The 116,783-nt window shown below is 40.7% G+C and overlaps 3 protein-coding genes across 5 annotated transcripts; 2 read left to right on the forward strand and 1 right to left on the reverse strand.

Moving 5' to 3' along the window:
* Positions 1-4,116: 4,116 nt before the first annotated feature.
* LOC117403965 (ras GTPase-activating-like protein IQGAP1) lies at positions 4,117-105,377 on the forward strand. Of its 3 annotated transcripts, none has more exons than XM_058993011.1 (38): positions 4,117-4,199; positions 13,843-13,942; positions 41,455-41,611; positions 42,241-42,318; positions 44,956-45,032; positions 52,152-52,219; positions 52,566-52,679; positions 53,262-53,440; positions 54,335-54,422; positions 55,459-55,622; positions 55,897-55,984; positions 56,389-56,552; positions 60,765-60,925; positions 62,095-62,219; positions 64,271-64,434; positions 70,287-70,377; positions 70,880-71,047; positions 71,251-71,393; positions 71,780-71,950; positions 72,104-72,187; positions 72,528-72,599; positions 73,012-73,081; positions 74,107-74,315; positions 74,778-74,927; positions 75,837-76,000; positions 76,731-76,955; positions 77,077-77,217; positions 77,963-78,047; positions 79,661-79,893; positions 80,925-81,057; positions 82,092-82,194; positions 82,731-82,872; positions 99,014-99,101; positions 99,509-99,721; positions 100,067-100,227; positions 100,984-101,130; positions 102,540-102,648; positions 104,461-105,377. In XM_058993011.1, exons 1-38 carry the CDS (start codon positions 4,196-4,198, stop codon positions 104,572-104,574), a joined length of 4,947 nt encoding a protein of 1,648 aa, XP_058848994.1. In that variant the 5' UTR covers positions 4,117-4,195; the 3' UTR covers positions 104,575-105,377. The 3 variants fall into 3 exon arrangements, with proteins under 3 accessions (XP_058848994.1, XP_058848923.1, XP_058849059.1); XM_058992940.1 differs by lacking the exon at positions 4,117-4,199 and adding an exon at positions 4,206-4,549; XM_058993076.1 differs by lacking the exon at positions 4,117-4,199 and adding an exon at positions 4,248-4,266.
* LOC117973427 (proteinase-activated receptor 3-like) lies at positions 65,162-68,996 on the reverse strand. The gene is made up of 2 exons (XM_034925713.2): positions 68,732-68,996; positions 65,162-68,309 (listed from the first exon to the last, which is right to left on the reverse strand). Exons 1-2 carry the CDS (start codon positions 68,982-68,984, stop codon positions 67,312-67,314), a joined length of 1,251 nt encoding a protein of 416 aa, XP_034781604.2. The 5' UTR covers positions 68,985-68,996; the 3' UTR covers positions 65,162-67,311.
* A 1,580-nt stretch (positions 105,378-106,957) lies between the features above and the next one.
* LOC117973425 (proteinase-activated receptor 1-like) lies at positions 106,958-113,799 on the forward strand. The gene is made up of 2 exons (XM_034925708.2): positions 106,958-107,292; positions 109,707-113,799. Exons 1-2 carry the CDS (start codon positions 107,226-107,228, stop codon positions 110,879-110,881), a joined length of 1,242 nt encoding a protein of 413 aa, XP_034781599.2. The 5' UTR covers positions 106,958-107,225; the 3' UTR covers positions 110,882-113,799.
* The last annotated feature ends 2,984 nt before the right edge of the window (positions 113,800-116,783 follow it).

Here is a 116,783-nt window from a genome sequence, read left to right on the forward strand (position 1 = left end):
CTAGTAATACAAAAAGAGATTGAAGAAGGCTCAGCCCATAACAAAGCAATAATAATAATATCTTTATATAGAGCCTTTCATAGTGGACCACCATCACAAAGCGCTCTACAGAGGTAGGCTGTGAACTGCGCATTATATGCAGAGTCACTTACAATAGGACATTGATTTAACATCTCATCCGCAGGACGGCGCACAAGGAGGTTAAGTGACTTGCTTAGGGTCGCACAGTGAGTCAAGTTAGTGACAGAAATGGGATTTGAACCAGTGACCTACTGGTTACAAGCCCCTGGACTTTAACCACTGAACCACACTGCCTCCTGTGAAGTAAGGGTTTACAAGAATCAAACAAGGCTAAATCAAAATAAATAATTTTGGTACTTGTGATATTTTTCTACAGTAGAAGATCCTGGGGCCTAGTTACAATTAAACCTGACATACTGCACAGACTATACTGAATAATTCAGAACCGCTCAGCAGTGAGTGCATCTCGGTTTTAACAAAGAAGGTGATTTCCCTTTGTTCTACATTAGAAGTCAGAGGCCAGGACTGTACCATGGGATAGTCTCCCTCTGATTCCTGACAGAGATGTCTAGTTGTGTCCAATCTGAGCAGCAGCAGTGTAAACCAGCCCCCCAGTAGGACCAGGAGGAACCATTGTTCTGTGTTTACTATGGGAACCTGGAACACAGCCAGTGCCTCCCAATGTCAATGTTCACCTGGTACAACTTTATACATCAATATCTTTCCAGAGAGGAAAAGCAAATACTTGAGTGAAAGTACAGCTGCAGGCATTCTCCTCGCTAGTATAAACCGATGTGTAGTTACAGTGTTTTATTTAAAGTGTCTTGGTATTTGCTTTTCTTGTGTACAGTAAATGGGTTCGGAAGGGAAGGTTTTGTTGAAATACTGTTTCTTTAAGCCAACAGCAATCTAGAACTTGATGCCATGTACTTACTGCAGGTCACATGGTCTGAATGCTCCTGGTCCATTGTTTGTTTGCGTTTGAACGCGTGACGGTTTAAAAGTTACATGAACAGGTCACAGATATGCCTGGGGAAAATGTGCTATTGATGGTAGCAACAGAAGCCTATTAAAAGAAGGATGCATGGCTGGCATCTTGTATCTGTTATGGCTTGTTTATAATCTGGTCAGTTCAGTTAGCCTTTGGACAGTACAGTACAGTATAGTGTATATCCAAGCCCGTAAGTGTCTTGTCACGAGCACATGGAATTCGAATGAGCCACGCAGGAAGAATATATTGGGCTTGTGCCTGGATCCAGCCTGCACTAGCTTGTCCACAATAACAACTGTGTTAGACAATATTCTACCCTCTGACAAGCATCGGGAAGCACGGTGAGGGGGTTTGTTCAAGTGATAAACGCAAAGGATAACAACAGACCGGGAGGGTTGCATTCACCCAATGCCCACTTGGAGGTTTGCTGCTATGGTGAACAAAATGACAACAGTACGTAGAACCAGGGGACTTTATTAGGGTTTCAAGAGTGCACCTTGTTCTGCCTGTCAGGGCAGTTTTACATTGCTCTAATCCAAACCTCAAGCACACAGTAAGCCCCCAGCCCCCCTTTTTTCTGAACCTTAATTAAGGCTTTTGAACAGTGAATTAACCAAAATAGTGAATTATCGAAGCGAGCGTGATATATATATATATATATATACTTACACTTACTCTCCTGAGCTTTTCAGAAGTCAAAGTACAATTGCGTTGCACTGATGAGCTCCAAACAGGGTGAAACATGTCTGCAGATACTGTGCTTTGACTTTTAAAACACTGTGAATGTAGAAGCCTTTCACACAATTTAATTGGCTCTTGTAATGCTTACATTTGCATTACAATTTCCCGATTAGCCATTGTTATATATATATATATATATATATATATATATATATATATATATATATATATATAATACTGTCCTGTATATACACACCATGTCTGCACAATGTATTTACTTCATCATTTTTTATTTTAAAGTTTAGGCAAGGCTGCATATATACAGAGCTAACGTTATTTACTAAAAATACCGTGGTATAAATACTGACCCGAGCACATTTTAGTGAACAATATGAAACCCTGCAACTACCTCACTCTATTCCAAGAATATGAATATTGACAGCTTAAGAAACAAGCTATGCTACATACCTGTATTATTGCAATTCTGTGACACATCAATACAACAAGTTTGAGGTCACCTTTATTCAGAACACTAGATGATGTTCTGAAAGCAGGACCAAGGGGTTAGGCCCTTTTTTATTCTTGTAATCCTGTAATCCTGCAAACAGCCTCAACCTTCTTTCTAAAAGCCCCTAGTTGCACGCTCAAATGAAACATTTAAACTAAAACCTCAATTCTACTTCTAGTTTGTTAGAGCAAAAAGTCCTTGGTATAGAGTATAGCATTATTTTTTTTTGTTTTTTTTAATGCTGCTCAAGTTTGCTTTTGGTATTTGCATTAGATATTTCTATTTTTATTTGCAAGTCAAATAGTAATAACAGTAGTGGTAATCAGTATACAAAAGCATGCACATGAGTAGTAATCAGAAGGTAGGCTTGTGTAGGTGTCCTTCCAAAGGAGAAAATGACTTACAGGGAAACCTTTATAGAACACTGGCAGACCACCTTAAAAAGACACGCATCTCACAAATGATGATATAAATAAAAGAAGACGGCACTGATGAACAAAGATGGGACGATATTGTGCTTTTCTTCTGTTCGTTATGTTTGAATAAGTGGACCTGCACGAATGAATATGTAGATTTACTGAGGAGCCGTCCATTAAAAGAGGTTTTCATCTGGTGGTTCTGCAGAATCAAAACAGCTTTCAAGCAACTAAGCCTGGAACTTTCTGGAAACACATTGCACGTGACATTTTAAAGCAGGTCTTTTTAAAGTAGCTCAAATAAAAAAAACACTTTAAACAGCAGCACACAGACCCCGATGCTTGAAAACGTACCTTTGAGCTAACAGCTTAAAACGTTGTGGGAGAGAAATGCCTGAAAATCTGTCTTGAAAGATTGATTTCTGGGCTTATTAGTCAGCAGTGCTGTTTGTTTGTTTGAACACTACATGGCAGACGCCAATGCAGATACACCTGACCTGACCATATGGAAACACTGGAGTGATGACTCACAGAGACAGTGTGCTACTTGCGTGCATATCTGTGACTGCACTGGTACTCAGCACAGCTGGTGGTGCTGGTTACTGACCTGTTACTGCCGGTTACTGACCTGTTGTAAACCCCATTAATGACATCTACTTCCTGCTGCCATATGCTGCTGTATTCAGTAACTTGCTGCTGTCTTAACTTGGATCTCCATTAAATTGAGGCTCAGACTCAATAACAATACAGCAAACAGATCAGACTATGCATGTGATTTTTGTTTGAAAACACACTAGAGTGGTGACTAGTTTTGTAATACTGGGTGATGGCAGAGTTGCGTTGCATGACACATTGCATGACTTCCACTGCTGCTTTCCTTGGGAAAGGACTTTCACATGAGAAATAAACAAATCACTTTAAAAATGCAGAATGCAAAGTAAAAGATCAGCAAGCCTGATTATTGTCATGTACCTGTTAAAAGGTAATGATACCATTTTATATGAACCATTACATTAAACAGTGTCATGAACTAGACTCTGCCACATGAAAGTGACATATGCAGTACTATTATGATTTTTTGTGTTAAATGTATGTTCTTCACTACTCTGTAGATATGACCTAACTTCGGCTAGTGGACCCCTGGGTAATTGCCCTGGTTGCTAGCCCCTGTGTGATGGTGATGGTGTCATTGATGCAAAGCACCTGAGTGTGTTTTTGTTTTTCTTGCAGTATGAATATTCACAGAACCAGCAAAGTCAATGTTACTTCCTATTAAAATGGAGCCTGACTATCTATGTTATAACCCTTCCAAAGGTAATGGCTGCTTGTTGAAATGACTCGTGTTTGTACCTTAATATGTCCTGCATGCACGGCATCCGTAAAATGATCTCAAACTTCGCACGACAAAAACCGCATGATGTGAGATTGCTCTAACCACAACTTGTCACACTGGGAGCCTCCTTTTTTCCCGCCTTTGGGCGCTAGCGTAAGAAAAAAAAAAAAAAAGAGTTATTACAATGTGCCACCAGGGGCCGCTAGAAGGCATTTCCATTGAGACGGGCAACTCCACTGCAAAGCATGTGTAAGTAACGGCGTTGGGGGAGAGGAAATTGGCTGAGTGTGCAGAGCGGAGAAGCAGCACAGCAAAGGTGCATGCAAAGAGACTGCAGGCAGCAGGGGAGCGAGCGACGGGGAAAGGTTTAGAGAGAGAGAGAGAGAAGCACACAAACTAGAAACTATAGCTGTAACTACCTGGAGAAGCGCTTCTGGTGTAGGAGGAAACCACGACACAACTGACAAAGTGAAGCAGTAAAAGCAGCAGGGGAAGGAAAAGTTTGTTTGGTAGAAATTCAGACTGGGCTACAAACTGGAGGTGGTTAAACAGGATGTACTATGAGGAAAACACGAGCAAGCTCAGACCGCGCTATGGATGTAAGTCGAGATTATTTATTGTTTGCCAAGTTTAGACCGATTTTTTTATTGATTTATTTAAGGTGTGTTTGGTATTCACACAACAAAATAACACATATAAGGAAATGAAAATGCATGCATAGTGTGTAGGTCAGGTGACAGGTAGACCAGTCTTCAACGGTAACTTTGTGAGAACGGAGTGCAGGTGTAGTGTTGAGTTGTGTTCATTTACATACACTTTAATTTGCATATACTTTTTTGCTCTACAGTAGCACAGCAGAACTTGTGATTTTTGTAAACGGTGCGCTTGGGTGACACAGATAGCTGTCTAATAATATAATAAAACGCGCTCGACATATGCAATGCTAAACCGCAGAAGAGATCTCTCAATGCTGGCCTTCTCGACGCAGTCTACGCTCCTGTCCTGGTAGCACACAGCAGGTGCCCGGAGGACATACACAGACCATACCCGTATTTAATAATGTAGTGTACTACAAAGCCAAGGGATACACCGTTTTAAATGTGTTTTAACTGGAGTTACAGAAAATGCAGTTTTGTGTACAGCATGTAAGATTATCACATAATATGGGTAGCCAACTTTCAAGATTAGGCCAAATAAATGGTCACCTTCTTAAATACCTTTCTGTTTTTATTGTCCACGTCTTAACTTTATAAAGTGGGCCATGGGTTTCGGCTGTGCTTGTGCACTGTGCTATAGGCTAGCAGATTTTAAGTAGAATTTTTGAAATGACGACTCATCCTCCATTCCTAGGGTAGAATTATATACAGCAAGTTTAAAAACCTTTCAATATAACTATATGTTAAATCTGTAGAGTAGAGCGCCTTATGTGGTGTTTTACAACACACTGTGCATTTAAGTTTATAATACGGATTATGGGTATTTTTAAAACGTTTTATCATTGTCAGTCCTACATACTATTTTTTTTTTTTTTTTTGGTAATTAGTAATTGCCTGTTTATGATCAATTCTTATTTATGCTGTTATCAGGAGTGGGCTTTCTGTGGGCAGTGTCAGTATAGGGGTGGTCTGGGAGTTCTATCTGCAGATGTTAATTAATAACTTGTCAAATTCACTTCATTGCACACAATGTACTGTAGATCACTGCTGATACTGCTATAGCAAGATCTTTGTGGAGACAACCTTATTTGCAAGTACTGCAATGTGCACCTTTTTGTGGATCTTTTATGTAGTAATACAGAATATTCACAGCTCACTCATTGACAGTACAGAACGCTGTGTGCCCCCTGGCCCTGTTAATCCTTGCACACACCCAACTGAGTAACTCTTATTCAGTCATCTGCTGTCACCCACGCCTTTTGCAGGGCAAAGTACAATAGTAGATAATGATGTGCTCCTGCTAACCATTACAAATGTTTTACAGTCCTGTAATAAATACAGAGGTTGGGGCAACCGTAGTATTTTTATTTTAATATGGCATTTGCTCATTTCTGGTGAGACTAGTTAAATAAATAAATAAATAAATAAATGCAATACAGTAGGACCCTTCCCTTCCTGGCTTTTGCATGTATGTACAGACAGAAATACACTACATACTGGACTTGCATACACACGATTTTCAAAGAGGCCTGGCTTAGTTGACATGGGCAATATCTAGATAAATAGCCCCCGCTGATCTTTTTGTTTGTGTTTTCCAGTTTATTAAGAAATATAACACTGACGTTTGGAGAGCAGTGGTAACTGGGCTAGGCCAGTCTTTTACTGCGTTCAGTCATTTAACTGGGCTAGGCCAGTCTTTTACTGTGTTCAGTCATTTAACTGGGCTAGGCCGGTGTTTTGCTGTGTTGAGCTGTTTAATTGGGTTAGGCCAGTGTTTTACTGTGTTGAGTCGTTTAACTGGGCTAGGCCAGTGTTTTACTGTGTTCAGTCGTTTAACTGGGCTAGGCCAGTGTTTTACTGCGTTCAGTCGTTTAACTGGGCTAGGCCAGTGTTTTACTGTGTTCAGCTGTTTTAATTGGGCTAGGCCAGTGTTTTACTGTGTTTAGCTGTTTAATTGGGCAAGGCCAGTGTTTTACTGTGTTCAGTCGTTTAACTGGGTTAGGCCAGTGTTTTACTGTGTTCAATTGTTTAACTGGGCTAGGCCACTGTTTTAAGGTGTTCAATCATTTATCTTGGCCTTGGTGTGCTGCTAATAGGGGCTCCCAACAGGCTTGTACAAGACTGAACAGCTGCTGGTTTGTGTCTGGCTTATTTCATTTCTATCTGTTGTCATAGACAACAAAGTGACCTATCTGTTCTGTTTGAAAACAGGTGAACAGATGTGACCAAACAAATCTATAGGATTAAATAGGACATAACACTGGAATTTACTGCATCTTTTACAACCAAAAATAACTTAAACTCTTGTGTTGTCTGTTGAATATACAGGCAAAATGTAACTTCTTTATACTGAGATTTTAGGAATGAGTGTTTAAAGTTGTAGATGAATTCCTTATTGTTTATATACAGTTTACAACACCACCAACAACACATCTTGATCTAAAGCCTCGCAATCTGTAGAGAGAATCATTTCAAAAGGAGTTCAGTATGCCATCCCATGAATATTTTACTCTGTAGTCTCCAGCACTAAGATTGTGTGACACAAAGAATACACTGAAACACTGAATCCTCTTCCAAAGTGTACTCTCTGTCTCCAGTGTTTGCCAGCAGGGCTAGACTTCAGATTAACCCAGAGGATAACATTTGAATATGGACCTCTGTCCTTCACAGCAGCTTTTAAAAAGTATCAAGTCAAAGAACAAACATGAACCATGCAAGCAGTAATGCACGCTGTCATAATGGATAGTTCTGATGGGGTGTCAGCAGTAATGCACACAGTCATCACAGTTCTGATGGGGTGTCGGCAGTAATGCACGCAGTCATCACAGTTCTGATGGGGTGTCGGCAGTAATGCACGCAGTCATCACAGGTCTGATGGGGTGTCGGCAGTAATGCACGCAGTCATCACAGGTCTGATGGGGTGTCGGCAGTAATGCACGCAGTCATGTTTTTGTTTTGTTTTTGTTGCTGACGCTATTAAGATTGCGGTTCCATCATTGAAATGTAATCTCAGTTTATCTCATTAATAACGTCGTTGTAGCCTGGAACAGTGTTTATGTAAGCGCCCCCTACTTCCAATCCAATAAGAAAACAGGTGGCTTTCCCTTAATTAAATCTCTTCCTGGACCTGGGGATCTGTGTTGTGTCTTGAGGGTCATTGTCAGACTCTGTTTTCCTTGTTGCCTTGTTTTATGCAGTTTCAAACTGGAGGGTTTATGGTTAGTGTTGTGTACTTTAAATTTGCTGGTAGTAAGGGGAGAGTGATAAAATGCAAGGTCTCTTAAATACTCAGACAGTTTGTTTATGTGTTTGTTTTTGTTTTTTTTAACATTTACATTGAAATTGTCTCCTTTTTCAAAAATTAAAGGCTGGACGCAGTATAAATTGTATTGATGATAAATAGGGGTCATTCCATGCCAACTCAACCAGTGCTGTTGCGCGTCCGGCTCCCCTTAGTTGGCTATCATTTCTGAACTTAGTGTGTCTGCAAACCCCAAGGTGAACTTTTCTATGAAAATCTGAGCTGGACGGGCAGCGAAATGTCCCTTTTCTGGTTGAGATGGCGTGGAATGACCCATAGAGCTTCTGATTTTAGGGTTTAACCGCTAAAAAACGATAAAACACAGCTCATAAAAAAAAAAAAAAGTTAAAAATGAAATCGGTGTATATCCATAAACACTGGAAAAACACTGGAAAAACACTGGAAATGGCTACTCAATTCACGTTGACTTGACCCCTTTGTCCATGAAAAAAAAAAAAAATTCCCAGTGCAGTTGGGCAATGTCCCTCCTTCCTGACTTGTATCTGTCATGGATTCGTTCTGAGTACTTTAAACCCACTCCAACTACTGAGTGGCAGCAAATTCCTACATTTCTATTGGATTAATGTACATGCTTGTAAGATTTAAAGAGATTACAATTTAAGACAGAGCATTGTTCTTGCTGGCGAGATTTAAAGCTGTATTACAGTTTGATAGGGTTGATTTACACACTCAAGGGATTTAAAACAGGATTGCAAAAAGAAGGGTACAAGTATGCAAGTACTATCAAGTTACTATACAGGTTGTGACAGAAAAAAACAGCCAAGAATTTTGGAAAGTAACTGAAAACAATAATTTCATACAAAGTGAAAGCCCCCCCCCCCCCCCCATATATATAAGCATGGAAAAATGAAATTAAACAAAACAAACAAAAAAAAACAGTAGCCCCAATTATGATTTTTTTTCTAATTAACATTACGTGACTTACACTTATAATGAAGGCAGACAGTGGTGAAACCAATAAAACGCCCATCACTGTTCCTAGTGGAGCACGCCCTGAACTACAGAAGACTGCTCAATACCAGTGAGTTTAGTGTCGCATCGGGATGAGAACATGTCTTTACTATATTTAAGCAACATGGTGAACAGGAGTACGGGTATGCCAATTAGCCTCGTACTATACAACTGCAGAACAGGACAAGGAGTCACCACAGTGCATGCAGAGCCGTCTATGCCTGTGGTATCAATGTATTAGAGGAAAGAGATGGCACAGGGACGCACACACACACACACACACACAGCATTGCTTGAAAAGCTGACGTATACAAATGCAGGAAAGCTTAATATGGATTCCACAGGAAGTACGATTGTGGTCAAGTGTGATTATTTTGTAACACTGGTGTTTACAATATGCTCCTGGTTTTGCAGTGTCACTGGCTGTCAAAAGCCCTTGAAAAAGGAGGCATGCTGCATTTTTCAAGGACTCTGTACCATTTTTTAGTGTTTATAAAAATAGAACTCTCTATTGTACACTGTTCCAGGGTTTTCTCTTGGGACTTTCTGTACGGAAAAAACAAGTAGAACTCAGGTCGGTGTGTTTATAAAAAAATATATAAAACCCAAAATAAATACAATAAAGCACATGGCCAGAGCAGTGGATTCATTTGCAAGGCCCGGGCTTGAGTCATTGTCTCAGTTGACTCCGTGCTCCAGGTACAGTACCTGAACCCACGCATTGAGAGAATGCTGGAGCTGGATGAACCTGCGATTCACACCGAGCTCTTCACAGCAAGCAGGTGCGGATACCCAGCTGAGGCTGTGGATTCAGGGTGTTGATTTGGGCTCCTTCACCATTGCACTTGAAACAATACAAGTATTGTACCTGCTGCTGTGAATGAGTCCTGATTGCTGCTCTGTACAGATGCTAAGGAAGCTGCCAGGTGGAGAGCAGCAATCTGCACAAATCCATGCTAGCCCAGTCACCTGGGTGTCCTCACCTGCTTGCTGTGGAGAGCGCGACCCAAATAATCCTTTTCTACCTTCTACCCTCTAATAGAGTAGTTCCTTTGGGTGGGTTTGAAGGGCCAGTGTGGGAAGCTGGCATAGTTTCCGTTGCCTGTGCATTGCTGCTAAGCAGAGTTTATTATACATGAACTTGAGTAATAAACTTAATGAAGTGTAGCCTGGAGGAGGTGGAGTCATGTCTTGTATTCCACTGGGAGTATGCACTCCTAACAGAAAGGAAGCCCTGACGCTGTTAACTGGACTTGGGGTGCAGAAAGAGGTCCTGCGTCGCTGCTCTGAGCTGGAGGGACCGTGCTCTGTTTGTTTACCCAGGTGTCAGGCATGGGCAGCTGTATGGTGCGAGTAGTATTGTACAATAATGTATTAGTTACATACAGCAAGGTTCTTTAGAATTACTACACTCAGCGGTCCAGATAAGATGCATACCTGCAGTTTTTATGCAATAAAAAATCCATAATACACACTGTTTAAATTGAATGTGTAAAAATACACAGCAATTGTGCTGCACAGCTTATCTGCCTCCCCTAAAACTTCCACTAACAACTACATCTCCCAGAATGCAGTGTCTTCAGGAAACTGTACACAAGAAAAACCAACCCAACAACATTATCCAATCTCTGGCTAGCCCTGTTGTCTTTGCAGCCAATCATAGTAAGAATAAGAAGAATTCTAAGCTACACAGGTAGCAGTGTAAACACTCCTCGTTTGTGAGTATCATACAATGAGGAATAGCCCTTTTTGTCGCTGTGCTGCCAGGTTTAGGGGTACAGATACATAACCCTGAATGGCTTTCCAGTCAGTACAAATCCAGTTGTGTGTGTGATCATATCAGCCCACTTCTGTGCACAGATAAACAGAATTTATCTGTGTGTTTTTGTACTGAAAGGCACACAACTGAGTGCAAGTTCATTTTTTATGTGTAACCCTTTTATGTGTAACCCTCAAGTAAGGGTGATTCATTGTTATTTTAAGGTGGGGCTGATGAGACTAAAAGTTATACAGTATCTACAGTACATAAAACTCAGAGTAGACTCTTGCTTGGCTTAAAATGCAGCCAAGCTGTTAAGTAATGTTCTGGTTCACTAGATGTTCATTAGATGTTGGACTCATTTTAAAAGATGCAGTTGCATGGTGCTTGTCTCGGACAAGAATCCAGTTAGAAATCCTGTAACTTCTCGTAATAATGAGTACAAACTGACCTCCACTGTCTCTGTGTCAGTCCACACTCTGTATTGGCTTATGGATGGCTCTGTTTGTGTAAATCAGGTGTGCCTGTTGCAACTGCGTGTTTTATCGGTGGCTCAGGCACATCATGTTTAACATAACAAACAGCGCGCCGTAGGCGAAACAGCACTTTGTTTTGCATATTAAATCTTGGTAGAGGGAAAACTGAATTATAAATGTCGGCACAAATGAAACTTAAAGTATAGTTGTGGGTTTATCTCCTGGACATGAGAGAAAGCCTTTATTAAGTGGTTCAGATCTGACTGGACACACTTTGTTTCTCAGTGACCCTTGCTTTACAGCACACTGTAAAAAAAAGTTACTGTGTTTTTATGGTAAATTTACCTTAATGTTGACATGTTTTTTTTTTTTTTTTCAGTTTTTTGAAATTAGAGTAAAAGTTGTTCAATATTTTGATAGGATATCGTTTGATATTGATAATCATTTCCATATCGCGATATCATGGGATTTAAAAGAAAATTCTCATACGGAAAGCGTGCTAAAATACAAACGCAGTATGATCAAGTTTATTTTATATTGATACAATACACTATACATACCAATCATTGTCAATCTCGTAGGCAAAGAAAACCTACACACTATAGTATTATTAAACCATTTTATTCCATTGATTAGCATTAAGGTACCAAACACTGTTTGTGTGCTGCATTAAGTTTGGCACAATTGACCCTCCGTAAAGTGTTGACGGGATCGTGCCAAATTTTGCACCCTGCCTTATTTTGAAATCTGCACATGTGCCAGCGTTTCCTTAAATTCTGTCCATGTGTTTACTTGCACAATTATTCATTTATCCATCGTCGTGAACTTTTGGTATTATAAGCGAGATGTACATTTTAGACATAAAAACATAAAAACACATCTCAGAGTAATGCCGAATTCGTCATGACACCATACTAATACTTGTAGAGGTGTCGTTAGTCAGAATTCACACGCAGAGCAGCTTGAACGTTTGTGATTACCATCTTGTTGTGCTGTCAGTGATATGGGAACCTGGGTACAGTACCTGTGTAGTACATGTTTTGTATCTGGGCAGGTGTGATATTTAATAGGTAGCTACCTTTAAACAGGTAAAGGGATGACACTTTTTTTTTTCTCGTGCCTGCTTGCTATGTACAAACTTGTGTCCCCTGCTGCTAGTGAATTTAAGTGTTTTTTATATTTTATTTTTTTTCAGACAGGAAACGGTATAGTAGCTTAGCAACAAGATTTGTAACCTGTGACCCAGCCATTTTTGGCTGAATGTATAGAGTTCCAGAAATGGCTTGCTTTCTTGCTTCAGTGACCGTGCAGGATCAGATGACTTTGGCTATTATCTACTGTTGTACTAGCGCTCAAGAAATGCTACTGAATGATGGAATAGATTGTTCTGGCAGTAGATACAAATGAAGACGTTCCAAAAGGAGCTTTCAGCGTTGTCAAGGTTGAAAGCTTTTGAGCAGGCAATCTTTCTTACTGTAGCTGGATAATGTGTGTTGAGTTGTTCAGCCTAAAGTATATAGTTTTTTTTTTTATGTTCTAAATTCATGTGCATGCATTTGAGTAGGCTGTGACACATCATGCAGATATGAAGTTGAAAGATAAATGGTCTGATCTAAATCTGCTACTCTTATTTTAAGTTTATTTACAGACTTCAATACATGTGCAGTACTGTATGTACTGTAGTCACTAGAGCACATGACACTAGTGTTGAGTTATTCAAACTTGGCCCTGTGCTTTTGGTAATGTCACTATACAGTATGATTACATGGGCGCCTAACTGGAAAAGTATGTGGGAGGGGGAAACTGAAGGGTTAACTTTTTTTTTTTTTTTTATTACAGTTAAGAAGCTCTTAACAACCTTGCTGTTGTGAAGTTATGGTTTTAGTAATTGTAAACATTGGACAGGTGTTTCAGCATAAAATGTTCAATATGTAGGCCTTCTTGCTGAGTACGCAAGCAGCAAGTACCAGACTAGTAGAGGTTGCAAAAGGGTATGTTTTACACATTTATTTATAAGAAGAGGTGGCTAATAACAAACAAATATTTATATTCTTTTTTCTGAAGGCAAGTGGTACAGGAGGGTTCTGAATTGAGTTTTGTTTCCAGACTCTACCAGACGAGTTTCTGTTCTGCAGTAAAGCAGTGGCAGCAGACAGCCAGTAATAAAGGCTTTGTTCTGTACGGCTCTCGTTAAACACACTTTGTGGAGGGAGGGGGGGCGCTGCACCCGTTCAGCTACACACAATTACTGACTTCTGTAGCTTATTGTGTCTGAAAGAAGGCTATACTGTAAAGCCAGAACATTGTCCGATACACTTTTTTTTTTCTCCAAAAAATGTCAGCTGTACTGTTGGGGTTGTGGGTGTACAGCAAAAATACCGAGTATCAAAAAAACGCTACCATGGTTGGCACTTTACGATTAAAACTACATTGCTTCTCCAGTACAATGGCAGATACGTCTTTGTCTGTCTGTCTGGCCAGTGATTCTAGACTAGCAGAAATAACCATTCCTTTAGACTAATGTACCTGGCAATCTCTGGCAGGTATTCTAGTAAACAACAGAAAACATAAGTATTGCAGGTTTGATTTGTACTAAGTGCGCTCTCTCGCTCTCTCTCTCTCTCTCTCTCTCTCTCTCTCTCTCTCTCTCTCTCTCTCTCTCTCTCTCTCTCTCTCTCTCTCTCTCTCTCTCTCTCTCTCTCTCTCTCTCTCTCCTTTGATTTTACAGCTATTGTGGATGATGAGAGGCTCTCTGCAGAGGAGATGGATGAGAGGAGACGGCAGAACATTGCATATGAGTATTTGTGTCACCTAGAGGAGGCCAAACAGTAAGTTCAAGAGAAACTTTTACAAAGTGGCACAGTTTTTGGGTGAGTTTGCAGTGATGGCATCCGATAGTTTGTGCATCTCGGGTTGCCTGGTAACTGGCTGAGCACATCCTCCATCACTGAAGGAAGAGGGGGGTTGTGGTTTGTAACGGTTTTCATGTTTCCTTTTATTAATTGAATAGAAATGGCAAATGAAACTCAGAATGGGGAAGATGATACTTTTAATAAAAAAGACGTTTAAAAAAGTGTTACTGCTGTCTGTATAGATTAGGAAATGGGAGGATGCTGCACAAGTTGAGTCATTTCTGTCTATTTAAAGACTTACCAACACTGCTGCACAAACCACAGTTTGTGTTGGTGTGTCAGCAGCAGAAAACCATGTGCTTTGTGAGCTGCTACTGTAACCGAAGAGGGTCTGTTTACTGTAGCGGCTGTACCAATAGGTCTGCTCAGGGCTCTGTGCACAATGCCTTTCCGTACTGGGTATGATGGCGTTGTGTTGCTGATAGCTGTAGTGTTGTTATTGTTTGATATAAACTCAGGGCTCTGTGCACAATGCCTTTCCGTACTGGGTATGATGGCGTTGTGTTGCTGGGAGCTGTAGTGTTGTTATTGTTTTGATATAAACTCAGGGCTCTGTGCACAATGCCTTTCCGTACTGGGTATGATGGCGTTGTGTTGCTGATAGCTGTAGTGTTGTTATTGTTTGATATAAACTCAGGGCTCTGTGCACAATGCCTTTCCGTACTGGGTATGATGGCGTTGTGTTGCTGGGAGCTGTAGTGTTGTTATTGTTTGATATAAACTCAGGGCTCTGTGCACAATGCCTTTCCGTACTGGGTATGATGGCGTTGTGTTGCTGATAGCTGTAGTGTTGTTATTGTTTGATATAAACTCAGGGCTCTGTGCACAATGCCTTTCCGTACTGGGTATGATGGCGTTGTGTTGCTGGGAGCTGTAGTGTTGTTATTGTTTTGATATAAACTCAGGGCTCTGTGCACAATGCCTTTCTGGGTACAGTGGCATTGTGTTGCATAATATCCCAAGTAGAAAAACGACTTTTTAAACAAGGCTGTGTGTTTTGGGACTGCATCCATAAGAAAGAAAAAGCAAAACAATGTTAACAGAGCAATTGTTATCTTGGTGAAAAGAAAACTGCGTTTCACGGTTGTAACGCTATGATGAAAATGTTTTTAACAGCCCTGGACATACATACAGTATGTTACATGCATAAATTAAACAATAAATGGGGACCATGAGTAAGCTACTTGTTGCTTATTGTATGGTGCGCACAACGATATGAAGAATAGGCTACTATCTGGTTTGACAGCATCTTGAAATGAAAAGGCAACTTTTCTGTTGAATCCCAATTAAGCCTCACAGGCTTTTTGAAATATTTGTTCAGCAGAGCTGTTAGAAAATAAACGTCTGCTAATACTGGAGGCCGTAGCAAAACAAATGGGACAAAAAAAAAATATATATATATATATATATATATATATATATTAATATCTCACATCACACGGATCTCTCTTTCATTTGCCGTTTTTGAAACTCAGATTAGTGGTCGGGAGTTTACTGTAACTGGGTCATGTGGGGAGGCTTTAAAGAGAGTAGTATTTTTGGAATTGCTCGAATGCTGTAATGAATATCTGTTGAATAAGTGCAAAGGAGTCTTTTGCTTTTGCTCTTCCTTTATTTCTCATGTAGTTGCCTGTACCGTGCCTGCTTCTACAGATCAGGGCTGGAATCCACAAAGATTTCTTAAGTTTTTCTTAAGATAGATATTTTTTTTTTACGTAAGATTTTTTCATAAGTTCTATTCATGAAGGATGATATAGAATTCTTAGCTACGAAATTCTTAAGCCGTTACCAGGGAATTTCATAACCCGTTACCAAGGAAGCTAAACTAGCTAACAAAACTTGATATATTTTTTAAATAGCCCACTGTACTATAAGTCCAAGGCGCCGTTGTTGACAAAAAGGGCCATATTTTGGTGCATAAAAAACTTTTTTACCCCGGTTTTCACCCCAATTTAGCATGCCCAATTATTATCTGTATCCTCGACTCACCGCTCGCAACCCCCCCGCCGACTCGGGAAACGGAGGCTGGAATACGCGTCCTCCGAAACGTGCTCCTGCCAAGCCGTCATTTTTCGCACTGCAGATCCACAGCAATGCCACCAGACCTATAGTGCCGGAGGACAACACAGATCTGGTGGCTCCACTGCAGAGCCACAGGCGCCCTATCGGGCGCAGGGGTCGCTGATGCGCTGTGAGCCGTGGATTCCCCTGCCGACCTAAGCCCTCCCTACCCCGGCAGCGCTCAGCTAATTGTGCGCCGCCCCCTAGGAACTCCCAGTCACGGTCTGCTGTGACATAGCCTGGATTCGAACCTGCAGTCTCCAGGCTATAGGGCACATCCTGCACTCCGCGCGGAGCGCCTTTACTGGATGCGCCACTCGGGAGCCCCCAAAACTTATGTTCTTAAACTTAAAACATGGCTCTCAAATACACACAAAAATGGAGTGCAATGAGTATCTGATGCATTGGGGAGAGTGCATTTGACCTATTTGTAGGATGAGCATGGTCATTGTAAAGTAGTTTCTCTAAATAAATGAAGCCTTCCCGAGTAAAACGATACCTTTGGTGTAATTCGTGACTTGGGAGATATTCTAGGGGATTCTCTCGATCTATTAAACGCCTTTCAGTCCTTAAATTTTCATTTATTATGTCTTGAACCACAAACACAGCCATGATATGCAGCTACTAATGATAGAACGAGCTACGAATTTTCTTAAGTCACCTCAAGAGTTCTTGTAAGTTTTTTTTCTTATATTTAAGAAAATATTTTGTCTAAGAATCATCGTGAATTGCACTTAAGAAAAATTATGAACTTACAAAATTCTTAAGAAGTTTCCATGGTAACTAAGATAAGAATTTTCTTAAGTTGCTTTGTGGATTCCAGCCCACGGGTTTGTGGTAAGTGTGACGGTGCACCTGCGGCAGAGCTCTGGGCTGGAGGAAGTGACATCTTCTGGGCCTTTGCAATGCAGGGCCCCTGCCTCCTAAATCAGTTTTATCTCTTCCTCTCCTGCTACTGGGTCGCTTCTGAAACCTAAGAACACAATCTCCAAACAGATGTGTATGCTTTCTGAGATTCTTCCTTGCAGTATGTGAACCAAAGAGACATACTTTAACCAGTCTCCTTGAAAGAGATTAGGAGATCTTGGCCGTGGTTGCAATGCAGCCTGTAAATGCCTGGAAGGATTTATTTTCGATTTTACATTGATTACAGTTCACATGCCATAGAAGAACAGCTACAGTGAGCTTCTCTAGTATCAAATCAACTGAACATTCTCAAAAATGAAAAGCGAAGTGTGAATGAACTTGTTTGCTTTCTGCACCCTCCTTGTACTGTGGTGTTTCAGTCAATATACTAAGAGTCATGTGCTTGTGCTTTTTAGATTACAAACTCTTGAATGGGAACAACACAACTGGACATAATGCCCGCTATTCCCGGGAACCACCTTAAAAGTGAATGTCTTTTTAAAGTGCTAATCTGCTTTGACAAATCTGGATAGGAAATGGACTTTGAAATCTATAGTCAATTATCTGCACCCCACATGTTATGTTATGCTACAGTTTGCAGAGTGAGAAGTAACTTCTGAATGGTCTTCCCGGTAGTTTTTGTGTGTGTGTGTGTGTCTATATAAAATATGGATGAAGGCTATATTTGCATCCTGAGCCATTTTGAAGAAAAAAAAAAAAAGGCATAATACCAGATAATTCCTCTAGAGGAAAATATACTTGAACTTTGACCCATTCGACTCCTCGAGACCATCACTTTCAATTCGGACACAAATGACTTGGTTTCAATCTCTCGACAACACCCACAGTACAGAAATGTTCATTAATGATCAACAAAAAAATGATATAAAGCTGGTATATTTGTATCTCAGAGGAACTGGGAATTACAAAGCTGAAGCACTAACGGATAACGACATAGAACGTCTGTACAGCACTGAAACACTACGTTTAAAAACAAAAAAAGAACCTGTACTGCTGAACCTTGTCGTCTTTTAATATTAGCATCCATGTATTATAAAAAATAGATGGGCCTCTTCAGTGAGAAAACAATTCCATCTCGGGTTTCTTTGACAGTTTATAAACTCAACCTTCGGTTTCGTAATTTGTGACGTCACAGAAACCCTAGATGGAATTATTTTCCTGTAACTCACTGAAGCCCATATAAATATTTTATGTCCAAAAGCAAAGCATTTGAATTAATCTCACAAACCTTGACTAATGTAACTATCGTACTAAATTCAGCTTCTTTTTCTATAATATTGCCATATAATCCAAACACAACATGCTTTCAAACAAAAGGTAGATTTAATAGATTAAAAATAAAACAAAAAAAAAAGTGTTGTCTTAATTTTTAAATTAAAAAAACGTGAGTACTTGGCCTACTTCTGATTTGTCTTATCCAACGCGTAATGTAGGCTTGAAGTGTGTATCCTAGCAACGCGCTAATCTACCATACTAGCACTAGAAGCAGCGCACTCACACTCAAGGTTAATGCAAAACGGCAACAGGAGACTTAAAACTGGGTACTAATTCGATGCATCGATTCGCCAAAATATAATCGAAGCTCGGTAAAATTTAAGGACAGATCAGCAATCGATGCAACGATTTCATTGTTGCATCACGTTCCTTCTAGTGTGCACTTGCTTGTGAAAGGTGCAGCTTTCCGGAGGTCAAACCCAGGGAGAAAAGAGAGATGTACTGCAGGGACTCCTCCTCCAGTGACTAACACTGTAATGCTGTGTTCACTGTTTCTGACTAGGCTCTTATTAAAATAACATCTACTGCTGCTTGTGCCAGTGAGCCAGTTGTGCTGTGCCTTTTGAGCCACACAATTGCTTGTGAGTCTTGCTGTTGTGTGGATCAGAGTGCCTGCAGTAGCCCCTCATCCCCATCCTATACTGTAGTGACCTATTCTTTAATCTAACTTCACTACCGATCAGTATCTCCGGATGACTGTTCGTGGGAAGCTAGCTGAAGCGTCACACACCTCCAGCCTGGTTGGGATTCCATTGGTGATCATGGACAGTAAAGTACTGAAAGTGCATCTTAATGACGGTAATCATTTTCAATTGTATGGGCATTAACAGTGAGCTGCCAGAGTCGAGCACTTTTTAGAGTAGTAAGGTAGCCACACCCTCTTATCTTTTTATTTTGTGTGTGTCGTGTCCGTCCACCCCCCCCCCCGACGTGTATTGCTGTGAGGCAAGAGACTTTGAACCAGCGGTGAAAAGCAAACATTGATAAGTGCAAATGTTGTTTTTAGTTATTGCACAATACCTTAGAAAAGACTTCTAGCATTGCAAGGACAACATGCCACGTGATTTACTAAAAGTAGATATAATTATTGATTGGCTAAAGGGCAAAAATAAAAAAATAGAAATAAACACAGGAGTATTTTACCTTGTAGAGGACACACCGTTAACCTTCTAGTTGATTGTACTGTATACGCAGAAGGAGCCCTTAATGACTGAGCTGAATTTAATCCTGTTCACAAGATAGAACGACAGCATTATTATCACGTTGCTACCAATTCTGAGAAATATTTGACCAGAAATTCCTGAAATGTAGTGAGACAGCGCTAGGTCCTTTTTTCAAAAAATGCATTGATACCTAAAACTGTCACCAGGTTTTATCTGTATGTATAACCTGATATCTAAATAAATGTACAGTGTGTCCTGCATTACAGAAGTTGATTTTTCTCAGGAGACAAACCCATCCCTGCACCCTCCAAGTTAATGCCTTACTATACATATATTTGAAATTCTTCATACATGGAAAATCCTGCTTGCTGCTCCATATATTTTTTAAATTTATTTTCCGAACTTTTTTTTAACATTTCAAAGTACTTTGTAATTACCTGTAAATTATCCTTTTTTTTTTTTTTTTTTTTTTAAATCGAATAAAAAAAATCTTCTACAATTCTCAATGTGTATCTGATAGCCAGAGAAAGATACAATATAACATGGTAGGTATGCTGGCTTCTTGTAACCAGAGCTAATTCCTGTTAATTATTAGTAGACTGAAGGAGACAGGAATTAATCATTCAATTCAAATCACAGGAATGTTCAGAGGCTTGTTTTTTGGTGTCGATGTATGAATAGGTAGATAACAAACTGCTTGAAGTATTGCAATTGGGTGTTTCCTATGTTGAATCGTTTACTTAACGAGCAGTAGGTAATGTACTTTCACTGTACTATTTGTTTCTTGCTATTAAAGGAAATGTATTTCAGATTAATGATAAAAATGGTTTCATATTTAAAAATGTGTTTTAGACAAAAAATCCATGTCCACATGGGACAGCTGCCCTGTGTTGCAATAGGGGTCCACTGTCCTAGCCAGTAAATATATTTTTGCCTGCTATTTATTTACATGGAAGGTCAATTGGATTAGTTTATGTTGGTATTATTTATTTGTCCTACATCAAAGTATTAATACTTAACCTGAATAACCTAACAAGTCCAAAAGCCACGTTTCACTTCGCTGTGCTATTTTTCTTTTCTTTTAATTTTTAGATGATTGCGTCTGATATTTGACTTTTCTTGGATTGTGTTGGTATCTATCTCCAGGCATGGCGAGGTTCTGTTGATATCAATGGGAACAGTTATATCAATTGGATTGGAAATGATTTGGTGGTACCTTTGTTTTACCACTCGCCCCAGTCCCTTTGAAACTGACCAGTAAGGAACCAGGAGTGTGGAAACTCCACTGGACCAGGATTCTCTGCCGTGACTCCTCCTATATGGTGACTATATATAGTGCCTATAGAAAGTCAACACCCCCTTTTAAAAATGTTCACCTTTTGTTGCCTTATAGCCTGGAATTAAAATAGTTTTTTTTTTTTTTCATGTATCTACACATCCTACCCCACAACTTCCAAGTGAAAAAGATATTCTAGAAATTAATTAAAAATAAAAACTGAAATAGCTTGGTTGGATAAGTGTTCACCCCCCTTGTAATAGCAATCCTAAATTAGCTCAGGTGTAACCAGTCGTCTTCAAAATCACACACCAAGTTAAGTGGCATCCACCTGTGTTAAATTGTAGTGATTCACATGATTTCAGGATAAATTCAGCTGTTCCTGTTGGTTCCCTCTGCTGGGTAGTGCATTTCAAAGCAGACTCAACCATGAGCACCAAGGTGCTTTCAAAAGAACTCTGGGACAAAGTTGTTGAAAGGCACAGATCTAACAAGTATTAACTCAGAGGGGTGGAGACTTATCCAATAATGATCTTTCAGTTTTGTATTTTTAATATATATATTTTTTTCTCAATAAAAACTTTTTTCCCCCTTAACAGTGTGGAGTATGGTGTGTAGATAAGTGAAAAAATAATCCTCATTTAAATGCATGAAACTCTGAGGCACTAACACAACAAAATGTGAAAAAAGTTCAAGGGGGTGTAGACTTTCTATAGGCACTGTGTGTATATATATATATATATATGTGTGTGTGTATATATATATATATATATATATATATATATATATATATATATATATATATATATATATATATATATATATATATATACAGATTCAGGGCAGCTGGCTCTTTGAGCTAATACATATATATATATATACACAGACAGTGCCGTGAAAAAGTATTTGCCCCCTGTCTGATTTTCTGCATTTTTGCATATTTTCAGATTGTATTTGGTCAGATTTTTTTGTGGGTTGTAGTAGTATATAGAGGGAATCTGAGAGAAAAAATGACACCAAAGTTTGGTGTTTCTTTCATTTGTTTGGTGTGCAAGGAAATCAAACATGCAATCTTCAGGTGTGAAAAAGTTATTGCCCCCCCTAGTTAACTCAACCCAATTAAAGGGATAATTAGGGTCAGCTGTTTGAGTACTTTGGTTGACAACCAGGCCTGATTTGGGCCAGCCCTGCCCAGTATAAATCTGACTAACTTTGGCCCTTACCATCAGAGTGAAGTTGTCAGCACACAGGTTCTAGAGGCACATCATGCCATGAACAAAAGAAATTCCTGAAGACCTCTGGAAAAAAGTTGTTGATGCCTATCAGTCTGGAAAGGGTTACAAAGCCATTTCTAAGGCTCTGGGGCTCCACCGAACTACAGTCAGAGCCATATTGTCCAAATGGAGAAAGTTTGGGACAATAGTGAGTCTTCCCAGGAGTGGCCGTCCTGCCAAAATCACTCCCAAGAGCAAGGCGTAAAATTGTCCATGAAGTCACAAAGAACCCTAGAACAACTTCCAGGAATCTGCAGGCCTCTCTCGCCTCGGCTAAGGCCAGTGTTCATGACTCCACCATCAGAAAGACACTGGGCAAAAATGGGATTCATGGCAGAGTAGTAAGGCAGAAACCATTGCTCACTAAGAACATGAATGCTCATCTCAAGTTTGCCAAAAAGCACCTGGATGATCCTCAAGAGTTCTGGAACAATGTTCTATGGACAGATGAGTCAAAAGTGGAAATTTTTGGCCGACGTGGGCCCCGTTATGTCTGGCGAAAACCAAACGTTGCATTCCACAGTAAGAACCTCATACCAGCGGTCAAGCATGGTGTTGGTAGTGTCATGGTTTGGGGATGCTTTGCTGCATCCGGACCTGGACGCCTTGCCATCATTGAAGGAACCATGAATTCTGCTCTGTATCAGAGAATTGTACAGGAGAATGTCAGGCCATCCGTCCGTGAGCTGAAGCTGAAGCGCAGCTGGGTCATGCAGCAAGACAATGACCTGATACACACAAGCGAGTCTACTTGTAGTTCTATTTCAGAAAGCTAGCTTAAATTATATTGGTCATTTGCTGTATACACCTTTATTATTGAATCTGTGAACAGCACACTAACTGTCACGATGAGTGCATTTAGAGAAGTGATGTAAAGAATTCTCTGCTCTGTAACCAGTTGTTGCAGAAGCAAAAGTACCACCTATGGGGTGGTTCTGGGAAGCTTCTTTATAGTAACAAAACCCTAAAGCACCTTCTGCCAGCAAGGTGAGGGAGGCAGCAGTGTGAAGCGAGATCCTGAAGCCCTCCTATTGTCTCAGTCCATTGGGGCTTGTCTGCACAGTTGCTGCAGTCTCAATTGATCTTGTCACAACAGTAAGGGCATCTAAAATGAAGATTTGAAAATTGTGTGAGATGAGAAGATATTTTTGTACCTCCTTGTTTAATGGTGCATGTCATTTTTCTTTTTTTTTTATAATGTTTTTTATCACAGCAATCAAGTTATCTATTGTGTGCAAAGTTACATTTTTTTTTGGCATTTTGTGGATATATGTTGAATTGAAATGGAGTGGGGATAGTGCTGCCATCTTCAAGTCCTGGTCTTGTGCTTGGTTGATTAATTGTTCCCCACTGGGTATATGGAGGCTATCTGGCTTTCTGATCCTCTTGTCTGTGTATGCCTCTCTAATTTATTTATGTATTCATTTATTTATTTTATACCTAGAAAACACATTGATCATTGATAATGACACTTCCTAAGGACTTTCTTTAGCACAAGTTACTTATTGTAGGATAACCGTCCTGTCGTTCTGCATGTCATGTGTCTTGTACAGTATGGCAATGATGGGGTATATGGAGGCATATGCATGCATGTCTGTCTATCTGTCTGTCTCTGACAGTACATGTTTGCAAATGCATAGTGGGTTTTGGACACTGGTCTCCTTTTTCACAGTCCTGATCTAACAGTCTCTAATTGTCAGCTGTACATTTGATGAATGTATTATGGCCTCATTTGATATATTATTTTACACTAGACGTTAGCTGATTTAGTATTACAATGGTACTAAAGCTGTAGCTTATTTCACTTCAGAAGAAGGGCTTAGTTTGCTTTCTAAGACTCTGTGTTGTTTTTTTTGTGTTTAACAATTGCAGGAAGTGCTCTAAATCCAAAATTAGAGCCGTCAGTAATGTGAAAAGGTTGTTCACCATGGCCTGGATTCACAAACCTGGTGTGACAAACAGAACGCCATACGAGTATGGGGTCTCCATACAGTACATCCCCTGAGGGTCATAAAGAATGTCCTTAGCAAATTGCATCACGCCAAGCAAGTTCTATATACTTTATGTAAAACTGCAAAATTACGTAAAGGACAACCATACAGACAAACAGCCTCCACATACTTGCTGTTAGATTTGATGCATTAAACTTGTGCTACAGCACTTGAAAGAAAGTCCTAAGAAAGTTTTGTAACAATTGCATAATAGGTTATTTTGATACCTGTATATGTAGATGTACAAATCTAAAGTGTGGCTCACAGATTGGATCCATGTGCCTCCAACTAACAAGGTGATAATGTCACGGGTACAGCAGAGAAAACAACTTGCCGTGATGACTTTTGCTGTAGTGCAAGGAGGAAAAAAAAAAACTTCAGTGGTGCATTGTTGGGTTTTTTTTTTTTTATTATCTGGACAGCAGGGAATCTTCAGGCAGTTTTGCTTTAGCCGGGCTGTTCTTGAGGTGAACCAGCCTCAAGTGAGTGTGCGTTCATGCAGTGAAGATCAGATCAGAAACTTGTTGTTCTCTGTACAGGGTTTAGTCCCCTGCCAGGACATGAACTTGCAGAGCCCCCTTACTGATGATGATGATGTATTAAAAATACATACATATACTCTACAAGTCCAATGTCAACTGGTTACAAGCCATACATTTGCTTTCAGTTATTGTATATTCAGTCTTGCAATGCAAAGCTTAATTAATTCAGTCTTATAATGTCTCCATGCATGGCCTCTTTAAAGATTAAAGACATCTGGAATGGCTTTGCAATATGGAATCATATATGCTACACATTTTAGATAAACAAAACAAAAAAAAACAATTGTTAAACCTGCAAGAAGTATCTTTCAGGATAAAGTCGTAATGGCTTTCCTTAATGGCTCTCGAGGCATTTGCTGTGATACCACCACCCTTTAAGATAATTTAGATAGTTATGAAAAACTTCCATGTTTATCAGTCTTAAGTGTATCGATGTCTTAAGTGTGTGTGTGTGTGTGTATATATATATATACATATATACACATATACATTTCTAGAAATTTCTCAAACAAAGAATTTTAGGAAAACATCTTTTTTGGTTTTGTGGATGAGGAAAGAGGTATACAATTATTTATTTCATCATTTGTTTTTGCAAAACTTTGATGCTATGACAGTATTGTCTACAAGGTGCTACACATTTAAATTTGATAATGCATAACCTAATTCTAGAAAAGTCTAGAAAAGAGTCTGGATTGTAGGTGAACATTCGTAGAGAGTATAAAAGGGTTAGGCATAGGATGATTGCTGTCATTACCAATAAGTCAATATGGGAAAAAGTAAAGAGCTGTCTGAAGACCTTAGGCAGAAAATGATTTATTGTCATAATGTTGAAGGAGGATACAAGAACATTTCCAAGCATTTGAGTATCCCAATTTCAACTATTGTTTCTATTATCAAGATGTTCCTGACTCATGGTACTGTCACAACGCTCCCTCAGTCTGGACAACAGAAGGTTCTTTCACCAAGAACAAGTAGAAGAATTGTGAGGAAGGTTAATAACAGTCTGAGACTGACTGCTAAAGATATTCAGAGTGAATTGGCTGCAAGTGGGACTGGGGTTTCCATTTCAACCATAGGTAGAGTATTGCATTGTGAAGGTCTCAATGTCGCAGGCCAAGCAAAAAAACACTCTTAGGAAAATGTGCGTCATACACATGGGAGAAGTCGTACGCAAAAAAACACTCATTATCATATAATAGACGTATCCCCCCAGCCCCCCCCCCCCCCCCAAACTCGACACAACCATCATGACAGTAAAAATAGTCAGCATTCTTACCTTTGTATAAGTTAGTGATCAGCAGATGTGTCAGCTGCACAAAGAGCACAGCGTGTGGTTTTCACTAACTACTGTGCAGAATAAATTTTTTTTTTCTATGGTAAATATCGGAACTTTTTTCCTATGCATCGGGACGCTTGACATTTGCTAGGAAATCGGGACTGTTGGCATGTATGCAGTATTTGTAATTCTAGCACACGCTCTTAACTCCTGCAGAGATCCAATCCCATCAGTAAACACTCACAGGGGGAGACGGTGAGCCCAATTGCATGCAGATTCAGTGAGTCAGACCTGAGGGAAGCAGAGAAGCTCTGCTCTTAATGCAAAAAATAATGGCCAATTCCAAATTTAATAAAAAAATAAAAGCTTTTCTTTGCTTAAACCCTTTACACAAAAACGATGCACTGGCTTGACTATCGATAGTTGTCAAACGCTACGATGCATCGATAAGTCAATGCATCGCCTCAGCCTTAGTCATGTTATACCACTCCACAGGCAAGTGAAGTCAAGAACTACATACTTGAGGACAGTTAGTTTCGGCATCGGAGAACCAAATTTGCGAAATCAACAGAAGACCTTTGGAAGATTAAGCATGATTCTGATATTTGGGTCCAACCGCCGAGTATTTGTAAGACGCAGGGAGGGTGAGCGCATGAGTTCTGCATGTGTGGTTCCCACTGGAGGAGGCAGTGTCGTGGTCTGGGGTTGCTTTGCTGGTGACAGAGTTGGTGATCTTTACCAAGTCCATGGCAAGCTCAACCAGCATGGCTATCATAGCATACTTCAGAGGCATGCCATTCCATCAGGATTACGGTTAGTTGGGCAGTTCTTCATTCTTCAGCAAGATAATGACCCGAAACACACCTCAGAGTTGTGCAAGAACTATCTGGCGAAGAAGGAAAGTGAAGGACAACTCAATCTAATGACCTGGCCTGCCCAGTCTCCAGACCTCAATCCCATAGAACCTGTATGGGACGAACTGGACAGAAGAGTCAAAGCAAAGCTACCCACAATTGCCCTACATGTCTGGGAATTGCTGCAGAAGAGCTCGGAAGACATGTCGGGTGATTTCCTGCTGAAACTTGTTAACCGAATGCCTCGTGTTTGTGAGGCTGTTATTAAGGCAAAGGGTGGCTATTTTGAGGAATCCAAGATTTAGAGACAATTATCAATTTTCTTGAACATTGCTTTGATACTCCTTATGTTTTGTTTTGTATATTGTAACATGTGTTTTCATTTTCAAGTATTTACAGAAACGTATAAGATGTAAAACATTGTCAATTATGAAAAAAACCTAGTTTCCAGCAAGTGTACTCAAACTTTTGACTGGTACTGTATATATAATGTACACCTGAGGTATTGCAGTCGGATGCATTTGAAAAGAGCCTCTGGTCTGTTTATACTCTGCTGAATTGCTTTTGCTTGTAGAACAGTCCTGCTCACATATTTACTTGCTGTGGTGACTGAACAGAGTTGTGTGCAGGCACAGTTAAACTGTGTTTAGTGGTTCTTTTTCCAAACCAGAAATGTGGATATGAAATTAAAGATAATCTAGTTCCTTTAAACGTGTGCAATGGATTTCAGTATGCAGTAGTTCAAAGTGAAACTGAGGGTTCAGTTATCTGGCTTGTAGCTTTAGAGCCATGCATGCTTTGATATCTACAGTAACAACGTAATCAAACTGATAGTTTAACACAAACAAAACAACTTGAATTTGTTTATGATTTTGCACAAGCAGCTTCAGGAAAGGTCTGTTCTGCTTTCTCGTGCTGCGCCCAGGCTGTGCTTTGCTCATGGTAATGCAACTTATTGAGTGTTGAATTACTCCCTGTCTTTGTTGAAGTCTCACATCACTGCACAGTGCAGCATTAAATAGTTGCTATGGTAACGATGCAATTAGAAAGCTCAAAGGTGATTGAAAACTAAGCTGTCCAGCACAGTGGTGGAGAGTTAGTTCAGTACAACGGTGGTTCGTTTTCTTCTGAAAAATGCCTTTGAAATGTTGAGTGCACTCCGGGGGGATGAAAAAGTTAAACCTAAAAAAACCAAACAAAAAAATAAACACCTTTTTAAATAAAAAAGAAGAGGAGAAAAAGCAATGTTCTATACTGTGTGTGCAGCTCGGAACTTATTTAGACTTTTCTTTTCAAAGTCATTAAGAAGCAATTTTCTTTTGGCACTGCTCTGTGTGTAAATGTGCGCACAGGGTTATACAGTTATTATGCACTTTTGCCGTTGATTTATAATCGATTCCAACGGATCCATAAACTGAAGTGTTCCTTTTATTTGTGGTGACCACTCAAGACACAAACACATATAGAAGATGGATGGTTTTTCTTCATATCTGCAGTATTCAGTATAGTACACCAGATGTACTTTAGAAACTGCAGATATCCCCAATTTCATATAGATTAGCTTTAGCCTGATAGGTCCAAGGTAAAGTGCGCTTCTATCCCTTATGAGAACACATTTGAAGTAAAGCACAATTAATATTTTTTTCATTGAGACCATCAGTTTGTTTCTCACCTTGCAATGCTAAATACAAAGCTAAAGGTCAGGCCTGGAGCCAAGCCCTATTGGGTTAATCCCTGCTAATTCTAATGTGTAATGTGGAGTTCTCACTGAACACCCAGTGAAGAACTGCTTTAGGGTTAGGCCCTGTCCACACTGCATAACCGATCTCGAGAACCGTACTGAAACGTTTTGATTAATCCAGCTCGGTGTCCACACTGAAGTACCGTTTCATGTTTAGTAGGGCTTAATGCGTACAAACACTATTAAAATAATTTGGTTACAGTTCCTAGCAGCGCAGTGGACTGTGGGACTTAATATGACATTATCCCACCATGCACTGCATTTTATGTTTACAACCTGGCAAATATGGAGCCTGTGCCCACAGAAGACATAGAGCTTCTTAGTATGGACGTTATAGCCTTGTTTCTTAAAAACACAAGGTACATTTGATCATAATGTGTGCTTTTTGTTTTGAACTCTGAAGTTCTCCTTGACTGATTTCATCGCTCCAGATATCAATGTGCCTTGATTTCAGCAACGTTGCTCCATGATGCACTATTTTACAACAAGCCTCAGAAATTGTATACGGCACAGCAGATAGTTGTTCTCAACTCCTTCAGGCGCCTGTTCCGAGTACTGTATTTGTAATGCCCACGCGCCAATACATATCAAAAAGCATTTTTTTTTTTTTTTAATTTAGTCGTTGCCAATTAGTTTGTATTATTTTCTACCCAATTTGAAACCCCCAATTATTTTTAGGCTCAGCCCACCGCTACCACCCCTGCGCTGACTCGGGAGGGGCGAAGATGAACACACGCTGTCCTCCGAAGCGTGTGCCGTCAGCCGCCCACTTCTTTACACTCTGCAGACTCACCGTGCAGCCGCCTCAGAGCTACAGCGTCAGAGGACAACGCAGCTCTGGGCAGCTTACAGGCAAGCCTGCAGGCGCCCGACCAGACTACAGGGGTCGCTGGTGCGCGGTGAGCCGAGGAAACCCTGTCCGACCTAACCCTCCCACCCCCCGGACGACGCTCGGCCAATTGAGCGCCGCCCCCTGGGAGCTCCCGTCCACGGTCGGCTGTGGAATAGCCTGGACTCGAACCGGCGACGTCCAGGCTGTAGAGCGCATCCTGCACTCTAGCAAGTGCTTTTACTGGATGCGCCACTCGGGAGCCCTATCAGAAAGCATTTTGAGGTATTAGAGGATACTCAAAAAATATTGTTCGGTATTACAGCATCCACACTTCTGACAAACCGCACTACCTGTACTGGACACTGGGACTACCCCCTGATGTGGTCTCGAGTACAGTATTAAACACTGCGTAGTGCAGACGCAAACTGTATTCAGCACTTTTAAGCCAGTTTAAGGCATAATGTGGACAGGGCCTTCGACTGGCTCGCTGGGTTTGCAGTTCACTTCATAGCAGGCTCCAGCAGCCTCTTTCCTGAAGTTCTTGTGTCATGCTTTTGTACAATTCCTTTTCTTAAGGCGATACATGTTGTACAGTACATATAGTTCATTATACACTTAATGGCATAAAGATAAAGGGCTGTTTTTAAAGCTACTGTAAATGCTTTTTAATTTCAGTTTACTGATGGCAAACATAATTGACTGAACCTGCACACTCTAACAACCAAGCAGTATATTTTTTAATAAAGTTGCAGAACCAAATCCATCTGATTTCTGCTGCTGGTGACTCACGTCTGAAAGTCTTGTCTCAGAAACTGAGAAGGCAATACTGTTTCTCACAGGAGTACTGCATTCCAGACCTGCTGTGCGTTTCTCATGAAACGCGCTGTTTAAGAACTCGAACAATAACACGTTCACACCTTGGCATGGGTTCTGCAGTAAATGTGCTTCCAGAAACCCTGATTTCATTGTTTTCTAAGAAACTTGAGAGAAACTTGAGAGACTCTCTGTGTGTCCTCCCAACTGAGCCTGAACTGAGTGGTTTCGGTGGCGTGTAGCCGCTCCAGGTGTCAGAAGTAGAAATGCAGGCTGTGTACTTCCTTGATTTGTGAACTCTACAGTTTAATTAGTATATTTTAATAAATTGAAGGTACAGTGCTGTAGCAAAACCGTTGCTTGACTGGGCGGAATCAAATTTCAAATCCAAGTTGGCAGACACTGCTGTTTACCAATTTAATTAAAGGAAGCCACTGACAAACTGACACTGTACATGTGCATTGTAGAGGAAAAAACGAAAGGAGGTATGACTTCATGTCATCAATTAAACACATACAAAGATAAGAAAATGTATGAACGAGAGGAGGTCATTCAGCCCATCAATGCTTGTGTCGTTCCTGGTAGCTTATTGATCTCAAAACATTACTAGGTTGTTGTATTTTTAGCTACTCTACCTCCTGATTGGTCTGAAAATACAGTACTGTGTTCTATCGGTCACTGATCAGCCCTGCATCTCCAGTAACACGAGTGGGAATGAAATCTTGTTTGACACCGCAATATGAATTTTATAAGAGGCACCGCACCCGTTGAAACTGATTTATGAGGAACATAATCATCATGTACAGTATTTGAAATGAACTTGTGGCGCATTTAAACTTAAATCTAGTAGAACTGATGAACACGTTTACATCAGGCAGGCAAACAAAATGAATAGGTTACTGCCCATGATCTGAATGCTGGGTTGCAAATTCAATTTGATTTGTGTGTGTGTGTGTGAATTGATTCATATACTGTAGATGTGAATGATACAACTGATTGTGTTTTAAAAATAAAGAAAGAAATGAATACTTTACCTTGTGTTTCAGACCTGTGGTCCTTTTAGATTCACAGATGAGAAGCTTGAACGGTCTCAGATTCATAAGTGGTGCAGCACACTGTACAGCGGGCGGGGGGCTGGGGGGGGAGTGAAGTGAGTGTTGGTGCTGTGATTTGTTGTATTGGTTTTCAACTTGATAGTGAAGACTAATGCCCATGTTTTAAATCTTTTATTCTGACCCTCGTGTTTTGTATGTTACTGTGTTTTGTGTTTTAATACACGTGGGCAACTGCAGCTTTCTGTCTCTGAGTCTAATTCCTGCCAGTAGCCAGCCTGGGCCGTGATGCTACCCTGTCGCACCATCAAACTGATAATTAAACTGTACTGTGTCCCTCCTGTTCTAAAAGGTATACAGGGAAACAATAGCATGGAATCTTTAATTGTGTTCCTTCCCTCCATCCCTCTCTGCAGTCCACACCGTTCAGTTCCATGTTCCAAAACTCTCTCCTGTCTGCTCATCTTGACCAGCTCTTTCTCTTGCACCTTCTCACTATGGTTAAATCTTCTCTTCCTATGTCAGTTGCCCCTTTTTCAGTTGTGGCCCAGCTCTGCTGCTTAATCTGCTGTGTCTTTTACTCTGTTATGCCATCTGTCTTGTTTAATGTGTTCCACTTGAGGGATAGGTGTATCCGGTCCTTTATTTGTTTATTCATATGATCTTCTAGTGCAATAAAGATGCTGGAGTATGAGGGTGGTTTTTGTTGGAATGTCGTTTCCAAACATTAACGACTGACTCCTGTTGGGAATGCTGACTCTCTCTTGATTCAAGTGGGAGCAATATTGTTCCTTTCAAGTGTTTGTTTGCTTTGTAAACAGAATGGTCATGCATGCATTTTTAATGGCAGTGTTGGGACACAGGAAGAGGTGAGTGGTGTTGTGTTTTTTTTTTTTTTTCTTGGAATGGGATGTACAATATTTTTTTTTGTTAAATGCATTGTGAGATGGAATTGTTTTGCTATTGTTTTGAATTTTCATCTTTCCAAAAATAGGAGTTAAAGACTTACTGCTTTGAAAATGTGACCTTGTAAGTTGTTGGTTAAGTTGAAACTAAATTTGTATGGGGAATTAATGAGTTTACAATAGTCTTGTTTAGGTATTTTCATATTCATCAAATATGGGTGACACATGGTGTTTAACTACAAAGTAGTGTCATTTTAAAGTTGGATTCTTCTGTATGTACTTGATTTTAATAGCATCTGTTCTACAGTAACGTGGTGTTTTAAAATGGGCTGGTTTTGATGGACCAAACTGCCTGCATTCCCTTTTCTGTTAAGTAAGGGAGCAGATTGTTTTGCTTTTCCACACTCTTGAGAGTCCTGAGCATTCCCAGTCAGTGATGCAGACAGTAGTACAGCACAGCATGTCTGAAGCCACGTGGGTGACCTGATCAGTTAGGGTAAGCTTGTGAATGTACATGGATGTCTGTCTGGATCATACAAAATATTAACCATTTCCACACAGTCTACTTGCTACCAGTGCCACCCTGATACAGAAAATGCCACTGCTAATTAAACTTTAATTTAGGTTCCTGTTTTTACTTTTTTTCTATTAAAAAGCACACCACCCTATTGTACCCAGAGTGGCACAGTGTAGCTGCACAAGAATGACTCTAAACAAACACACAGTTTCAGGAGCACAGTGGTGCAATAAACCATTCAATTCAATTATTGAATACTGTATTGTACCAGGCTGAAAAACAATGTATTGTCAGGATATAGAAACATTACCTGTAACAAAAAAAGACATGTATTTATCCAGACAAACTAATTAAAGGTTTCTGATTTTGTATTTTTTTTTTTTTTAGTTTTGCACTTTAAAGGTTGTATTTAATTATACAGTAGTTCCAGGTTTTAATAAAACTGAAAGCACTTCTTAATCTATCACTGCAGCTATTGGGAAAAAAAAACAGCAAAAAATGTTGTATATTATCACTGGGCTGAAGTCCCATGCTTGCGCTCTATGAGAGTGAGTAATGAAAAAACAAAGGCATGACATCTGCAAATAAGTCACAGTTTAAACTGTTACAGTAGATGAGAAATCGTTCATCAAAGTTTCCACCCTCTTTCAGTGTCTCCGTGATTTCTGTGCCAGCTCTATTCAGTAACTGTCTCCCTTTCTTCCCTTTACAAAGGATCCCTTGAGAAGTTTGGTATTTTATATACAAAGATAAATGTATTTTGTAACTGCGTTCTCGCTGCTATCCATGGTCAAAAAGACTCTGTCGTGCTTGACCCCTTAGTTACACTAATGTGTTTTTTTTTGGTGTTTACACTTGTGATTAGGTAATGGGGGATGGTCATGCAGCAGTTCCATGGAGTGAAACCAACAGTATATGTAGCATTTTAGCTTAAAGTTGCCTTTCCTTACTAGCCAACTTGCTCAGTGTTGTACTGGAACTTCTTCTTTAGGTAATTTTAAGTAAGAAAGGCTCTGCCTGCAATAGCCTAATCTTCAGCCAGGCCTTGGGAGAGGTTACAGCACACAGATCAGCGGTTGGATCATTGGGTTTGCAAAGATAAGAAATGAACCTTTCACCTCCAGGGCACTCATTGGAAGTTCAGGACGGAGGGTTGTTGTTAAAGGTCAAGACTGTTTCTGGGGTGCTGGACAAGGGCTTGAAGTCCAGTCTGGGGCATCACAGTTCCTAGTGTTCCTCGTGTCCAAAAATAATAAAAAGATCAAACTTAACGTTGTACAGTGGCCACTCGTCCCAGCACGCTGAATGGCAAGACAAGCCAAAGATGTAGAAGAGCAAGGCTGAACCTGCCTGCTGGTTTTTAATTGTGTTGTCTGTAGTTGCTACCGTCATTCCCAGATAGTGCAGCACCGATTTCTGAGCGTGTTTTAATAAAACGCATACTGTACACCAGGTGTTTGTACACAGCTTTGTTTTATGGAGACATGTGCAGTACTTGTAATGACAGACGTGTGGATGGAATGCTGGGATGACCTGCAGTATGTTTCTTGCTCTTAGTTGTTTTTTCTTGTAGCCCAGTCTTTTAATATACAGGCAGTCGGTTTCCCATTGGCTGGGATAAGAGAACGCTGTAAGAGCTCAATGGTGGGAGATTCTCCTAATGTCTCGTTCAGGCTGTGCCGTGCTGAAAGGAAGACTGTATCCGTTTGAATGTGTTAAATATTTATTTTGGCAGGGTTTTTGTGTAGTACTGGCATTTGTAAGTGATCCTTATTAAAACTGTCTTTCTGACTCTTTCTGTGACCTGTTCAATAAATGGCGCCGTGATCAGATCAGCCATGCATTCTTGAGAGCACCATGTGTTCTGGAACAACATGGAGAGGATGCATTCAGATGATGGCTTTACTGTTCTGATGCAAGTTTTCTGTGCGGAGAAGCAGTGCAGCCAAGTGGTAAGAGCCTGTGGAAGAATGGTAAGCCAGGATTTCCAAGTGCTCGGTCAAACCCTGGGAAAAAAAATACCTTATTACTGTATGCTGCAGCTTCTCCTGCTGCTTGTGTAGTACATGGTACTGTATTATTTACTGCATTTATAATTCGAGGTGTTCCTCCAAACGTCTGTGCTAAACTTCATATTTTATTAATGCTGTAAGCTTTACAAGCCCAGTACAACAGCTGCAGCAACAGTAGGACGCTCTGTTCGATAGCTGCTGGTAAACCGAAATGTCTCTCAGATTCAGTGTTTCATGCAATTTGGATGACTGCTGCTAAAAATAGAAACACGGTAAGTATACACAAATAGACACCTCATCTCTTGTTTGTTAGATGATCAAAAGGATTTTTTTTCTAATAGGCTCTGGATTAAAAACAACATAATTAAAAAGAAACATGTGGAATGACTTGGGGCTATTCTACAGAACTGTCCCTATAAAGTATTTCTTTCCTTCATTTTTGTAGAATGTCAGGTGCCCCTGTGACAGATGCACAATTCAATCAATCAATCTTTATTTTATACAGCACTTTTCATAGTGGACCACCATCACAAAGCACTTTACAAGTTGCAGTAACAACAAGAAAATCCATAATACTTTAAATACAGAGAAATGCATAATACATGCTATACAGTAAAGAACAATGCATAATACATTAAATACAGTGGAAAGTGCATAATACACGATAGTAGCATAATACATGAAATAGCAGCTAATAGCAGATATCAGGCTTAAAGAACATGGAAAGCAGGAGAGAACAGGTGGGTCTTGAGAGTTGATTTAAAGCAAGCGACGGTGGGAGCATCACGCGCCAAAGCTGGGAGAGAGTTCCAAAGAGTCGGAGCCGTGAAGCTAAACGAGCGTTCTCCAAGTGTGATGCACTTTTGCTTGGGGATAACAAGCAGGCCAGAGTCGGAGGACCTCAGCTTGCGGGCAGGGACACAGCGGGTCAATGACTGACTGTGTAGTAGTGTTTTTAAATGAGAGTTGATGTACAGTAGGTCCTTACACATTTGATTAATCTCCAGAGTCTCCCTGTTGACTGTGTGCAACATACAGTAGGTAACACTAGCTGTTTTTGTAGAGCAGGCCTATTGAGTGGGAGGGGTTGCAGTATGGTAGACTGCCTGATTTGGATCTGTCTTTAATCAACCACACCAGTGCACACTGTCAATTATTTTCCTGATAATTGGTACCCAGCCTCAGGGTCATTTACTGCATTAGTGTGCTGGCAGGAAATATGCCTTCCATGATACTGAGTTAGTGGTTATACATCTTTGAGGAAATTGCAGCACAACTCCAGCATGAAAGTGTGTTTGAGTGTGCATGCTGTTGATTTGACATCCGGTTTGCTGCTGTGTTTTGTACTCTTTGAAGTGATGTGCTGTGGCTTGCTTTCTGTGAGGAATGCATGTATCCTTTCTTTCCACTTTTCTCAATTTTGCAAACACCCTTAGCTCTGTTCTGTACTTGTGAGAACACAGAGAATGTTTTTTTCGGTTCGTCGTTCCTGGCAATGGGTGGCTCAGTAAATAAAGGCAGGCGGTAGTCCAGCCAGAGTGGCAAGCCCCTACACAGGCATGTGAAGAACTGCACTGTAGGTGTATTTACAATGCTGCATTGTTTTAGAAAATGAATGGGCACAAATTGGCTCCCAAATTTCATTAGTGTTTTTCCAAAAACCATAGAGGGTTTTAATACTCTGGAAATGAATTCGCTCCTATCAGTGTCTTGTAATTGAAAAACCTTCAGGGGTTGTCTGTCAGCGGATGGCATATTGGAAAAACTGTTTCCGAGGCTGTACAACATGCTGTACGTTTTGATAGTGCTCACTTATGGCTGCATTGTACCATAACAATACATTTTGTATTCTGTATGGGTTCCGTGACATTTTGAATGTTGCCATATCTCAATTGTGCCTATTTAGAGATGGCAGCTGGCAGCAAAATCATGTGAAAAAGTTTGAAAGGACTCAGCTGTCTCTTTAGAATGTTTGACTTCAGGACTGGTTTATTTATTTATTTATTCATTTTTTTCATTTTGTTTATTTTTCCTGACCCCTTGCTGTATGCTGTTTGCAGTCATTGTGAGCTATTGCATTTACTCGACTATTGTGTGATTGATATGTTTTGAGAAGTCTGTGTTAACATGCTTAGACTGGTGATGTGTTTTGAAGTCTGTATTAACATGCTTAGACTGGTGATGTGTTTTGAGAAGTCTGTGTTAACATGCTTAGACTGGTGATGTGTTTTGAGAAGTCTGTGTTAACATGCTTAGACTGGTGATGTGTTTTGAGAAGTCTGTGTTAACATGCTTAGACTTGTGATGTGTTTTGAAGTCTGTGTTAACATGCTTAGACTGGTGATATGTTTTGAGAAGTCTGTGTTAACATGCTTAGACTTGTGATGTGTTTTGAAGTCTGTGTTAACATGCTTAGACTGGTGATGTGTTTTGAAGTCTGTGTTAACATGCTCAGACTGGGTTGAGGAGCTGCTCTTCAGTTCTACAGCAGTTGCCTGTCAGAAAGATGGTTCAAATCATTTAAAGGTACAGGACGATCATTTAAAAAGCCAAGTCTTTCTCATGTTAACACCATGCATGGTAGTACATTTTAACTTCAGTCTTCCTTCCTGCGGATGATTTTCAATTGACTGCTGTGATAATTCCCGGAGCTTTGTCTCCTGGGGTTCCTCTGGACCCTTCTCAGACACCACGCAGTCTGTCTTGTGTGTCTGATCACTCCCACACACCAATAAGCTTTACTGGATAATGTGCTTTCAACATTTCCGCATTTCTGGATTATATATTTTTTTCCCAGTTTCTCCAATTTATTTCACTGTGGATTTGACCTGGATGACCTCATCTGTATCAAGATGTTTCCAATGTGGGGGGAGGGGAAGTTCAGTATTGCACAACTTTGACAAAGAATGCCCTTACAATATACTATAATATCGCCTCTATCTTGCTGTTTAAATATCTACCAGAAATTCTTATCTGGAGGCGTTCTGTACTAGTTGGTTATAACCTTATTGTTTTTAGTTGATGTGTGTTCTCCACAGTGGAGACTTCAGCGACTTATTATATGATATGCCATCAAATGTTTTATTCTCATTTAATGAAATAAGCTGTTGCCATGGGGTCTCCACCACAGGAAAGCACGTTCGGTTCATACACGTCGTGCTCTGCATAATATTGCACTCCAAAGACCAGACTTCATCTTCTCACACACAAACACACACGTTTGTTTCTGAGGTCTTCCATTGACTCCCAAACACTGTATATTTCTTATCTAAGTCTAGAGGTGCTGGAAAAGGGAGGGATCAACACAATAATTAAAGTCCCGTCTAAAGGAAATACTGCTGCGTTTGTTTAGGGCTGCAACGAAGGATCAATTTTGACCTTCGACGGTTCGGAACACATTACCGAAGGAAGGTTTGAACATTCAATGGTACTCATTTGCATAATTGATTGGTGACGTCACCATAACTACTTGTTTATATTTAATTGAAAATCCTATTTTACAGGTAATCCATATAAATGGAATAAAACATTCACATGTAGTTTACAAATACGTTCTGTAGAACAGTAATCATGTTTTTATAATTTAAATTAAAAATACACGTTGTTTATTTCCATGTAATTGAGCCTGCTTGCGATCTATACAGTAAGTTTGCATTGCACCAACTGCAGCGGACAAAGCTTTATTTAACAGTCACCGTTCCAAGCAGGTTATCAGTCACATTTTACTACTACTAAAAATATTAATACTACTATTAATATGAACTTACGCTTGTCAAGTGACCCCAGAGATTGGTTATGACTCCATGATACAAGTCGCTTGCACAGTTTGCGTTCAACTGTTTATTTTTTTTAACAAAAAAATCCCAAACAGTAGAGGGGTTTCGAGACATTTCTTTCAATACAGCTTATGGTATACAACTGTCAAGATGGCGAATGAAGAAATTAAAGGTTTGCCTCTGGATAACACGAGCTGGAGTGAGAAGGGGCGGACGATGCTCAGTTTTTGAAATTAAAATTATTAGTGTTAGCGTATATTTTGTATGTTTCAAACATATTCTGCCATAGCGCTTCTCTTACAACGTCTTGTACACTAGGTATTCAGTACATATTTTAGTACAGCCAGTAGAGGTACGAGCCCACTGCTTTGGATACAATACACTGCTCCAGTTGTACGTAATATATAACGACTTGGTAGCGGATTTTATTATCAACTTTTGCTTACCTAATATGCATTATATAAATCAAAAGATCGAATTTTGCACGTGAGTGACATTTAATGTGTAATTTATAGTATTCACACATTGTCAAACAGTTTCTGTTAATAGGAAGAAAAAAAAATAGTGAGTGAACCCATCTGACGAACCTTCAAATCTTTGAGTCGCTGGCTAGCGAAAGAACCTTAGAACCTTAGGACACAGCCCTATTTATGTTATAAATATCTGTTTTAAACACTACAGGGACTTGTTCTGTGTCCCCTCATAAGGTAGGTTTTATCAGACTTTCCTTTCTTGTGGTGACTTATATATAGACACACACACATTTGGGTATTTTATAAAGTTCACACTGCAGTGTCTCATACTGTTTTAAATATATATTTTGTCCCCGAGTGGCTCATCCAGTTAAAGCACTGCCGCGGGGAGCGCAGGGCGAGTCACACAGCTTGAACGGCAGCGGCGGTGTGCTGTGTGGGGACTTGCTAAATAAAAATTATAATTGGTCACTCAGAATTTTATATATATATATATATATATATATATATATATATATATATATATATATATATATATATATATATATATATATATATATATATATATATATATATATAATATATATATTCTTTCTTTATTTGTGTTTCCTGCAAAAGTGTATGTGGGGTGGGGGGCTTTTGTTTATTTCATTGAGTGAAAACTTCAAGGCAGCAGGAAGTCTACTGCACTGTGTGTGCGTCTCCAGTTAAAGTGACCTTCAGGTAATGTACAGTAAACCAGCTGGTTATCTGACCAGTGTGGTTCCTGATGAAGCAGAAGAAGGTTACACTGTGGAGGAATGTACTGGACTAATCAATCCTATGTGGAAATGAACATGGTTAATTGAACAGCATATGCGCTGATACATGCATAAATGAGACGCATCCCAATGTCCATTCATTTACAATAGTCCAGTGCCGTAGCATTTTCATTACTGACTCCTGTATGGCATCGCAAGCTTAACAGTGTCAGTGGCTTTTAATCCAGTGTGAGATTTTCCAAATCACTGCCTTAAACCTATTTGGTTTCCTAATCTGTTTCGGTAACATCACACTTTGGGTGTTTGCGTACTTTGCATATATGTTTTGTTTGTTTGCAAACCAATCCAGTTACATGCATGTTGCTAGATTTACTAAATGTTGGTCCCACCTGGTTTACTGGAACTGTGCAGCGCATTTGACTGTCTGAGTTGATCGATATGTTTCCTAGTGGAGCATGTTTCAATGTGCGTCCTGTAATCAGCATTGTCTCCAGTCGTGGGTTCAATCCCAGGTGGGGGACACTACTGCTGTGTCTTTGAGCAAGGTACTTTGCCTAGATTGCTCCAGTAAAAACCCAACAGTATAAATGGGTAATTGTATGTAAAAATTATGTGATATCTTGTAATAATTGTAAGTCGCCCTGGATAATGGTGTCTGCTAAGAAATAAATAATAATAATAAATTATAATAATACTGTACCTAGTAAAATGAGTAGCACCATGAGTGATACCATGATACCATGACTTCCGATCTGGGTGGGCTGCAGCCAGAACCACATCTGTTAAGCACTTCAATGATGTTTAGATCTACTGTGAACAGAAGGAAGACAATTGTTTACCAGTTCCTTGTGAGCATTACTGTATGTGCAATATGCTTTCGGTGCAGGCTGCCTCATGCTTCCTTGTAAACTGGAGTGATGGTTGAGGGAAATCTGCAAGAAAGTAATATCAGTTGAGAACACTCTCTCGTGTGTGTGTGTGTGTGTGTGATCTGTCTTATTATTTTGAGAGCTTTATCAAGAAAGATTGAAAGATTGGCTCAACATAAGACGCCAAGCTTTACAAAAACTAATCCCCCCCTCCCCCCCCGTGACTTTGTGTGGATGGCAGAAGGTTTACTGTCCTGGCTTGCAGTACAATGTACAATGCAAAATGCTCTCCAGAACAGTGTTTGCATTGTTTCACATTAGGAAATTCTAACAGCTAATTAGAGATGCTGTATGTTTGTAGTAATTAAACTGCTGATTAAATAAAAGAAAATTTAAGAAAACATATACGCACGGATGTACAGTTTTGTACAGTTTTTCAAGAATCTTTGCTTAAAAGACACAGCGATGCTGTTATTGGAATGCAGAAAAATATTAAAACACACGTAGATGAAGGCAACAAACAGTGCTTAGAATCCCATCTCGTCATGAGAACGGTCTACTGTTAGTATATATAACAAAGAAAAAAGTGTGTCTGTGTTTATATGTATAGCTATACACAGACAGATATTTAATTAACATGCCATAGAGTTTAAACGTTCATAAAAATGTACCAAAATACACATCCCTGGAGTTTCTTAGCCTTTGTGTTAAAATGGATGGGACCCAAAATTTTGAACATGTGAGTTTCAGGAAAACATGAACAGAAAAGCTACGTGACCTCTGGTACATGCTTTTAATTGCATAGCATTGAGAGAGCCGTACCCATTGTGAGGTTACAAAAAAAAAAAAAAAAAAACTGAAAACACTAAGGTGGAGGTACAAGTGACACTTTGGAGTCCAAAGCTTTGTTAATTTCACCCTCTGTGTTTGCTGCTGGCATTGGTCTTGGCAAAACCATTTGAATTGAAAGGTTCAGTCTGCTCAATTGCATGTGAGACGCTTTTCTTTTTGTAACCCGGGCGGCATGTTTCTCTGCAGGTGGATGGAAGCCTGTTTGTCAGAGGAGCTCCCCCCGACCACTGAACTGGAACAGGGCTTGCGAAATGGAGTCTTCCTCGCCAAGCTCGCCAAGTTCTTTGCTCCAGAAATGGTGTCGGAAAAGAAGATATACGACCGGGATCAGTCACGATATATGGTATCATTTTTTTTAATAATTCTCGTATATTTTAAAATGAACCAAATTATTATACACCCAGGGTATTAAATATATGGAACATGCTACTCAGGAAGTTTGAGTTACATACCTGCAGTTTGGATATCCTTGGTTAAAAAGCCATCTTGTGCACTGATTAATTGCACTGTATACAGTATGTGCACATGGCCATGACCTTGGTTGTTTTTTTGCATCATCAATGCTGATGCCCATGTATAAATTCTGGTAAAGTACAAAAGACTCCTTAATTTTCTCTGTTGGTTTGCCACGTAACATAGATTTGGAGATTGAATTAGTAAATACCAAGCAGTCATATATAAATACTGCCAGCTGAAACCTGAGTTTGACCTCGGTAGAATGTCAGCTCTGGTTACGACGCTGTATGTCCACTGTTGAATAATTGTGCATTACTGTAATAATAATAATAGGGCTTGTCTTCAGTTGGAACACAGAAAATGTTTTCTAAAAGATCAGCAAAAAAAAGTATGCTGATCCAGAGGAATGCAGTCTGCGTTTACACTTTTGCACTGTTTCTTGTTACAGCCAGAACTGAAAATATACATTTTGAGGACTTTTAGATTCTAATTTATTTATTTATGTTTTTAAATTAGCGAACAGGACTTCATTTTCGACATACAGACAACACTGTGCAGTGGCTAAGGGCTATGGAGTCAAAAGGCTTCCCTAAGGTATGTTTTACTATCTTCCATTTACCTCCAGTTACTGTAGTTTTACATCTCCTTTTTGTCATTTTCGACACGCCAATGGAAGTTCATCTGCCATGTTGGTTTCTTCTCTGCTGTGTGGTTTTGTTTTCCCTTCAGGTGGTGTCAGCTGTTTCAGAGTTTGCATAGAATTCAATAAAGGGTTTAGACATTTTTACAATAGCCCCTGGTTTCCCTACCTGAAGGCTTTTGGTTACACTTCACAATCATGTTGGGCAGGATTAGCCCAGAGTAACAACCCTGGAGGCAGAGGAAGGTGAACTGTCACATTGTATAGTCTCTCTGCCCAGCTGTTTTAAGAGGTGGACCAAACTTCTACTGTTATTGATTTGCCGTGTTTTTGATAGGATTACTGTATGTGAATTACAGCACCCACTCTCTTGCGTGCTGATAGAAATATTTGAATGTATTGTAAAGTTTGTATGGTTGACAGTGGTTACCCTTGAGAAGTACTGCACTGTAGATCCCTAATCTTAATGCGTTTATAATAGGGTAAAAACGACAGTTTCATTATACTGCATGTGCAAGACCATTTGATGGCAAATTTTATCTGTCTTCATTTTAACGGTTTCTTAAAGAAATGCATTTCATAATTACTAATGTTCTCTAGTTATTTAATATGTAGTTACCTACATTCTTCCAGTCTCATGATGAAAAGTCAGCTAATCCAAGGGCTCAAATGCATAGGCTTTATAATCCAAGAATATCAAAACTGGGCAAGTAGCAACATGTGTCCTGTACAGTGCTTACTGTAGCCTGGGGGTTACTTAAAGTAAATGATGATGGAAATGTTGGACAGAATGTGATTGCAATTCTAATACTTTAAAGCCATAAATATCTGCAACCTAAATATTTGCTCTGGAAATGTTGCAGACCTGTTGCAATACATGTATTGTTAGTGGAATTTGATATTTGTGCCAAAAATGGTTTTTTTTTTTTTTTTTTTCATTCGCATAATAAAAGGCTTGCAAATATGTATGGCTTTACAGTATCTTACTGGTGTTATGCTTTATTATCTCCTAATGAGGGCATCATGGAGTCTGTCCGTGTGTTTGTACAGTACGGACATTAAATCACACTTTAGGGTCTTACTTATCAAGTACTGCTAGTTGCCACTTTAAATCCTTTCTGATTATTCAGTGTACCAAACCTCATCATTAGGGTAGCCTGTGTTTTTAAAATATTAAGAAATACATTTTTTTTTTTTTTTTTTTAACTACCAGTGTAATTTGAGCTCGATCTCAGCTCAGAACTGCTGGAATATCTGTTTTAAACTTTCCGCTTAAGCTTTATGATGCTTCACAAATAGATATTTATTTGTAAGGTTTACAGTAGAATCTCTAGAAGCTAGCAGTACACAATCTACAATATTATCGTATAATCTCTGCAATAGATGTACGGTTATGCTGTGTACTGAATTTGAATTGCTGAAAACAATTACTGTACAATTGCACTTTATTGAATTAATCCAAAAGGTAATGTTTCATATGAACAACATTTAAGTGGTCTTGAGTTCTATTATTATTATTATTATTATTATTATTATTATTCAGAGAGAAGGCAACAAGGTAAGGAAAAAAAAGTGACCTCCAGGGCAAAGATTACAGCAGGGTTTGCATCCTGGAATTGATCGTTCTCTGTGGTTTCCAACACATTATAGATAACATGCGCTTCTTTAATGGAGGGGTGTGCTGGAAAAACTTGGCAACTCACATTTTTGCATTTTCTTTAGATAACCGATACTTTTTTATTTATTTTTTTAATTGAAATGTTTGTGGGTTATCAAGTTTATCCACCACCTTTTTGTTTTTTAATTTTCTAAAATACAAAATACAATGATGGTAAGCAGAACTAGTTGAATCTGAAATTGAAGGGTATCAGGTTTGTCCAGGACACCCCTCAATTTGTTTTTTTTATTTAAATGCTTTACCAGGATACCCTGTACCCTTGAAATGATAGTCTTTCATGATTCCTGGGTTAACAGAATGGGGTTTAGAACAGCCACTTAAACATCTGGAAACCCTTTGTTTTGCAATGTACTCTTTGTTTCTCAAGCACAATTCTCTTACTTAACAAACCTATCCTGCACTTGCAATACATATATATGGGTAATTTTGAAAGGAGGTATAATGCAGTCTACAAAAATGAAAAGGTTGTTTTAGGTTGTACACAAGGGTTAAATGATTTAAAAAAAAAAAAAAAAAAAAAAAAAAAAAAATCCAGAAGGGCTTTGTCCGAAACGTCCTGAAAAATGAGCCTCTTTGTTACAGTACATGTAATAAAGTTGCCGACCCCACCGAGCCAAAGCCTCTCGTTGTCATTTCTGTAAGGAACCAATTTGAGATTAAAGTACAGCAGCTGTGTCAGAGAAGATGGGTGCTGATCGCAGTCCTTTCAGAGCTGATAATGACAGCCGAACACCACACACACACACACACACACACACACACACACACACACACACACACACACACACACACACACACACACATGAATGGCTTATTATATTAAGAGCACAGCCGCTCGTAATTTGAAGGTGTAGGAGGGTGGAATGAACCCTGAATAACAGTGAAGATTAAATAACCCTTTCCTTTATTTCAGATCTTTTATCCAGAGACAACAGATGTTTACGATCGGAAAAATATGCCTCGCGTGGTATACTGCATACATGCACTAAGGTATGAGGGATATGAAACTAGCTTTTATTTTACATATGATATTTTAATGTAATGATATTTGTTATTGATCTTGAATTGGCTGTCTTGACTGAAACATTTAAGTTGTCAATGGAAATCGTTCACATTTCATTTTCTGCTGGTTGTTACAGTAAAGGTACTCTACCACATGTGTGGCTTTGCCTGACCCTACCGATAGCCACTTCCTGCCTGTGCCGAGTCATTTCCTGTCCCCAGATACTGCACCTTTTTCCTTCTCCTTTATCACTTCAGGCTAGACCTGGAACATGTTAAAGTCTGCTGTCCATGTTTTATGATAAGGATTGTCACCAGTCTAGAAAGGGATCCATGACCAGAGGGACTGAGGCAGTCTGGAAGAAACAAACAAACAAATGATTAAACAAACATAAGAACATAAGAAAGTTTACAAACAAGAGGAGGCCATTCGGCCCATCTTGCTCATTTGGTTGTTAGTAGCTTGTTTATCCCAGAATCTCATCAAGCAGCTTCTTGAAGGATCCCAGGGTGTCCGCTTCAACAACATTACTGGGGAGCTGGTTCCAGATTCCCACGATTCTCTGTGCCTCCTATTTTCTGTTCTGAATGCCACTTTATCTAATCTCCACTTGTGACCCCTGGTCATTGTTTCTTTTTTCAGGTCGAAAAAGTCCCTAGGGTCGACATTGTCAATACCTTTTAGAATTTTGAATGCTTGGATCAGATCGCCTTGTAGTCTTCTTTGTTGAATGTTTAACGGTGGGCAATGATAACAACATGTTTTTGTGCGTTAAGAAATGATTGTGTTTTTAGTTAACGTTTGACAGGATTGCTGAAGCTTCTTGAAATGTATGTCACTGTTTAGAACCAGTTTCAAGATTCAAGCATCCTGTTTGTTTTAGAGGGTAGCTACCTGCAGGATAGTGACCTCTATGCTCAACCTGATTGGCTGAGATCATTTGGGAGGTTAATAATTCCTATAACACGAGGAGTGGCTGCCTTTCTTTTTCAACTGGATTCCAAATCCTGTTATCTTGCCATAACACAGTGCAGTTTGAATAAACAAATGCCACAATGGGTCCATAACAATAGCTGACTGTAGCCAGGCCAAATGACTGATTAGGTTGAAGCACATGACATGAATTTGACCTTACAGAAGGAAAGACCAAAATAATTGCCGGTGTCCTCTAGCCTTGTATTCATCAATTAATTGTAATTTTATTTTATTTTAGTTATTTGTATTTTGTTAATATACATTTTCAGTGAAGTTTTTAATTCAAAGGTTAAGAGTAATACAGCAATACGCAATAATACTCTACTGCTACAGCACAGCTCTGAATCTTCAAGGTGTTGCATCTAAAACATGAGTAGGACCTTCAGTAATAGAATGGAGACCAGCCTCCTTTTCCTGCTTGCTTGCTTAGTCTTCACTGAGACATGAATGAACCCAATTCCAGAAGGAAAGGGAAGACTGTTGCTGAAACCACACGCATATCAAGAATGATTTCCGGAACACCATGGGAGCACTGTGGCTGCACTGTGATTTCACATGCTGACTCATTATTCACAGTGATGTACACAGCGACTCAACAAGAGGGTCCTGTTGATCGAATTCTCCTCTATGCCATATCTCCATAGCAAAGGGGAACAAAAGTAAAGCATGCAGTAGTACTCTTAGTTACAATAGTACTGCATATGTACAAAAGATATGCTACTGTATGAAGCTACAGGGCTTTATAGAACACCTATAAAGCACTATAGTTCAAGGAGCAACATTGATGTTAACTTGCCAGCAGTTTCAGAGCCTCTAATAATACAGAACAGACAATAAGCAGCAGCATGAATCTTTGAATAAATCCTGAAACAATAGAATCTTCAAATTTTGAGTTCTTAGAGGCCAATAGTACTGTAACTCTTTGGAAACGTGTATTAAACATGCGATTGACAATATGCTTTCCGTTATGTGTTTAGGTAATAAACGAATCTGGAAAAGCATGTACTTGACAGATTGATGAGCTCATTTCCTTTGAGTGCTTGCCTAGACTGGCTTGGTGCTTCTGTAGCAGGCAGCATGAGTTTGTAGCTCTGTAAGCAGCAAGCATACCTTAGAGTAAGTAGCGGGATTCAGAACAATATAGCATTATAGTCCCCACGTGTTGCTACAACCGTTTAAATAATGTACCTTTTAATTTATTTTCATTAACATCCTGACAATATTTTACACTTACAACTTTAAATGCTGTTTCAAAGCTCTTTTCAAAATGGCCTCTCTAGTGCACTGGAGTTGATCTGTCCACTAAATCACTGCAGGAATCATAGCCATAGACTGCATATTTAACTGGTGGCCTGCATAAAATTGCTTTCTACAGTGCAGACACCAGTGCTTTATATTTTACCGTATAAAGCACTGGTGTCTGCACTGCCTTCAATTGTAACCATCTTTAGGGCTACTCATTTTTCCATTCTTGGGAATACCAATTTTTTTTTTTTTTTTTAATGGCCAATTCCATTTTTTCCCACATTTTCCCACTTGTTATCAATGTATTAATAATTAAATATGGCATTTGAACATAAATATAATGTTGCTAGTTTAAAGTAAGTAAAATAATAAATTACTACTCTTTTTTTAATTTTTTTTTTTTTTACTCTTGTTGCTGTAATAGTAAGTAAAGCACCTGAAGACACTTCAAACCTGTCAATGTTTATAGACGGCACTTGGTTCATTGCTGGCATTAAGATAAGCAGGAAAACCTAAGAATTATATTTAGGGCTTCTGTTTTTCGGGTTTTATTAATTGTATTTTTCGGTGCTTATTTTTAGCTATTTTCGAGTTTTATGTAAATCTGTTATTTCGTTTTTGATAATCTCGCAAGCAGAGTCTCCAATAGAAATGTATGAATGTGCTGTCACTCAGTAGTTGGGGCGGGTTTAAAGTATTCAGAACGAATCAATGATAGATGGAAGTCAGGAAGGCGGGACATTGCCCAGCAGCACTGGGAAACGTATTTATTATTATTTTTGTAGTAGGTTTTATTTTTTTAATGGGAAAAGGGTAAAGGAAACGTGAATCGATTAACCATTTCTACAGTTTTTCCAGTGTTTATAGCTATCCACCGATTTCATTTTTTTTTTTTTATATCAGGGGGGTTTTATCGGTTAAAACCGAAAATCAGACGCCCTAATTATATTACAAGAAGAAAACAAATGTCCAGCACAGTTGTGAGAATCATATTTACAGTCGTCCACTAACACTGCAGTTTAGTCGTCCAAAAAAAGGTTTTTTGAAAAGACCTGTTTCAGCTTATTGCTAGCATTACAATACAATAAAAATATGAAACAGTTTAGTAACAGTCCAGCAATGTCACGTGAGTAATCCTACGTACAGTACTCCACAAATTAAGTTTTTTGCCTTTTTACTGGCATTACAATAACCAGGATAAAATAAGAAACCCTGATAAAGGCGTGTTGACTGACTCGTTGCTCTAAACAGGGTCACTGCTGTGTATTACCCGATTGTAATTTTAAATGGCACCCCTTTTAATGAAAATGTATAATTAATCCTCTCAATTGTTTCTTTGCTAATTCTGCCTTGTTTGCAAGATTTAACAAGAGGTGTGTCTGCAGACGCAATGTCTTTATGAAACAAACAGTGTGTGGTGTAGTGACTACATCACTTACACAGTAAAGCAATCAATTTCCTTAAGCAATGTCTAGCTAGAAAAATATAATTCAATTAAGAAATTGCCATGGTTTAACATTGCTAATTATAGCTTTATTAAAGGCAGGTAGCGTGTAAAGAAATAAACTAAACAATAATGAAATACGCAATTCATTTAGTTTACTTACGTTTACATTTTCAGCAGTTTCAAAACGCTTGATGATATTTCTGAAATGGTCGTTTTTTAAAAAAAAAAAAAAAATTATACTACGAGTTCAAAACTGCAAGCACTCTAGAGCCGAGGCAGAGTCGCCAGACGCCTGCTTCGCCCGCCCTGTACAAGATGCACTGTCACCCGAGTGAGCTCTGCATGTGTTTCCTCATAACGTGCAGTTATGGACCCGCGTGTGCTCGGTTTGCACACTTTCCCCCATAACATGCAGTTAAGCACTGGCGCGCGTGTCCCTTAATGTTTGAGTCCAGCTGCAGTAGTACAATTAGTGGAAAAAACGTATGATGCTTTTTTTATGCTAAGTTGAAAACTGTTAACATACTAAAGGGAAAGCACTTGTGAAGCTGAATCAAGAATTTCAATGCCGAGTTCCTGAAATGCAGTGTGATTTATTTGCACACCACACTGAGCCTATTAACGCTCGGGAATCGGACAGTAGAATGTCTTTCCCAGAACTCATGAAGGTCTGATAAAGAACACGACCTGGGACTTCTGTGTCCTGATGTATTCCACCTATTGTATTATTGGACACACTACCTGTTACAGTTGCAACTGCAGAAAGATGTGTCCGTGTTAAAAAGCTCCACAGCGTATGGACTGTCATTGAAATGGCGAATGAGTGTAATGCTATTTATTTGTATAACCATATCAAACCACGCACACACACTATCTCTCTATCTATCTATCTCTCTATCTCTCTCTATCTATCTCGTCTTCCTGATGGTGTAAGCTTTCAGTTGCTGTTTGATTTCCTTGCTCTCACCGTAGCACATGGTTTTATTTTACTGGAGTTAAGTAACACAAGCAGTAGAAAGAAACCAGCTGAAGACAAAGTAGACAAAATAAGAAAAGCATCAGCTGTTTCCATTGAAAATCCATTAACACTCAACCATGCCTCAAGAAAGGTGTTTGTTAAAGAGTTTGCAAAGCGTTCCCATTCAAACAGATTCAGCCGTGCGCAGAGTACACTGTACGCTATTCCAGTCTGTTTTCAATAAAATATCTGCATCATGTAAATAGAAGCGTTGTCTTGCCATGCTGTAGTAACCTTGCTACAGTACCTCGTGGTGTTGCAGAAGTTTCAGCACAATGGAATATGCTGCAAAGGCTCATTCAGTTATTCTTTCCTCCCCCACAAAAGCAAAACAAAATCTGAATGTTTGAATAGAAATGAAGATGACCCATTGCTCCACAGCTTTCTTTTCAGAGTTACTTTAATGAGTCTTGTGTGGGAGTTTTGTCTTTGGACCCCTTCAGATAATGGCATGAAGTAAATGAAAACATTTTGCGACTCTTGGGATTCGCTGAGTGTCGCTGTGTTCTGTGATTTTAAGGTTAAGCAATTAACCCTTTGTCCCCTGCAGCAGCCAGAGCACATTAGTCTCTTACGCAGTGCTGCCAGCAGAGGTGAAGGGTCACGCCGCAGACGATAGCTGCCGCTTCATTGAACGAGCCGCGCTGATAAACTGCACAATTTATCATTTATATCCGTGAACAAAAGAGAACCTGCACATCAAATATTAATGCAGTTTCCAGTTACTGTTTCCAAAACAGCATTGTGTGTGTGTAAAAATAGTGTCCATACTTTTGATACTGGTATAGTAGTTGGTTCAAACAAGCTTGATAGTGCACTGAAGTGGGTGAACATTGCCCTCTTCTGGCAGCTAATCCCCTCTGCTTTTCCTGACCTCTCATAGACTTTATAATACTGTACTCGGCTTGTTTTCAAGTTAGCTTCACTAGTTTGACGTCACCCAGGTTATTTATTTTACTAATGTGTGGCCACTGAGTGGTTGTTTTGAATGTGTCTTGAAGTAGCAAACGTTTGACCTCTTCTTTTATTTTAATAGCCCGGGCTCTCTGTTGGTGTTGGTTTTCGGTCAGGGAAAAAGCCTTTAAAGGCAGTCCATCCTACAGTAGGACATGCAGTACAGTGTAATGCATTGAATTGGACAGTGTTTTTTCAATACATGCTTAATTAATTCCATGGTACAATGTCTGCATTGATGGAGAATTGTGCTAGAAGTATTGTACACAACTGCCTGAAATTAAAATATGGTAATACTGCAGTGGACAGTATTGAAAGGTCCTATTTACTAGTTATACTTGATCAATCCAATCCTATTGATGTACACTGTATATTCAACATAACTGTTCAGAAATGAGCACAACATTAACCACTATTGTTAGGATTATTTTAAAGTACTGTAGCGTTGCTATTAATGTGAATCAGAAGGATTCTTGGCTATTGTTACATTAGGTGCAGGAATGTGTTTCTAACAGGTATTAACACCCTGGTACACTGAAGCATGTCCTGTAGAACAGAAAGCATGCGCTCTCTCTTACCTGTCTAGACCAGGCTCTCACCTGTGGCTCATTCATTCTATTCCGATTCCAGGACCTTTTCCCACCCACCTCCTTAACTACTCCATTGAACAGCTACAGTACAGACAGGTTCAGTTTTTCCCTAGTCATACTAAATAGTACTTGTTTGAACTAGGCTCTGGAATGCACAGTTCAGTGTAAGAAATGGTTGGAACAGGCTCCTGGAGTGGATGAAAGGGCCCACAGGGGAGTCCCACTAGTGTACTGTACTGCAGACAATGTTGGAATAAACAAATGCTTCACTTCAGTACAGATATTCTTTTTGAAGATAACATCTGCTAACCTGTATAGACCAAAGCTGTTTGTGTTATTAATGTTATATCTTCTGTTTGTCATCACATCCTTGAGACTTTTTAAAACTCTTTATCTAAATGTACCCGTTACAGCAGCGAGTCACACTTCACCTGCCTCCCTGCCACACTCTGCCCCCAGTGAATATAAGAAATGGCATGTTTATCCTACCGTATGTGGTTTTTCTTCCTGATCTATTTCGGACCCCTGCCCAGTTGCTCTGTTAAATGTTTATTGTCAGGTTCAAGGCCTTCAAGGATGTGATGTGTTGTATGAACATTCCGGAATCCCATTGGAATGTGTAACGCATGTCTCAATGGATTGTGTTCTTGGGTAATCATTTATTTTAATGAAGTTATGTGGAGGTGATGTCTTGTGGCTCTGTGTACTGAGTCATCCTCCTCATAGTTCGCTGCTCGTTTGCCAGAAGAGGAAACTGCAGTGATGCATTATCTATATTTGGTGCTTTGTTTGTCTCACAGATAAGTGGAGGCATTACAGTTGTAATACCATGTGAGCTGGGATTATGTAAGTAAATTAGCCTCTTGTTTTATTGCAGTTTATACCTTTACAAACTGGGAATAGCACCACAGATCCAGGATTTGCTGGGAAAAGTGGATTTTACAGGTAAAGTATCGAAAATTCATACACTACTGTAGCTTTGTATAAATACATTTTAATGTTCTGTACAAAAAATCTTTATACAGTATTTTGTCAATTTGAATACATAAAGTAGAAGCCAGTAACATGTAAATGACTGAATCATCAGTTTTTGCTAATGGATTTACATACATACAGAAGTGATGGGTACTGTAAGTAATTAGGAATTTGATTGAGAATGACCTGCCTTATGTTATCTCAGCTCCGTGTGAATTTGCTTAAACTAGGACGTAACGTTTATATGAACAATAAACAAGAAGTGCTTCATTTATGTATTTAAATGGGGTTGTTAATTTGTAGTGTTTCTTTTCAGAGGAGGAGATCAGTAACATGCGGAAAGAGTTGGAAAAGTATGGAATACAGATGCCTGCATTCAGCAAGATCGGCGGAATTCTGGCCAATGAGTTATCAGTGGATGAAGCTGCATGTAAATGTCATTTTATACATGGGGGGGGTGGGGGGTCACATGTACTAAGCTGATTTTATTGAATTGTATTGCCAGATTTTATATTAAAAGATCATTCATTGCTGTGAATTGTAAATTTTGAGTAGTAATCTGACATTCAAATGTCAAAGTGTCTGTGGCACATAATTGAACCTCTCTGTACATCACTCACACTTTATAAAGATGCCATGGTAGATACTCTCCTAGGCAAAAAACAAACAAACACATTCCCATTATTGACATATATGTAAAACGATTATTTAAGAATTCAACATTGAGTGTAGCGAGGATACTTTAGACCCAGCATGGATCTGGAGTGCTACAAAAGGCAACACTCTGTGGCTCGGATAGGTAAAAATAGAGGCACTTAAGTAAGATTAGTCTTCTAATCTTCATCCTGTAGTGTGCAAGAAATGGGCAACGCACCTTGTGTCACATGATTACAATAGAGACAAGGGAACATTTGAGACAGAATGCCCCTAGGTTTAGCAGTCAGGTGACTGGTTGTACTGTATAAATATCCAGTTAGGATTTATTAACGTATTGCAATGTCTTTGTTTCAAGTGCATGCTGCCGTTATTGCAATCAATGAAGCGATAGATAAAGGAGTAGCAGATCAGACTATGACTGCCCTGGCCAACCCCAATGCAATGCTGAGGGACACACAGGAGACCCTCGCTGAGGAATACCAGGGCCAGCTCAGCCGAGCCAAGAAAGCCAAGGAAGACGGTGTAACAGATAAGGTGTTTTGGGGAGAATATGAGTTTATTTTTGTTGTTTTACTGTTTTGCACAGAAGCATGTCCAGTAATACAGCCAATGAAATAGTGAGTTTAAACATCTTCAGTAGTAGGTGCTATATGTAGAGGAGCATATTTCATGCATTCATTTGATCGTATTCTTTGTAACCTATTTTTACTTTTCCTCATGACATTAGTGAAAATGACACTATTGCCTGTTATCCTAGTTCTTTAGTATTTTGGCAGTATTCGGACCACAACCCTACTGTAGGTGACAGAGTCCTGCAGTATGTCTTTCAAGTAATCTGCTTCTCAACCGCCTACATTTGCTACAATGCATGTCCTACACATAATGCGCTTTTGACATTGAGTAATCGGCCTGGAATTACAGTTCCTGCTCTCTCTGCGAAAGCCAGGAAAGGAGGCTTCTGACTGTGCAATAGTGATCCACTCCCATAAGCAGCTGGTATTTGGGAGGGAATCCTTATTTGTTGTTGCCAGTTTCTGAGGGGGAGCGGGTTAAGAACATGTAAGGAATCAGCAGAAATCTTGCTGTGCGTCTGTGGTTGTGTAACTGGAGTTCAGGCACTTTTGTAACTCACTAAAAGTAAGGGAGTCAAATACCATTCCAAGCCAGGATTTACTGAGTTAATGAGTCAGTCTTCCATACAGTATGTGTTGTAAAATGGATATTGTTAGTCCTTTTCAGAAATTTGAAAGGTAACATTGTTTTTTCATGGTTGTATATTTTAGTATTGGAAACTAGAAGTAAACAGCCAAGAAACTTGTTTATTAAAGTAGAATATAAGTACTTCTAAAACCATCCACTAAATGTGTTTGATTGTGTAAATACAACACAAATGTTAATGGGTTAAGTGTCTCATGTGTCCCTCTCTAGCGCTCCTCTGTTTCATCAGAAGAAAGGGATGTATATGAAGAGCTACTGACACAGTCTGAGATCCAAAATAATATTAACTCTGTGAACAGTAAGTGTGTCTTATTATATTGTTTAATGCTGTATAAAACCACAGCATTTGAAACATGAAACACGTCGCTGTCCAGTTTTAAATATGGAAAGGCTCTCTTATACACCTCCTGCGTATTTTGGAATTAAAATAGCTGCAGAATGTAAATGCTGCAGGTAGAATGCCATGCAAAGACTTTGTTTAAGAATGTAGCATTTGCTATCATACTATTCCTATTATGTAATAAGTGTCGCTGAAGGGCTGGGTTGTGGGTTTAGATTTATACATGCATGAATGTTGGTTAGATATTGGAGAATATGTCTGTATTATAAGACTCTATGTGTGTTTAAAAAAATATTGCCTTTAGGCTAAAGACTTGAAGCTGAATAATATAAGACATGCAGTGTTTGCCCAATGAAACCTAAGCCTGCATCAGTCATGAATTCTGTAACGTTTAGTATGTGACGTTCTCCAGATGTTTAGTGTAAAGGGTCCTCTTATACCATGCTGGGGTAAACCACCCCTGGATTTATACAAGAGGGTTTTACAGCACAGGGGAACACCTGGATTTCATCCACCACCTGCTGTATCTGTAGGGTTAATCCAGGGATGAACAGATTATTCCATTCTTCTCAAACCACAGCAAGCAGCCGATGACACCCAGGTGAGGGGCACGGTGTTGATTTGGCTATTTTCCATTCCAATTGAAGAAACATCTGTTGTGTGCTGATTGCTGTTCACAAATCTGCTGGCTGTTTTCAGCTTTTGTGCAAAGCAGCAATCAGCACAACTAATTCAAACAGATGTTGTTGTTTTTTTTTTGTTTTTTTCCCCAATTGTTTCAAGTGGAATGGCATATTTGCCCAATCAAGATCCTCGTTGGGTGCCAGCCTCTGCATCCATACAAATAATCGGTTTTTGCAGCTCTATCTTGGATAACCACAGGAGATTCCCCAGTACTGTAAAATGCTCTACTAAAAATCATGTTGACAGCTCACTAGTGAATGATGGTAAAGCAGAGCACTGAAAATCCCTTTTTTATTTCTCATTATTTCAGCCCACGTAGCGCTGGCTCAGGTGAATGATGCTATTAACAGGCAAGATGAAGCTGCCCTGCTTGGCAGCCTGAGGGTGCCTGCGCTGGGGCTTGTGAGAGTGATGGAGGGCAACTCGTCCTGGTACCTGGAACACTTCTCATTGTATAAAGAGCAGAAGACCGAGGTAACCAGGCTCCTGCTTGCGTCATGGGGGTGGGAGGGAAGTTGTTACATATTGTACCATGAACTTTTGCCCGCTTGCCAATCAGTGTGCAGTGTATTTCTTTTTCATTCTCCCCTACCCCCTGATGGCACAATCCCTTACCCCTCCTCCATAGCTAGACTGCTGCTCCGTGCGATGAGATGAGTACAGTCTGGCTGCAGGAGTGCAACACACAGTAAGTGTGGAGAGCTTGTTATAACTCCATGTAATGCGATCTCTCTGTCCTGGATTACAGCAAGCTGGTGCTCCAGTTCAGCTAGACAGAGCGGACATCCAGCAGGTTGTCAGCACTTGCAATGATTTTGCAGAAGCTCACAAACGAAGTAAGTAGGGTTGCACATTTATTTTCTGCCTCCATCTGAGATCAGTAGCAGTAGTGTATCAGTAGCAGTATTTACAATTTTAACAGCGCTTCCATTGTATATTAATAAAGCAAACCCTCAGTTGTCCAAACCGGAAGCACCCGTTCGTTTCAAGATCCAGGCTCCATTGAAGACGCATGGTATTCATTTGGATAATCAAGTGTTCGCTATATAGGAATATGTATACCCCTCTCCTATTCCTCTACTGTGTAGTATGGTTCTTATTGCAGGGTCCAGATCCTTTGATCTGGTAGTGAAATGCACTATACACATGTTTATATAGTAAGCCTCATTTCCTTTTTGCTCTCCGATTTATAGTCCTGTAATGTGCCTGTGCCCCCTTGTCCTGCTTTGCACTGTTCTAGAACTGGAAGCCGTGGCAGCAGTAAACGCAGCAATACGCCAAGGAGACTCTGCTCAGACAGTGGCTGAGCTGATGAACCCAGAGGCCCAGTTGCCAGTTGTTTATGAATCTGCTGCTGACTTGTACCAAACAGAACTGTTCAACCTGCAGAATCAGAACCCTGCGGTAAGGTCCTGTGGCAAAGTGCCCCGCCCCTGTGTGCATTTGTGTGATCTGTGTTGTATGTTGTGTGCGTGTGTTAATGTTGGTGTATAGATTGGTACACGGGATATAAACGGGTCTGTGTTTCACGTGTGTTTAAAAAGTGTAGATTTGTATTTAGGCACGAGGAGAGCACAAATCACTTCACGTGCTGGTTAAATGTAATATGTGAGCACGGGGTTGCACAGAATTAATTCACGTGCTGGGATTCAAGTGAATAATTAATTAGTAATTGAATCCCAGCACAACAGTATATATAGACACGTAGCACTCAGTCGGGGGTTGGGTGTTCGGTGAGTGGAGAACGGGAGAGAGAAGGAGAAATAAAGTAAAAGAACGTAACGTAAAAATAGTGTTTTCACTCACCGTGTTTGTTTGTTTGTCTGTGCATCCACCGTTTGTGTGTTAGTACGTTTTGTTTGTCCTTTTATTTTGGCGTGTAGTGCCGTGTCCAGTGTTTTTGTCTGTTCCAACCTTTTATTTTCTGTTCTGTTTATTAAATGCTGAACGCGATCACGCGTTCAGCCTCACCAAAACCCCATCTCTCTGTCGTTTGTGTTCCTGTTTCTGGTCTGACGCCACCCACTCCGGCCGTCTTTGTGACACGTGGTGTCATCGTGGGATAACAGCGCCTCCAAGCGTCAGACCAGGAGAGGGGGTTTTGTGTTTAAAAAAAAAAAAAAAAAAAAGTGAAAATGGAAGGCTGGAGAGACGGCTGCCGGGACCTGGAGGACCTCCTCGGGGGCCTCGAGGACCAAGGCTGGTGCATGGCCTGTGGAGTCTACGGACACACGGTGGCGATCTGCCCCTTCCAAGGTGCGGAGGAGGAGGAACCGGCCCAGGAGAGGAAGGTGGGGAGGAGGAGTAAGAAGAGAAGGGGGAAAGGAAAGCTGCAGCAGCAACAGCAACCACAACACCAGCCGGAGGAACAGCAGCCCGGGTGTTACTGCTGTGCTGAGCCTGGGCATTCCCGCACCAACTGCCCCTGGTACCCCCTCGGACAGCTACCCCAACTATGCCCCATCTGCAGAGGTGAGCACTTCGTGGCCCACTGCCCTGTCCATCAGGAGAGGGAGGAGCAGGGGTCGCCTCAGTCTCCACGACCAGCAGGGGGGGGTAGACTGCTGCTCCCACCGCCCCAACCACAACTGCAACAGCGGCCAGAGGAGCCAGAGAACCTGTTCCCCTGGTGCACCTGGTGCGGAGAGGTGGATCACCGCTGGAGGGACTGCTCCGAGGTGCCACCGAGCTGGTGCGGGCGATGTGAGGAAGGGGGACATGACTGGTCAGGATGCCCCTAGGCCAGCTCGCCAGTGCCCAAGCGGAAGGAGCCTGAACGTCCTACACCTGAGTGGGAGGAGCCCGAACATCCTACGCCTGAGTGGGAGGAGCCCGAACATCCTACGCCTGAGTGGGAGGAGCCCGAACGTCCTACGCCTGAGTGGGAGGAGCCCAAACGTCCTACGCCTGAGTGGGGGGAGCCCGAACGTCCACAGCCCAAGAGGGGGGAGTCGGTGCGTCCACAGCCCAAAAGGGAGGAGTCGGTGCGTCCACAGCCCAAAAGGGAGGAGTCGGTGCGTCCACAGCCCAAAAGGGAGGAGTCGGTGCGTCCACCGCCCAAAAGGGAGGAGTCGGTGCGTCCACAACCCAAAGGGAGGCAAGTCGGGGCTTCCACAGCTCTGGGACCCAAGCCACCAGCAGAGGGAAAATGCCTGCTGGTTCAGCGCCAAGAGCCGGAAGGGGAGGAGTTACAGGCCCAACCCCCTGGAAATTTTTGGGGGGGAGAGGGGCAGGAGGCTGGTGTCCCCCAGCAGCCTCTATTCATGCTGCTGAAGGCAGCACGGCGCGCACCAGCCCAGCCGCCACAGCGGAGGGAGCCAGCGCCGCCAGGAGCAGAGGAGCTGCCTCTACCTCCACCACCTCCAGGAGCAGAGGAGCAGGAGCTGCCTCTGCCTCCACCACCTCCAGGAGCAGAGGAGCAGGAGCTGCCTCTGCCTCCGCCACCACCACCGCAAGGAGCAGAGGAGCAGGAGCTGCCTCTGCCTCCACCACCTCCAGGAGCAGAGGAGCAGGAGCTGCCTCTGCCTCCGCCACCTCCAGGAGCAGAGGAGCAGGAGCTGCCTCTGCCTCCGCCACCACCACCGCAAGGAGCAGAGGAGCAGGAGCTGCCTCTGCCTCCGCCACCACCACCGCAAGGAGCAGAGGAGCTGGAGCTGCCTCTGCCTCCACCACCTCCAGGAGCAGAGGAGCAGGAGCTGCCTCTGCCTCCGCCACCACCACCGCAAGGAGCAGAGGAGCTGGAGCTGCCTCTGCCTCCACCACCTCCAGGAGCAGAGGAGCAGGAGCTGCCTCTGCCTCCGCCACCACCACCGCAAGGAGCAGAGGAGCAGGAGCTGCCTCTGCCTCCGCCACCACCACCGCAAGGAGCAGAGGAGCTGGAGCTGCCTCTGCCTCCACCACCTCCAGGAGCAGAGGAGCAGGAGCTGCCTCTGCCTCCGCCACCACCACCGCAAGGAGCAGAGGAGCTGGAGCTGCCTCTGCCTCCGCCACCACCACCGCAAGGAGCAGAGGAGCTGGAGCTGCCTCTGCCTCCACCACCGCCAGGAGCAGAGGAGCTGGAGCTGCCTCTGCCTCCACCACCGCCCGGAGCAGAGGAGCAGGAGCTGCCTCTGCTGCCCGTACCTCCGCAGGGAGTACGGTGGCCGGAGCCCCAGAAAGGGGAGCTGCCGGCCACGAAGAAGGGGGAGGAGGTCTGGAGACCACTTTCCCCAGCAGCAGTTTCGCTGCAGGAGTTCTTGTGGCCGGAGCCCCACAGGAGGGAGCTGCCGGCTACGAAGAAGGGGGAGGTCGGGGGACCACCTGCCCCCGCAGCTTTTTCGCTGCAGTACGGGACCAACAGGCTGTCAGCCGTGCCACTACCGGCAGGGGTGCTGACAGCATTGCCAGCCAAGGGCCCACTGAAGCCTCCCTTCCCAGCCCGAGACTTTGTTCTGGACTGCTGGGTTTTTAAGGGGGGAGGTGGCCGTTGAGGCCATGTGTGCTGCGCACAAGGGGGGGTATATGTGGCAAAGTGCCCCGCCCCTGTGTGCATTTGTGTGATCTGTGTTGTATGTTGTGTGCGTGTGTTAATGTTGGTGTATAGATTGGTACACGGGATATAAACGGGTCTGTGTTTCACGTGTGTTTAAAAAGTGTAGATTTGTATTTAGGCACGAGGAGAGCACAAATCACTTCACGTGCTGGTTAAATGTAATATGTGAGCACGGGGTTGCACAGAATTAATTCACGTGCTGGGATTCAAGTGAATAATTAATTAGTAATTGAATCCCAGCACAACAGTATATATAGACACGTAGCACTCAGTCGGGGGTTGGGTGTTCGGTGAGTGGAGAACGGGAGAGAGAAGGAGAAATAAAGTAAAAGAACGTAACGTAAAAATAGTGTTTTCACTCACCGTGTTTGTTTGTTTGTCTGTGCATCCACCGTTTGTGTGTTAGTACGTTTTGTTTGTCCTTTTATTTTGGCGTGTAGTGCCGTGTCCAGTGTTTTTGTCTGTTCCAACCTTTTATTTTCTGTTCTGTTTATTAAATGCTGAACGCGATCACGCGTTCAGCCTCACCAAAACCCCATCTCTCTGTCGTTTGTGTTCCTGTTTCTGGTCTGACGCCACCCACTCCGGCCGTCTTTGTGACACGTCCTCACACTGATCCTGTAGCGCAAGGTTGATTTCACTAGAGGCGTCACAACAGCCTTGATTCATGTTGGGTTACTAAAGAGGTGAAGTAGCATTACATTCACTCAGGGACCCTTTACACTTGCACATATATCTACAGAACCAATTCATTTTAGTTTTTAGTTTAGTTTATTCGCTTCGCACCCACAAGTTGTAATGCAATTTGTTAGGAGGTTTGTAAAGTCAAGGTACTGAAGTATCCGAGTATGTAACCTGGTGATTTGACGATATCTGCAAGGTACAGTGCTATGAATGAAACTCTTACAGCTGGACAGACAGAAGACCATGTCTGATTGTATTATCCTTTGAATAGAAGGCATTTTACGTATGTATTTTATTTAGCAAATAACCGTCGGTGATAATTGCAGCTTAACATGCTTGTGTCTATTGTGCTTCAGAGCTGTCTGAATCAGTCGGTTTTTTCTTCCCTATGTTTCCTGCAGCAGCAGCTGGCTCATGAGGAGCTCACCGTGGCAGTGGAGATGCTGTCAGCAGTTGCTGTTCTGAATGACGTTTTAAACTCCAGAGATCCGCAGGGGGTGATCGAGCAGCTGAGTGATTTACCCATGGGGTTCAGCAACCTGGATGAGGGGAACTTCCAGCGGTGCGTGAGGCTTTCACTGTACATGGGGCTTACTGGTGTTCAGAAACGATTGCTTTAACTCCTGTTTAATTGTAATAATAAATATGTAATAAGATACGCACATCCCTTTATATTGGAAGTGTGATTTCAATAGAGACGTTTAGACAGAAACCATCTCTATTTACTGCTAGGCAGGGTGCTTCTTAACCCTAAACCCCCTTTTCTGCTTAACAAAACGTTTTGTTTTTTTTATAGTATCAAGAAGATAGTGATTTTGGCTTCCTGTATCTTGTCCAAGTTTTGAAAGCTGTACTGGGAAAATCTATACTATGTTTCTTTGATTATTTATTATATATACACACATGGTGTAAAGGTACAAATCAATTATTGACCTGTGCCATTAGATGACACTCTTGTTCGCTGCATTCTAGAGAGAGCTGTACCTATAAATTATTAATAATAGAACTAAGGGATTGATTTAATCAACCTGTACCCTGACACGGCTGGATTTTATTATTTTCTTAAGCATTTTACATTCCCAGGAAATCCACCTGGAGCGCACGAACCACTTATTTGTGGTGGTAATCCCAGGATCACCAAGGGCAGGTTGCTTCCCCCAGGGCTGGAAAGTGCTCTAAAAACAGTCTGGCTCCTGTTGACTGTGATCAAATCAACCTCGATTGTTTTGCTTGAAGTAATGAAAATGAGAAACACATACATCCTAAGAACATAAAGAAATGCCTCTACATAGGCTGTATAAACAGGCCTGCCTTCTCTGCATTTCATGTAAATAGTTATTCAGGTTTATCAAAAACAAATACATGTTGAACTAAAAGTTTATGATGAAGGAGGCTGTGTGGTCCAGTGGTTAAAGAAAAGGGCTTGTAACCAGGAGGTCCCCGGTTCAGATCCCACCTCAGCCACTGACTCATTGTGTGACCCTGAGCAAGTCACTTAACATCCTTATGCTCCGTCTTTCGGGTGAGACGTAGTTGTAAGTGACTCTGCAGCTGATGCATAGTTCACACACCCTAGTCTCTGTAAGTCGCCTTGGATAAAGGCGTCTGCTAAATAAAACAAATAATAATAATAATGCATAAACTTCATTATTATGTAATAGGATTTCTCTTTCTGTTAGTGAGTGCAGAAAACCTGTTCCTTCATCGTATTGTTTTCCTCTCCTTGTCCAGCTATGCTGATCTGCTGTTGTCTGTCAAGGCTGAAGCATCTGCCAAGGGACAGGAGTATCTGACGTGGAATGACATCCAGAGGTGTATTGATGAAGTCAATATCCAGGTTCATGAAGAGCATGAAAGTAGGTTTGCTCAGCAATATTAGAACAAAGTGGACTTTTCTGGTGACACAGTTGCTTTTATGGCTGGTTTCACAGGCCCTGATTTTAGTGCTAATACTAATGTTATCTCAGGTAAGATAGTCCAAGATTAGTGCTAGTTAGGGGCTGTGAAACCAGCCATTTAAAGCAACTGTGCCACCAGAAAAGTGTAACGGAAATCAGCAGTTTGCATTCATCAGTTGCACAGTACTTGAAATGCTAAACACAATCACCATTTTTATTATACTTTTTCCAGAAATGTTCACATTGGCACTGTTTTCTTCATGGCAGACATGAGTAGTAGTAGTAAAAGAAAAAGACCGTGCTGAATTACTTATGAATTGAGTGAATGAAATTTCAACTGAAAACATCAGCTAGCTGAGGATGTGTTGAGCACTTTGTAAGTGCTGGTTTCCATATTCTGATTTAACGCTAGTTACACTATTTTTACACTTTTAATTTGCTGGTCAGCGTATAATTTGCTGGGAAAAAATAAAATGCTGGCGTAGTTTTGCTAGTCCATAATGTAACCGCTCTGTTTGCTAGATGTTTAGTAGTACTATATGCAGAAAGCTGGTGATCGATGCCATCGCTGTTTATCAGCTTGTGACGGGGCTGGCCGATGTGGTGACGGCAGGCCAGAATACAGGAAGGAAACAAAGGCAAAATACTGCCGTGCAAAAAGATGCTGCGGCGCCATTTTATTTTTAAATACAAAAATAAAACACACTGCTCGCAAATCTCGAACAAAACACCAAACACACAGATCAGGCTGGGCAGATCGCTTTCACTGATCTTATGTTGATGATTTTTTTTTTTTTCTTTTCCTTTTTCTCCTCGCTCTCTCTCGTCCACTCTTCCGAACACCCACCCAGAGTGCAGAAAGCTGCAGGCTTTTATTTACTGTGGCCGAGGGGTTAACTATCAATTATCTCATTACCCCTCGGCCACAATCTGCACAAGTTTTTTTTTAATTACTACTGGCAGAGGACGAGCTGCCAACCTCGTCTCTGCCAGAACACATTTAAATAAAAATAACAAAAACTTTGCCGTCATATTTATTATTATTTAATAATAATAATAATAATAATAATAATAATAATAATAATAATAATAATAATAATAATACAACAAAACAAATACAAAATAATAAATTGCACAGGGGCGGAGGGGTACCCCATTATAAAATAAACAAATACATTTGTTTTTAATAACTAAACTAAACTAAACAAATCCATTTATGGCAGGGCTTTGCCCCGCCCCCTTTTCATGTGCAGGGCTCCTCACCCTGTCACAGAGCTAGACACGCTTTTGAACACATTGCAGACAGCTGATCGGACTGATTTGTCAGCTGTGATTTAATAACATTGTATTTATACCAAAACACTTAAGACTCCATCCACACTGACCAGTGGTGCCCAGTCACCAGGTGACGCTTTTCTTCCAAAGGAAGCTGTGTGGTCCAGTGGTTAAAGAAACAGGCTTGTAACCAGGAGGTCCCTGGTTCAAATCCCACCTCAGCCACTGACTCATTGTGTGACCCTGAGCAAGTCACTTAACCTCCTTGTGCTCCGTCTTTCGGGTGAGACGTAATTGTAAGTGACTCTGCAGCGTATGTATAGTTCACACACCCTAGTCTCTTTAAGTCGCCTTGGATAAAGGCGTTGCCTAATAAACAAAATAATAATAATAATAATAAAAAAGTCAATACTGTGTGAGGGAATAGTTTTAAAACTGCCTGAATGAGGAAGGGATTTTTATAATTAAACCATGAAATAAATAGCATACACTCTGAATAGATAGGAAATTTGGACCTTATAAATATCAACATTTCAGAAAAAAATCATGCATCTTGTGAGCTTAAAAACCAGCAAATCGATTTGGAGTAAAGCAAACCCATTCACTGAGCAATAACAACCAGAGGTAAATACCATGGCACAGACTAGCTGGAGTCATAAGCTGAAGCAAAGGATTGTTGGTAAATTGCAGTGGACAGAAGCACAGACTGCATGTCAATGTTGTTCTCTTTTAAGGAATCATCGCCATCAGCTATATTAATGATGCCCTTAATGACGGGGACCCTGAGAAGACTTTAGAAGCATTGCTGTTGCCTACAGCCAAGCTGCAAGCTGTGAAGCCACCAACAGCCAGACACTACCAAGATGTGCTTCAGCATGCTAGAACACACAAGTGCAAGGTAAGAGCTTCCCCATGCCTAAAAGAACATGTTCTCCATTCATTTAGTGGTGTGTGACGTGATATTTTCTTCACTAAATGTTATAAATTTCAGTCCATTGCAGCTGCACTCAATTGAGAATGTATTTTTATTTCTGGACTGCATTTATGCTGGACAGGATGGCAGGACTGAGCTATGTAGTGGAGCTTGCAGGTGGTGTTTGTCTGTAGCAAGTGCCATTATAATTTTCCTTTAAATGGCACTAAATAGTAAGTCAAAGCAAGTTGGTGGTAACTTGAAAAGAGAAGTTTGACATAGATAGACAGACACATGTCTCCCCTGTGCCAAAGAATGCCCCCTTTCAGGTTGCATTATAATTGGATAAGCGGTACTACCTGTACAAAGAATGAATGAGTGAAAAACAGGAAAGTGACAGATAGACAAACAGCCTCCATGGACCCCCAGATTTTGATACACTTGTGCTAAAGGACAATTGGAGAAGCTGTCACAACCAGCCTTTTAAGACACAAGCCAAAACTAACTGATTTGAAAAACAGATGAAGTCTGATTTACAGCGAATAATGGGACCAAAACTTATCATATCAATGTAAAGGAAGCAGGATTATTACCCTATACGAAACTGTAGCTCAAGGCAATGCATATAGTGTATACATTAATATGTGTATTTTGGAACTGAATTATTATTTATTTATTTATTTATTTATTTATTTCTTAGCAGACACCCTTATCCAGGGCGACTTACAATTGTTACAAGATATCACATTATTTTTTACATACAATTACATAATTTTTTACACTTTTTTTTTTTTACATACAATTACCCATTTATACAGTTGGGTTTTTACTGGCGCAATCTAGTTGAAGTACCTTGCTCAAGGGTACAGCAGCAGTGTCCCCCTCCTGGGAACCCACGACCCTCCGGTCAAGAGTCCAGAGCCCTAACCACTACTCCACACTGAATGAAACAGATATCACGGCAAAGATATAACAACACCTAAAATAACCTCATTAACACTGGAGACTGCTAGTAACATATTGCACACAAAAGTACAATTCAAAGCAAAAACAAGAGTATTGATATAAAGGAAACCAGTCCATGTAAATTAATGGAGCTATAAAGTTCCTTATTGCAAAAGAAAAAAAACAGAAACAGTCAATTATTTTTCTCCAAAAACAAACTTGCAAAAAATGTTTTTCAAGAAAAAATAAAGTATCAAAACAAACGCTCATAGTACTATGAAAAAAAAACAATTGTAATCCAGCAATGTTCGGCGTAAAAGAAAAGATTTAAGAGTCTCGCCACTCATCCCGTGTGTCTGATGATCAGCTGCACGTTGTTCCTTGGTTGTGAATCGATCTCAGTTTCCCCAGTTTCTCGCCTGAAACCAGATGACTTCAATGAAGACAAGGCCTAAAAATAATCATCCTAATACAATGAACCCTGAAAAATGCCCCCTCAAGCCTGGACAACTAAACTAAACGAGAGATAAAAATTATAAATAGGGCACAAACAAACAATTTATTTTAACCTGGCCAGGTTTAATCCATCCTAATTAAAGAACAGAAAATGATATATTTAATACCATTTATGTAGCATTTGCCACATAGTGGTTCTCTAGATTAAAGTTCAAATGTAGTGCACGCCACAATGTAATACACTCAATAACTTGTGTAAAAGAAGGTTGTAAACAGGGTTGAATATTGCAAAATGTTTTGGCCATAGATCTAAAACCTCAGTTCAGATACAACCCTTCTGACTGTGCTGTCAGTCATTATACAGGAGTTTGTTTAATTAAATTGATAAACAAAATGTGCTCATCATTTAACAAGGTACTTTATGTTCCCTTTTTGAGGCCAGAGCTCTGTCTACTTTGACCCATGCTCCATATTTTCAAAAATGTTTCCACAGATAATTTAAAGATCAGAAAACAATTTCAGTAGAACTCAGGTTACCATCACTTGATACTGTAGACCTCACATTATCTGATGCAGATGAACACATTATGGTCAATTTGTATTTGTTTAAGCACAAAACATTCAGAATCTTAGGCTTGTGTTCCCAGCACCATTCACTGGCTTTCCTGTAAGTGACATGTTTTCAGTGCACAGCTATTGCCAAAAGTTTTACGTCACCTTATAGAATGATCTAATTTTGCTTCATAAAATCGAATGAAACCTACTGAATAATGTTACATTAACATATGGTTTTCCATATACTTCACAAAAAACTGACATTTAAATGTGATATTTTGTATCTAACCTGAAATACTGTTGTGGCAGGATGGATTGCAGTGGTGAGGTGTGGTGACGTCACGGACCAGGAAGTAACAGAAACAAAACAGTGGATGGCGGGTGAAGCTGAACACAACGGCACTCAGCTGATTTTATTAAATAAATAAACAAAAATATTTAAACAAACACAACAAAACAAAAGGGCACATTGGCCAAACAAATAGAAATAAACAAATAAGCAGATACTTAGCAGTTGTTTCTCTTATTCGCCTCGCTCTCTCCGCTCCCCATACTCTCATTTTTTTATATATATATAAAAATATTTTGCAGAAAAGTAGTATAACAAGTCCCCTCAAATTTGTCACCACTGGAAAAGGTGTGAGAACCGCTTTTTTTTTCCTGGTACTTCATATACAAAAAAAGCATAACAAGTTAAATAAAATGCATATAGATTACTATTCCAAATATCAGCATTTTCAGAATATATTCAGTTTCTTTAAATGTACAGTATCTACATGATGTATACAGGGCCTCTTGCTCTACAGCATGTGACTCGGTTTGTTTTTTTTGGCATTTGATTTCGTTCCGTGCAAAGTGGCTGTTGTCTCATATATCCAGGTAACTTCTGCACAGATTGCTGTGTTACTAAGACGTGCTGAGGATTTTCCTATTGGATGATGCATGAAAATGTAAACCCGAGGATTTTGTTCTTAAGAAGAAGAGGAATGGATCGAGACTGCTGTGTAGGCTGTTGAAACACATGGCTATGTTATAATAAATGTAAAAGTTGTCTTTACCAATACTGTACAATCTGATATAGTGAACAACATTGATGATATTACTTGGGGTGAAGCAAATGATAAAAATGAGGAAGAACAACCCAGTCATTTTCATATACCAATACCAGATCTGTTCAGACTTGTCCAGATTCCTGAGAATTGAAATGTAGCAGAACGAAGCGACTATGAGGGGTATAAAAAATCCCCACACTGGTAAGAGCACAGAGTAGAATTTGAGCAAGAACCTTTTCTCAGAATGTGGGAGTACATCGTGACAGGTTGAGAAAGAATTCCCAATCTGCGGTATAGTGTAGCTCTGTGTGATGAAGAAAACGGGCGCCATGGCAGCAAAGAAGCATGCCCACACCAGAATGCAGCTCCCTATAGCACACTTTCTTTTCGGAAGGCTTCTGTAAGTGAAGGGATGAACAATGGCCAGGTAGCGGTTTATGCTAAGGCACATGTGGTTGAGAATGGTACAGTACATATTCCCGTAGAAGCTGGCTGTCACCAATTGACACATGGTCTCTCCTAATGTCCAGTTGTTGCCATTGAGGTGGTAATGGATTTTAAAAGTTAGCGTGACCAAAAACAGCAGATCAGAAAGGGCCAGGCTAAAGTATAATACTGCAGTGGAGAAAGTCTTGGTTTTGGAGAGAAGCATCCACAAAACGACAGCGTTGGCTGGAAGCCCTGTTATTACAACCAGGATATATACAGCTGGAATAACCAGAGTACTGATATCACCAGATAGGTACTCAATGGTTGAGGGGTTGTCAATGTAAAGCCACGGCTCTTCTCCAACTGGTGACGCATTGAAGGTTTTAAGTACATTAGTAATATCTGACATAAGTGAATTTGAACCTGTAACAAAGAAAAAAGCATAATTAACTTTTGTACCTAAACGCTTCATTTTATTAAAAAAATATATCTGTTTTCATTGTAAATCTACCCAAAATACATCGCATCGTTTAACCACTTGCTGTAAACTACAGTGTTTCTGTTTTTTTGTTTTTTTATAAATATTAAAAAAAAAAAAAAAATACTGTAGTCTTGTATAAACTTGTATGCATTTTACCCTCCCCTTTGACTTAATTTAGGGAACTGTATAAGCGTTTTTTTTGTTTTTTTCAGTTTGTTCTTTGGTCAAAATCACTCATACAGGAATATGATTATAGTCCTCAAATAGCAGCCAAGTTAAGAGCGTCGCACAAATTAAATTCAATAAAAAAAACATTTTACTTGCTGAAGTCCATTGTTTTTGAAAAGTAGTGTTTAACACTTACCGTTCTCGCATAGAACAGGATCCAGGTAGAGAAAAACAGCCGCTGATAACAGCAGTAATCTCTTCATTGTGTTGATTGGATTGTACAGTACACTTCTCAATCTGGTTTTCAAAAGGCAGGTTTTGTTATACAAAGATATATTCCCAGTTCTTGTTGAGAGAGAGAGAGAGAGAGATATTTGTGGTGTTTCTTCTCCCACTAAGTAATGTATTGACAAGGTTGAGTCTCGCTTGTGCTGCTTGAACTGTATCATATTTCCAGTGGTTTTGCATCTTGAACAAGCAGGTTCAGTTGTGTGGGCGGGCGAGTCCATGGGTGGGGCTGGACTCTTCAGTGCTTTAGTTAGTGCTTTGTGAACTGCAGTAGGAACTTGAGAGGAACTGGCTGTGTAAGCAGATTTACTAACATGCTGTATGCATATCTCTTAAACATAACCGCCCCTCCTGCCTGCAATACAAACCAACTGAAATGCCAACGTCATAGTTTTAATGTTATGATAAAGACTTAAATCCTTTTGATTTTAAAGACAGCCTTAATAAACAGAAAGGCTGCTTTGGTTCCGAGTGAACCCCATACATGTGCCTGAAAAAAAAAATAATGTGATCTCCTGCTTTCCCCATATGAATTCTACATGGCTCTTTTTATAGTTATTGTCTTTACCTGTGTTTGCATCCACGTTATCTTACAATGATTTTTGTAAGATAAACTGGTTAAGCTGACAACTGAGAACTGTAAATGAGCCTGCACGTATCTGTAGCATTGCCTAAGAGAATATAGTTGATTTTATAAGGTTTTTCAACACCCTATAATGTGGTTATAAAGCCCCTAGTGACTGCACAGCAATAGTGCAGATATGGGGGGGGGGGGTGTACTGGGTACTAGTCCAGAGCACAGTGCACTAACATAAACGTTGTGAAAAGAGTTTTAGCCGCTGCTGCTTTTGAATTAAAAGCGAATAGCTAGGGATTGAGCTGCTCGATTTGTGCAAAAGGAAACCTCATTGAACCACACCTTGTCACAGTAACGCTTGGGACATAGCTTTTCTCCTCCATGTGCTGTTTAGCAATGTTTAGCAATCTTTGTTATGTTACAGCCTTGTGGTATTTTCAAAGGAATAATTGTCTACATGTCTTGGATGTAGTGGAGTTGTGCTTGTGTAGCAAATACTGATATAGTGCCTAAGTACGGTATGTTCAACCGGTATTTCAAAATAATAATATTAAAGACTAGTGAACAATAAGTGGCACTCTGAGTCTATATAAATGTAGCAGCTGGGAAGTTCAAAGGGCACACAGAACAGATGAGGCATGGAACTGCTGTTTTTAAGAACAAAGCACTTTTTACATCATAGCTACGACTAGAGGACACATGGCCTGTTCTTGGTCTTGGATCTGATTGTACCCACTCCTTTACTGCTCCGTGCTCCCTGGAGTGAGCTACTGCTTGAATATTGCAGGGAGGGATAATCAACTAGAGGATGTTTTCAAGCTGCGGTTAATGCATGATGCCTTTGTGCACTAAATCTATTGCTGCATTTCTTTCTTTCCTCTTGTAGGAGTCTGGGGATGATTCAGCAGTGCTGTGGCTTGACGAGATACAGGGTGGGATTTATGGCGCCAATAGGAATGAGGAAGAAGCCTTGAAATGTAAGGAGGCAACACTTCCCGTGTGTGTATCTGCAAAAAACATACATGAAATGATGCATGCATTCGTTTTTTTGTTTTTTTTTTATATTGAGACCGCTGTTATGAAGCTGTAAAACCTTTTAGATGGATGAAGCTTGTTATTTCCACATGTTATAACTGCAAAAAACACTTTACAGTACTGTACAGTATGTGTGTGAGTTTGTGTGTGTGTATAAATTAATAACTAAATCTATGATTTAGCCCTGGTAACATGCCGTAGGTGAATGTATTTTGTTGCATCTGTCAATGAGTTTGATTGTGTTGTGTTTTTGTTTTGTTTTTTTTACTCCTTCTTTATTGTGTTTTGTGTGTGCTGTGGTGGTGTGAGCCTCTTGCCAGGTCGTCATTGTAAATGAGAATTGATTCTCCGTTGACTCGTGTGGCTAATAAAGGTTTTGATTTGAGTCGAGTTATTGTTTGGTTTGTTGAATGAAGCTGTGATTCTCTGCTGCTTGGTTTCTAGTGGCGGTTGCCATCGCGGAAGTGAACAGATGTGTTGAAGGTGGAGATGCCCAGCAGATGCTCACTGCACTGCAGTGCCCTGATGTAGGACTGAGGGCTGTGCTGGCAGAGTGCTCAGACGCATACTGGAAAATCCTGTGTGAAAAAAAGCATGACAAAACTGGAGAAGGTACAACTTTACTCAAGTCTGCAGAGCCTTGTGCAATTGCACACATCACCACCTACTGTAGCCCCTGGCAGATTGTAATTGCAGCAAGACCTGTTGGGATTGTTCATGTGAACTCTGTTCAAATGTGTTATCCCTAATTTCTAGCATTATGATTGCATTTAATTTCTTTAATTTCTTGTTTATCTTTGTTGCGCCTCACACAGGCTCCAACGGAAGCGCATGGGTGAAGCACAGAGTTAAGGACAAGTACGATTATTACTACAGTTTGCAAAGCTCCGAGGGAACTTGGGATGAACCCGAAGGATTTATACAAAATAACACTCAGCTAACAAAGGAAGAAATACAGGTGTGGGAAATCTTGAAGTGGATCCAGTTGATTTTAGTGTGGCGTTGTATACATAGATTCTGTTGGGCGTTCAAGAAATATAACATTAATCTGAGTATATGTAATGTTAGTTATATACACATAAAAGTAAAATGACTGCTGTGTGGATTGTGGGCTTTTTCTATGATGATAAAATGAAGATTCACCGCACAAAACCTTCACAAAGACACCTTCCACACATATTGATGTGTTTAATATCCTGTTGTGTGTCCAGTGCTGCATAAGCCTATTAGTGCATACCTTCAGTTCCCATTGTGTTGTTAATATGTGTGTTCTTGAACCTGCATTACCATGTCATAGCAAAGCATAACAATTGTACATTGTGTTAATCATTTCCTCTGCGCTAGAGTATTGTTGGAGGAATTACTGCAAAGTACAACCGGGAGCAGCTGTGGCTGGAACACGAGGGCCTGGTCGTTCAGCTGCAGGCCTGGACCAGAGGGTATCTGGTGAGGAAGAGGCACAGGGAGAGACTGGAGTACCTCCACAAACAGGAGCCCACTGTTGTCAAACTGCAGGTACAGTCGTACTGTCCATATGTCATTCCTGTATCCGTTGCAAATCATTTATCCCCAGTGGGATTACCAGGGAAATTAATCTGATAAGGATTGCGTTTTCAGTTGCTGTGATGTAATATATATTAAATATATTAAATATATATTTCTTTCCAGGCTTCCTGGAAAGGATATAAACAAAGGAAGACCTACACGAACAGAATAAAAGTACTCCAAGATAACGAACCAACCATTGTCAAGGTAACCAAGTTGAAGGAAACTAAACGTATAGTAAAAATATTGTCAAACCACGTTAAAGCATGAGTAAGAATGATAAGTGCATGATATAGACAGAGGACAACGCTGTACAATGTCTTAATCGTATGGAAGCCTACCTGTTCTTGTGTCTAAAACCTTGAATATCCCAATGTCCCTAAATGCGTTGCTAATGATAATTATGACACTCGGTCAGTTTAGACTTCTCTGTAAAGCAGCTCATCCAGGTAGCTTCTGAAAAGCACCTTTTTTTTTTGCCTTTTTATTATTTTGCTCAAGTAAAACTTTTACAATCTTTAAATTGTAGTGTTAATGTTTGTTTCAGATTCAGGCATTGGTGAAAATGTGGATTGCAAGAACAAGATATTCTAAAAGGAAGCAGTATTTTAAAGAGCATGTAAGTCAGCACAGCTTTCCACTTCACAACTACTTCATAGTGATTGTATTTGTATTTTACCATCATGCTTTCTGGAATATGTACACATTTAGGGCCCTATTCTGTAATCTCTCAATGACTTTAATGATGCTTCTTCAAAGTCTATTCTACTTTTGGAGGGACGACCAGATAGTTTTGAGGTGGGTGGGAGTGGGGTAAATGCAGTTGAGTGGTAATATTTAATATACCCATGCCATAATCTTAACAATCTCCTGCAGAAGTTTCATATTTTAATAAAGGCCAATAGACCTTTTGAAGGATAGTCTATTTTGTATGTTTCATATATTTATTTTTACTCCCAATTCAGTGATTCACAATCTAGATTATGGCTATATAAGGCTATGAAATGAATTGTGGTTTTTGCTCCTCACAGGTAAATGAAATTGTTAAAATCCAGTCCTTCCTGAGAGCAAATAAAGCAAGAGACGACTACAGAACGCTGAGTGAGTGCTGGCTGAGTTGTTGCTGTTCCTGATGGGGATGCTTACAGTGTGTGTGCATGCGTGAGCGTGCGTGAGTGAGTGCTGGCTGAGTTCTTACTGTTCCTAATGGGGATGCTTACAGTGTGTGCGTGAGTGAGTGCGTGCTGGCTGAGTTCTTACTGTTCCTAATGGGGATGCTTACAGTGTGCGTGTGTGAGTGCTGGCTGAGTTCTTACTCTTCCTGATGGGGATGCTTACAGTGTGTGTGTGTGCTTGAGTGAGTGCTGGCTGAGTTCTTACTGTTCCTAATGGGGATGCTTACAGTGTGTGCTTGAGTGAGTGCTGGCTGAGTTCTTACTGTTCCTTATGGGGATGCTTACAGTGTGTGAGTGCTTGTATGGTCAAGAGACTTGGGTTTCTCTGTAATAATAGTAATTGACTGAAATACTGTGTATTCATGCAAGCATATATGTAATGTCAATTATTAAAATGCTAGAGAATATATAGGAAGTAAAATGAGAAAATCCACTAGTGTGGAATTCATCAAGTGTCATGAGATCCACTAAACTAGACCTATACTGTACAGGCTTAGAAACACAGGGGGACTAGTCCTAAGGACTAGTACCTTATGTAAACTTGCTAGTCCTTATGTAAACTTGCTAGTCCTTAAGTAAACTTGCTAGTGTCTTATGTGAAGTTCATGAGTTGGAATCAACAACTGTTGGGGTCCCTAAATATTAGGCTTAAAAAAACAAAAACAGATGCAATAAACATTATTGCTCATTCCCAAATACATTGATAGTGGCTGCATTGTCCTGTGTGTCCATCCAGACCGCCTACCGGGTAATTTTGGAATGGCTACATTTTATGAAAACCAGAAAGCACTGCTCTTCTCGCAAGTGGGTGATAACAGATCGAGCCTGCAGATATTTCCAGCATATTGTGACAAGCAACGTGCTGCAGTGGGCTATGAAGACAGTAATGTAATTAATTTGGCGAGTGCGTGTAGGGTAATCGATGGCAATGTGTTCTTCATCACATTATAGCTGGTGCTGAGAGCCCACCCCTGAATGTTGTGCGCAAGTTTGTGCACCTGCTGGACCAGAGCAACCTGGACTTCCAGGAGGAGCTGGAGGTGACGAGGCTGAGGGAGGAGGTGGTGACCAAGATCCGGTCCAGTCAGCAGCTGGAGAAGGACCTCAACCTGATGGACATTAAGATCGGACTGCTGGTGAAGAACAGGATCACTCTGCAGGTCAGCCACAGCGCCGCCACATTTAACTAACCTGCCTATTTTGAGGCTAATGTGTTCCACACTTTTCAGTAAAGTACTGTACTTTTGTTACTCTCAGAAGCAAGTCTAACGACCACCATGCTTCAGAAGTGTTTTTAAACAGTTTGTGTTTGGTAGGTTTTGTGTATAATAAATGAAAGTTTGTTTGTTTGTTTTTTTACACTGTAGTGCTTTGCACTCAGTTTGCATGTAAGAATGCAGAATGTGTCCCCACCAGGGGATTACACTATCACACTGAAGCTGCCTTCCTTTTCAGTGGTGATGCATAGTTTTGTATAGTAACCAGTTTAAACATGTACAGTTTTTATTTTTTTCTTTTTAAATGCAATGTTACAAAGTTAAAAAGCCATGCCTTGTTAAACTGCTCCATAGAAGTCTCTACTTTTGTATATAGCAGAAATCTCTCTTTTCCTACTTCAATAGGATGTAGTGTCGCACAGCAAGAAGCTGAACAAAAAGAGCAAAGGCCAGGTGGAGGAGATGGTTATGGGCGACAAGCAGGGGATAAAGGGACTAAGCCTGGAGAAAAGAAAGAAGCTGGAGGCCTATCAGCATTTCTTCTACCTGCTACAGGTACTGGATAATCACAGAAGCACACATAGGCAACATCAAACGTCTCTGATTGCTGTATAACATGGCCCTATGCAGCAGTTTCAGGTTTGCCAGCATTGAGATCAAACTGTGACTCATATCCTCTGTGTGGTTAAATATGCGCACTGACTGCAGGTGAATGTGTTTAATCATGAATACAATACGTCTAAAACCTGCCTGCACCTGAGCATGAACCATGGGTCCTGACTTCCCCTGTTTTAAGGTATTAGTGCTTTACATTAGACTCTCGCTAATCCAAACCCCAGCAGTGGGAATTGACCTGCAGTCTGAACCACGCTTAAAGTAGCTGTAGAAACTCAATAGCACTATTGTAATACTGTGATGAAATGTTTAGAACATTTACGGCGCTCTCTGTCATTTTTATCCCCCCAAAGGTAAACTGTTTTTGATTAAATATACAGCAGTATGATCTGTACACCTGAACAAATCACTAATCTGAGCAGCAGGGTGTAGTCCCAACAGGTTTAGATTAGCAACAGTATTTTTAGTCACATGTTGTGCAGATTCCTCTCAGTGTGATGTGAACATTCGTTCTGTTTTTGAAAACACTTTATTGCAGGTAGTAACCAGTGCATGAGTAGAAAAGAAACATGCTCACTGGTTGGTATCAGGTTAGCTGTCTGTCCCTGTTCTAAATTGATGGCATTGCAGTTTATTATTAATCCAGTGTGGCATCCCCTGTCAGAAATACATGTACAGAATGTGAAACAAGCTTCCATTTAGAGAGTTAAACGACTGTGAGCTCGTTTATGTAATAGAATTGATCTACTGTACAACAGATGCTTTAGGGTGTCCATACTTTTTGGCACACTGTGTGCTGTGTATACTGTACCTGTGTTGATTGGTTAATCTCACTTGTTTGTTTTGTAGACGAACCCTACGTACTTGGCCAAACTGATTTTTCAGATGCCCCAGAACAAGTCCACTAAGTTCATGGACACGGTCATTTTTACGCTCTACAATTACGCCTCAAACCAAAGAGAGGAATACCTGCTGCTGAAACTCTTCAAAACATCCCTGGAAGAGGAAATCAAGTAAGTGACTGAACTGCCTGGCTGGAACTGTGTGGCCAAAAAGAAAAAAGACTTCAGTTGCATTGTTGCATGAAATATTTCAGTGCATTGGAGGGATTCATGATTTGTGTTAATAGAACAGCACCATCGTCCCTCCTGTAAAACGTTTCAACAGAGCAAAAATGATCTTGCTTAACTTTTGCAATGTGTGTTTTATCTGCTAGTGTGGTTGACAACCTTGTCTTTTAAGTTCGTTGGATGTTTTTTGCTCCACCGTTCTAAAGCTGTATCACAGCCAGTCTGGTTTACTTGTACTGGAGGTGACTAAGTGTTCCAGTCCCACGTTTACTAGAGACACCCCTGTATTGGCACTGCTCCTGCATTCATTGAAACCAGCAGGTACACGTGATGTTAATACCTTATACGGAACAGGAAAACACACACGCATCATTGATGGTTAGATTTGCATTGGATTACGTGCCTAGAAGCTTTGTTTCATCAGTATGTGTAATATGATTGAGTATCGCCTTAAGTGGGAATAGTCACCGGAAAAAAAAAAAAAATCCCCACTCTAGACCTGTGATGCATGTAAATTAAAAAGCAGTAGCATAGTAAGTTTGTAGCTCGAAAAATATTTTTATTACAGACTGGGGAGGGAAAGGCTATAATAAAAATATTTTTCGAGCTACAAACTAACTATGCTACTGCTTTTTTTATTGTTGTTTGATGTGTTCTGTTTTCCACACTGCAGGTCCAAAGTGGATCAGATCCAGGATATTGTCACTGGAAACCCGACTGTCATTAAGATGGTGGTCAGCTTTAACCGTGGCGCTCGGGGACAGAACGCTCTGAGGCAGCTGCTGGCCCCCGTGGTAAAGGAAATCATTGAAGATAAAACCCTGGGCATCAACACAAACCCTGTGGAAGTTTACAAAGCGTGGGTGAATCAACTAGAAATGTCAACTGGAGAGGCAAGGTCAGGACCTGGGTGACCAGGAGTTGTATAGCTTTTAGAAGTCAGTGTTCAGTTCCATGGCAATTACAGGGTTTTTATTTGGTGGTGGTTTTTATTTATTGATTTATTTTTCTTTTTTCAGTAAACTGCCGTATGATGTGACGACAGAGCAGGCCTTGACTCACGAGGAGGTACGAACGAGACTGGAGACTTCGACTCGAAGCCTAAGAGCAGCCACTGATAAAGTGCTGAACTCCATCATCTCATCCCTGGATCACTTTCCGTAAGTCTGTCTGGGAGCTCTGTCATCTCCTCCCTGGATAGTGTTCTGTAAGTCTGTTTGTGACGACGCATGTCTTGTGAAATGCACAAATAAAGTATGTGTAGGACGGGGAGGGGGGGGGGGGGGGACTCAAAAAGCCAGCGTTATTTAAAATCACTTCCCAATTCAATTAACTTTTAATCTGTTCCAACACATTGATTCAAATTGCAATTGGAAGTATTCTGTTAAAATTAGCTTTTCACAGCGGCAATAAATTACTTCCGTTGAATTTACTGTTAGTTAATTAAATTGGCTTCAAATGAAAGCAGTTGAACGATCACAACAATGATGTCTCTAAAGAATTGGAATTGGGAATTTTATTTTTAAAAGGAGTCGGAATTTAAAACAGGAACTGACCCCAGCCCTGCTTGTAACTGAAAAAGTAGGGCTGTTAAATGTACACATTTTTTATTTAATGTTTTTTTTTTGCTAATGTTGTATCACACAATTCCTACAGCTCAGAAAACCACCTGCAGTATTTTCATGTCCCAGCAGAGGGCACCATTACATAAGCTTTGCTGATGACGCACACCTCTTGCATTGTGTTATATTGGAGCAGTGCTGGTTTCATTAATGCCGCATTCACGTACCACTGTTAGATTGTTCAGTTGTTTTCCATTCCTGTTTCACTTTGAAAAGCCACCTCTTGTTTCACACATGTTTTAAGCATCCTTGTGTTTTATTTGATCATGTTTTTTGCATGCAGTTATGGTATGAGGTACATTGCCAAAGTCCTGAAGAACTCCTTGCATGAAAAATTCCCCGATGCTACAGAAGAGGAGCTTTTAAAGGTAGTTGTGGCTTCTCGTTTTTTATTTGTCATCTATTCACCGGACGATGTGGTTCCAGAAATCTAGCAAGACGGACATGGTTAACACCAGGAACTGCCTATTGGGTTTGTTTCAGCTTACTGATATTTACTGCTTTATAGTCGTGGCTCGTCTACATTTCTTGGCGACTGCATTGTAAAAAAGCAAGACAAAGAACACAACTTGGGTACGGTGCATATTAAAGGGTTGGTATCTAGGGCTCTAAAATCCATGTTTCAAAACTTTTCATTTGCTTTAGAAAGTTTTTTTACTGCCCAAGTAATTTCTTTTTTTAGTTAGATTTCATTACAAAAAAAAAAAAAAAAAAGTCAGTTTTGTCACATGCTAATTCCTCCGATGTGCTCTGTGTGTATTCGCTGTGGCATTCACCGGTCTCACATTTCCAATAAATCCAGATGTCACAACCGTTTAAGTGGAGTTACCTGTATACCCTAAAGGAAAGAAAGCATTAGTGGACTTTAATAGGGTTGCTCTATAGTGAATTTAAAGATGAGTTTTAATATTAAACTCCAGCATGGCCTGCCTGTCTAAAGCACAGAATTAAGCTCAAAACCCAATTTTTTTAACAAAAAAATGGGTATCTGACCAAAAACGTTCAGTTCTCTAGTAGGCGATGCCTGTTTCGTTAGGTGAGATTGCTTAAATAAATGTGTTTGCTTTCACTCTGCATTAAATTGTCTTGCTTTATTAAGATTAGTTTCTTCTATGGGAAATTCCATCTACGTTTAGGAGCGGATAAGAATTTCAAAAACATGTCTGCAGGATATGCAGCACCTCCTCGCAATTTTCTAGTCTAGTAGAAGCTTCCTGGTCAACAAAAGTTTCCATAATTATGTGCTGCAGAGACCGTTTCTGCAACATTAGAGGACACCTAATAAGGCAGTAGGCTGGTATTGTGAAACACCCTCTGAAAATAGAAAAAAAAAGAGGAAAGGATAGTCCTGTGCAGGAAATAAGATGGAGCACTGGCATGCTGTAGGGGGTGGGGTTCCTTAACTCGCCTTCCTATTCATAGAATACATGTTTAAGACAGCCTGAACAATCATTATTAATAACCTTTAGAAATACTGCCTCTGACGAAAGAGAAAAAAATAAATGGTTCCGTACTGGCATGTGGTGGCTAATCATGGTTCTCATTTCATCACCATGTAAATGTACAGTACAGTTCATGCCACGGCATCTCCAAGAAATTCACAAACAAAAAAAAAAAGATTAAAATAAAAACCTACAGATCAGGAAACGTCTCAAGAAACAAATGAGGTGCTTCCTGAACAGCAGTAGTGCCCTTGGAAGTACATTCCACAGCTTTGGTGCATGACGAATACATGTCTGGTCACCCCAAGTATACCAGTGTATCATTTACATGTATGCAGTTCATGTGTGCAGAAGTGCAGTTTAATGGTTTTGTTTTGATCTGGTTCCATTTATGCAGATCTGATCAAGGCATACAGTAAGAGAACATGCCTGAATTCATTGGAAATAAATAATGCTTTTCCACACTCTTCTTTTCTTCTAAAATCCCTGTACTAATCCGGTGCATGTTTTGCGTGCTAAGTTGATTTGTGTCTTCACAGATTGTGGGTAACCTGCTGTATTACCGATACATGAACCCAGCCATCGTTGCTCCCGATGGATTTGACATTATTGACATGACCGCCGGCGGGCAGCTGCATTCGGAGCAGCGGAGGAACCTGGGCTCCGTGGCGAAGGTCCTGCAGCACGCTGCCTCTAACAAGCTGTTTGAAGGAGAGAACGCACACATGACCTCCATGAACAGCTACATCTCTCAGACCCATCACAAATTCAGGTAGGACACGTGGTTACATTTCAAAGAGTTCCGAATGTGCATATTAGCACTCCAATAAACCTGTATCACACACTTACTATTCAGATCAAAGGTATATCCAGTAGATGTTTAATTATGCCCCAAAGCTATGATAGATGGCATATTTTTCTTTTTATTTAACTTTTAAACAACTCAAAATAAGATTTACATAATTGGCAACATAGAGCATAAACCATGAAGACCAGTCCAACTTAACCACCTTCCAAGTATTTACTAGGATATTTTTTTTACTACATTTTAAGAAATTCAAAAGCATATTTTTTTACCATGTGTGCCCAGTTTCTCTGACTCTTGACCTCATTGCTAAATGTTTTTCCAAGAAGGTAGTGGTTCATCTCTAGCCATCATAAATGTAACATTTACATTTAATCTCTTCGGCAGTCTTTCCTCACCATATATAATCTACCATTTGTAATCGGTGTGGGAAGTCAGGAGGGGTGTAAAGTTTTCTTTCAGGAATACATTTGCAGAATGATGTAAGGAGCGTTAAAGTTCCGCACAGGAAGGATGTGTAGAATCTCTGAACACTTTCACACTGGAACCAGGTCAGAGAGGGGCTCCAGAGCCCCAGTGTCTGTTCTGTATCACATTGAGACACTCAGCTCCAACACAGTCCTCTGATACTCCTGGCTGTTCTACTCTTAGCTGACGCAGTTGTAAAGGGAGTAGGGTTTATTATAGCACTGCAGACGGTATCGCTAGTTAGGAAACAGTGCTATAATAACGAGAATGTAAAAGCTAGTGGAATGGCATTATGGAGCGAGTCATGTCCTGCATGTTAGTCTAGGGTACTGTTATTCTCTAAAATAATTCTTCTCTCTTTCTGGGGAAATTGACTTAAAAAAACCAACTACAAAGTAATGATGTTTAAGTTTGAATGCTTGGAAACCCCACATGCCAGTAAAAGGAAAGTACGGTACGATCAGATTTCACAGAAATAAAGTTTTGACCCAAGTTTTGTTTTGTTTTGTTTTGTTTATTTTTTTGTTTAGGAATTTTTTCCAGGCCGCATGTGACGTGCCCGAACCAGAGGAGAAGTTCAACATTGATGAATACTCTGATATGGTGACACTAAGCAAACCTGTCATTTACATCTCGATCGAGGAGATCATCAACACCCATTCTGTAAGAATGTGTTAACTTTGAGCTTCTTCTAGACAGAAATTCAAATTAACTGAAGGCAGGTTAAAGAACTGAGCGGCAGTTAGGTACTGTATGAACTGAGCAGCAGTTGGGTACTGTATGAACTGAGCAGCAGTTGGGTACTGTATGAAAGCTTATGTGTTCTTGTCATGATCGCTACTTGAAGTGTAAATATCTCATGAACCATTTAGGATGGCAACTTTATATTGTCAGTGTTGTGGACTGTCCTCAGGGAAAATCTCACGATGTCCCCCATCTGTTCCCTAAGGTGGCTGACAGAGCTGGTTTATGGGTGATAAAGAAACCCTTTGAGATACTGGCTTCGTACTCGGTACACAACTTTCCAGACGATGAAGCCCCTGCACACTTGCTCCATCTTTCTAGACGATGAAGCCCTTTCACACTCGCTCTGTCTTTCTAGACGATGAAGCCCTGCACATTCGCTCTCTTTCTAGACGATGAAGCCCCTGTACAATTGCTCTGTCTTTCTAGACGCTTTCTTCATCTCAAACCGATTAATTATGTACTGAACAAAAGTGCAATGCAGCTGGAACAGAACTGTCACTGCTTCTTGAATACAATCACCTGTCATTGCGTCTATGATTTATTAAGATCCGTTTACAGACTATCATAGGTAAACTACAAATAATAAATACAATTTAAAAAAACACATTGGAAGTTTGTAATATTCGCATTTAGACTTATCTATAAAATGTTATTTTTAATTGGTTTTATTATTGCTATAATTGCTGTATTGTTAGAATACTCACTGCACCCCCCCCCCCCCCCTTCCTTGAGAACCACTGGTCTAGGTCAGGGTCCGTCATGGGGATCATGGAAGGAAATGTTACCCTTTTATGACAGTGTTTTATTCAGAGATCATTTGAGGTAGATATTGTGGGTTATTTATAAAACATTACATTGAAGGGACATGCTCCTAGATGACATCGCAGTGAACTGCCTGGCGTCTCATTGTGTTGAGGAGAAACTCAAGTCGGTTCTGCTGTGTTTTCCAGCTGGTTCTGGAGCACCAAGATGCTCTCTCTCCTGATCACAATGACATCCTGCATGAACTACTGGAAGGACTAGGAGGCGTTCCTGCTGTTGAAGCTCTGCTGGGTACGTTGTATTCTGCTGGTAGTCCATACATATTCACAAAGCTTTAAACCAGCAATGTTTTTCAAGGTCTGAATAGAAGGCAGTTGTGTACTCTTAGATGCATTAGCAGTCTGTATAAATAGACATGAAAGTTACACTTGATGGGCATTGAACTTTCCACAGTGAAAGCATTACTAATTTAGATTATCAGTTAGAGAACTTTGGGAACGTTGTAATGTTCTATTATGAAACGCCTGTGAACTGTATATACCTGTCAGCAAAGACTTCACAATGTTGAGCATGTTTGTGTTTTCTTTCTAACTATTGCCACTTCGTTTTATATTAGCATTGTGGAGCTGAAGTCATTTGTTTAGGTCTACTAAAGCATGCAAGCCTCTTGCTGGTCTTATTTACAAAGAGACTTGTCCTGTTGGCAGTCATATCTGGTGCAGTTTTGTCTAGACGTGTTTTCCCCAGTTTGCGCTTCCTGGCTCTGTCTCTGTGCCGTCCTTCTCAAGCTAGGAAACCAGAACAATCACTTTACTGTGTTTTGACAGGGGAAGGCGCTGTGGACCCCAACGACCCCAACAAAGAGAATACACTAAGTCAGCTCGCCAAAACGGAAATCTCTCTCACCCTCACCAGCAAGTTCGAGTTACAGGAAGGCGATGACAAAGACATGAAAAGCCTAATGATAAAGTAAGTTACAGTTCACTGCATCAATTTTCGCCAGTCCCCAAAAACAATCGAGTGTGTTTATTTTAACTTTTCTCCAAGGCACAGCCATCTAAAGGAATGCCAGCAATGTTTTTGGCCATGTTTGCCAGCTACTGGCAAGTGTTCATTTTCCACAGCATTGAATAAATGTGACTGCGGCGACCATCGTTTATGACTCCACAATGAATGCATAATACTGAGTAGATGTGTCAATGTCTAAATGGCTAAACAAACTAGATAACTAGCATTGGTAGCCATGATAACCTGGTTTAAAAAAAGATCTGGGAAAGTAGACAGCCCTGCGTGACACTAAACCAGACATCATGCAGACTAAATACACATAATAAGAACGAAATGGTCATGCAGTAGTTATCACCATGTAAACATCCGCTCCATACACACCCAAAAGAAGCTGCTTGATGAGATTCTGGGATCATTAAGTTACTAACAACCAAACGAGCCGAATGGTCTCCTCCTCGTTTTGTAACCTTTCTTATGTTCTTACGTAAAAAGTGTGGTCAATAGTTCTGTTGCTTCAACATTTTCTCTATACATTTTTTTTTTTTTTTCTTGAGTTCCTTCCAAAAACCTCATGCAGGACTTCATCCTTTTCAACTCTCTTGGCTCCACTTGAGTGCTGAGATAGATAGATACTTTTTGAAAAAACTTTTATTTAACAATTAAATAAAATACACAAAATCAATATTTATAAAACAGATATTATCACGAAATCAATTCAGATCCACCCAAGGTGAACAAAACAATACATAAAATATTATGGACACATAAAAATTCACATCACAGATGCTCCTCCAGATCACCATCGTTAACAGCACACAACACACTGTCTACACACCAGACTTCCTCAAACATTGCTATATTATGCATTGCTTTATAAAAATTAAAATCCAGTCTAACCCGTGTTAATACAAGCATTCTAAAAATGACAAAAGGATCAGTATTTAAAACGTCATTCATTTTGTTTTTTCTGCTCTTTTAAAATTGCTAATTTGGCCTGTCAAAATAGATAGATAGATGTGTTATATGTGTGTGTGTGTGTACTTTTCACAGCTTAAACAGAATGCTTCACTTTATGCTTTAGTAAATAAAAACATTCAGAGCTCTAATCTGGCTTAAGATACAACCAGACCCTGTTAGTCCAGGTCAGTAAAAACAGAAGAATTTGGACCGGGTGCATTTTACATAATCGCATTATACAAAGTCATCATGTTTTGTAATTTACGTGTTCCGCAGTATTTCATAGAATATATGCTGAAGATGGCTTTATTTGTAGTTCTGCTTAGGACAAAATGTGTAAAATAAATCTACTATCTGTAAGCCACCAGCATTTGCGGCTACCCCAGCAAGGAAATGTCATTTATTTTTTAAACTAAACAGGAAATAACAGCACTCTGCGTCATATCTCGTCCACATCTGCAAAACGTGTGTTCATTATGACTGATGTGTCTTAGGGAAGGAAAATCTTAGAAATACTTTCCTCTGAAAGCACTTACATTATATTCATGAGTAGATTTTAATACCTATTTGAAAAGTATACAGTCCTTTGTACTGGATTTTATGTGTATAAATCATACAGCCAGTACAGAACCTCTGGCAACATTAATGACAGTCACTTTAATTCATGTTTGCAAACCTGATATGATAATCGCCTTTGTTTCTGGTCACAAACATCCTTTTCGTGTTTTAGTCAAGGTTAAGTTTTGTAACACCCTTAAATATGAGAAGAAAAATATTTTGGCAGTCTGGTTTAGACTGTGTAGTAATATTTAAGGACTTTTAAACAGCGAGCATGGTCGACAATAGAACAACGCAGAGGCAATACATTAGCTGGTGGTGGGTGAAATGGTCAGGAAGTTTCAGAATGGCCGGAGAGAGGGAGCAGTTGGGTAATTGGTGAGAAGGAAGCCCTGGAATAGGCATCCCCACAGCTCAGAACAGCTGCTATTTCTTACAAAGGTGCTTTTGTAGCAACAGCAGAGACAACAGTTTCCAGGCGTGTCGAGGGGCCTTTAAGGAAGGAGGCAATGGCTCTTATCACAGAGGAATGTAATGGTATGGAATTGCCTGTCATTAATCAGTGCTCTCAGTCTTGTAAGTGCACACAGGCCACAAATCCTACACAAAGCAGTGTGTTTTTCTTTTTTAACTTGGGATAGGGGCCATTGTTTCTGAAGACCAAATACACATGTTCTAGATCTATAGTGGGGCAGGTTTTATAAGCTTTTGCACAAGTGCAATTTTGGTAATTTTAGGGGGGAACATTAACAGCATTAAAGGATTTTTTTTTTAAATAAGTGTATAACAAATAAAATGCCTGGAGACCGTGCTGACCTGTAATTGTTCTGACTGCTGTACTGCAGCTATCGGGCTTCCTGTGCCATAGAGCTTTCATGATGGTAGATTCTATTCTCAAATGTATAGAACTGTTTTTGCTTTGACTCTGTGCTAATGTGGAGTTCCAAATGTACTCATTTTAATCTAGTTTTGCTGCCCTCTCTCAAACTCGGCCCGTGTTTGCTCTTGGTTTGGGGTGCTTAACGCAGGTCAGCTCTAGACTGATGCCTGTGAGTTAGTATGAGCAGCAACTTACTGAAATCAAAGTTGATGTTCATGAAACTGTTCTAACCTATATGAAGTTTATATAGGCTGTTTAAACTTTATTCCTTTATATCCTTTGTTACCTTCCATTCTCTATTGCTCCTAAATGCTCCTATTCTAAACTATAGATAATAGAATTTGAAGTATAAAACGGATGCACTGCATGTATTGTTGATAGCCTGCTTTAAACCTTTCCGGTACAGACAACTGCAAAAGCAAATGCACACTATTGTCATGCGTTTTCAGACAACTAAATGTCATTTGGCCGTGTGTGTGTGTGTGTGTGGGATCCCCTGCTACAGAGGGATTCCAATAGCTTAGTTTATCAAGGGGCTCACGCATGGTAAAGTAAAGATGGATAACAATTTAATTGTCTGCAGGGAAAGTACTGGGAATTTGAATTTTACAAACCATTATTGTACAAAATACTGCAAACCTGGTATTTCCTGCAATGTACACATAAGCTGCAGACGTATGGCTGCAAGAGTTACAGTAAGGTTGCTGATTTCATTTATACAACCTTCAGAAAAGAGCTATATATTCCAACGCTGTTCTCCATCTACACCACTAGACTAGCAAGTTGCAAAATGTATGTATCCACTTGTGTTTTAAGTCAGTTGCTTGCTTTCTTTTTCTTTATTTGGGATCCGTGCGCACTCAGGCTTTGTTGTGATGTGAAATTGATATGCAAGTCTCAATGATCGAGCTCTGTACTGATACCAGGTGACATGATACTTCATGACAAGTGTGAAATAATGGGCAGTTATATTTAAATAACTGTGAGATGTTTCCTTGAAATAATCTATTGAAAATTGCGTTGTATTTTAATACTACATGATAAAATACCCATATACAGATATCCTAAAAGCTGATTTAAAGGCTTTATTAAAAAAGTTTTGTTTACTTGACAAATATCCAATAGCTGCATTGTTGAATGGTTAAAAATGGGCTAGCATCATAATGTAAACCTGGAGAAACAAATGCCTGTATCTCACAATGATTGGTATCTAAAAGAACACAGAACCATCGCAGGGATTGCTTTACTGCCAAGAACCGGCCTCCTGAAACTGTAATCGTGCTAAATAGTACGTTGAGGTTACTGATTGTCAAAGTTTATAAGCGGCTGTAAAGATTTGCCAGCACCAGCAAAACAGAAGATTAACTGACAAGCGCTGTTTAGTTAATCGCCTCTTTTCTGGACAAAATAACATTCTTTCTTTTTGTAATCTTTTAGAATTCTCACCATTCCACAGAGTTTTAGTTCTAAATGTGTTGTAAGAAAAAAGAATGACGTGGTGGATCACCCTGTTCAGTTCGAAAGGACAATGACAAATCCATGCCCCGCAGTAAACCAATCTGTGATAGTCAGGGAAGGGTTTTCAGCAGACAGCCAGTCTGTGTTAAAACCAGCCTGAGCCAAAACCCTGTCTGCTATGAAACTGAAGAGTGAGACGTGGAGGGCTTGTGATAGAGAGCGAATATCTGTAATGTGAAGGGTACGTATCAGATTACATGGAATACTGCACGACTCATTTGAAATCCAGTTATTTTACCCTGTTTGTGTTTGCATCAATATCGCTTCCCCCCTCCCCTCCTTTAGTTTCCCTCACCACACACAATTGACCCCTGGCATTCCGTATGAGCACTTGGCTCCTGGTGGGTTTGAAAGTAAGCCTGTCATGTGCTGCATGTTTCATTGTTGGTCCAGTTTTGAAGTCGGCTGAGTGGAGTGGGTTAGTCACACAGTTAGTGAAAGGTTGAAGTGGGTTCAGCACGATCTCTCGTCTGTATTGTGTTCTACACTTCACTGTAGTGACTCATTAACAGAGTATGTACTGTGTTCTACACTTCACTGTAGTGACTCATTAACAGAGTATGTACTGTGTTCTACACTTCACTGTAGTGACTCATTAACAGAGTAATAATAAACCACATTGAAGAGCATTGCTCTGGTGTGGGAACATGGTATGCTCTACTACTATTTGATGGTGTGTGTTGATGGTACAAATGAAACAAAAAGCACTGTAAACCTGTTTGGAGGTCACGGGTCTGTACACGTGTGTGTGTGTGTGTGTGTGTGTGTGAGTTTCTTCAGAATTAGTCATTTCTTCCTGGTTTTATTTTGAAATGCCATGAAAAGGACTGCAAACGTTTTAATAAAATAAGAGCCTGTACCTAATTAAAGAGAACTAGCTCTGTACAGGGTGTGCTCCCAGCACAAAGTTAGCCAGCTGTTCACGTAAATGTATTGGATTCCTTTGGACTGCCGCACAGACTCACTTTTCGTTCCACAGTAAATGGTACTTTTGACATTATTTCAGTTAAAAACATTTTCAAAGCGCCTAACAAACACACACAATCAATTTATTAATCTAACCTAAAAGAAAAAATAAACTGGTTCAGTAAACCTGTGACATTAAATAATGAATAAATAAATAAATGTATATACACCAGGAAAACCTCATTAAAGTGGCACAGCCAGATTACGGGTAAACTGTATGAAATAGGTAGGGGGAGGCGGGTATGCTGTATGAAATGTGAATAGGTAGGGGGAGGCGGGTATGCTGTATGAAATGTGAATAGGTAGGGGGAGGCGGGTATGCTGTATGAAATGGGAATAGGTAGGGGGAGGCGGGTATGCTGTATGAAATGGGAATAGGTAGGGGGAGGCGGGTATGCTGTATGAAATGTGAATAGGTAGGGGGAGGCGGGTATGCTGCATGAAATGTGAATAGGTAGGGGGAGGCGGGTATGCTGTATGAAATGTGAATAGGTAGGGGGAGGCGGGTATGCTGTATGAAATGGGAATAGGTAGGGGGAGGCGGGTATGCTGTATGAAATGGGAATAGGTAGGGGGAGGCGGGTATGCTGTATGAAATGTGAATAGGTAGGGGGAGGCGGGTATGCTGTATGAAATGGGAATAGGTAGGGGGAGGCGGGTATGCTGTATGAAATGTGAATAGGTAGGGGGAGGCGGGTATGCTGTATGAAATGTGAATAGGTAGGGGGAGGCGGGTGTGCTGTATGAAATGTGAATAGGTAGGGGGAGGCGGGTGTGCTGTATGAAATGTGAATAGGTAGGGGGAGGCGGGTGTGCTGTATGAAATGTGAATAGGTAGGGGGAGGCGGGTGTGCTGTATGAAATGGGAATAGGTAGGAGGAGGCGGGTGTGCTGTATGAAATGGGAATAGGTAGGAGGAGGCGGGTGTGCTGTATGAAATGGGAATAGGTAGGGGGAGGCGGGTGTGCTGTATGAAATGTGAATAGGTAGGGGGAGGCGGGTATGCTGTATGAAATGTGAATAGGTAGGGGGAGGCGGGTATGCTGTATGAAATGGGAATAGGTAGGGGGAGGCGGGTATGCTGTATGAAATGGGAATAGGTAGGGGGAGGCGGGTATGCTGTATGAAATGGGAATAGGTAGGGGGAGGCGGGTATGCTGTATGAAATGGGAATAGGTAGGGGGAGGCGGGTATGCTGTATGAAATGGGAATAGGTAGGGGGAGGCGGGTATGCTGTATGAAATGGGAATAGGTAGGGGGAGGCGGGTATGCTGTATGAAATGTGAATAGGTAGGGGGAGGCGGGTATGCTGTATGAAATGTGAATAGGTAGGAGGAGGCGGGTATGCTGTATGAAATGTGAATAGGTAGGGGGAGGCGGGTATGCTGTATGAAATGTGAATAGGTAGGGGGAGGCGGGTATGCTGTATGAAATGTGAATAGGTAGGAGGAGGCGGGTATGCTGTATGAAATGGGAATAGGTAGGGGGAGGCGGGTATGCTGTATGAAATGGGAATAGGTAGGGGAGGCGGGTATGCTGTATGAAATGGGAATAGGTAGGGGGAGGCGGGTATGCTGTATGAAATGTGAATAGGTAGGGGGAGGCGGGTATGCTGTATGAAATGGGAATAGGTAGGGGGAGGCGGGTATGCTGTATGAAATGGGAATAGGTAGGGGGAGGCGGGTATGCTGTATGAAATGGGAATAGGTAGGGGGAGGCGGGTATGCTGTATGAAATGGGAATAGGTAGGGGGAGGCGGGTATGCTGTATGAAATGGGAATAGGTAGGGGGAGGCGGGTATGCTGTATGAAATGGGAATAGGTAGGGGGAGGCGGGTATGCTGTATGAAATGGGAATAGGTAGGGGGAGGCGGGTATGCTGTATGAAATGGGAATAGGTAGGGGGAGGCGGGTATGCTGTATGAAATGGGAATAGGTAGGGGGAGGCGGGTATGCTGTATGAAATGGGAATAGGTAGGGGGAGGCGGGTATGCTGTATGAAATGTGAATAGGTAGGGGGAGGCGGGTATGCTGTATGAAATGTGAATAGGTAGGGGGAGGCGGGTATGCTGTATGAAATGTGAATAGGTAGGGGGAGGCGGGTATGCTGTATGAAATGTGAATAGGTAGGGGGAGGCGGGTATGCTGTATGAAATGGGAATAGGTAGGGGGAGGCGGGTATGCTGTATGAAATGGGAATAGGTAGGGGGAGGCGGGTATGCTGTATGAAATGGGAATAGGTAGGGGGAGGCGGTATGCTGTATGAAATGGGAATAGGTAGGGGGAGGCGGGTATGCTGTATGAAATGGGAATAGGTAGGGGGAGGCGGGTATGCTGTATGAAATGTGAATAGGTAGGGGGAGGCGGGTATGCTGTATGAAATGTGAATAGGTAGGGGGAGGGGTATGCTGTATGAAATGTGAATAGGTAGGGGGAGGCGGGTATGCTGTATGAAATGGGAATAGGTAGGGGGAGGCGGGTATGCTGTATGAAATGGGAATAGGTAGGGGGAGGCGGGTATGCTGTATGAAATGGGAATAGGTAGGGGGAGGGGTATGCTGTATGAAATGTGAATAGGTAGGGGTAGGCGGGTATGCTGTATGAAATGTGAATAGGTAGGGGGAGGCGGGTATGCTGTATGAAATGTGAATAGGTAGGGGGAGGCGGGTATGCTGTATGAAATGTGAATAGGTAGGGGGAGACGGGTATGCTGTATGAAATGTGAATAGGTAGGGGGAGACGGGTATGCTGTATGAAATGTGAATAGGTAGGGGGAGGCGGGTATGCTGTATGAAATGGGAATAGGTAGGGGGAGGCGGGTATGCTGTATGAAATGTGAATAGGTAGGGGGAGGCGGGTGTGCTGTATGAAATGGGAATAGGTAGGGGGAGGCGGGTGTGCTGTATGAAATGTGAATAGGTAGGAGGAGGCGGGTATGCTGTATGAAATGTGAATAGGTAGGGGGAGACGGGTATGCTGTATGAAATGGGAATAGGTAGGGGGAGACGGGTATGCTGTATGAAATGTGAATAGGTAGGGGGAGGCGGGTGTGCTGTATGAAATGGGAATAGGTAGGGGGAGGCGGGTGTGCTGTATGAAATGGGAATAGGTAGGGGGAGACGGGTGTGCTGTATGAAATGGGAATAGGTAGGAGGAGGCGGGTGTGCTGTATGAAATGTGAATAGGTAGGGGGAGGCGGGTATGCTGTATGAAATGTGAATAGGTAGGGGGAGGCGGGTATGCTGTATGAAATGTGAATAGGTAGGGGGAGGCGGGTATGCTGTATGAAATGTGAATAGGTAGGGGGAGACGGGTATGCTGTATGAAATGGGAATAGGTAGGGGGAGACGGGTATGCTGTATGAAATGTGAATAGGTAGGGGGAGGCGGGTATGCTGTATGAAATGTGAATAGGTAGGGGGAGGCGGGTATGCTGTATGAAATGGGAATAGGTAGGGGGAGGCGGGTATGCTGTATGAAATGGGAATAGGTAGGGGGAGACGGGTATGCTGTATGAAATGTGAATAGGTAGGGGGAGGGGTATGCTGTATGAAATGGGAATAGGTAGGGGGAGACGGGTATGCTGTATGAAATGTGAATAGGTAGGGGGAGACGGGTATGCTGTATGAAATGTGAATAGGTAGGAGGAGGCGGGTATGCTGTATGAAATGTGAATAGGTAGGGGGAGGCGGGTATGCTGTATGAAATGGGAATAGGTAGGGGGAGGCGGGTATGCTGTATGAAATGTGAATAGGTAGGGGGAGGTGGGTATGCTGTATGAAATGGGAATAGGTAGGGGGAGACGGGTATGCTGTATGAAATGGGAATAGGTAGGGGGAGACGGGTATGCTGTATGAAATGGGAATAGGTAGGGGGAGACGGGTATGCTGTATGAAATGTGAATAGGTAGGGGGAGACGGGTGTGCTGTATGAAATGTGAATAGGTAGGGGGAGGCGGGTGTGCTGTATGAAATGGGAATAGGTAGGGGGAGGCGGGTGTGCTGTATGAAATGTGAATAGGTAGGGGGAGACGGGTGTGCTGTATGAAATGTGAATAGGTAGGGGGAGACGGGTATGCTGTATGAAATGTGAATAGGTAGGGGGAGGCGGGTATGCTGTATGAAATGGGAATAGGTAGGGGGAGGCGGGTATGCTGTATGAAATGGGAATAGGTAGGGGGAGGCGGGTGTGCTGTATGAAATGGGAATAGGCAGGGGGAGGCGGGTGTGCTGTATGAAATGGGAATAGGCAGGAGGAGGCGGGTATGCTGTATGAAATGTGAATAGGCAGGGGGAGGCGGGTATGCTGTATGAAATGTGAATAGGTAGGGGGAGACGGGTATGCTGTATGAAATGTGAATAGGTAGGGGGAGACGGGTATGCTGTATGAAATGTGAATAGGTAGGGGGAGGCGGGTATGCTGTATGAAATGGGAATAGGTAGGGGGAGGCGGGTATGCTGTATGAAATGTGAATAGGTAGGGGGAGGCGGGTATGCTGTATGAAATGGGAATAGGTAGGGGGAGGCGGGTATGCTGTATGAAATGGGAATAGGTAGGAGGAGGCGGGTATGCTGTATGAAATGGGAATAGGTAGGGGGAGGCGGGTATGCTGTATGAAATGTGAATAGGTAGGGGGAGGCGGGTATGCTGTATGAAATGGGAATAGGTAGGGGGAGACGGGTATGCTGTATGAAATGTGAATAGGTAGGGGGAGGCGGGTATGCTGTATGAAATGTGAATAGGTAGGAGGAGGCGGGTATGCTGTATGAAATGTGAATAGGTAGGGGGAGGCGGGTATGCTGTATGAAATGTGAATAGGTAGGGGGAGGCGGGTATGCTGTATGAAATGTGAATAGGTAGGGGGAGGCGGGTATGCTGTATGAAATGGGAATAGGTAGGAGGAAATGGGTATGCTGTATGAAATGTGAATAGGTTTTGTTTTCAATTGAATGTATAATGATCTTCTACAAGTTTACTTTTCATCCGTAAAATCATTACTACCAGTTAGGTCAATCTGTACAGTTGCACTGAGTGGGAGGACTTACTGCCACATAAAAATGATTAACTGTGTGAATTGAAGCTACAGCACGCAGATGAAAATGATTAACTGGGTGAATTGAAGCTACAGCACGCAGATGAAAATGATTAACTGGGTGAATTGAAGCTACAGCACGCAGATGAAAATGATTAACTGGGTGAATTGAAGCTACAGCACGCAGATGAAAATGATTCTAACTGGGTGAATTGAAGCTACAGCACGCAGATGAAAATGATTCTAACTGGGTGAATTGAAGCTACAGCACGCAGATGAAAATTGTTCTAACTGAATTGAAGCTACAGCACGCAGATGGAAATGATTCTAACTGGGTGAATTGAAGCTATAGGACGCAGATGAAAATGATTCTAACTGGGTGAATTGAAGCTACAGCACGCAGATGAAAATTGTTCTAACTGAATTGAAGCTACAGCACGCAGATGAAAATGATTCTAACTGGGTGAATTGAAGCTATAGGACGCAGATGAAAATGATTCTAACTGGGTGAATTGAAGCTACAGCACGCAGATGAAAATGCTTCTAACTGGGTGAATTGAAGCTACAGCACGCAGATGAAAATGCTTCTAACTGGGTGAATTGAAGCTACAGCACGCAGATGAAAATGATTCTAACTGGGTGAATTGAAGCTACAGCACGCAGATGAAAATGCTTCTAACTGGGTGAATTGAAGCTACAGCACGCAGATGAAAATGCTTCTAACTGGGTGAATTGAAGCTACAGCACGCAGATGTTTTTGAAAGCCCCTGTGGAGAAATGCAAATCCACAGCAGCAGTGATACATCAGCGCACGTGTTCATCAAACTGGTGGAATGTGGTACTTTGTCTTGAGGTTATCTGAATATGACATCCTACTTGGAACACTCATTAATCCAGCCAATCATAACTCGAGCATCTTCAGAACTGGTTTGTGTTACACACCTACATATGTAAGGTTCCTGGGAACCTTTGGTAAACCTGAGAGTGGGCATGTGTGAAGAGTTTCTGTTCCTTCTGGGGGTCATAGATCATTGACCAGCTTTCTTGCTGGGACTGCTAGGACACAGACTGTGGACTGTGAACGTAGCCTCTCTTGACTACAGCTTCCCGTTCACAGCGCTGTAACGGGATAGACGTGTTTCTGGGGAGGAGCTCCTTATTAGCAGCTTCTGTCAGACAGGATATCGATACAAGTCTGATACCTCCTACAGTGACAAGAGTACAAGAATGGGAGGTGTATGTCCCTTCCTCTGTTTGTCATTCAGTAATTCAGCTGTGCCCTGCGGGGATTACATGGACTTTCAACTGGAAACTTGACCACCTGAATTTGACTCCAGATGTTTTTTGTCTACCTGTGATGGAATAGTTTTTAGTGCATGCTGTGCATTAGGAGTCCAGGGAGTGTGCAAAGTCTCCTTTAGCTGCGGATGTTGACGAGTGTGCAAAGTCTCCTTTAGCTGCGGATGTTGAGGAGTGTGCAAAGTCTCCTTTAGCTGCGGATGTTGGAGTGTGCAAAGTCTCCTTTGGCTGCAGATGTTGTTTCTTAAAGCACCATCTGGTCAAGGCGGCCTGTCTAGACTTTCTGGCGGAATCTGCACCGTATTAACATTCTGAGGATCTGATTCCTGTAAACCAATTTGTGATGCGTCTGCGATGTTATCATTAGTCTCAACCCCCACCCCCATCCACACATCTCTTGAGGACTTTCTATTCTTCACTTTGTGTGTGTGTGTGTTTGTTTTTTGCTTTTATCTTTTTTTATTATTATTTTTATTTTGCAATGCATGTTGATAGTCGGACAATACTGATTCAAAGCAGGGATTAAAGTGTTACAGACACACACTGCAGAGCTGGCAATAAAGGCATTGCCATACCTGGGCTGTGTCCTGTGTTGTCAGAATCGCACCGTTATATTTTTCACCGTCCAAATCAAATCACGCCACCCCTGCAACAATGCTGTTACTCTGTTCCCACAATACGGCACTCATTTCAGACAGAGCACAGTGTGATTTTTTTTTTTTGTTTGTTTGTTTTTTATATATCTACCTATGATGTGTGAATTAAAAATGAATTAACAATTGGAAATAAGAAAAGATTGCTGCGGTATGGACAACACATGATACAGTAATGTAAAGTAATATGTTTCTTGTAAACACTGCAGGGGATCGGTAACACTAAGTTGGTTGAGAGTTGTCTGTCTAAAAGATGCTTTATTATTCACAAAGACATAATCGCTGTATTCCTAAAGGTTATTTTCAGTAATCCTGTCGATCGTATGATTAAAGTTAAGGGTGATAAATCAGTGTAAACTTTCCCTTACATCATGCACCCTAATGTTTACTTTTATGTGTCTTTTATAAGACAGGACTTTGTTTCCGTACTCGTAAAATGTTTTCAAAGACTGCTTGTACTTAGTCACTTAGTTCTCACAAAATGTAAGTTCTGGATCTGTTTAGTTGCATTGAAGAGTCAGTGGCTTTTCTCAATGTTTTCAGGGGGGGAAGGGTAATCTAATAAAACATACAAAACAGCTCTGGGCTCTGTTTCTGAATCTGCCAGAATTCCAGTACGTCTCATCCTTTTCGCACAGTTTCACTTCAGCCACAATGCACAAGATGACATTTCTTATACAGTAAGAGACACCCTTCTCCCACGCAACTCCACTACTCCGCTCACTCCACTGGCTCCCGATCACAGCTCGCATCCAGTTCAAGACTCTTGTACTAGCCTACAGATGCCTTGACCAGACTGCACCCAGCTACCTCCAGACCCTCATCTCTCCCTACACCCCCACTCGACCTCTCTGCTCCGCCTGCACTAGAAGACTGGCTGTACCTCCTCTTCGCTCCCCTGCCTCCAGAGCCCGCTCCTTCTCCACCCTCGCTCCGCAGTGGAGGAATGACCTTCCTACAGATGTCAGGACTGCCCAGTCCCTGACCACATTCCGGCGCCTTCTTAAGACTCGCCTCTTCAGACAGCACCTGTAGAACTCCTCTGTTTTTCCCCTGGGACACTTATCACTCTTCCTTAAATGCGCTTTACATGCTCTTATCTGCCCCCTATTTTACTGCATTTAATCCTGTACTTCAGAGTACTGTAATCTGCCAAGTGTTTAATCTGTAGTATTTTGTATTTAATCATATCCTGATGTAACTATCACTGACACTGTTATCTGCTGTATTATTGAATTGTATTTTGTCACACTTGTACTTGCTTGAACCAAAGTCAATGCATTTATCTTGCTCTTAATTGTATTATTACTTGTACTGTGATATTTGAAATATATTTGCTTACGATTGTAAGTCGCCCTGGATAAGGGCGTCTGCTAAGAAATAAATAATAATAATACACACAACACATCACAGTATCTGCTTAATATTTAGCCATGTCGCATGTTTGTGCCATGAGGATCTAGAATACCTCACCACACCCCAGTGATCCCGAGTAAATGCCTCACAGATTGGTTAATATCACCACAGTGAGGCTTGGTTGTCAACGTGTTTGTATTCACAGAACTCAAAAGTGTAAATCCACGTTGATGAACTGAAAGATAGTGACACTGACAGCAAGAGCCTTCTAAAACACATCCAAATGTATATGTTTGATGCGATGCGTATTCAAAACTGAAGTCCAGCTATTGAACAGTTGTGTACAGTAGCACTCAGTTTCTATTAATGGAAAATAGAACAGAAACGTTTATTGAAGGGACTTGGCAGAAAATGGTTGACTACCTCCTCTTCAGTGGTCGCAGCAAGACAATTTCATCATTTGTAAGTTCACTTTTAATAAGACTCTACAGTATAACTAATGAGTAGTGTGACATTTCTACACTGGCCTTTATCTGCTCAGATACTGGGATATATCTGATTTGATAATTATATAAATGGAAAGGCAGTTTTTATATTATACTGTTTTTCCAGCTTGGGTCTTTTGAATGACCCATATTTCCATGACCTGTTCTCCAATTTAGTCACAGCTTGAGGTCCTGAAAGGGTCTGTTTTTTCTTTTTTTTGCACACTCTGTCAGTTAATTTTTAGCGCAATTGAGTTATTGAGTTTCCAAGCTGTGTAAGCTAAAGAAACAGGAAAAGTATGGGCCGTGGGTGATTAAGCCGTAGCTGCAGCGTCTGATAACAGCTCTAGCCTCTGTTGCTGCAGCATGTTTTAATTAGAGAGCCTGGGAGGAAAGTGAGCTCATGTGCTAATGTGGTGGAACGCGATGTGTCATACTGTATCTCTGGGGCCCCTGCAGGATCACAACCACATACTTCAAACCATTGATGGCTATTCCTAGATGTGTGTTTTATTTAGGTACATCTCAGTAGTGCAGCACTAATACAAAGAGAGACCTGAGTAGACCATACTCAATAATAAACCATACAATTTATTATGTATTCAAGCAATATCAATAAAAACATGCATATACATACAATGCACAAATATATTAAAAATGACAGATATTTATATTTAAATTACACTACAACTAAAACAAGTTGACCTTAAACGCATATTACACTGCACAGCAGTTTTAACCCTTTGCGGTCCATTTATTAAATGCGCGTCAAGCACGCCAGGTCTAATTTATTTTCACACGCGCAGTTAATTTTAGACGCGCTGCTTAAAAGTATTTTTTTTCACAGTCAAACGGGTTTAAATGGCCCTGCATATCAACAAAGCACTCACTAGGCATCTCCAGCCCCGCCCCACCCCTTTGTTCGCTATAGCTTTCACCTATGTAAGAAATAAATAATAATAATAATAATAATAATAGTCGTACATACCGATCAATCATCTCCTGATCACTCGTTTTATCACCAAACTCCTCAATAATGCGATCCAAGTCATTATTTTATTACTATAACATCTCAAAAAAGCTCTGCAAATGTCTGTGTTCTCTGTGCGGGGACTCGCTGTCAGGCAGCTTGATTACTTATGACCGCCCCGTTATCTGATATCAGGGCCATGTATGACTATTCATGAGATACGCCTTTTTTTCCGACTTGTCTCGGCTCCTGTCATTCCCATTCGGCCATTGAATGGTTTTCTCGACTTTTTCCAGAGAAAAAACGACTAAAACCCGTTTTTTGCGTTTCTATAATGATGTCGGACAGGGTCCGACAATGGACCTGATAGGAATAATTGCAATGTCGGACCAGGTCCGAAAATGGACCGCAAAGGGTTAAACCTGGAGAGGCTTGATAATGATACAATGGAACCTGGAAGGGCATTCCAGAACCCCAAGGCTGTGCCAAAGAAAGAATAAGGACACAACTGAAGAGATAAGACTGATGATCGGAGCAGCTCTGTGGAGACTCTTAGCCCAGGTCTTTTACAAGCATAGACTGACACAGAGGTAGAGCACAGTGAATGTAGAACCTTATAGAAATGAGCAAGAATAAAATCGGACCTTCTGCTACTTAATGGTTTGAAAGAAGAGCGACTAAGAAGGTTATATTAAGATCCATTTTCTTAACTCTTATTTGAACCACTGTAACAACTTTACTGATCCCCTGTTTTCCGCTGCATTACAGCTATGGCCAAAAGTTTTGCATCACCCTATAGAGTTATATCATCATATTACAAATCACTCGGGGGGCGGGGGGGGGTAATATGCAAATATACAACATTGCAGTCCAAGAAGGGAAAGAGAGCCCTAACTGTCCATACCTGCCCTGTTGTCCACCCTTAGCACCTCAGTGTGGTGTCTTAAGACCATGTATAGACGTATTTAATCTACACATCCCTGAATGTGCCTTCGTTGTTTGGAGCAGTAGCTTGAGAGGAAAGCAGTAACATATTTGATGACCCCCCCCCCCCCCCCCCCCAAAAAAAAAAGCTGAAAAGAAGGTTTTTATTTTAAAAACAAAATTTAAGAATGCCATTACTTGTGGTATTGGCTGACCGCAGAGCAAAAAAAAGGAAATGCCAACAAGGAGGACAGGAAAGTGAAAAACACCACAGAATGTATTGGACTGTATTGGAGTGTGTTGTAATCTTCACTGCTATGTGGGCTGGCATTTGCACAGTGGGCTGCAGTGATCTTATTATCCTGGATTGTTCCGTAAATACAGATTCTCAGACATGTTTTTATCAAAGGTATATCTCGACATTAACTAAAGTCAGAATGTTAGTGAAATGTTATTAACACCATTAAAACTGATTTTTTTTTTTTTTTTTTTTTTTTCTTTAAAAGGACCAAGAAGCTGATTGTGGATGTGATTCGAACCCAGGCAGGAGAAAACCTGATAGAGATCCTGGAGACTCCAGCCTCTTCACAGCAGGTAACTTACAGTACAGTTTAGAGAGCTACACAGAAATACAGTGCCCAAAAACACCCTCTATCCATGGCTTAAATGGAAAACGGGGGGGGGGGGCTGTTTTGTTTGTTGTCTTTTTCTGGCAAATAAATCCTTCGGTTGCAATTAATGCTTGTGGCATGTGTGATCCAACCAAGATATAAAGACCCAATTACAGTCCTTGGTAGATTTGGACCTTTTCAACACGACCAGGAACGTCTTGTTGATGTTGTACTCCTCAGTTCTGTAGGTCGTTTTTAAATTAGCAACTTTTATGATAATACATCTAACAACTAGGCATAACGGGATATGGCCACTACGACTGTTATTGTACATATTTTAGATGTCATAGTAATGGTTAAGTTCTAACAATCCTCTTTCTCTCTCTCAAGGAGTCTGAACACTTGAAGCTAGCTGAGAAGCTTGCTGTGCAGAATGCTAAAACCCCTGATAAAATGAAGCACAGTCAGGCCCTCCTTGATGACGGGCAGCTCCCATTAGAGCAGAAAAAGAGGAAAATCCTGAGAAACCTCCGGACCCTGGAGCAGGCTGGCCTGGTCTCTGCAGAGGACAAGTATCAAGTCATCATCAATGACATTTCAAAGGTACCTCTTCAGTGTGGCTGTATATATAGGCATTTTATGTAGAAGGGTTTACAGCTATGGCCATATAGTCCAATGAAGCCTGCTCAATAATGTTATGTTAACATATTGAATTACATACCACTTTGTAACATGAAATACTGTACTACTATTATGGCTTCTGGTAAACGTTTATAATAAAACGTTTTTTTTTTTTTATTATAGATCATCTCAATCCTAAAGTTCTAGCTGATGCAAAACTTGGCAGTAGCTGTATATAATATTTTCTTTATCATGAATGCTGTTGTTTCTCTTTGCTAAAGTTTTATTTAATTTTTTTTACATGTATTATTTGATTTTGACTTGCAGGACATTCGAAACCAGAGAAGGTATCGTCAACGTAGAAAGGCAGAACTAGTGAAGCTTCAACAGACCCTGAATGCACTGAACTCAAAGACGGCTTTCTACGAAGACCAGGTTAATTATTACGACACATACATCAAAACCTGCCTGGACAACCTTAATAGAAAGTAAGACAGTGTTGTATTCCATTATTCTCATGCATTGCCTCTTCTGCGTTACTGTTTTGAAGCTCATCTTTGAAAGCAGTCAGTGGGGTGTTTAATGTGCACAGTCGATGAGACCTGGGTTTAAAACGTCATCAGTGCAGCAGGACCTTCTGCACCGTCTCGGGGCAAAGGTGGAGATCTGGCTTGGATGGGACAGTGCAACCTACTGAGCCCCCAACACACCTTTACCAGGCTCATCCTTGCTTAGCTTCTGAGATCTGACAAGATCAGACACCAAGGGGTGATCTCCAATGAACACCGGGCAATATAGAAAGAGTCTGGAGTCCATACTGTGTGTTTCCAGAACAGTGTCGGTGGAAAAGATATTCTTTTGTGGGTTCTTTTTTCTGAGATGTTAAACCAAGGTGATTTCTACTTCGTGGACAGTCCCTGGATACTCTTCTCCTGTTGCATGCATTACTTGACCATGCACAGATTAGTGTACGGTACTGGTTGTAGACTGTTGAACAGAAGTCGACCCATTGGAGGGAAGAGGGTGAGGTTCTGTCCTTCCAGCTAAAACCAACTCTGGAATTTTAAAGACAAGCAACATGGTCTACTTTTTAATCAAGTAGAGTAGCACTTGATCAAAGGCAAGACTATGACAATGTAGTAAGAAACCAAATAATGATATCTTGATGTAAAACAAAAGGTCTTAAATTGAATGTAAACATTTTATGACTAGATGTTAAACTGGTCATTTTTCTTTTATCGCAGGAATGCCAGGAGGTCAATAAAGGTTGATAAGAAAGGAGATGAGAAAGGCAACAGGAAATCATTCAAGCATTCATCCTTAAGGTACACTGCCGCCAGGCTGTACGAGAAAGGGGTCATTCTGGAGATTGAGGGTCTGCAGACCAGCCAGTGAGTATGGAGGAAAGCCGTGGCTTATACAAGCGTTGAGTTCTTGAAAGCTGTTGCACTCAAACATTCACGCATGCTATTGGATTCAGGGTTTTAATATATAGAAAAAGTGGTAGCTTCTGTACAGGACGGGTTGTTTGTGTTTTACATTTTCAGACTTACGGGTATCAGGATGTACAGTAGTCAAGAATATATATATATATATATATATATATATATATATATATATATATATATATATATATATATATAGTGAAAATAACAAGAGTGTTTGTTATTACAGTAAGCTGAAATGAAAATAGTCATGGCTTCTATTTCCATTCCTGGTGCATGTTTATACACACGTAGTATAATATGGGCTTGATTAAACAGCCCTGCAGGAGCGAGTGCAGCACTTTGAACACACATCTTCTCATCCCTGGCTGAGGGCTCGATCATTAGCCCAGATCACAGGAGCAATTTCCTGTTTTGTTCCTTCTTCCTTCAGTGGGGATGGGAGCCAGAAACCCTTCTGACCTTTTTATTCTAGCGTATATTTCGGCAAATTAAGTAGATCGTAACCCATATTATTCAGTAGATAACATAAACAGGAAAAAAGGACAGATGCAGAGAGCTCTTTATACACAGCCAGTGGTATTTGTTGAAAATTAACTTGGCTGTGCAAAGCTAATGAGATTGTCCTATTGGGAGAACAATGAATGCATAGTTTCCTGCTCTTGGAGGCTCACCCAGTTTAATCAAGTGTTCATTAAACAATGACACATGCAACATGCACATAACCAAACCTGCAAGACTGCCGCGTGGATGTGCAATAAGCTGCATTTAAATTCACATCAAAACCGGCTTTCTAGAATGGGAATGATCCTATTGAGCGTGACATAATGACATGCACTCTGCAATATGTTGCTTTTTAATTTCAGATAAATTCAGTGTGAATTCCTATTATTCAATAAATGTATATACATAAAATAAGAGGTTTCTCTTCCCTACTCTAGTGCAACTAAAAGAGCAACATACAGTACCAAGTATTAAGTGCATAGTTTGCAATAAAGAGAACCCCAGATGTTGTTATTTCACTTATTCTGCTCTGGAAAATACATTCACAGAAAAATGATTGCATCATCTGGAATTTGTCTTTTTAAAGTCTGAAAAAAGTAGACTTGCCGTGTTTAACCAACTAGTTGAGACCATTGTGTGAACCCACAGTGTTATTGAGGCTAATCGTGTAGGAAATACGTGTGACTACAAATCTCTGGGAAGCTATAGCACACTTTTTTTCAGGTTTAATGTACAAACAAAGAAGTGCACAAAATGTGTTTCAAAGCTGGAAATTGGTTTAATGTGTAAGGTCCTGTAAGTTTGAATTGAAACATGTGGTGGTGTGTGTTTTTTTCACCCTTGTCTGGTAGGTTTAAGAATGTTATGTTTGACATTTCACCCAGTGAGGAAGTCGGTGACTTTGAAGTCAAAGCCAAGTTTATGGGGGTGGAAATGGAAAAAGTCCAGCTTCATTTTCAGGTACAGTATATCAGGAGGTACACGCTTCCTCAGTAACACGTGTACAGGAGGGGGATGGTTTTGTTTTATTAACTTCCAGGATATTGGATTAGCACAGCTTGGTTAAGTAATATTAAGAATACCTCTAGTACTACTACTACTGCTAATAGCAACAGTAATAATAAAAAACATAACAGGTCATTTGGTTTAAAATGATTACATTAGAAGGTTAATTGTGTGAAAAAGTCCTGTGAAAAATTGCATTTTTCAGATGCATTTGTTAAGTGTACCATTCACCTTAATCTCCCTCTAACCTTGTCATACATTTATCATACAATGTGGAAGCCTCTTGTCATACATTTATCATACAATGTGGAAGCCTCTTGTCATACATTGCATACACCTAAAAGAATATTGCGTGCCAAGGCAATAGAGACACCCAGAAGTGGCTGGAAGTCAGTATTATTTCTTCACAGATTTTGCTCTGTAAAATACATTTGCACTTACAGGAAAATTGTATTGCACCATGATTACCTCAAACTAACTGTATTCCCAACAGAGAACGTAGAACTCATTAAAACAAAACTTTGAGAAATGTCAGCGGGAATACAAAAGTACAAGAAGAGAGCAAAAACAAAATGAAACAAAAAAAAAAAAAACATTTTACACAGAATTCTTCAGTTAGCTGATGTTTGAGCAAGTCGAGGTTCTGTGGCAGGTGTACTGTATGTACTGGCTCTATAAAGAACTGAAATGGAGCCCTCCGTCTGACGGGTTCAAGAAATACCGAATACAAATCGGTATACCTTTTATCACTGATCCACTTAAATTAATCAGTAGTAATGTACTGTAAAAACAGATTGTTGGAGCCCATTTATGTAGTTTTAGATCAGTCATCTCTTGTTAACTGGTTTCAAGTGGCAACTTAAGATGCGCTCATGTTTCAGAATGATAACGTTCATCATTCAGCTTTGACACATATTCAATAGAGCACGCCCAGAATGTCCTGGTGTGGTATTCACTTTGACAAGCATGGCACCACGTTATTTACAGTTTTACCAGAACATAACCTTATTAAAGCCACTGCTATATGCTATATTAAATAAGTATATATATTGAATACCTTCCTGTTTGTGTTCACCTATGAAAATCGATAAATATGAGTCCCGGTTGGAGCAAAAAGCTTGCCTTCTCCCTGCAAAGTTATAAATGTATGTCACTTTAGTTTGTCTCTTTACTGGTGAAGTCTTATTCCCTTGGCAACGAATGTTGTTTGGGATAACAGTATCCATGAAAACAGAGCAGAGGAAATCATTAGCAAGGTTCTTGCATGGATTGGGTTCTTCCTGCCAATAACTTTTTACTTCTTGTTTTTAATGAAAGGGTTTTTTTTCTTGCAAACTTTCTAATACCCTGCACCCATTTTCGATGACCTGTGCCTGTAAAAACAAACTGTTCAAATGATTGCTGTCATCCCAAGGTTTGCATATACTGCAGCAGTAGGCTAGTCCATTGAGGGGAATTTTCTTTATTATTATTAGTTTATTTAGCAGATGCCTTTATCCAAGGCGACTTTTATAGAGACTAGGGTGAATAGGTAAGGTTATTACAGATGGGCAAAACGCAGACACATTTAACGGCCATATAATAGCTGTAGTTCTAGACTTTTAAAATTATTCATTCTTCTTACTATTTTACGGTCTAGAAATGTTCCCTTCAACTTTATTGTAAACCACCCAAATAATATTGGAGTGTCGCAACGAGTCGGTGCATAGGGACATGTAAAGAGGAATTGTTTTTTAGGTGAGGTCTTTGATGCTTTTGTTTTTGTAGGATCTGCTTCAGCTGCAGTATGAGGGCGTAGCTGTGATGAAGATATTTGACAAAGCTAAAGTGAACGTCAATCTGCTGATATTCCTGCTCAACAAGAAGTTCTATGGCAAATGAGGCACTCTGCAAACATCAGCCAATATGGGACTGCCTGCAGTTCATTTGCCAGTTATAATTATTAAATATTTTATTGTAACATGTCATTTTGTATTGTAAAGAACTGGAACTCAAAAGAAAACAAGATTCATTCACGTGCCTTATAATAAAAAAAAAAATTAAAGTGTAGAAAAAACATTTAGCAAAATAACTAATTCGATGTCTGTGGGTTTTATGGGTACATATTCATTCTCAATGTGTGTTTAATCAATCCACAGTATGGGTTTAGTAGATCATCTGTCTAGAGAGGAAAAGAAAAAGAATTGTAAAAGTTGAGGAAATGTTCCACATTAATCTATTAAGTAATTTTTAAGAATATTAAATATATTTTGATTTTTCTCTCACAAATAGTACATTGTTTATTCCTTGACACCGACTGATTGTATATGAAATAATTTACAAATGTATAATTAAAAGAAATAGAGAGAGTTATATGAGCTAAGACATTCCTTTCAATTTCAATGTAAAATGAATTCCAATGAATTGATTTATTTTTAAAATGCACTACTGCCTCATGGTCAAATATAGGACAGTGAATTTGTAGCCATTGAGTATTAAACCAGAACACGTTTTAGCTACACTGTCTGTTATCTGCTTTATTGAATGAGTTTCTCTGTGCCTTTTTAAATGTCTTACTTCTGGAAACTGTTCTGCTTATTTTGAATACTATAACTTCTCACGGTCTCTTACTGCTTCAATAGGAATGTTTCTTTGCATTTCCACACATTGTTTTGTGTAAGCAGAAATAAATCTAAGAAACACCATAGTGCTTCAGTGTGTGTTTGATTGATATTCAAAATGTAGCATGGCTTAACTCTGTAAATTACAAGGGACGTATGTGTCCCACAAATAGAAATGATGCGAAATGTCTTATTTTTGCAATGAGGTGCAGGAAACGGAGTTTAAAATGTACTGACAGGTTGGATCTGGTCATGCAAATCGTCAATTTCTCTCAAACCTGTTTGAACAACCGCTCAATTCCTTGTGTACCATAAGGGGTTAATGCACTCCCTCTTTGATAGTGTTAGGGCACTGTGGTGCCATTGTTTTCTATGGAGGGTTTCTGTTATTACTGTGATGGAACAGCTGAGAAGATGACCCCTGTTCCCAGGACACTGCTTGCTGATTAAACATTTCACATGGATGCTTCAGCCCTGCTCTCAATGAAAAGTACAATTTGAATGGACTACAATGTTTATAAGAGACACAGGAAGTAAAATTAACTGTGTAGTTGTAAAAATCTGTAGTACAACAGTAATAATGGCATTGCTGTGGTGTGTTGAGCAGTATGGATGGAGCTCCCTCGTTTAAATAAATGACGAGTTCAATTATTACCTTCTAACACTCCACAGCAAAGCCATTAACCCTTGAATAAAACTGAACTGTTAACTTTCCATTTTAAAATGAAACTGACACATAAATATCCATATACAATGTTAATTGTTGGAAAGGAAGAGGTTCTAGGTTGACAGTTCAGTTTTACAAAGCCAAGACCTTGCCTTTGGATTGATCATGTTCAAGTACCTCAGTCATATATCCAAAAACGAGGGGGAGTATGTCGACTCTTAACCAATTCCACATGCCACTCAAGCTGTGTAACAGGGATGCCATATGGAAACAACTATGGAAACGTTCCTATAGATATATATAATGTCGACCGCGTCCAGTACATCCCCTTGCATCTGAAGAACCGCTTATCCAATTGTCATGAAAACCGGAATCGCGGCTTGCATGATGAGACATTTTATAGATAAATCGTATTTTGTACATACTGTTGAAATACGTCATGGTCATCGACGTCATGATTCTGAGCTCTAATTCTGAGTGACAGCTGTGCCAGCGGTGCGTGCTACAGACATCCTCTACTGCCAGCAGTTTAACATCAGGGACAAAGACAGAAAAATGTGTCCTTCGCATTTAGTTTAGAGAAAGCAAACGGGGTACGTAATATTAATCATGGGTTTTGTGCAGCTACTGGTAGCAGAGAAACCCGCCGCCTTTGAGCCAGTAAAAATCCTACTTGGACATCTGTCTAGAAAACCCTAGCAGACCGTGCCCATGACATTATTTCTATAATGTACACCTAGCTGTGCCCTCAGCTCTTTAGTTGCTAAAGCTAATCTCTTTTTATGTCTCACTGTGGTATTCTATTTTCGACGAATAAAGTTGGTCAGCCATAAAAGTAGGCTACTCCACTTAGCAAAGGAAAGTTATATAGGGTGCACCATAACAATAGGAGATAATTTATCAGATTTCTCGTGCATTTGGTAGAAATACAAATTACGTAATCCCTTGGCAAGCATGGCATGTTGTTTCGTCACAGCAATGAATAGGAGGAGACAACAAAGGGGGTTGCTAGACAGTTCGTCCAGTGTTGTGGATCTTTGGAGTTACAGCACTGTGGTCGCCGCAGCAACTTTTTAACACATTTTGGATAAGGGTTTTTTGTTTTTGTTTCGCCCTACACACCACCGTTCTGAACTTCGTGTTACAGACTAACCCAAAACACCCTTGTTGAACAAAGCAGTACTCTTTTTTTTTTTTTTTTCCTTTTTTTTTTTTTTACGAACTTCAGAAAGGAATTGCGCGGCGCCTCCGCTGAGTGCCCAGCCATGGGTTTGAAAGCTATAATCTGTATTGCTCTTACTCTCTCCGCTGTAACAGCTATGCAGAGGAACGGTGAGTGGATACTCCTTTTGTTACTTTTTAAGAGAATATTGTTTTTTTGCCAATAGCCGCTCAGAATTGTACTTATAACATAAACCAACAATGCTTTGGTTATTTTAGCCAAATTCAATGAATATATATTTGTAAATATGGAACTGTATAGTTTTGTTGTTTGTTATTTTTTTCTGAAGATGTGTTTTTTTATGCTTCACTAAATGCAGTATTTTTATTATGGGATCATAAGCATATCCATGTTACGGACGAGTAGGGGAGACCGGGGCTGGTTGTCACACTTTTTACTCTTTATTATTTTCCTCAATCTGGTGACATTCTGCGAGGTCCTGTTCCTCGTTATATTGAAGAATAACTCTTCACGTACAAATTGATGTTTTTTATTTCAGCGTAACTTTATTTCAAATATTATATTTAGACTGTTGAAAATGCGCCGGCCACCTGCCCCGTACTGGGGTTGGTTGTCACAAAGTATTTTCTCGGTTTTACAGTTGACAATAAGGCAACATTTTTTTGGTTTTTTTTAAATAACATAAAGTTTCTACTGTGTACAATGACAGAAACAGTTGTATTTGAACATAAAAAAATATAGACCTAATATATATTTGAAATGTTGACCCACGCTACAAAATAATACCACAGCCTCCACAGAACCGGAGAACAAACAGTAAATAACTTAAATAAACATTATATGGTGACATATCACACATGTTGGTGTAAAAAAAGTAAAAAGAAAAAAATATAAGACTTCTTCCTATAGGATTTACATGTGACAACCAACCCCCAAAACTATGTGACAACCTGCCCCAACCCGACTTTACATGACAATTTAATTCTCTCAGTACCTACTGGTTTTGTTTTTACACCAAAAGATAGCCAGTATCTGGTTCTATTAACATGGCCATCAGTTCAAGCAAACTCCAATACTACCAAGAGTTATAACATAAATAACAAGATATACATTTTTTACTTTGGGTATGAAAAAAAAAATGAAATATGTGCTGACCTTTATGTTAGATGGAATAGACCTCAAATTACAAGATGGTTGAGTTCCAGACAGTAGAACACACGTTTCAGTGTTAGTATCACCTGCCTACACCATCTAGTGTCATAGTTATGAGCACTGTGACAACCAACCCCGGGCTCCCCTATCTTGAACATGGTCTTGTATTGGGAACAGTATGCAGTGTAGTCTAACGTGTGGTGCAGTGCAGTGTTTGCATCAACGAAACGCACATTTTGTTAGATTAAATCACGAAATAGCCAGAATGCTTATGTGCGCCAAATTCGTTCTTTCTTACTACCAGTCTGAGAAGCCGATCTGATTGAGATCAGACGATTCAATGGGACGTTATCAAGCAAAAATTATCCCACAGGAATGGGCCAGTAGGTACCTATTAGCCTACTAATCCCTAAATCTACCCTCTACCCATAAACCTAATGTCTACCCCTAACGTAATCTCTATCCTTAAACCTAATCTCACCCCCGAAACCTACTCTGTTACTAACATCGTTTTTAGCGCCCTCTAGTGGCTCCTATGTCCGACATCCATTAAAGCGCTTGATCCGGACATTGCTGCCGTAAATGTTTATTATTTCACATTGCATCAACTTCTGCTTAACGCAAAACCTCATCATAAAATAACAATAAAAATGAACAATAAACAGCAAATTGCACGCATTATGAATGCAGCAGGGGCAGCAGTGTGGAGTAGTGGTTAGGGCTCTGGACTCTTGACCGGAGGGTTGTGGGTTCAATTCCAGGTGGGGGACAGTGCTGCTGTACCCTTGAGCAAGGTACTTTACCTAGCTTGCTCCAGTAAAAACCCAACTGTATAAATGGGTAAGTGTGTGTAAAAATAATGTAATTGTATTTTATATCTTGTAAGTCGCCCTGGATAAGGATGTCTGCTAAGAAATAAATAATAATGAGTTGTATATTTGGATTAATCAAAATATTACTAGTTTATAATAATCCTCTATTATTATGCTATTTCTTACATATTGTCTTCATAGTAACTTGTTACTTCTTATCTCATATCGTATTCTAGTAATATTTGTACTTGTAAACTATACTGTATTTAAATAGTGTTTTTGCACTATAACACCTGAAAGTCGCCTTGGATAAAGGCGCCTGCCAATAATTGTATTTAAGGAAGTTAGGCATTCACTGTTACTTAAGTGAATCTCTTTCTTAAGACAGAAAGCTATTGAATTTGTTAGCACATTACTGCAAATGAACTTGAATCAATTTTTCAATTTTCTAACAGAGCAGCTATGCTGATGTAAACTTGTAAATCTTGTGCCTTGTGATATAATTAGATTTTGTGTTTATTTCCATATCATGTTATAAACTCAGGTAGGGATCTTCGGTTTGAGATTGAATCATTTGAATTTCTGTTTATTCTTTTCAGAGAGCATTATAAGAGGTTTTCCCAAATTCACCATGACAGCAACAGATGAACCCATCGAGTACTTTGATGTGGAGTCTCGAAGTGATTCTGAGGGAAGCGGCTCTGGGGATGAACCTGTGCATGACCCCATTCAAAGAACTCGAGTTCACCGGAATCGCACGATAACCTTCATCTCCGATCGGACCAAGCAGTTCCTCACCGGCTCTTGGATGACTGTTTTTATTCCATCAGTTTATACCATGGTGTTCACTTCCAGCCTGCTTCTGAATGGCCTTGCTATCCTTATGTTCATCTGCAAAATGAAACTGAGAAAGCCAGCAGTGATTTACATGTTAAACCTGGCCATCGCCGACTTGCTGTTTGTGCTCCTCCTCCCGTTTAAGATCTCCTACCACTTCTGCGGCAACAACTGGGGATTCGGACCAGTCATGTGCAGAATCGTCACCGCCGCATTCTACTGCAACATGTACTGCTCAGTTCTGCTTATGATGTGCATAAGCATTGACCGGTTCTTGGCTGTGGTTTACCCCATGCAATCTCTGACATGGCGCAGCCGGGAAAACGCAGCTGTAGTGTGCTTATTCATGTGGTGTCTCGCCATCGGCGGGGTCATTCCTATTGTTCTGTCGGAGCAGACGGCAAAGATACCGGAGCTAGGCATCACCACCTGCCATGACGTCTTGGATATCTCTGAGTTTAAAGGCTACTATCTTTACTTCTTTCCCATTTTCTGCTTCATTTTCTTTTTCATTCCCATGATAATTACAACCGTGTGCTACATCCGCATCATCCAGTGCCTCAACTCGACCAACGTGGCCAACAAGTGCAAGAAGACCCGTGCGATCTTCATGACAGTCACCGTCTTAACCGTCTTCATTGTTTGCTTTGTGCCAACCAACATCATTTTGCTCACTCACTACCTGCAGTTTGCTCATGGGTACAATGAGACGTCTTATTTTGCCTATCTCCTCTCCATGTGTCTCGGCAGCTTGAGCTGTAGTTTGGACCCCCTGATTTACTACTTTGGTTCCTCGCAGTGCCAGAGGCAGCTTCACAACCTTCTCTGCTGTAAAAATGAGACCGACACGGCTAGCGGCACGAAGTATGAAAGCAGCAGCAAAATGGAAACCTTCTCGAGCAACCTTAGCAGCCAGTATAAAAAGCTGATGGCTTGAAATATGATGTTTCAGTGTTACTGCCCCACAGATGTGTTACCAGAATTACAGTACATTTGTTTGGAATATAATGTTGTAAAGAAAGACTTCACCCCCTGTAAAATACTTTGAAAGGTGAATATTAATATGAATACGAATGCAATGCCATTTAGGGAAGTGTGAAAATATTGAAGACCGGGGGTTTTCACTGTGAGGAGAAGTATATTACTAGTGAGGCACACTCTGCCTGTTCCGCTGTATTAATATACAGTTATAACAGTCGGCTAGTTAGATCAGGTAAACATATTTCCCATTACAAAATCTGAATAATAAAAATGATATCCTCAATTGAGAGATACTGTATTCCCTGCAAAAAGTCTGAAGGTGTTTTTGTGTGTGTGGGGGGGGGGGGGGATAGGGTGGGGTTAAAGCACTAATGAAAAAACTTTCCCTGCTTTCCATGTTTACTGTCCTTTCCCGTCCTAATGAACTGTTTTGTGGACCCTTGTTTGAGGTGTATTATAAGCTTGTCTCTGAGCTTGTCAATAACCTTTCTGAAAATGAGGGAGGCAGTGAAGCAAGTATAAGGCCTCTTTGTGCTCCGTCACACTGAGATCAGGCCTCTTTGTGCTCCGTCACACTGAGATCAGGCCTCTTTGTGCTCCGTCACACTGAGATCAGGCCTCTTTGTTCTCCGTCACACTGAGATCAGGCCTCTTTGTGCTCCGTCAAACTGAGATCAGGCCTCTTTGTGCTCCGTCACACTGAGATCAGGCCTCTTTGTGCTCCGTCACACTGAGATCAGGCCTCTTTGTGCTCCGCCACACTGAGATCAGGCCTCTTGTGCTCCGTCACACTGAGATCAGGCCTCTTTGTGCTCCGTCACACTGAGATCAGGCCTCTTTGTGCTCCGTCACACTGAGATCAGGCCTCTTTGTGCTCCGTCAAACTGAGATCAGGCCTCTTTGTGCTCCGTCACACTGAGATCAGGCCTCTTTGTGCTCCGTCACACTGAGATCAGGCCTCTTTGTGCTCCGTCAAACTGAGATCAGGCCTCTTTGTGCTCCGTCACACTGAGATCAGGCCTCTTTGTGCTCCGTCAAACTGAGATCAGGCCTCTTTGTGCTCCGTCACACTGAGATCAGGCCTCTTTGTGCTCCGTCCACTGAGATCAGGCCTCTTTGTGCTCCGTCACACTGAGTCAGGGACAAAGCAGGCAAGATCAGAATCAGATGATTCCACAAGCTTAAAAACAATTATAATTTCAATGACAAAGTGAATGCCACAGGGAAAACAATAGTTTCCAAGCTATTAAAAGTTAGGTAATTAGTTTCTTAAAAGGTAGTTCATACACACCTAAAAAAACAAAAATATTTTCTGCATATTAAGCTTTTTGTATATGTAATGCAGTTAACCTGCTTTATGGGTCTGGCAACTCTTTTATGTATTGTTTGGAGCCCCTTTCACACTGGCACTCCTTCCTGGGTCCTGACCCATGTTCTGGCTACCCGGGTCACAATTCCGTGTGGTGTGAAACCACGTACCCGTGAACGTTGCTGCTTCCGAGGCATCGCGTACACACATTGTGTACTTGCTTCTGTCACCCAGGTCGACCCAGCTTCTTCAAAAAGCAGTGTGAAATCACGTAGCTGACCCGCATGGCACCGGGTCCGACCCAGGTAGATAGAGCATGCCAGTGTGAAAGGAGTTTAGCCATGGCATTTCAGTTTCCATGGACTTCTGTCACCACTCTGTACCATACATATCAGTTGGTCTGATGTTTGCATTATTGTTACTAGCATGATAAACTGTTTTAGTAGTCTGTAAACATAAATCATTCCCTTCCTAGAGATATTCACCTCATAGTTCTATGTATTAATGCATGAGTGGGGTTCATTCACTGAGTAATCAGTGCATGTAGGAGATCCACTATAGAGATCATATTTCATTACTCTGTTATTGTTACAACTTGGCATATTTTAGTGGCATTCTTCAAACCTGTAATCAAGTAATATGGAAGTAGTTTGTATTCTGTGGCGATAGTGTGAATTTGTAGGTTTTTCTCTCAAGGAAATGTAGGCAGTTCTCCAAGGTTTTTTTGCAAATGTTTAGCAACAAACGAGTGAGACTTTTTTTTTTGTTATTTATAAATTTAGTCGTTGCCAATTATTTTTATGATTTTCTCCCAATTTGGAATCACCAATTATTTTATTATGCTCAGCTCACCGCTACCACCCCTGCGCTGACTCGGGAGGGCGAAGACGAACACACACTGTCCTCCGAAGCGTGTGCCGTCAGCCGACCGCTTTTTTTCACACTGCGGACTCGCCATGCAGCGACCCAAGAGCTACAGCGTCGGAGGACAACGCAGCTCTCGGGAAGCTTACAGGGAAGCCCGCAGGCGCCCGACCAGACTACAGGGGTCGCCAAGCCGAGGACACCCTGGCTGACCTAACCCTCCCTCCCCCCAGGCGGCGCTCGGCCAATTGAGCGCAGCCCCCTGGGAGCTCCCGTCCATGGTCAGCTGTGGAATAGCCTGGACTCGCGACGTCCAGACCATAGAGCGCATCCTGCACTCCACGTGGAGCACCTTTATTGGATGCGCCACTCGGGAGCCCTAGACATTTTATTTTAATGTTTTTATTCTTTGAAGTAAAAAAAAAAAAAAAAAAAATTAAACAGCGAAAATATACGACCTAGGTCCTTCGTGTCAACAAAAAACCAATGTGTGTTTCATATTTGTTTGTCTGCTACTCTCCAGATTAGTACTGAGGAGTTGTAATATTTTATTGATTAGTTGTACAGTTTGTTTTGTATTTTTTATGTTTTTTTATTGTAAACTCCAGTATGTATAAAACCACTTTGTATGTTAAGTAAATTGTATTACATTATCTTCAGTATATATGTATATAATTAAAGTGCATATTATTGAAAAATGACAGTGTTTTTCATTTATCATTATTTAAACTACTGTAGTGTTTCACATTGGTTTAAAACCAGTCCTTCATCCATTGTCCATGGTGCGAGACTTCAAACTTTTCTGTAGTAATGGCAGCACAGATCAGAAGTCATGAGACATATGTTTGGAAATGGTATCCTTGTGGAGGCAAGAATGTGACTTTAGTGAAACTGTTCTAGAATGTTGTTAGGTTCTCAAACTGCAGTCTAGAATCCCCAGTTTGTTTAATTTATGGACATCTTTCTGTATCTTTCTATTTTTGTAAAATTGTTTTTTTTTTAAAAGTGAATTTAAACAGGAACATGTAAGTAAAAATGTAACTATTAGAAGCCTGGAGTAACACACAGTAAAGAGCGCAAGTCCAAGGGGAATCACGTCTTGTTAAACTCATACCCAGAACAACGAGGCTGCTTCCTATCTTTGTTCGCTGTGTTTCTGCTGCTCAAGGACATGTGGAATAGATCTGTTCTGACCTTCGACTTCCTGCTCGTCTTTATTTTCCAGGTCGAGGATGCTGAACGATTAACCCTATACATCTCCACTGCAGATCAGCAAATGAAAAAGGAAAAAAGCAAACGTTTTTTCAAACTCTAAAATATAGTCTGATATTGCTGAAACTGTTCTTGAATGCTGTGGACTTCTTTAACAAAACAGTTTCATGAATAGCAAACAATGTATTAATTAAAGCAGATTTATAAAATGGATCAGGAGTTGATTCTTCATTAATAGGGGTCCTGATAGACAAGTAGTGCCTGGAAACTATTACTCGTGTTGTGGAGCTTGTGCTATGGTGATGGGAAGAGTGTATAGTTATTGCAAAATTAAGGGAACTTAAGCCAGTAAACTCTGCTCGTAACTACCACTCAAAGCACCATATAAAAGGGAGAATGTCCACTACTTTCCATCAAGTGCCCCAGTGTGTGTTAAAGGGTATGGACTGGGAATGATCACAAGACAGATGGTCTACATGGATATTTGATGCACATGTATGTAGGTTTGCAGCTGTTTAGATGATTGGAATAGAAGTCTTGCATGACAGAATTCTGTTCCATCATAGCTTAATGCAATGATGCATATTCAAAACTGCAAGCTGTAGTGTAAACATAGAAATCCTTCACATTCTCAAATGTGAATTATCATCTTCTCAGTGCACTGTAGCTAAATAAAACACAAAACTGCAGGCTACATTTGAAGAAACGAGTAAGAGAAAATTGAAGGCTGTTTGATAACAAGGTGTAAAGCAGTGTTTGGTGCACCCTGCACATTCTGTGGTTTTGAAATGAATAAGAGAAAATCGAAGGGTGTTTGATAACAGGGTGTAAAGCAGTGTTTGGTGCACCCTGCACATTCTGTGGTTTTGATCATAGCCTTTCAAGTCAGCTCAATAGACCTGGTTTTGGGACAAGACCAAGACTGCTTTTAATTTTGATTAAAAAAGATCTACTGTAATGTTCCTGTAAGGACAAGTCAGAGGCCATATTCAAAGTATCTTTTCAGAAAGCGCTGGAAACATGCCCTGTACTTTCATTATAGATGAAGGTTCCTTTTCAACAGAAATGCATGCAGGAGAATATATGACTGATGTCTACCCAGGGTGCAGAAATACAGTTTACCACAGTAGAAATTGGACAGATAAAAATTGACAAAAAAAGGACTAATATAAATGACAAATACAACTAATACGTAATCAGAACTTCAAACCCCCTCTTAACCTGACATTTCTTATAACAAATAAGGACTTTGATCTGCTCCTAATCTGAGATTTACAATTCATTAGTCATAGTAAGTGTTGTTCACAAAGCAATGCTGGCACAAGAGGTTTTGTAAGAAAACTAAAGCAATCTGATATGACCTCACCTGTGCAGCGTAGCAGTACACTTACAGTGCCTTGCGAAAGTATTCGGCCCCCTTGAACTTTGCAACCTTTTGCCACATTTCAGGCTTCAAACATAAAGATATGATACTGTAATTTTTTGTGAAGAATCAACAACAAGTGGGACACAATCATGAAGTGGAACGAAATTTATTGGATATTTCAAACTTTTTTAACAAATAAAAAACTGAAAAATTGGGCGTGCAAAATTATTCAGCCCCTTTACTTTCAGTGCAGCAAACTCTCTCCAGAAGTTCAGTGAGGATCTCTGAATGATCCAATGTTGACCTAAATGACTAATGATGATAAATAGAATCCACCTGTGTGTAATCAAGTCTCCGTATAAATGCACCTGCACTGTGATAGTCTCAGAGGTCCGTTTAAAGCGCAGAGAGCATCATGAAGAACAAGGAACACACCAGGCAGGTCCGAGATACTGTTGTGGAGAAGTTTAAAGCTGGATTTGGATACAAAAAGATTTCCCAAGCTTTAAACATCCCAAGGAGCACTGTGCAAGCGATAATATTGAAATGGAAGGAGTATCAGACCACTGCAAATCTACCAAGACCTGGCCGTCCCTCTAAACTTTCAGCTCATACAAGGAGAAGACTGATCAGAGATGCAGCCAAGAGGCCCATGATCACTCTGGATGAACTGCAGAGATCTACAGCTGAGGTGGGAGACTCTGTCCATAGGACAACAATCAGTCGTATACTGCACAAATCTGGCCTTTATGGAAGAGTGGCAAGAAGAAAGCCATTTCTTAAAGATATCCATAAAAAGTGTCGTTTACAGTTTGCCACAAGCCACCTGGGAGACACACCAAACATGTGGAAGAAGGTGCTCTGGTCAGATGAAACCAAAATCGAACTTTTTGGCAACAATGCAAAACGTTATGTTTGGCGTAAAAGCAACACAGCTCATCACCCTGAACACACCATCCCCACTGTCAAACATGGTTTGGGCCTGCTTTTCTTCAGCAGGGACCGGGAAGATGGTTAAAATTGATGGGAAGATGGATGGAGCCAAATACAGGACCATTCTGGAAGAAAACCTGATGGAGTCTGCAAAAGACCTGAGACTGGGACGGA

Source organism: Acipenser ruthenus, chromosome 1 (assembly GCF_902713425.1).
Source record: "Acipenser ruthenus chromosome 1, fAciRut3.2 maternal haplotype, whole genome shotgun sequence".
Classification (NCBI taxonomy): domain Eukaryota; kingdom Metazoa; phylum Chordata; class Actinopteri; order Acipenseriformes; family Acipenseridae; genus Acipenser; species Acipenser ruthenus.

Bases quoted from the DNA above. Each gene is read 5' to 3' on its own strand.
- LOC117403965 (XM_058992940.1), top strand. From the start codon at position 4,504: ATGTACTATGAGGAAAACACGAGCAAGCTCAGACCGCGCTATGGAT. The intron at 42,319-44,955 runs GTATGTTTTACT...CCTTTATTTCAG, and splicing joins AGTCAAAAGGCTTCCCTAAG to ATCTTTTATCCAGAGACAAC. The intron at 78,048-79,660 runs GTAGTTGTGGCT...GTGTCTTCACAG, and splicing joins CAGAAGAGGAGCTTTTAAAG to ATTGTGGGTAACCTGCTGTA.
- LOC117973427 (XM_034925713.2), bottom strand. From the start codon at position 68,984: ATGATACAGTTCAAGCAGCACAAGCGAGACTCAACCTTGTCAATACAT. The intron at 68,310-68,731 runs GTAAGTGTTAAA...TCTTTGTTACAG, and splicing joins TCCTGTTCTATGCGAGAACG to GTTCAAATTCACTTATGTCA.
- LOC117973425 (XM_034925708.2), top strand. From the start codon at position 107,226: ATGGGTTTGAAAGCTATAATCTGTATTGCTCTTACTCTCTCCGCTGTA. The intron at 107,293-109,706 runs GTGAGTGGATAC...TATTCTTTTCAG, and splicing joins AACAGCTATGCAGAGGAACG to AGAGCATTATAAGAGGTTTT.